Genomic DNA, 144,179 nt, shown 5'->3' on the forward strand with positions numbered 1-144,179 from the left:
ATTCAAATTTATATTCGTATGTGATTTGTTATGTCCAAAGAAATCCTTCTTTTCTTATGAAATTAAGGTCGCTCTTGCTGTTCTTTCGGGAATGACATTTTATGGGGGAGATTTCTTAGTTGAACTTGTGCTTTATTGCCAAATCTTTGTGGGGAGTGCGGCGTGGAATATTATAGGAGTTATCTTGTATCTTTATAAACTCCTTGATGAAATCATTTAGCTTCGGCTATATGATTTCATCTAAATAAGTTGATATGTGCTTACTTTTGGTCATGAAATGTCTCTATGGAAATTTTCATTAGGATCCCGTTTTCGTACCTTTGCCAATTTTGTTGACAAAAAGGGGGAGAATTAATGTGTAGTTCACACTACAAATACATATGATTTTCGGATCATTAAGTAACGGGGAGTGGTTTCCATGTGAGATGGAGTATTGACTAAGTGGGAGTGATACATATCACTATTGTATTGTTGTCGAAGTTGTGATACAATTAAACTTTGATGATGTATAATAATACTATGACACTTTATAACAATAATTGAGAACTCTTGTTTTCTCATTGTTATAGCTACGGATTTTCAACAACGATGATGTTAAACTTACAACCTTTGGAATCAGTGGAGTACTTGGAAGTGACGAAGATTTCAAATAATGTTGAAGATTAGGCATGTGGAAGAAGAGCTACAAAAGTTTATTTATCTATTTTTTGTATTCCATACGTATTGATATTGATAGTTTTGTCACTAAAATTGACAAAGGGGGAGATTGTTAGAGCACTGCTCGGTCGAACTCGCATGCGTTGCTATCTCAAGCATGTTTGTTAATGTTAGTGATCAAAACTATAAGTCTTGATTTCTAGTCTACTATAACTAACTCTCGGACTAGGATAAAAAGTGTAGTTGAGCTCAAGAACTCCATGGCGATCATCATACAATACGAAGAACTACTCAAGGAACTGGTGGAACTTTATCGACTAAAAGGTATGTGGAGACTTGAACTTATCTATCACTCAAAAGTCTATCTATTTTATTTCCTATCTTGAGACAAAAGTCATTTTGCTATATAGACTTTGATTATACACATTTGCTATTTCAAGCCGAGTTTATCTCGCTTATCTATTTCTCGAAATACGTGTTGGTAAGCTTTCGCTTTGGCCAAGTTCATCTTTACCTAGTGACGAAATTCATGTTATGTTTCAATCACTTGAAAATGGCTTTGACGAAAAATAGTTTGTGAATAACAACTATATAACGTCCTCTAAGAATGTTTCAATGATTGAAATGATAGTTTAGATTATATAACCAATGTTGGATATAAGCATTGTGTGGTAACACATACATGTATAAGTCCTTATTCCTTGAACCAAAGTCTGTTTACTTTGCTGCTCAGGAAAACAGAATAGAGTCCGCGTACTGTCGGAGGTTCTCTTCCCGAGAAAATCTGCTGGAGTTTTTGAACTATTTACAAACTCATTTAGGGTACTTAAGTCCGCATACCTGGTCCGCGTACTTAGGTTGGTTATATTCTAAAAACGATTATTCGTGAACTTATACTTATATTAACTAAGGAATGAAAGTTTGTAAACCGTGACCATAAAGTTCATGAATCAATTCGAGTGAATCAAATCATTTTTTCTTCTATTGTGTCTTGTATACTTCTATAAGATTTAAGTAATTGAACAACTCTCTAACTAGTTCATTTGAGTCATTTGAACTAGTTATGGTGAAGAAGAACATGGTTGATATGAAAGTGCTCATATGGATAACCATTTGATTAACTACTGTTGAACCAACAAATGTACATATTTGGGTACGGTTACACAAACCTAAAACGTGCATTTCGCTTATGTGTAACAAGCTAAGTTTTCGATCTAACGGTTGAAAGATATTAGCTTGAATCTAATCAGGTTTTCATCTGACGGTGAATACTGTATGCTTTGTTACTAAGATAACATTGATTGCAAACCCTGATTTGAAAGACTATATAAGGGAGAACTCTAGCAACTGGGAAACATAATCCTCACACCTCATGTGTGATACTAGTTGTATAAGCTAGAGTCGATTCTCCTTTAACCTTAGGTTTCTACCGAGACCCTGTAGGTTAACGACTTGAAGATTTCTTTGGGATTGTGAAGCCAGACCGATACTACTTTCTCGTAGTTGTGTGATCTGATCTTGCTGTTTCTATCGCATTGAGTACAATTGTGAAGATTGACTTGAGATTGATATCTCTGATAGGCAAGATATAAAAATAATCACAAACATTTTCGTCTCATCATTTGTGATTCCACAATATCTTATTTCGCCGCGTCGATTAAGATTATTGTAAGGTGATTGATAATATTGAGTTGTTCTTCGGGAATATAAGTCTGGTTTATCAATTGGTCCCTTTTCAAAAGACGGAACAAAACTTGTAGGTATTTCTGTTGGAGGAAGACTTATCTATTACCGTAAACTTTTCTGTGTGATACAAATTTGTTTATTAAAGTCTTCGACTTTGAGTCGTAGCAACTCTTAGTTGTGGGTGAGATCATATAAGGGAATCAAGTACGTAGCATCCTGCTGGGATCAGAGACGTAGGAGCATAACTTTACCTTGGATCAGTGTGAGATTTATTGGGGTTCAACTACAGTCCAGACCGAAGTTAGTTTGTAGTAGGAGAGTTTCTGTAGCGGCTTAGTATAGTGTGTGTTCAATCTGGACTAGGTCCCGAGGTTTTTCTGCATTTGCGTTTTCCTCGTTAACAAAACTTCCGATGTCTGTGTTATTTCTTTTCCGCATTATATTTTGTTATATAATAAAAATATTGGGTGTGGTTGTTGTACCCCCGCATTTTCAAATAGGAACCAATTGATAAACCAGACTTATATTCCCGAAGAACAGCCTAGTATTATCAATCACCTCACAAAAATCTAAATTGTATGATGGAGAAACTAGATATTGTGAAGTCACAAACGATGAGACAAAGATGTTTGTGATCACGTTTTATCTTGCCTATCGGAGAAATTAATCTCGAGCAAATCTTAGAGAAGATAGTACTAAAACGATAGAATCATGCAAGATCAAAAAACGAAACTACAAGAGAAATAGTTGGGTCTGGCTTCACAATCCCAATGAAGTCTTTCAAGTCAATAACCTACAGGGTCTCGATTGAAACCTAAGGTTAAAGGATAGTCGACTCTAGTTTATGCAACTAGTAACACACAGGAGGTGTGGGTGTTAGGTTTCCTAGTTGCTAGATTTCTCCCTTATACAGTTTTCAAATCATGGTTTGAAATCCAAGTTACCTTGGTAACAAAGCATTCATTATTCACCGTTAGATGACAAACCTGATTCAACCAAGCTAATATCTTTCAACCGTTAGATCGAACTTGGCTTGTTTCATACAAATGAAATGTACCCTCATTTAGGTTTATATAACTGTACCCAAACGTGTACACCATGTTGACTTAACAATAGTTGACCAAAGTTAGCCTTAATGATCAACTCTCATATCAACCATATTCATCCTAACCATAACTAGTTCAAATGACTCAAATGAAACTAGTTAAAGAGTCGTTCAATTGCAATATTCTCACAGAAGTATACAAGAACACAATCGAAACAAAATCCGTTTGATTCACTCGAATCAATGCATGAACATTACATCCACGGTTTGCAAAGATTTTATTCCTTATTTTATAAATGTTTAAGTTTATGTACACAACCGATATTATAAAGTAACCCACTCAAGTATGCAAACGGGTACACATACTTAAGTAGTCGGACCGAGTTTGGTTACGCCAGTATGCATACGTGTGCGCATACTACAACACTCTTCCAAACTCCAGCAGAATTTCACGGAGGTGAACTTTCCGCCAGTATGCGTACGGGTACGCATACTTCACGCTCCTAGTTTTGGACTTGCACACTAATGTGATTAACACACTATGTTTATATCCAAACATGGTTACTTGATTCTAAACTCTTTATTTCAATCATTGAAACTTTATTAGAGGATGACAATATTGGGTTTACAATACTATTAGCATCAAAACGATTTTCAAGTTATTGAAATTATCATAATGAAACATTCCAAGTCTTCACCAAATGATTGTATCACACAAACCATGTAAGATGTTACTCCGCATTATTCATATGATCATATTCTGACTTTTGTCAAGAATGTAAGATGAACTTGGTCGAAGCGAAAGCTTGCCAACACATATTCCGAGAAATATGTAAGCGAGTTAAACTCAACTCGAAATCTCAAATGTGTATAGAAAACTATATCGTAATACGACTTATGTCTCAATATAGAAGATAAAGTAGAAATAGACTTTTTAAGTGATAGATGAGTTTCAGTCTTTACATACCTTTTGTCGATGAAGTTCCATAAGCTCCCCTTAGTAATTCTTCGTCTTTAAATGATAAACGCCGTGAAATCTAAAGCTCAACTACACAATCTATGTCCTAGTCCGAGGCATCTAAATAGGCTAGAAATCAAGACTTATAATTTTGATCACTAACATTGACAAACATGCTTGAGATAGCAACACATGCGAGTTCGACCGAGCAATGCTCTAACAATCTCCCCATTTATCAATTTTAGTGACAAAACTATCAACATATGCATACTAGTATAACACGCACGCACGATGCGCCTGCCATTGCATTCTAAATAAAATCAAACTTTATATTCTTCTATTAAAAATATCCATTTACACCAAAAAATTATTCGTATGCATTTTTTTACATGATAAAAACGTATTATGATATATTGTATTTTTCTAAGACAGGTAAACTTCTTCATCCAGCTTTATTTGGTTCTCCCAAAATTTTGCCACTGTTGTAGCTGATCAGCTTTTGATGTGGTTCCAATTCATGGTGACATTATCCTTCCCTTACATTTTTTCATATCAAGATTATCCCGAATTCGAGCTTGCTTCTGCATTCTAGAACATTTACGGAGTTATGGTACTCTATTATGCTCCCTTGATGTTTCTGTCAACCCTCGTACTCAAGCTTGCTCTGTGATTCTGGGGCTATGACTTTATTGCCTACCACTGCTACAAAGAGGCACAGCCTCAATCAATGAAAAATCACAAAAGAAAACTTCTGCGTCACATTATTAAAATTGTCCAAGTATAGCAACTCCAAGAGACAGCCTGTTGCGAGTGCCGTTCGGTTTCTAGACCTGCAATATACAACGTTTATTGATTATTTGTTTAAGTTTTTCTATCCATGTGACTGGTCTACCCGTCAGGTACTCTGGATACATTTTCCATCTTTCAAATGCATATATACAGGGTGATCTAAAAACTTTGACATCAAAAGCAAGATGTAGATGAAAATTTCTTTAATCATGTACTTCTAACAAACTGTACAGACGTGATCTCATCTGTTTCAAATATATGAGATAAGCAGGTAGATGAAACTCTACATATTCGAGCACGTACTTCAAACCCGTCTTTCTTATAGCGGTTGAAAATTAATCATTTTCAAGATTTTGAGAAATACACAGAACTACTTTGGGATCTAAAAATATTTGATATCAAAAGCAAGATGTAGTTGAAGTTCTCTTGTATCATGTACTTCTAAGAAACTGTACTCTGTACAAAAGTTATGTTAACAGTTCCCTAACTTTGGATTCGGAAACAATGCTTGAAACAACAAAGCTAATGCATAAAAAAAAAAAAAAAAAAAAAAAAAAAAAAAAGAATAGTATTGCATTTGAAACAGTTATGAGATTATGGTACACCACAAAACATAATGGAATATATTTTCAACACTGAGTATAAATTGTTCTCGAAGCCATACGTAATTTAGAAAAACAAACTCCTTTTTTGACAGGTGAGTTCATTTAGTCCCCAGTCTAGCATAACAAAACTATTTGGAAATAGTCATAAATCTACATAAGAAACTACCAAATTCCAAGAACCAAGTTGTTGCTATGAAAAAGTCTACTATGATGCATTCAACTACAATCTTTCACTGTACATGTCTTCTCTTAGTCCATCCCAAACTGACATTTGCTTTGTTATCATAAGTCAAAAATCAGTTCCAGAGAAAGAACTTTTGAGCAGCGATGGGCGATCATATTTTTACTTTGTATCTATTCCACATGGATAACTTGCATTCATTCACATGAGAGTTTTTAACAAACATCTAACCACAACTTTATCCTAAACAACACTCGCCAATTCCTTTCAATTTTGGTTCATCAATCTTTAGAACACACAAAATCAATAAGAATATACTAATTAAGATCCTTAGATTGCCTACTCATACCATGAATCAACTATTATTTTTACCTTAAATCATTTGTTAATTTCTCTCTCACATACACAATTTGATCAATCCCATCACTCAATCAAGGGACACAATAAATTTGGACGTCGAAATTTATATGATTTAAAAATTGGTGACTGGAATTCCCAAATTTAAATGAATGAATTAGGTTATAGTTTGGAATTTGACTAACCTGGGTTTGAATGTGATGCCAAGGTATCACATGTTCCGCAACATAAGAAATGGACGACAATTACAATGGTTGCTGAAATTGGGAAAGGAAAATTTGAAATTTAGGTCAAAATTATAAGTTTCAGTGATTGAAATCGTCAAAATTATACAATAATAAGATTAAAAATAGACTAACCAGGATTGAAATCTTATATTAAGCATCAGATTTCCGTATCCTTTGTTAAGTTTCATGGTGGAGGTGTTCCAGACGAATAGAGAAGAGTTGAGACAGAGAAATCGAAAGAGAAAACGCAATCTGGTTTCTTCTGTACAGTTCAGTTACAGTGGTACCCTTTGGTGGATAGTTATGATGTAGAAATCAGTGAGGGTAGTTGCGCAACTAAGGGTGGCCACGGTCCATAAATCCCTTTTTTATTTATATTAGTAAGATGGATTAAAAAATAAATAAAGACTTTGTAGTTTCTCGTTCAAATGTTTGATTTTCTTGGCATCTTCAAAACGACTCGAAATCTTCGGCACTTCCAAATACTCCATGATTCTAAACGTATTCAACTGAGCATCATAGTTGTTGAAGATCCGTAGTGATAACAATGAGAAAACAAATGCTCTCGATCATTGTTATACAATGTCATAGTATTATTACACAACATCAAAGTTCAATTGTATCACAACTTTGACAACAATACCATGGTGATGTGTATCACTCCCCCTTAGTCAATACATCATCTGTATATGAAAACCACTCCCCCTTACATAATGATCCATAAACCATATTTATTTATAGTATGAAACTACACATTACTTCTCCCCCTTTTTGTCAATATAAATTGGCAAAGGTACGAAAACTAGTGGGATCCTCATGAAATTTCCATAGAGATTCTTCATGACCAAAACAGAATAACATACCAACAAATTTAGATGCAATCATAAAGCCGAAGCTAAATGCATTCATCAAGGAGTTTATAAAGATACAACATAACCCCTATAATATTCCACAACCACACTCCCCACAAAGATATGGCGATTAAGCACAAGTTCAAAAACGAACTCTCACCCATAAAATGTCAGTCCCGAAAGAACAACAACAGCGACCTTGCTTTTACAAGAAAAGAAGAATTTCTTTAGGTATAACCAAATCACATAAAAACATGAATTTGTATCCAAAAATCTCAATTGAATCAACCACGAAAGTGATCAATTCAATTGGTAATGCTCGACATAAGAAAACTTACCGAACAACACAGTGCATACACAAAGATGTGGATTAAGGAAGATCAATACTGCGGAATAAACAAGAATTCATTCTATTTTTCATCACTATTTGCACAATGGCATAAATAGATTTAATCCTTGTAAACAAAAGTTCATCCTATCTCCATCAATATTTGCATAAAGACATAATAGGCTTAACTTTTGTTAGTCAAAAGTTCATTCTATCTTTTATCGATACATTCATACCGACATATAATAGAGATAACTTTTGAACAAATATGGGAAAGTCAAGGTTCACGGACGTAAACAACATATCCCAGAACAATTTGCAATATATATAACCATAAAGATTAATACTGCAAAAATCATCTTCCAAATAACTTAGAATTTAAATAAATAAATCTAAAAAATTGAAGATGAAACCGTTAGAAATAGCTATATGTAATCACAATAATGGCTATTCCAAACCCTAGTAATCCTTCCAAACAAGAATAAAATTCTCATAAGAAGTTTTCCAGAAATTGTAGAGCTTACTCAGGGCATCTACAGAGAATTCCCTCTCATTATTGAAGAAGTCATTGATGATTGGATCATTCAATTCCTCCAAGTCTTCAGAGATATCAGTTAACTCACTAAGTTCTCTTTCAGTTCACGCAGTGTGTTCTTTGTTAGAGACAACAAATGTTCATAGTGAGTGATATCTTTCAAAGATGAAACGATTCGAGACTTTAAATCATTTGTTTTTCTGATGAAATCCTTCACCATATCCCTAAAGTTATTATCAGAATGATAAACAAACAATAGGTAGGAGGAACAACCTGGATTAATAGTCGTATCCTTCACCTTTCTTTTCCTTGAGGACTAGATTACTTCACACACATACACATTGACTGCTTGTACAACATCTCTTTTTGTGGTACCTCTTGTTATAGGAGCCATTAGACTGTATCTTTAGAAGAGAGAGAAGGTAAGGGACAAAGATGTTCGCAAATGAACATAAAAAGACTCTAGGATAGCAAAACCCTAGTGAACCTAGAAAAATTCTCCACGGTTCATGATCCATTATCCATTTTAATAACAAAATATTAACTTGCACAAAAAGGAAAAGAAATCAACAAAATATTTACAAGACTTGAACAACCTTGATGCAATCCTTATTTTCAAGTCCAAAATAAGGATACGGTTCATTACTATGGTTTAGGTAGTAATGGAGTGAACAAAATGTTCACATCTTGTGTCACAAGGTGACATTTCAAGGTTTGTTGAGTAAACAAACTTACCTCGTTTGACTTTAATTCTTTTGGACTTCTTCTTGCATCCAGATACCACTGACTGCTTTTCCAGAGTCATATTCATCTTTTGAATGTCATTTTGAAGTTTGGTGATTCTTTTGTTGTTCCTCTTGAACCTCCAACACTTATTCCGGACATGATTTGTACTTCCACAAAAGGATAAAAACAGAGAAGAATGGCTTTGAAGAGATGACTCATGTTTACAATGCACATGATCTATTGATTCTGAACCAGCTGGAACAAAAGAGTTAGATGTGCTTACTGTCTTGCTTTTGAACCCTAAACCTCGTGTGTTTCCAAAAGCCTTTTGACCAAATAACATTACTGAAATTTTTCCAGAGCTTCCAGAAAACCTTTGCAGGTCACGCCTGAGAGAATTAATCTCCTTTTCTTTCAAAATTAGGGTTATGGTGAATTCATCATTAAGACAGTCAATCTCAAGAGTTTTCTCCTGAAGAGATTATTCAAGTTTATTCAACAACACTTTTGTTGAATGTTTTCCTGATGAATTTCTTCATGCTTATCCAGGAAATCTATGATCTCAGTGTCAGACTCACATTCTGAACTAGAATTTGAGTAACCTGGAACTTCTGACGAGAGGGCTGAAACTTCCGCACATACTTCAATAGTATGTAGGTCGTTGGACTCTGAGAGGCCTTTTCCATACTTGAATCATTAGAATCATTTAAGAGAGAAGATGATCTCTCGAATCTTTTTATTTTCTTCACCATATCCTTGATCTTTTATGTAATCAGTGATTTATTAAGATAAAAGTGATTAGAACAACATTCATCAGCCCATGACAAGTTAGAGGCTTCACTTGCAATGGTCACAGCGTTGAACGCAGAGGTTCTGACTATATTCTGATCAAGATCAAGTAATTTAATCTTTCCAACAAGAGTATTTGTGGAAAGTGTATCAAGGTTATTTCCCTCAACGATGGCATGCTTCTTAGAATCGTATCTAATTGGCAGCGACCTGAGAATTTTCATCACAATATCCTTTTCAGGAATAGTGTTACCCAATGCAAAAGATGCATTAACAATTTCAGACACTTTGTGATTAAACTCATCAAATGAATCTTCATTTGCCATACGAAGGTTTTCCCAATCGGAATTTAGGTTTTGAATCCTGGCTTCCTTCTCACTGGTATTACCTTCAAATACGGTTTCTAAGATATCCCAAGCATCTTTAGACCGATTGCACGTAGTCACATGGTGCTGAAGATCTCGGGTAATAGCATGTATGATAGAATTCAAACCATCGGAATTTTGCTTTGCAGCAAGTATCTCAGTAGCGTCATATGCACCAATATCCTTTGGAACGGTCGCATCTCCTACTGCAACAACGGGAGAATCATATCCATTAACAACATAAACCCATGATTGAAAATCACACGCTTGAAGAAAGGCACGCATAACAATTTTCCACCACAAGTAATTAAAGCCATTGAAGACTGGTGGTACGTTTATAAAGATAACAATTTTGTCCATATCAGATCACTACAAACACAAACTTATAAGGTCTTTAACGTATTTGTCTGCTCTGATACCAATTGAAAATGCGGGGGTCTAACAACCACACCCAACAATTCGTTTGGAAATCTGAGAGGACTTACTCTAATATACTTTCTAGAGAATCAACTAGACAATCAGACTCAATCTAGAGAAAAGTATATACATCTCTAAATCTTAATTCAATCCGAAATCAGAAAATAGAAATCTACGAGACTGATTGAATATTAGAGGAGTAAACTTGAACGGTACCAAAGACTAATGTTCAAGGATCAATCAATTTCAATCAACAACCAAAGGTTGGATTTCCCAATTGATCGATTCAACGCATAACCTGTGATATTTCAATTATATAACAAAATATAATGCGGAAAATAAATAACACAGACACCAGAATTTTGTTAACGAGGAAACCACAAATACAGAAAAACCCCGCGACCTAGTCCAGATTGAACACCACATTGTATTAAGCCGCTACAGAAACTAGCATACTATCAATGAACTTCGGATTGGACTGTAGTTGAACCCTAATCAGTCTCACACTGATTCAAGGTACAGTTGTGCTCCATACATCTCTGATCCCAGCAGGATACTACGCACTTGGTTCCCTTAGCTGATCTCACCCACAACTAAGAGTTTATACGGCCCAAAGTCGAATACTTGATAAACAAATCTGTATCACACAAAAAAGTCTATAGATTGAATATAAATCTGTCTCCCACAGAAATACCCAAGAGTTTTTGTTCTGTCTTTTGATAAATCAAGGTGAACAGAAACCAATTAATAAACTGTACTTATATTCCCGAAGAACAGCCTAGTATTATCAATCACCTCAGAATAATCTAAACCGTATGATGAGGAAACTAGATATTTTGGAATCACAAACGATGAGACGAAGATATTTGTGATCACGTTTTTTATCTTTCCTATCGGAGAAATTAATCTCGAGCAAATCTTAGTGAAGATAGTACTCAAACGATAGAATCGGGCAAAGATCAGAACATGCAACTATAAGATAAATAGTTGGGTCTGGCTTCACAATCCCAATAAAGTCTTTCAAGTCGTTAACCTACAGGGTATCGATATAAACCTAAGGTTAAAAGAGAATTGACTCTAGTTTATGCAACTAGTAACACACATGAGGTGTAGGGATTAAGTTTCCCAGTTTCTAGAGTTATCCTTATATAGTTTTCAAACTAGGGTTTGCAATCCAAGTTACCTTGGTAACAAATCATTCATTATTCACTGTTAGATGAAAAACCTGATTCAACCAAGCTAATATCTTTCAACAGTTAGATCGAACTTCGCTTGTTTCACACAAATGAAATGTACCCTCATTTAGATTTATGTAACCATACCCAAATGTGTACACCATGTTGGCTTAACAATAGTTAATCGAAGTTAGCTATATGATCAACTCTCATATTAACCATACTCATCTTAACCATAACTAGTTCAAATGACTAAAATGAAACTAGTTAAAGAGTCGTTCAATTGATATATTCTCATAGAAGTATACAAGAACACAATCGAAACAAAATCGGTTTGATTCACTTAAATCAATTCATGAACATTACAGCCACGGTTTGCAAAGATTGCATTCCTTATTTTATAAGTGTTTAAGTTCATGTACACAACCAATTTTAGAAAGTAACCCACTCAAGTTTGCAAACGGGTACGCATACTTAAGTAGTCGGATAGAGTTTGGTTACGCTAATACGTGTACAGGTGCGCATACTACAACACTCTTCCAAACTCCAGCAGAATTTCACGGAGGTGAACTTTCCGCTAGTATGCGTACGAGTACGCATACTTCAGGCTCCCGGTTTTGGACTTGCACACTAATATGATTAACACACTATGTTTATATCCAAATATGGTTACTTGATTCTAAACTCTTTATTTCAATCATTGAAACTTTCTTAGAAGATGACAATAGTCGTTTTCACAATACTATTAGCATCAAAGCGATTTTCAAGTTATTGAAATTATCATAATGAAACATTCCAAGTCTTCACCAAATGATCGTATCACGCAAACCATGTAAGATGTTACTCGGAAATTTTCATATGATCGTATTATGACTTTCGTCTAGAATGTAAGATGAACTTGGTTGGAGCGAAAGCTTTCCAACACATATTCCGTGAAATATGTAAGCGAGTTAAATACAGCTCGAAATATCAAAAGTGTATAGAAAATTATATCGTAATACGACTTATGTCTCAATATAGGAGATAAAGTAGAAATAGACTTTCCAAGTGATAGATGAGTTTCAGTCTCCACATACCTTTTATCGATGAAGTTACACAAGATCCCCTTAGTAGTTCTTCGTCTTCAAATGATGAACACGTGAAATCTAAAGCTCAACTACACAATCTATTTCCTAGTCTGAGACATCTAAATAGGCTAGAAATTAAGACTTATAGTTCTGATCACTAACATTGACAAACATGCTTGAGATAGCAACGCATGCGAGTTCGACCGAGCAAAACCACGCGACTTTACTAAAACCGCCAGTTTGAATTACCAATGCCTTTTTTTTGTTATAAATACAGCACTAGAAATACTTTGTTATAAATACACCTATTTTTTGCTAAAACCAAACATGTGGATGCCTTCATATTTGCACTATCAATATCATAAGTAATTTAAATTTTTCCTAGATTAAACATTGCACCATCAATCTCATATATAAAAACATACTGGATTGAACAACCATATCATACATGAGAATAAAATAAATACATTAGATTAAAACAACTACTACATAGGCGTCAATTATGGGCGGGTGGTGGAATTCCTAGGGCGATGTAGGGATTATAGCACCCTAAGAATGTTGAAACAAGCATGGAAGTCGAAAGGACGACTGCGGTGAGATACTGCCCACATCGCTAGATTTATGGGTTCCACTTCATGTTCGGCTTCACCGTTGAGCTTATTTTTGTGATTCTCCATTATTTGAGCGACGAATTCCGATACACTACAATTAATTACACTAAAATGATGCGCCAATCCGTGACAATCATGCACATTAAGGTTCATCGTGTAAGTGGAGAACATTTCAAGAACTTTCTCCGAGAACGTAGATTGAGATACATTCCTACCGATATAGGCAACATCTTGTGTGTGAAAAACGTAGGCTCTGCAAATACCTAAATACCCTTGTTGAGTGTATCTAACACCACGAACTCTGGGAGGCATTTTTTTAGATTATTTGAGAGTGAAGAATGTGTAGAATATGTGAATTTAGAGTTGAAATGAGGATTATTTATAGAACTCAAAAATTAGAGCCGTTAGATAACAAGAGTTTTCAGCCGTTCAGATTCATCCGTTAGCGCTTTTGTAAAAAACACGGCGCTTTAATCAAAACCGCTGGCTTTTAAAGTAATAACGGGCGTCGTAGTAACAAGCGCCATCATTGGAGATAAGCTCGTCCGACCTACCATCAAGCGCGCGCTACATGTTTTAACTCAATGAACAAACCAACAATTTTGTTGGTTTGAACATCCATTTTTCATGTTTGTTGAGTCCATATTGGGAGCAAGATGAACAAACTCTGAGTTTGTTCATTCCATAGGAACTGCTCTAAGGTTTAGCGACTACAAAGACTTCATAGGGATTCGTGAAGTCGGGTCCAGTTATCTTTTATCTTGATACCTTGAGTATCCTGATCTTGTTCGATTGTTGAGCTGCTCACTCGAACAAGATTGATAGTAAATCATCAAAGTTCTCTTCATCTCAGACTTTGATTGATTCCACAATTTTAATAATTGCGAGGTGAATAATAATGTAGGATGCACTTCGGGTAGCATAAGTCCGGATTTTGAGGTTAGCTAGACTTGTCTATTGATATCGATTTCCAATCAACTTGATCTATGATCAAAAAAAAAAATCACACATATAAGCTTATCAGTGGGAGGCAAATTGGTTTAAAGTCTTCAATTAAGTTGAAGCAACTCTTAGGATGTAAAGGGCGTCAGCTAAGGAAATCAATTGCGCGGAATCCTGCTGGGATTTAAGAGGAGTAAGGAGCGCGAATGTAACTGAATTGCTGTGAGGGTTTAATGCAGTCTCAACTATATTCCAGTCTGAAGTTAATTGGTAGTAGGTTAGTGTCTGTTGCGTCTCAGTACATTTTAGTGTTCAATCTGGACTAGGTCCCGAGGTTTTTCTGCATTTCGGTTTTCTCGTTAGCAAAACTTCTTGTGTCTGTGTTATTTATTTTTTTCTCATTATATTTTTATATTTATAATTGAAATATCACAGATTGTGCGTTGATCAATCAAAGTAGAGACATCCGACCTAGTTTGTTGGATACGACTTGATTGATTCTTGGGCATTGGTATTTGGTACAGGTGATAGTTTTTCGGATACGACTTGATTGATTCTTGGACTCGGAACCGATGATAGTCTTAAGGTATCCAAATCGGAGTTCACAGAACTAATTTTGTTTGCGTATTAGTTTGGATATACAACCGAGTTCGGGATCACATAACTATTTTGGTTTGCGTACCGGTTTGGATACTAACCCCAGTTCCGTAACCACTGTTCCAACATGGTTTGTACACGAGTATGCGTACCGATCCGGTTCACGAGTTAAACATATTTTCACATGATGTGCATAAGAATATGCGTAACACAAATCTGTAAGTTGATATATAGCTACTCTGCTTCGTGAATGAGTACATGTAATACGGGTTCATACTTATAACAGTTTTCCCAGTTTGTAAGATTCATAACATTGTCTTGTACTGGATACATAGTAATTCTATAATTCTCTCCAAATCGATTCTAAACATTTCCGAATAACATCAATGACACATATCATTGTTCCAGGGTATTTTCGAATGATAAAACTTGAATCATGATTTTGATTCTGAACAATAAATTCTCTTTAACCGAAATTCATCAAGTATGAATAAATATTCATTAAGCTTAGTCATTATATTTCAATAACTAATTACCAAGATAAACTTGACTCGAAATTCTTGTATATGCATAATATTCTAATTAGTTATGAGACATCGTCTCAATGATAGAAAAGTGAATATAACTTGAGAAATAGAAGGTTCAGTCTTCATTTGCCTTTTGTTGATGAAGTTCTCCAAAATCTTCCGTTGATCTTTGCCTCCAAATGGTAGAACGCAATGATGACTGTCGTGATCCACTGTTTCTAAACTACATTTCTATTCTAATAATTGTAGACTAAAAAAAAGATATAGTTTTGACAACAAGCTTGAGATAGCAACACTTGCAAGTTCGACTGAGCAATGCTCTAAAAATTGTATTAGGTTTTGTCCATACAGGTTCCGAATGAAAAATCTGATGGTCTACTTGGCACCCTCTCCTTTTCACTACTAACGATGTCTGAATATTAATTAGATAAAATCCGGTCTTTAATCCAAATGATTATAGAGTATGACTGGAATTGGGATGTCATCGGTCCAAAGATGAGCCAAACCCGATTGATCTTGCAAAGGCGCATTGACATAAAAGATGTTGTTCAGTCTCTTGCGCATAAGAATTACACATCTGGCATACCAGAGAGATATTTGGTATGTGTTTAGCTAATCTGTTTAAAGTAGGGAGAGCTTTCTGGAACAATTTCCATATGATAAGTCTAATTGTCAGAATGACTGGCAATTTTTATAGAATTTTCCATGTAAAATCTTAGTCTTCTTAACCTCGTAAATTTATCAAATAAATGTAAACATTTTTAACCATAAACCGACCCAATAATTCACGAAGTTTTCCTTTTCTTGGTGTTTTTATTCCAACATTTCACTATGTTTTATAACTAACGTACTGCTAATTATATATAGTGCCACGTGGTGGAGAACCTCTCTTTATATTCAAGTTAGTAAGTCGCTCAGAGCGTCTCCAATGAAAACACGGTAAGTTTATGAACTCGGCTTATCAGGGGAATTAAAATCCAACTTTCTAGATCACTAAATGTTAGACTGATCGAGACAGCTATTTGATTGTGTAAGTGGCGAAATAATTAAAAAAATATTAGACTGCTATTTGATTGTGTAAATGGCGAAATAGATTAAAATAATCAAAACAGTTTGAGATTTATTAATTTTCTGGGATCTAGAACTCAATATTCAGTTGGACTAATGTCCTTTTACGAGAAGTCAGTTGAGTTGAGTGAACAACCTACGCAAGTTATTTGGCTGGCTAGGAAATATATTTAGTTTCCGAGCACCGAGATTTTTTATAGGATATTTCATTCTACAGATACAACCAAATCCTTAACTATAAATATTCTTGAATGTAGATATTTCTGCCGTGCACTACGCATAATATGGGGATTTCCACCATCTTTTTTTTTGCTAACGGTTACCATTTTAGCAACGTTATATCGACGTTATTAAATTTGGAACATTATTCTGACGTTGTAGAAAATAGCTTTGTGTGTAATTCTTTTCCAATCCTCAACTTTGATTTCCAAGTTACTTTCTTATCCTTTATTACTAGTATCTTCGTCCAATTTCCACTCTCGCTCAAAATGAACCCTAACATCTCAACATATACCATTTTTTCTCCCTAATGTTTTTAGCCATTGTAACACTACATATTAATTACCAAAAATCAGGAAACAAAGTCAAAAACTAATTGAAATAATTTGTTCATTTCTACGACATAAAAGAGACAATATGTCGAGAATACCTGAGAGTCTGAGACATAACTCTATTCATTTCTCATTTCATTCATTTGAGCTTCAGAAAACTTTGAAATTCAATTTTGGAAAACTTCATCAATAACCAAAATCAGTTACTAGTACCTCTGTGAAACATCATTTAAGAGCCTAGATTTAAGCTTAATTGATTTCTCAGAGATGTATTAATGACACTGATTCATAATTTTGGAAATGCAAATTAGGGTTATCTTCACCTAAGGTATTTCATTTATTTATTTTTCTCTAAATCAATTTTTTCAATACTTGGGGGTGCATTAATTTTAGAAACTGCGGTATACAAACTATTAATTTTTTATATTGCAACTTCTAGTCGTGATTATGAACATTTGTATTTTTCATACTTATATGGTTGTATTGAAGCAATAGCTCTATTGAGAATCTCAACTAGAATATTCACTTCAAATAAAAACCAAAGAGAAGATAATGTTCGGTAACTTGTTCGCTTTGCCTAGTAGGATTCTAGTTGTTGATGGAATCCAACCATCCTTCGTGATTTCAATTTATCGCCAGATTTTAGAATAAATCTAGGTGTGTATATGCCTTTACCGAGTAGTTTTATTTGTCGTTAATTGAATATATAAGTTGCATACTACGCAATCCTGAGTCATGTTATTTGGCTTTAACAGATCATCTAAATCTTGTTACACCTTTTAAGAATATTTCATTGAAATTTTAAGTTTAGTTGAGACACTTGGACTCGTACATAATATTTGGTTGTAGAATGTCTGAATTAGTAAAGTAAGATTGTATTTTGTTTTGAGAAGCAAAATCTCCAAATAGAATCCTTATTAGTCTCTATAAATTTGATGAAAACCAAATAAAACGTAGTGTTTGTAATTTGTTCGCTTTGCCTCGAAGGATTCAAGTTCTTTATAGAGTCAAGATAATTTCAGGAATCTTTGTGATTTTTATTCATTGTATATAATAAAACAAGGTATGCATAAGCCTCCACAAGTAGTGTTTGTGTCAATTATATGTAAGTCGAATATGACGCAACAAACGCGAGCCAAATTTTGTTAACCATGTATTTGATAGAAGATCTAATCTTGTTATTATTTTTGAAATATTATTTTTTGTTGGAGTTAATAGAGTTGGCTTTGGCTGCTAGTCCCTTTCGGATGAACTACGATCATGTTTGTTCGGACTACGGAGGAGGATACGTAGGCAACTGAATTTCCATGCTTACATTGTGGTCCAACACCTCGTTTCTCATATCATATAATGAGGGATGAGTGCAACATTTTGACATCTCATATCATTTGTCTCCTGTATAAGACATGGGATTATTATTTCCACACTTGATATGAGGCATATGTATGCCATGAATTGGATGCTCTTACTACCTATAAATCCCCCCCCCCATTTTCGAATGGCGCATTGGTAGCGAAGATGCTAAACTAGTTGTGTAAGGAACTTGCATCCTAAATATGATGCAAGGCATGAATGACATATGTTTTTGGGGTTCATAACCATCGACATGCTAACCTTGCGGAAACACATTATCCAACAAGAAACACTTGATCTCTCGGATTGCTCCGTGAACCTCACTATGATGTAGGATAAGAAGAAGGGAACGAGAACCAAACAGATGCACAACCATAAACAAAAACTATAAGAAGTAAAGTACTCACGGATTTAACGTGGTTCAACAATGTACACTATGTGTGTAGATTTCCTAAATCCACCAAATGGCTACAACCTGTTTCTTTATTATAGAACCACAAACTGAGAATAATACATGAATTGAATAATCAATCCATCAACTCACGACAATACAAGCCAAGACACTGTGATAGGATACGGGTTTGTAGTTACTGCTTCAAGCAATGGGAACAAGAAGTAGCGAGCGTTGTGGTCCATAATGGGACTCATGGACAGTCTATGAAGCAACAAGGTCGTCGTCTCATCCCTACATTCTCTAGTACGAGCTTCACGAGCACCAAGTCTAGTGCGACTGAAAATAATAACTCCAGTTTTATTAGTTCACTGTCGCACTCGACTGGAAATTACCAGTTTGCGGCATATGGTTCTGGACTCAGCATTGATCAGTCTTCTCAAATGGATCTTAGTTCTGCAATAGATAACAAGACAGATAGAGCAGCAACAGTAGAAGCTTCTACAAGTACCACCACAAGTCTTACAGGGGAAGACACACGCGATGCATCTCCTGACTCATTTGAATAATGTATGAATAGGTGGGCGGCCCTTGTATCCCGATTAATAATTTGTCACTTGATGTCTAACGTGTCTAGTTTATTTATTATCCATTCATTTATTTACTATCGACTCGGTGTTTCCAATTTTGGAGTCGAATTAAGTCTCATAATTACTACTTCCTCGATATATGGCAGGAGTGAGGATGACGATAATGTGACCGATCACAAGAAACTCCGACAAACACATTATAACTCCAAAGTAGTGTCTTCACCCAAACGTGATAATATTTACCGTATTGTCTACCACAATGAGATGATCTTCTATGCACATCTTGACATAAATTATCATGGACGTATTCTGCTCAACACCGATAATTTACTCCAGCACCACCAAGATGATCTTCTCGTACAAACATCTATAGACGAATACTTCATAACGACATATCTCTCAACATCAATAAGTATTCCATAAGCACCATAATAATGTACTAATTCCACCATTAATGGTCTCTCATATTCACTCCAAAAGATGGGATGAATTCCTCACATGGAGATTTTCCTTGAGAATTCCATAGCTAAAACTCATAGCCTAGGCCTCCTTTTATAATTGACACATTAGTTATCCTACAAGCTTAGAGTTTCCTAACTTGTCTATTAAGATATCATACAAGTTTATAGTTTCCTAAATTATGTATTAAGATCCTAAACTTTAGGAATAAGTAAACCAATTAGAGTTTATCTTAAAATCATATTTGGCCGACTATGTTTAGGTTTTCCAAAACATATTAAGCTCTAAAAAATCAAGGTGATACTCTTTAAGTTACACAAACACCAGCTATATTATTTGGGCTAAATGGAAACCATATCCAGGAAAAATGAAACAAAAACCCCAAATATTGTTAAATGTGCAAATTACATTCATTTCATTTTTCAAGAATACCCAGCCTACCCTATTCTTTTTTATTCTTCTCCGTGTGAGAGACTTATCGTCTCTCTCTCGCACCACCAACACCAGAAACTCCTCCTCCTCGCGCACCATCACCACCAAAATAAAAACCACAAAAATTTCTTTGATCATTCACCAATCGTCTCTTTTGCTTCTTCCCCCGACACCACCACCAGCAGTACCTCCTTCCCATTCTCTTCATTTTAGTTGGTGTGTAGAACTTAGGGTTTCAAATTGGTTGAAATGGAAAAAGAAAAAAAGGATATTGGATGATAATATGATAATCGTCGGAAGTAGTTGTTCGATCTACTTCTAATCTCCTATAATTTATGCAACAATCTTCTCCTTCTCCGGTATCCATCCTCTCTCAGATTCAATTATGGGGTTCTCTTTCTTACTAATATGTAGATTTCTTATCTAGGGTTCATCATTTCATTCTTTAATTGGTGAATTACCTTTAGTAATTTTAAATTGGATAGCGTAATGTGACAAAGTTACAATTTTATGGTCAAAATTGGATCTCAGATTGAGATGGGTGATTTATTGATGAAGCAGATTAAAGGGGTTATTATGGAACTGATGGTGGAATTGATTGCTGAAGTAGACAGAGATGTAGCTGAGATTTTGATGAATTTGGTTGATTGTTGTTGTTGAAATTAATGGGTTTGACAGAAAGAAGAGCAGTGATGTTTGATGCTGGAAATTATAAAGAAATGATCGTTTTGCTGGTGGATTTGATAGATTGGCAGCAATATCAGTGTGGGTATGGTGATGAATGTTGGAACTGAAAAGAAGGGTCTAATGGTGGTAATGAGTGGTTGAAGTTGCATTGGTTGAGTCGTGCCGGTAAAATCAGTGGAAGAATGAAGGGAATGAAATCATTGTTGTTGGTTGGTTCATGACTGAGATGCATTTTGCAGTTGCTTCAAATGGAGGATACAGGCAGTGAAGATAATCACCTGCGATATGTTGGAACCCTTTTTGGTTTCATCAATTCTACTGTTATTTTGGAACAAAAATAGGTTGGAACCCTTTTTGGTTTCATCTTTGCTTTTCTAACTATGCATTATTGAGTTGTCCAAGTATGTCAAAATTGGTTTGTGTTATGAATTATTATCATGACTTTTTACCATTGTGTCGAATGTCGATCGCCAAAAAACGGTCCTTGGTGTGTTTCCTATAATAGTTTAATATTTCGTCATAGTTGATACAAAGAAAAATGTACTACATCAGGACTAAAAAGGTTAAAAGAGAAAAAAAAAAGTACAAAAAAAGAGCACACAGAAGTACAGAGAATGACTTGGAATCCAAAGAACAAGGAAAACCTAGAAAACTAATTACACAGCCAAGACCAAACAAGCAATTAAAAAAGCTTATCCAGCTATCTCTTCTTAGCTAGGGTTCTTTTCCCACGACCTAAGTTTGCATTGGTAGGTTCCCAATTCCAATTAAGTCTTGCAAGTTCCTTTTCAGTTTTAATATTTTTGTGTTTCTCCACAATACCACCAAAAATAATCTTCATCTCACTCTCCTTTACACCATTTGTATGGCTCTGACTATGCGAAACTGCATGCCCATTTTGTAATTTCTACAAATCATTTTATGAAGGTGTGATGAAGGAAAAGGAATTGAAGAAAAAAATGTTAGCCGTAAAGATGATTTTAATTACATATGACAAGCAAAGTCCATGTTTAGTACCAAATTATTTCAAGTTAAAGAGAATAAATAATATGATATTGCAGAACACTCCCGAGCAGTTTTTTGTAACTTTTGGTCTACAAATGATGGAGCAAGTAACTCTCGTCAGAGATGAGCATTTGAGGAAGAAGGTAAACTCGTTCGAGAATGAATAATTTGGTGGAAAGAATAAGAAGATGAAATCTATGAACCTGATGGATAAATCACTAAAATAATTATAAACGAATACATAAAATTATTGTATTGTCAAGTAGCTGTAAACTTAAATACTTATAATAGTTTATAAAAGGTTTAAATGGTTTATGAATGGTTTCAATTATGATTGTCTTATTTATGTTTAACCCACACCATATTGTCGCAAAATGTTATGTATGTTTTCTGATGAAACCAAAAAAGGTTCCAACATATTTTGGTTTCATTGTAGCAGTAAAATGATGAAACCAGAAAGGGTACCAACATATTGCAGGTGGAACCAAAAGGAAAAGGGTCGTGTCACGACTTGGTTTAAACTCAAAATTTTGATATATTTCAAGGCATGAAACATTCTCATGTTTTAAGGGAGAAGTCTAATTACAATGAAATATTAAACTATAACAGGAAACACACCAAGGACCGTTTTTTGGCGATCGACATTCGACACAATGGTAACAAGTCATGATAATAATTCATAACACAAACCAATTTTGACATACTTGGATAACTCAATAATGCATATTTAGAAAAGCAAAGATGAAACCAAAAAGGGTTCCAACCTATTTTGGTTCCAAAATAATAGTAGAATTGATGAAACCAAAAAGGGTTCCAACATATTGCAGGTGATTATCTTCACTGCCTGTATCCTCCATTTGAAGCAACTGCAAAATGCATCTCAGTCATGAACCAACCAACAACAACGATTTCATTCCTTTCATTCTTCAACTGATTTTACCGGCACGACTCAACCAATGCAACTTCAATCACTCATTACCACCATTAGACCCATCTTTTCAGCTCCAACATTCATCACCATACCCATACTAATGTTGCTGCCAATCTATCAAATCCACCAGCAAAACCATCTTTTCTTTATAATTTCCAGCATCAAACATCACTGCTCTTCTTTCTGTCAAACCTATTAATTTCAACAGTAACAATCAACCAAATTTATCAAAATCTCAGCTACATCTCTGTCTACTTCAACAATCAATTCCGCCAATCAGTTCCATAATATCCCCTTTAATCTGTTTCATCAATAAATCACCCATCTCAATCTGAGATCCAATTTTGACCATAAAATTGTAACTTTGTCACATTACGCTATCCAATTTAAAATCAGTAAAGGTAATTCACCAATTAAAGAATGAAATAATGAACCCTAGATAAGAAATCTACATATTAGTAAGACAGAAAACCCCATAATTGAATCTGAGAGAGAGTGGATACCGGAGAAGGAGAAGATTGTTGCATGAATTATAGAAGATTATAAGTAGATCGAACAGCTACTTCCGACGATTATCATATTATCATCCAATATCCTCTTTTTCTTTTTCCATTTTTGAAACCCTAAGTTCTACACACCAACTAAAATGAAGAGAATGGGAAGGTGGTACTGCTGGTGGTGGTGTCGGGGGAAGAAGAAAAGGATACAGTTGGTGAATGATTAGAGAAATGGTCGTGGTTTTGATTTTCATGTTGATGGTGCGCGAGGAGGAGGAGTTTCTGGTGTTGGTGGAGCGAGAGAGAGACGATAAGTCTCTCACATAGAGAAGAATAAAAAAGAATAAGGTAGGCTGGGTATTCTTGAAAAATAAAATGGATGTAATTTGCACATTTAAAAATATTTGGGGTTTTTGTTTCATTTTTCCTGGGTATGGTTTTCATTCAGCCCAAATAATACAGCTGGTGTTTGTGTAACTCAAAGAGTATCACCTTGGTTCTTTAGAGTTTAATATGTTTATATTAAAGACTTTACTTTAGGAGTCACCACACACAAATGTGTCAATGAGTACCTAAACAAATCTTCACGTCTTTTCGCTGCAAAACAAAACTGATTTTAGCCAAAACAAGTATAAACTAACACTGCCGAACCAATATTGGTTTCATCAAAATGACCAGAATTAACTAACACCACTAAACCAGTATTGATGGAACCAAATTCGACAAGAGAAAAATGATGAAACCATTAATAAACACACCAACAGTTCAGGAGGAACCAAGTTCGACAAGGGGAAAATGATGAAATCATTTTTGGTTTCATCAAAACTACCAGAATTAATCAACACACCAACAGTTCAGGTGGAACCAAATTCGATAAGGGAAAAATGATAAAACCAAAAATGGTTTCATCAAAACTACCAGAATTAATCAACACTCCAACAGTTCAGGTGGAGCCAAATTCAACAAGGGAAATATGATGAAACCAAAAATGGTTTCATCAAAACTACCAGAATTAATCAACACACCAACAGTTCAGGTGGAACCAAATTCGACAAGGGAAAAATAATGAAACCAAAAATGATTTAATCAAAACTACCAGAATTAATCAACACACCAACAGTTCAGGTGGAACCAAATTCGACAAGGGAAAAATGATGAAACCAAAAATGGTTTCATCAAAACTATCAGAATTAATTCCTACGTGATTTCATCAAAAAAGACCAAAAAATGAACACCATCACCGCAGAGTTTATATGATTCTTACCTTTTGGAGTTTTTTCATTGTTTTCTTCAACTTTTCATCTCTCTTTTTCTCTTTTTTAGTTTGCTTCTTCACCATTTTGTTGTTTGAGAGGATTTAGGTCAGAAAATTGAGAATTAGGTCAGAATTAGTTTCATTGGTTGAAGTAAGTAATCATTGAAGAAGAGAAGAATGGAAAATCGAAAATCGAAGGATGATTTTCGCTAGGGATGAAGACATGGAGAATTCGTAGATATGATTTAGGTCACAATTGGTTTCATTGGTTGAAGTGAGTAATCATTGAAGAAGAGAAGAAGAGAAGGGAAAATCGGAGGATGATTTTCGCTACCGATGAAGATGGAGAAAATGAATTTTTAGACCTGATTTTTTTCTTATGAAAGAGAACAAGAAAGAGATACACGGTGGAACTAGAAGAAGATACGTGGGGTCATTTACTGAGTTGCTTTTGGGATAAATAAGAATAGGGGGTAGTTTAGACAGTTAGGGAATTTTGGGGTTTTTCTACACCATTTGTTTTGTTGGAGTTTTCTTAATCGGATGGTGACCCCTTAGGGGTTGTAACGCGCGCGTTATTTCCAAAAACAAAAATTCCCACCCAAGTTTAGAGTTTTTCCAAACTCAAACTCTAATCGATTGTCCCCACATGTGCCTGGCTTCTTCACATTTGGAACGAGTAAGATCAGTGCAGGCTTACAGCACATGGCCTGAGCGGAGCGAAGAGGTAGATTGCAATGGCCTATGTGCTAGTCTAGAGGATGACCAATACCTGGATTGTACTTGCAAGATGTGATGCATGCCAAACGCACGAGCATCGTCCTTTATGGCCTTGACCCTTTGCAAAACAAGGGTAATTTGGGGCACGTTAAGGATCATGCTTGCGAAGCATGTTGTACCGATTCAAACTAGAGTCTCTGCCTGGACGGGAGTACAAAGTGAAGATTTATAGCCCGATTACTGCTAAACCATGGCGCTGGAGGCTAAAATTTCTGGCCTGTCACACTTAGCAATAGACGCCATCATTCTATTAAAGTCGTTTTCACTTGCGTCGACAAGCTAATTGAACTAATGACTCCTCAATAACCTGTAAGAGCAAGATTGCAAAAACTGGGGGTCGAAGAAGCTCCCTTGTTGAAGTGATGGCGATTTTTTGTAGGCAGCTTTCTGATTGAATTTAGAGTTATTACCAAAAATTTGTAAATAAATATATTATCTCTCATAATTTTTTATTATTTTTTATCATTTCCAAAGACAATGTTTGGCTCTTATCTTGTGTATGGGTGCACAACATAACAAAACCCATATTTGAATGATCTATACCAACATCGCGTGTTTGGTTTTTTGAGTTAGGAAGGTGAGGATTTAACTGTTTTCCCATGTCTTTTATTTCTACGTTGAACATTCTTTAAGTGGGTTTATGAGATCCTTCTAATGATGTCTTTTTTAGTCGTCTTAAGTATTCAAATTTCTCTCTAATTTGGAGGCATCCATCTAAACACACCAAAAGGGAAACTCGGAGAAAATCACATATGCCAGCTAGTTTGGAGCTTCATCTTAGCATTGTGGCATAGCTCCTAGGAATCTCTGATTCGTTGAAGAGCAGCTAGGGGAAAATTGTATAACAATCTTGTGAATAACAGCAAAAAAAACTGGCAGTAATTAAATACAATGCCATACCAAATATTAGCTTAAACTGTGAGGAAAATTGTATAACAATCTTTTGATATTAGCTTAAACTGTGCTAAAGATTTCTACATTAGCTCACCCTATACAACTCCGATACAAGGGCTACCTTAATGCCATACATATATTGTAGGTTAAAACTACAATAAATAAGCAGCTGTGCATAGGAATAAACATTCTTCAGAAGTAAGATGTCTATTTCCTAGTTAATGTTAAGTGCCAAGGGGACAAGAAATCTTTTAAGAACCCAGAATGTCTTCCTCTTCTTCTTCGTCCATGCTTGATCCTCCGCCATATTCTTCAAACAAAAAATTCTGCCAAACTGGTTCAAGCAGCAATCTTGCACACTCCAACATATGCCTACCATCTTCATAGATCGTTGGATCTTTCATACTTTGCACTATCCCACGGTATAGCTCTTTTACACGAGCCAACATCATTTCAAGTTCATCCCATTCTCTGTTCTCATGTCTGACTAACTTCACACAAACAAAATGTACCAGTCCAAATACCAACTCATAGTCCTCTCTTTGCAGGCCGACTGATGAAGCAGTTAAGAACATTACCCCCACTGCACCCAGTACCTTGGGGTTTTTGCGTGAAGTTAAAACTATCTTCTCTACTAGTTTCTTGAATACAAGATACTTGTTTGGTTCAACAGCGTTCTCTGTGTCACTTTCACTGGGATCACTTAATTGATGCAGCTCAATCTTAGCTAGAGTACTGATCCATGGAAGGAAAGTGTTCTTACCTTGGTCTGCTAAAACAGAAAAATCCCACTCATGAAAGTTTTCTGCCAAGATATACCCAGAGCTCATTGCCAGTATCAGATCAGAAAGCCAAGGCTTGGCAGCAACAAGAAGACAGGTTGCGTTCTTTGAGCCCAAGTAGAATTCAACTGACATGATCAGATTGAACATGTTGTTTGCTAGATCAGTTACTTCAGGCTGTTTCTTAGTAACAGTTTTGAGGAATAAATTTAGTAATTTCGCTGCATATGTGAAGCAACTCTTGAGACAAAGAAGGGTTTCTCTCATTTCCTCCTCTCTAAACTGCTCAATATCATCTGAAAGTTTGCTTGAAGTTGAAATAATGAAATGGAAATAGGCCGATGTAAAGCGTAAGCACCTCTCCTGCTGGTGAGCAACAAGGCCCACAGAAGTTGCATCCACAATGAACTTGAGAACTGCGGTGACCATTTTCACCATACTGACTATCTTTTTCTGTTCGGTGACACTGGATCCTACATGACCAGTAATACAAAAGAGAAGTCAGACACCTAATAGATTGTGCCACGTGGGTGCAAGATTCAGTCAGGATGAAATTCCAAATTGGTTACTGCATAAGTTCTACAACATAGAAGTGACTCGAGTGAGTGAGGATACACTGCGATAATGGCAGCCACAAAGTTCCGTTTCAAACAACGAATACGGGACAGTGGATATCTGAACAACAAATTATTAACTCACCAGTTTCACTTGGAGTTGAAGTATTTGTTTGAGCTTCCCCTTTGTGCTTTCGACGTGAATAGGTCTTCACCTTTTGGAGTTTAGCCTTGACAGGTGAGTCGTTACAGTTTCCAGAGTTACTTGTACAAAATAGTTGCTCTGTATAATCAAACAGACGGTCCAGACAAAGTTCCAGTGCCATCATCTGACCAAAAAAATAAATAGTATAATTGTCTATTTCAAATTAGAGTAAAAAACGAATGTTAAAAAAGGAATAGTGAAGCTGAATAAATAAATGAGAAAAGGTTAACTAATTTTTCATAATTATTAACATGCCCAAAGTTACTCACCAGGGCATCAGTGAAGTCAGATGTGCATGGAAATAAGGAGTAGTGGGACATCCAACTCCAAGTGGGAATACCCCTTAACCATGCAGGTTAGACTAATGAAAAGTTACTAATCAAGCAGAAGATAACAAAGTAGATTCTCATCACATTTACTTACTTTCAGTGGTGACCCTGCATCGTTACTGAGATCATTTCTCCCAGTTGCCTCATTTGCATGATTCGTGTGCAGAACAAGTGCAGCGTAAGCCGAAACTGCAGAAGTGTCGCAGTATTCAAATGACATGCACTGTTTAATGCTGACCTCAGAAATGACCTCTAGAGCAGAAAATGCCAGTTCTAACATTGGAGAGTTTACCACAGCTTCACGAGTTTGTGGACATGCTAGCATGTCTTTTATCTGCCATGCTGCTCCACCCGCAATGACAAAATCTTCCTCAACAGGGGACATATCATCAGAACTGGTAGACTTTTTCCCTTTGGCTTTTTTTGAATTTGTTGAGGATATTTTTGCTGACAACCTAGCGCTCTTCTGTTTTTCTGATGGTGCACTTTGCATGGGTGTTTTGGTACCAAATTTGGTATGGCACCAAAATCCAGCTGTTTGCAAAAGTTCTGTTAAAGCTTTAAACAGTTTGTCAAACCAACCGCATGACACCATTAACTTGTGGACAGACCTTACTTCTGCTTGCCTTTCCAAATCTTCAGATAACCCACCACATTTCTTTATAACAACCATGCATTCTTTAAGAAGCCCAGTTGCATCATTTGGAGAGACAATGGTAGCAATTTTAAAGACAGAAGTCTGGGCAAGCTCAGTATCTGCTCGAGAAAACAAGCGCTTGAGTTTGTCACCAGAAAAGAACTCTTTAAGAACACCTTTACAAGATGCCTCCCTGACTAGACTTTGACAAAGGTTTTCAGCGGCTAACAGGAAACCCTCCGTCTGTTTGGAATTCACATCATGTGATAGGGCCAAGGCAATTGAGGATTTGACGAGCTCCAAAAGAGACTTTGGAGATGACCCTTCAGATAGAGCAAATTCGCAAAATCTTGCTCCAGCCATGGGTGACCTTTTGATTAGTGTGGTACAGCGGTTGCAGGCCTCGTCTACAACAACTTTTGAGGGAAAATACGATGGTATCAGTAGCCTGGTTATTTTCTGAGCAACAAGTGGTTGATCATTGGCAAGGCATGACAATAACTCATCTAAGCACACCACCTAAATAACAACAAAATCAACATGAAATAAGAAACACAAACTCACGAGCAAACCTGTGGACATTCAAGTTATAATAGTTTACATCTGCAAGCCACAGTAAGGTCAAAGGCTTCACAAACAAAGCACCAGTAAAACAAAATCCAAATATTTTAGAGAGCGTAATACCTTATGAAACTGGAAATCTCGAATATCTCTTAGAACAAGGAGGAGATCTGCCACAGAAGATCGTACCGCAAGTACAGAGTCCTGAAATAAATGTCCTAATCTTGGAAGAAGCACTTTCAGTAGTTCATGAGCCTGAGGATTTCCAAGTAAATATATAATGCCACTCAATGTTGAAAGCCTGACGTCGGCACATAGGTCATGTGACATATCATCAGTAATTTTTGTGAGTGTCTTTGTAATGACTGAAGAAGGTATAACTTCCCAAAAAAGATAAAGTAGACGACAACAACCTTCAACAGCTACAACTCTCACCTCTGGGCATTCATCAATCAGTAATCTTTCCAATAAAAAGAACTGCTTATCATGCAAACTATCTATAACTTCTTTTGTAGCATCTGGATCTTCAAGAGGGAACATGTCTAACAGTAAATGCAGCGCATTTTGACGAACATTTGAGTTTGCAGCCTGGCACCAGATGATCAGAGTTCAAGCAACTAATTACATAATAATAATAAGTAAAAATGGTTTACTAACTCAACCCATACAAAGTAACCACATACTTCATTTCATCCTGAGCAATTTCAGTATTATAAGATCTAACATCTATTTCAAATCCATACAAATAACAAAAACTATGAATTACCTGGAGTGACCTAAATAACACAGGCTCAGCGAGGCGAAACAAAAGCTTTTCAACACCATCAACAGTCCTCTGACTAATAAATTTACCTAAAACCCTTCTTATCGACGCTGCAAATACCGCTGAACTAGCATAAACTGCTCCCTCAATCAAACCCTGCATAAACCCATTCTCAATTTCATCTCTCAAAGTGCCTTCAGATGCCTTCCAAGCTCGAAACAGAACATCTGCATATGCCTCCAACATAGATTTCCTACCAAAAGGAATCTGAGACTTAATTATGGCCAATGCTTCCTTCAGTAACTGACCACTCAATCCAAACAAAAACGCTATAAACCTCCTCCCTTCATCAGTCTTCAGATAAACAGGCGTAATAATACATCGAATTAACAAAAGTTTCAAATCCTCAATACTCTCATCCTCAAAATCAAACAGCGTAAACGCCTCACGTATACTATAAATTCTCCTCACGTCAACCTTCTTTTGCAATGTCAACGATTTCGATAAAAGGACTGGTAAAAACTGTGAAATTAGGGTTTCTCTACCAGGTAAATCTTCTTTCCACCACTCTTCACATAAATTAGCAACCTCAGATAATAACAACTGATCAGACTCAAACAAAATAAGATTATCGTGCAATAATTGCACACATGGTAAAAGGTCCTGACATATAAATATCTTCTTCGGATGAGTAACACATAGATAAGTAATATGAGCATAGATCTGAAGATTCTCCAAAATATCTTGTTTCCTCGAGTTTGATACCTTACCAGGATGATTAGAACAGTTCTCTTCATCATCTTGTGCAGATTCTTTTGCTCCTCCTTTCTTTCTTGAAGATCTTCGAACTCGTTTCACTGGAGGTGAACGAGATGAAGATCTTCCGTCCTCGTTGTCGTCTCCGTTGTTCGATTCTTTGACTGAATCAATAGATCGAGCGATTGATTGGTGAAGAGCTAAAGGAAGAGAAGTAGTGAGTTCAGAAGATGGAGTTATACGAGAAATTAGGGTATTGAGTGAGGGTTTTACTGATTTTAGGTTTGATTTTGTTGCTGATTTTAGAAATTCTTCCGCAGAATTCTTAAGAGATGAGTGAAGTCTCTTCTCCATGATTGATTTAAGTGTGACTGGTGAATTGAGATTTCAAGGGTTTGTGAGTTTCGTCACTGGAGAGTAGAGAATTTGACCGCCGTTTCGAATTTTGAAATAAACATTTCATTTTCATTCTCGTCTTATCCGTTTGTTGTTTTTATACAGCGCACGTTTTGAAAAGAGTAGTGGCGCGCCTGACTAAATTCGGCTAGGGCCTGTGAGTCGGTATTGGCACGCTAACTCGGCATGTGCAGTTTAAATTGATCTTATTGGACACTAACACGCTCATATCATGTCATTTTAAGTCTGTAAAGTGGATCTTGCTAGATATTGGGGGTAGAGCCACCATTCAAAACGTGCATCTGATCAGTAGAGATTTAGATGGGTCCAAACAAGCCGCGGATGAGCAGTTAGGAATGCTAATGATGTACCCAGCCAGCTAAAAGGCTAACTTGATTGCCAGCAGCATTTTCAGACTCATCAAAGCATGGGAAAGGGGATGGATGCAGTTTTCTTTACTCCTCCCACATAAAAGTTTCAACACCGGGATAATGAGTTGTGCAGTCCTTTCTTTCCGTCAACCATTTATATAGCTGGTAAGGAAATTACTGTCTATCATTATGCAGTAGTTTCCTGTTAAGCCTTCACTTAGTTTGGTACAGAATCACTGGTAGACCGAATTACGGCTATCTTTCCTTCGGGTACATTTGTGCCTAACCTGGTTCCGTGACAGCGTAATTTCAGAAAAACACAATAAGTTAATCTACTTGGTACGGGTACGACAGCATTCAACCAACTTAACCTTAGGTACTGCAGTTGAATACCCCCTCATTCCATGATTCAGATTTGGTAAGCATTTAATCAAATTTCATAAATAGGACCACCAATATACAATGACTGACATTACATAATCAGGAGAAGAAAATATATTAACTGCTTTTGCTTTTAATCCTTCAGTGAGTCACTTGCATACCATGTTTTCAGTTTCATGAGTCATGACCCCAAAAGACTGCCCCCAAGCATTCAAAGAAACCTCAATCAAATCCCACTTTTACATACCCTTTATTTTTCTTTGTGGCCTCAACACAACAAACCAAACTCCTCTCATCTTGTTTATTGCTTTTTTTTTTTCTTTTCTTTTCTTTTCTTTACAGAGACAAAAAGAACTTCAGAAGCATCCCAAGCTTCATCAACAAAGTAAAGTTATTATAAGAATTAAAGAAATGATAATAGTTAGCAATTCTGAAATAAAGAAGAAAATAAAGATAACCCACTAAAAAATCACTATTTTCTGACTATTGGATCTCATTTTTCTTCCTTTTCCTCTAGTCAGAGTCTTTCACACTGTTGAAAAAAAGATTTTTCACTTCTTTTAATAGAGTCTTTCACCACTGTTTGTTCTTTCATGATCCACTTTCATTTGGTTTTCGGGAAAGAAAAACCATAATAATCAGTGTCATATCATGTACACGTGCAGTAGTACGATAAAAACTCTTCTTCTGCACTAGACTAATTCTTGGTTCAAATACAACACAAACCCAAAATTGATGTAAGAGCTAGCTTCAGTAAAGCCTCCTACTAACAGGCATTTTCTTCAGTGCAGTCACTTGTAATCGGATGTCTCATTCTTTTATCGCAATCACTAAGTGCTGTAACCTTTCTCTTCTTAATTCTGAAAGCCGAAATGCACGAAGAATCCCCAACAACATCAACTGAACTTGAATAGGTTGATGTTAAATCGGAAGAAACTATAAAGTTTGTCATTTCATAAGTTTCTCTTTGCAGTTTCTTCATCATATTATAGCAAGAAAATAAATGATCCTGAAACAAACATAGAATTAGTTGTAATTTGTTAAGATATTCCCACATTGTCAGGCAATTCGAGATTTGTGGAGGGCACACGCGGCAGACAATCAAATTAGTAAGCTAGAGAGTTGTAACTGGTGGGCTTCATATGCTTGGTTTATTACTGACATTGTAAGTTTCTGCATTTGGCCGAAAGCGCATTGCTTGCATTTGGGTTTATCCCTTGCATCGTGTGGAGGAGTGCGCATAGTCACTCCAACCGGGACAATCAAGGGGTGCAAGAACAGCAACCAGAATAAGCACAATGCATAAGATTTAGGCAACTCTTGCACTGCCACTATGTTTTTAATAGAGTTGCACAAGTTTTTAGCCTCTAAAATGCATTACAGAAGTGGAAAGAATGCATTAAAGAAGTGCAAAGAGGAGAGAAAATCTCACATTATCTAAAGACCCACATGAAGAAATCAAACTCATTTTGTATTCAATTGTTTTTCTCGTTAATCTTTGATCCAATGCTGCTAAAACAGAAGCTGCAGCCACGACAGACGGCGGATGGCCGATCAAATTTATCTCTGAAACAAACAATCAAGCAACAAAAAGCATTAACCAACATTAGTAAGAAACTCAATTAGCTGACAAAATTGATTGGGTTTACCTTTTGTGAATGCAAAGACAAGTTCAATTGATTTCGATAGCAAATCTTTCGATTGATTACCAAAATTGGAAATGAAGTAATGAAGATAAGAGAATGGAGTGATTGAATTCATTCTCCATTCCAATGTACTACAAATCATAAGTTCCATTTTCTGAATAGTATTGCTCTCAAAATTGAGTTCTTGTTCTGAATTGAATTTTGATAATAATGGAACTTCACATTCTTCCATTTTTGCTGCCAATGATAAACTGGCGATTGATAATAATCGGATTGCCCATGATTTCTCACTCTGTAAAACCAACAATATAATATCATTCAACATCCAATTTTACATTTCTACCACTCAAAATCTCCACTATCAAAAACTGAACAAAATTACTTACATCAGTGATTCGCTTAGATAGAAATCGATCGACGTAACTAATCGATAAATAAGCAGTTTGGAATCCAAATCCGAAGTAATCACTTTTCTGAGATTCAATCAGACAAAATAACTAAATCAGGAAATGAAATTAAAAATGAAAAAAAAAAAACACACAAGAAATTAGATAAATCATACACTGATGATCCATTTAATCGATTCTAATCTTGCAGATTTCAACCAATTATCATCATCATCAACTAGTGTAAATCGATTTTCTGAAATTCTTTCTCTATCAATTAACATCTCAATATATTCATCATCTGGAGATTCATTCTGTACTGAAAAATTATAATTATAACTAAAATTGTTTTCTTCAACAATTTCATCATCAAAACAAGATTCAGATTCTTCACAACAAAGAAGATTAGAGATCGAAAATGAAGAGTCAAAATGTTCTCCTCCCATTTTCTTTCTTGGAATTTTCCAGCTGAATGACAGTGAGTAAATGGGAGATTTACAGAGAAAATCAAGGAAAGAAAAATCAGAAAAGAATTTGACTAGTAATTCCAAGAAGATTTTGGGAGAATCTGTGTCACCGCCATTAATATAGAGATGGAATGAGAATAATTTTTTCTTGACTCTATTTTTGGTCGAAAATGAAGATATATAGGGGATGCGGTTTTAGTGCCGCCAAATTTCGCGGGAAGTCATGTAAGTTATAGGACTAGTGGTGGTGTGCGCGGGGGATGTGGTTACTGGTTAGTGTTATTGTTTTGGTGTAGCAACTGAAATTCAAACTTTGATGTGCTTTTTTGTAGAGAGTGACATGTGGTGATCTGCATTTTAGCAAGTGATGTACACTGTAGATTGGATTTATGGCACCTGGTAAAAGAGAGTTGTAGTGGTTGGATGTTGGAGCCACCAACTTGGACGTCATACTGTCTTGTCCAGTATGAGTGTGATTTTTATCAAGTGCTGTTCTATCTGTACATATGTTGAATTCTAATTGTCATAGGTGAGGAACTGTGGGAGCAAATGGCATTACATGGTTTTGAACCACTCGGTAGCCTAGTTTCGAGAAAATTATGTTCGCGCGGTGTTTGAACATTTTTACAATGTTGATGTCTAATCAGTTTATTGAAAATATGAATGATGGCTATCCATTTCAGTTAAATTGGATAAAAAAAAATTTCATTTATCAAGTATTTTTGCAAGAACATTCTGGTATTTGTTTAAAAAGAATTACTAATGGCCTATGTGTAAAAAAAATTTACCATGCTCTTTTTATTATACATTTCTGTGATATAATTTATGCATTGGGTGTTGGGACTTGGGATGGGATGGATGTACATAGTTCCACAAATTAAATGAAGGTCTAGGACTTTGGATACCTACTTTGAGAATATTTATGTGACGGATATTTTGTGGTATTTTCATGATAGATGCTATGTTGGTTGGGTTGAACTAGGGCTGCACATGGGCGGGTATAAGCTAAAACCAACCTCGCACCCACATACTGCGGTTTTTTTTTTTCATAACCAATCCCGCACCCACAAACAGCGGGCGGGTTTTGTTATCCGCCCGCTACGGATTGGGCGGGTATGGGTTTAAACGGGTTTAAACCCGCTTTATATTCACGTATTTAGAGTAACTTCTATTCTCCTTGATTAAGTGAAAAAAAAAAACAAAACCCCCAAAATATTCATATCTAGGAAGTTCACAGATGAAGATTAAGTGTTGAATCTGTTGATTTTTCGATTGTTGTCGATTTCTGGTGAAGATTCGAAGTTGTTGTTGTCGATTTCTGGTGAAGATTCTGGTAATTGTCGTTCGTAGGTGAAGAAGAAGAACTGAGGAGGAAGAAGAGGAGAGGCCGAACAGAGAGAAGAGTGTAGAAAGTGAATGAGGGTTATCAGTTATCCTATCTACTAGTATTAGGGTTTCATAATGGACGACTAGGATTAGTTTTATCTAATGGTATATATTCTGCGGGTTTTTTGGGCGGGTATGGGCGGGTATTAGCTTAAACCAACTTCGCACCCACAGACAACGGGTTTTTTTTTCATAACCAACCCCGCACCCACAACGGGCGGGTATGGATTAAACACCCACGGACTTAGCGGGTACGGGTGGGTTTGGGTATCGTGGGCGGGTCTTGTGCAGCCCTAGGTTGAACCTTTAAAGAAAATCAAAAGGGGTCTTGATATTTATAACAACTTGGTGAATGGCAAGATTCATAGTCTTTCGAGTCTTAATTGGTACTAAAAATATCCTTCACAATTAACTAGGATAATATATTGCTCTCTAGAATTAAGAGTCTATATCATACACATAATGCAAATATTTAAACAATATTTACAAATGTCTTCTGCGCAAAAAATCAGCTGTTAGAGAATGCTAAGACATTATATTTTACATGCAAACCATGCAAATATTGAAAGATACTACTAAATTATATAATTAAAATTGTCATTTATACTACTATCAAGACAAGATTATCATTTAATGCCAATCATATTCTTTCACATATGGTACGTGTTCATCATAGTTTTCCAAGACATGCGGCGATGCGCCATCACTATGTAATGTACCTCACTAGTCCCATGCCAATGTGAGACAGTTTGTGAACGTACGACAATGTGCACGGATCCTCCCTCATATAATATATGTTTAGTGTCAAATTGTTGCAAGTCACGACACCAAAAACATTGTATTTATACATCATAATCATCCTTTATGTTAGACGGATACGTTCAGATGTGCAACAAAAAAGGGTCGAGAATTAGTGGGAAGATCCAATGAGTTCTAGACAGCAGAGAATTAAAGGTCCCATAAGATGATGGAGGAGGGAGAACAGTCAAGGGGGAAAGGGAGATATTATAATGCTAGCTATATATATATATATATATATGTAGGTTTTGCGAGAATGGAAGGTGAATGAATGGTAGGTCAAGATAAGTGATGAAAAAACAAAGGCGCTTAATAATCAGATGATGGCCAAAAAGATCACTAACAATATTTATTTTCTGTCAGGAGCGTATGCTGATGACCCTAGTTACCCAAAAAAAAAATTGCCACTTCTATTTATTAGATCTTTGCTTTGGCTTTTTTTCGTTCTTTGATACATATGGTAAGTAAGAAACAAGTTAAGATCATACTTTCAATAATCATCGTGGAGACATTTCTTGACACCAATTCCTCAAAGATCCCACCGATAAGTATATGCAGTAGACAAAGAGAAAGTGAATGAATCTTATAACACAAAGCACACCGAAATCCTTGTCAATTTCTGTAGCAACACAAAAAGGCACGAACGCAGACTTGCCATAGCACGCAAATAAACACAATTAGAAGCTGAACTAGTCGTATTCCGGAAACACTCAACAAATGTCACCTGCCACAAGAATATCTCTGATAACCGGCAATGCTAGCTCATAAAATATATCGTTGAGGACCATGAGGTTGAAGGTGGGTCTGAGAAAGTGGGCAGGCCTAGCTGACTTTGTCCTGGCAAGTCCAAGCCCGTGACTTACTTATGGTCTTGAGTCTTGACAGTAAATTATGGCCCGTTGACAGTGAAGATTAGGATGAAACTCAAAACGCACCACTATCACAATATCTGCTGTCGGTTACATTCATGATCATGACAATTGACAAGCAAAAGAATCTGGAGCAGGTCTTTTAATAATAAATTCAATTAAGCAGCATTTATAAAGAAGACTAAATTCCAACAATGTCTTTGTCCGACCCAACCCACTCCCTCTTTTTCCCCTTCTGTAAGTTGTTGTAAACAAAGAATTTAGAGGATTCGAGAGAAATATTAGGTAGGATTATAATAGTCTGCTTAGGGATCACCGATCCGAAGAATCCGAATAATGCAGCACAGCACAAGTACTGATCCACGGCACTTTATAGCGGCATTTCATTTTCTTTTTTAAGGACCATCTTTAGTGAAAAATAATGTCAGGATCATCGAGTGTCTACTAGATCGAGCAGTAAGGAATGGCTCTCACGTGGGCACATCCTGCCTGACTCAACCATGCCCAACCTCAGAACCCTGCAATTCCAACGTTCGGAAATCTCACATGACCACCCCGACATGCTTAGATTTCACGTCATTGGATTCCCCTTTTGTGCGACTGACTAATCCCCAAATACTAAATTACTCGATCCAGTTGATTTGATTTACTTCATGATCTATCACGATGCTTAACATAATAACCCTTTTTTACATTAAAAAAATAAGCTGGTAGTTATTATGTTTGCTCACGCTACTTGACAATTGACACTTTGATATAAGAGTCTTTTTGCACTTTTAGTACTCTTGCTTAAAAGTCTGACGATAGTTAATGTCTATTCGCGCTACTTGACATGATCTTTTGCACTTGGTACTGTGATACTTCGCAAAAGAAAGAACAACTTTAGTGATCTACTCTCTCTATACTCCTTTTGTTCCCAAAAGAATCCGTGTTTGTTCTTGTTAAACCTTGGCTCAATTTAGAAAACAACAAATTGATATGCTAAACCAGATTATTTAGGAATTTATCTACCTGGCAAAATTAGGACCTATAAATTACTTCATCTATTTAATACGCAATGATAAGGGGTGTCTAAATTTATGAAAACTACCAAAATTATCCTCAAAAAAATATTAATATTATGAATCCTTAATAATAAACCTAACTAACTAAAATCAGTTTTCATGTCTAACCTAAAAACCGATTCTTCATCTCCTCTACTCCCTCTTTTTTCATTTTTTTGAAACCAAAAATCGTTGATGATCGACGATCCAAAAACGATTAATCGTTTTGTTTCTTCTATAAAATGTCTAAATCATCAAGAATGAAGCATCCTACTAACAGGAATTATTCTAGTGATAATGATCCCGAAATTGTTGAAGCGATTCGAAAGAAAATGAAGGAAGTTCACGAGGAAGCCGAAGCGTCTCGTATCGCAAAAGAGGAGGAAATGGGTCGAATCAGGTACTTTTCTATCAACCCAATCCTCTAAACTAGGTTTTAGTAACATGCAATAGGTTAGAAATCGAGAATTTTGAAATCAAAAAATTTCAGTGTTCACATAATCGGTTTCGTTAATGTCGAAGTAACCCGATGCTTGTTAGAAACAGGTTATGTTCTTAAACTTATAAACCGATTGTTCTACATGTGAAATGGAATCGGGGAACGTTAATATATTAATAGCCCGATTGTTGTAGCCAATATTACTGGATCTTTATTTTGTTGGAATCGGATTACATATGTCTTCACAAAAAACCGATTGTGTAGTTTAGAATCGGACTTCATATGTGTATCGAGTAAACCGATTTGTGGAATCGGTTTACATTAGCACTTCACAAAATCCGATTGTTAATTTATTATGTTAGGCATCGGATTTTATATGTATACTGAGTAAACCGATTATGTACCTTGACTTTAAAAATGCATTCTATTCCATTGTTTTTTGTCGCTTAAATCCGTATTTTACAGGCAAAAAATTCAAGCCGATAAGAAATATAAGCGGAAATATGACCTTGCTACTCTTAAGCCTTTCGGACCTCGTCGAAAAGACGGTAAAAATTTGAATTCTTCCCACCGAAACCCAAGGGGCACGGGGAGTAAAGCCAAAGGGATCATTATCGATGACTCACCACTTCAAGCGGAGCAACCAACACATGAAGAATCTGATTCCGAAACACCTACTGAACAAGAAGGTGATGATAGAGAAATTGAAGAAGAAAAAGGTGATGAGGAAGGTGGTGAAGAAGAAAATGATGAGAGTGAAAGTGATGAGGAAGGTGGTGGCAAGGAAGGTGGTGAAGAAGAAAGTGATGAGAGTGAAAGTGATGAAGAAGAAGGTGAGGATGAAAGTGATGAAGAGATAAGAGAAGTCGTTCAAGAACAAGAAGTTCAACAACAGAACCAAGGAGGAGATGCTAAAGAAAAAGGTAACAAGAAAGAAGTCCAAAGAACAAGAAAGGTGACCACATGCCCGACCCGCTGAAGATGTTTGCTCGCAACCCTGATGATCCACCTTTAGGGATACCCGGTGATGGAAGAAAGGTATTATGGAGTTACAAAGACAGTTGGTCCTTCGTCGTTTACAATACCATAGTAAGTACTAAACCTTATGCTATGTGATGTAAACATTATTATCCGTGTACTGTTTTGATTGTTGTCCATCGTGGTTGTTTTGTTTTATAGGATCACAAGGATGTCGTTCGTCTTATGAAGCCAGGAACGTCAGTGAGTATGATGAGGAAATGGATACTGGAAGGAATAGAAACAACCATTGGAGAAGTTCCGGAAGTAATCGATCTAGTCAATTTTACGGGGTTGATACCCGCGGTCGAGAATTTGGACCTTGGTTACGACAGACCTCTTTGTTCCTCTTTTGTCGGGAGATACTACGGGGAAACGGATACTTTACATCTTTCGTTTGGAGAAATGACGATAACTCCAAATGATGCGAAGTTAATTACCGGCCTAAGCATAGAAGGTAAATCCGTGAAGCACAAAGGGTACGAGCTAGAGCTTGGGTGGGACAAGATTTATGCGTGGACCAAGGAAGTGTTCCAATTGGATGAGGAGAAGACCAAGAAAGAGATGCTAGTAGGCAAGGCAAAGCAGAGGATATTCCATCTCTCGAGGCTGAGGGACAACTTCATGGGAACAAAGAAGCTTCGTGCTGAGGGAAAAGAGGTGACGCCGCAACGTATTATCGCCACCGCCAATGCGTATGTCCTCTATGTCCTGGGAGTTGTAATCTTCCCCGACGTTTCCGGTGCCCGTGTGAGCGCCAACTTTATCCATCTTTTGCAACCATTTTGAGAGATTCGCGAATACTCTTGGGCCACTACCATCCTTGCACGCTCGTTGAAGGAGTTGAGAAAGGCTTCTAGGTCTCAAAGGAACCAAATAGGAGGGAATATGGCTTTTCTACATGCTTGGATATATATGCACTTCCCAATATTTTGCTAAAAGGGCTTTTGAGAACAAGGATTGGGACGAAGAGAATTATGGAGACAAGTACAACTACAAAAGTAAGCCGAAGAAACAAAAAATGGATTTTCAGAATTTGAGACGCCAGTTAGACAACTTGACGACAAAAGATGTTGTCTTTGATCCTTACAAGGAGGATTTGGCTAAAGGAAAAGGAAAGAAGGTTGGCTGCCGAGAGCAAAGTGAATATTTTGGGTCTTTGTTTCACCCAAGAGGATATGTAATGTACAACCCTACGAGAGTCGCAAGACAATGCGGTTACGTACAAAAAATCCCAAAGGCGCACAAGATGTTCAACATCAATGAAACAAAAACCAAATCACATGATAATGATATTATCATTGTTCACAAGCCTTTCCCATCATGTGATTATTGGAACGACAGAGCGTTCCACAGATATCCTTTGGATGGTCCATCTCCAGTAGATGACGTGGCAATTCCGGGTTACATACCGTGGTACCTCAAAGTTTCGCATACTCGAGTGATACAAGTAGATGAGAGGCCCAAGATAGAGGACAAAGATACGGCTCTCGATTACTTGGTGCGTATTGTTACTCAATTATGATTTTTTTAATGGTTTTAGCATTATGTATTGAATGTTTCTTATTTGAAATTGAAACAGAGAAGACGAGTCGGACACTTGATAACCCAAACAAAGCTAGAAATCAGGGAAGGGAAAAATGTGAAGGCCAATGAAAACCTAATTGATGAATTGAATGGTCTCGAAGATGTAGAAGCTGGTGCAAAGTTTGGGGAGAAGGATGATGATGATGATGATGATGAGGAGGAGGAGGAGGATGAGCCAAAGAAGAAGAGGAAGAGAGCCCCCCCAAAAAAGATGACTGAAGGTGCATCGAGACGCTCAACCTGGTAAACGAGGACGCGGTGGACGTGGTTGTGGAGGTGTACGTGGTCGTGGAGGTGGACGTGGTCGTGGTGGGGATGTTCATGAATGAATCGTTATATTCATGTTTCTGTCTTTAAGGATGGATAATTATGGAGTCAAAACTTATGTCTTGTCTTAAACTTATTGTCGAATTATGTTTGGTTACACTCCTAGTCTATGAATGACTTAATCTAGTTTCTAGTTTATGAATGACTTAATGTGTGTGGAAAAAATGGAGGATTCTAGCATTCTTTCTGTCAGAATCGGTTTACATATAACTATATGTAATCCGATTCTGACAGTTTCCCAAATGTTCAGTTTTAGAATCGGGTTTCATGTATACATATGTAATCCGATTTCTAAGAAGAAAAGTTCTGTAACTTTTAGAATCGGTTTACATGTATAAATATGTAATCCGATTTCTAAGAAGAAAAGTTATGTAACTTTCAGAATCAGGTTACATGTATAAATATGTAATCCGATTGCTAAGAAGAAAAGTTATGTAACTTTTTTTTTTAGAATTGGTTTACATGTGCACTACAAAAGCCCGATTTGTTAGAGGCAAGTTTATATGATTTTGTAAGGAAACAATCGGTCTATGTGGTCATATATAAAATCTGATTGTTTGAATTGAATTAAAAAAAATAGTCGTTGAGACTTCATCTATATAAGGACAACCTCTTTGAGCCACTCCCACATCACACACTTAGCCTAGAAAATGGAATAGGAACCGTTTGAACATTTGTGTCTGGTTAAATCCTTTGCCAATACGTTCCGCGAACGTCCGAATGAAATCTATTCAATGTTTTGGAAGAGATTTAAAGAGTTCTTTTACGGGCGTACCGCGAATCCCAATAACCGAAAATGGAGAGACTTGGATTTTCGATTCAACTACATAAAAGGCGCAATGCGAGAATACTTAATAGTTAGAAATATGGTGTACCACTATCATCCACGAGCTCCTCTTAGGGAAAAAGTGAGCAATGCGATCATTTTTATACCTATTTCAACTACACTAGTTCACATACTAACATATAAGAATTCATTGAATTTTAGCTGCAATGTTTCAACGGGCTATGGAGAATTCGTAATGGGGAAAGAAAGTTCATTCACCACAAAGAATACACGACGTTGTACCGACGTGCTCGGAGGTTCATTGACGAGCATTTGATGTGTCAAATTCTAGAATTTCCATACTGAATCCTATATATATGTAGTGGGCTAATTTCCTAAACTATGTAATGAATATCTTGTTTCTGAAAGTAAGGCATAATCGGTTTACATGTACATTACAAAAGCCCGATTTTTGGAATCGGTTTATGTGGGTATTAATCAAACTCCGATTCTGGATTTACATCTTCCCAAGCATAAAACTCAATCCAGAATCGGTTTACAAATGCACTAACATCAACCGATTCTGGATCGAGTAAAAAAATTTTTTTACAGGTTTTGATTTATGCAGTAATGAAAGTTAATCTCAGGATTAACTTGATTAAACATTTTTTAATTTTTCGAATTAGCACTAATTTAACAAGGATATATCAGGCAATAACATAAATAGTGGATAAGGGATTTATATGAATTATTTCTTAATGACCCTATTTTGTCACGTAGCTATAGACTCCAATTAAGTAGCATATGCCCCAATTTAACCAGGTTTATTTAACAGGACTTTCATTTATAAGTATCGTTTGGATTCTGACATTGGTGTGAAAAATCCCAAATTTGTGTATTCTGTGGTTTTGAATAATTTTTCTTTTTATTTCTACACGGAGCAGGCATAAATTACTGAACCATGGCCCTCATCTCCTGTTTAATTTCCATATACATTTTTGATATTGATATAAAATATAGACATATTTGGGAAATAGCTAATCTTAAGCACAATAATTCTGGACCCTAGTAAATGATTTTCGACTTCATAGTGATGAACATTGGTGCACCTTACACAAGTTTAAACTTCCTTGGTCGCTTAGGGCAAATGGAAACAGCGTTCAGTAACGGTTATTTAGCGTTTCAAATTTGAACACCAAAGTGGCTGTAGTTTAGTGGTAAGAATTCCACGTTGTGGCCGTGGAGACCTGGGCTCGAATCCCAGCAGCCACATAAAATGCTTTTTTAATTTACTTTTTTTGGATATTCGTTTTAAATTCCATTTTGGGTAAAACATCCTTTTTATTTGTATTTCTTAACGATTTTAATTCCCGCTGGAGTTCTTCTCTCGGAATGATCTTTCTTTTTCTCTCTCTTCCCATAGCTGCTGTTCGTATATTATGCTTAACCTAATCCTTCATAAACTCTACTGCAACTCAATAATACACTGTTCCTGTATAACATTTCAAGGCAATTAATCAAATGCACAACTAGAATCCTAAAGGAACAACTAAGCTGATTTTTGTTAATTATGAATCTATGATTTTCTCTTCTTCTACCTGCATAAATTAGTTAGGGGGTTCTTTGATTACTGTACTAATATCCCTTTTTGTTGTCCTTGTTTCCTGTTATAGATTGTGGCAGCCCTAACCATGTTGAACCTAAATTTGTTGCTGAGTAAAGAAGAATTGAACTCGAAAAGCAAGTCAATGGATCAATGTCTTGACGGATTGTTTCATAAAAGGTACTACTACACTTTTACTTCCAAAGCTTAGGATTTGGATTGTTCAAGTCAATTAATTAGAGTAATTTGTTCTTAGTTGTTTTAAACTATGCCTATTGAGCTATTTTTTCTTGTTGGGCATTATTATGTAGAGTTTTGTGTCTTAGCTGACTGCTGGTAGAACAATGGAACAGTGATGCTCTGGTAGAATCATGTTCTTTTTTTTTTGGACAGAGTAGAATTATGTTCTTGTTTCTATTAGTTTGTCATTAAGACTGATAGAACCTCTACATATATACGAGAAGGCACTATCATGAATCTAGTTGAAAACTAATCGAACGCGAATGAACTGAACATAAAGGATTAGCTTGAAACGTGGTTATGCTGTGGTTGCCTTACTTTCTTGCTTAATAAATCACGTTAAGCATGTTCGATGGTTGTGTTTGCTTAAAACTACAGCTTTATATTTGTTACGAGTACTACCAAGAATCCATCTTCTTGAGGTGTAAATAACTGCTACATTATTCAAATGAAGAGCCTGCTATGCTTCAAGGGTTTTGATTGATATTTGGTGTTGGAGAGCAGACATTTATGCTTGTCTTGATGTTTTTCGTCAAACTTTCTGTTGATACACTACTTTCTGCTTAGAAAGCGATACTGCCTTAAATTGACTTTTTCATCTGTTATTTGTTAAAGGGGGTCCACAAGAGAGATAGCGTTGGCAATGCTTGTTGATAAATTTTGCAAGAACTTACAAAATGAGTTTCTGGTCAACAAGTAAGGAAATTTAGATTTTCGACAGTTGTTATAATCAAGCAAAATCAATCTGTATTTAATATTGTGAGGTTGTGTTGGTTGATTCCACTGGAGTTTGGCACAATCTGTATTTATCATGGGATCAAGCAAAATCAAACTTAAGTTGGATACAATATCTTTTGCATATAGATATTCTTGTGTGCTAATGAGTCTGTAATTGTTTCTAAAGATGCAATACTTTATTGTATCCATGCTTCAATTCTGTAAAGCGAGGATCTAGCAAGGAGAGATATCTAGCTTGTCGCCTCATTGGTACCTTTTAACCCATTAAAGTAAAATATTTGCTTCTACCTTAATTTTACTGGACAATATAACTTCAGCATTTTGTTTCTCTAGGGTTTTTATCTATCACCATTGGTTGCAAGGATGATTTGGCACATAAAGTATTGGAGGATGCATTTCCCCCTCTTTCCAAAGCTCTTCAATCTAAGTGTGATCCAATTGAGATATCATCTGTAAGTGTGATATACAAAGTTAGCAGCTTCTGGAGTTCTCTACTTCTGATACATGTAACAGTTGTGATGCAAACTAAATGTGTTTCAGCTACGCGGTTTGTCTTATTGTAGTTACTGGACTGCTTAGCCATCATCACTTTTGTAGGAGGAGACGATCTCAGTGAGACTGAAAGATCGATGCAACTTATGTGTTAATTTTTTCACCCGAAACTGGGTAATAATGTATGTGTTTTAACCCAAAACTGAATCCTTCTGACTTGTCTTTGTCTCTTTTGGTAGAAATTATTCACTTTTTCATTTTACTTTTCAGATGGTTGCCCCTACAACTTGTGCAATAGTATTAACAACTGTGTTATCAGCTTGGTCATTTCTTCTGTCAACCATGGACGTGTTGAAGGTTAATAAAACATATTGGAAAGAGTAAGTACTATGCATTATTCAGAATTTGCTTAAATGTAATAAATGTTCACTCATTCTTTTGTGGTGTGTTGTGCCATATAATCTGGAGAAAGTTTTGAGTGCTGTTGGAAACTGATGCAGGTCGGTGTCTTACTTCTCGGATCTACTGGACCATGATGACCTTTCTGTACGCATAGCAGCTGCTGAAGCAATAGCTCTAATTTTTGAAATGGGGTCGCTGGAGAAATTCTGTAGTGAAGCTAAGAGTTCTAACGAACAACTGGTGCATGAAGGAAGTAAATGTCAGGAAAGCCATTCGGACATAGAAGGATTGAAGGAAAAGATCCTAAATCAAATGACTAACCTTTCGTTGGAAGCAGGTGATGAAGTTGTACATAAGAATGATAGTAAGAAAAAACTTATTGATGACGTATTGAGATTTCTTGAGGTAATGCTTTATTTAAAGATCTACCTCTAAGTACTTACTGACTATATTCAGGAAGTTTCTGATCATCATAAATAATATGAATTGCAGGACAATGTTCGCGTTAAAACTTCAATAAAGGTGGGAAGAAGTGGGCTTAGTGTATCTACATGGTCTCGATTGATTCAGGTATTTTATAGTTTCTTATAATCTTGTTCTTTGCTTTCAATGTCAATATCTTACAAGTATCATTTGATATCTAGGTGAACTTTATGATGCGCTTTCTAGGACCAGGATTTTTGAAGCACATGCAGGTGAGGGGTTTTTCCCATCACTTCTCTCTAAATCTTCTTGTAGTCAAACTTTCCCATTTGGTGCTATTTGTCAATTTACCATCTATCCCTGGTGCACACTGAGACAGGAAAATGAATTCCTTCATGATGTTTTTGACTTCAAACCAAAGGAAAAACAACATATATCAAGTGAGAACCAGCTTCTGCCTAATATGTTCACATATGATTATGAAGAGGTTTGTTTTTTCTTCTTCTTTTGTGTCTCTGGAAATGTGTTATTATTTTCATCCCTCCACCCACACACCTTTTCTCTCGTCCTTATGATATTGTTTTGTCTAATATGTTTGTCTGAAGGTCGTTCTCAAAATTTTCTACCAAGGTAACCCATGGAAATTAAAAGAAGAAGAAATAGAAGGCAGGCAGCCGTATCAGGTATCCATGAGTTGCTGAATGTTATAGATAACTGTTATCCATTGGATTCCAAGCCTTTCTCTTTACGAAATGGTGCCAATACTTTATATTTCTGGATTTTTCTTGGTTGTAGAAGAAGAAGACGTCAGCGTGTCCAAACCCTGCCCTCAAAAAGGCAAAAAATCAGGTGCGGAGGCAGAACCGCTTGATATCTCAGGTAATTCTCATTGAATAGGAAACCTCTTAATCATAAACACCAATCAACAAATATCTACATGTAATGCTTAGTCAGAAGCATTTTTGCTATATCTGGGAAAACCATCTTTTGTTCAACACTCAAATTCCTGTCCATCAGATAACAAAACGTCAGAAATTCCTATTTTGAATGGTTATCTATCTAGGGCTCATTTTACTACTATGTTTGGTGCTGAGCTTATTTCCTGCTGAAAAGAATTCATAAGTCTATTCAGGAAGAACTAATCAATTCATATGGTGATTGTGTTTCAGACAAGGAATGCTGGCCATATGGCGGTTGGATTGGAAGGTGAAGATTTGAAAGATAATTAACCGGGTCCTTCTAACAATGCTGGCTACTGAACAGTCTCTTTTTTTATTCAATTCTTTTAATTTTATTCAATTACATTCACAATCAGGAGAAGGCTTAAAAGTTAAAACTCCTTCAGCACAGAAATGTTTAGAGCTAATTACTGCTAATCCAAATTCTTTCAAACTGTCAATAGAAATTCAACAGAATGCATTGTCTTCTTGGAATCATTTATGTGTCTTTCCCTGATAAATTAGGCAAAAACTAGGCTTCTGACATTTGTATACACTTTTACATGGACCAAAATGCATTACAGTAAAGCCAGCAGCTCCAAAATGCATGAACTTCAGAGTTTAAGTCTCATAGGTTGTTGACATGTTGCTACTGACATTTCTTTAGCTTTGAAGCAGCAGATGAGGACGATCCAGGCTCTTTACTGGAAGTTTTAATTATGAAAAGTAGCATCTCCAAGAACTAGCCCAAGGATACCACCAGCAGCATTCATTACAGGGTTATGACTAAACAAAGCTCTGAAGGCAGCATATCCCACCATATAACCTGTAAACATAGTAACAGCAACGTGCAGACCAAACCCCATTTGATCTTTATAAGATGAGAAAGGCTCATCAGTTTGTTCAGCAGGAGTAATATCTTTAACAAGTTCTTTATATTCTCTTCGTTCAGCCAAATCCGACAGCTTCTTCAACCTCTCCTGAAGCTGTTTGCTCTTCTCTCTAGGTTTAGGACTGCAGAAAACAAAATTAGAACCAGAGAAAAGACGAAGCAGATTAGGTCTAGTTGAAGGGAGAGATTTAGACCAGATTTGTCTTAATGATTTATATGGGATTGAATATTGGGGTAAGAGAGATGATGAGATTTGACGAAGCTCATGTGTTAGAGTTGGATCTGATTTTGCTGAAGTGAGAAAATATTTTATAAATTCATTGTTTGCTATGGTTAGACCTTTTGGATTTGAAGTTTCCCCATCTTCTGCCATGGTTTTTAGTTTCCAGAAGGCTGGCTGATTACAGATTCAGAAAAGGACAATGAAATTCTAACGGTCATGGGTAAAAAACGGGACACGGGCCGAATTACGGGTCAAGGGCCGTTTGGACCACAATGCAAAAATATGATGAAAATCTATTACGTAAACAGCAGAGATTTCATGGCAGTGATTCAAACAAGATTTAGTGGTTCTATGCAGAATCAAAAATAAAATAAAAAAGATATTCAGAAATAAAAATTCATAAATAGGGAGGATTAATCTATAAATGTCTGGATTTTATCTAATTTAAAAAAAAATCTTATCTTTTTAACTATAAATTCTGAAAATGGAATAACAGGCAGGAATTCAGTTGTTAAGATTTCTGTTAGTCAGTTGAAGATGAAGTGAACAAACTTATAAAACCCAGAGACATATCCTCAATAACAGAAATTCATATTTTTCCTCCCGCTAATATTGGTTTTATCCGAAAACTACGAATTCGGTAATTCTGTTAAATTTGATTTCAGTTACTTATCTTGAAAATTCATCTTTTTATATTCTTTGATAGGCGATTTCCCTATCCACCATTATCATCATCATCATCACCATCATAATCAATCCTCGATTCCTCTTCCAGTGAGTTACAGTCTCATTTACAGAATCGATATCCGTTTTCCTTGTCAATCTTTCTAAAAATCTAAACCCATTTTCAGAACAGAGAGAAAAAACCAATAGAGAAGGTAATTCTCTCTTTCTGAAAAAGGGTTTAAAGGATATACAAATTTTCATTTTCTGAAAAAGGGTTTTCCTTGTTTTTGGATTACAGCTGCAATTGAAGGTAACTGTCTCTATCTGTAATTAGAATCGTTCATTTTCAGCATTCAGAAAACTTGTTTTTGATATGATGGTAAAATTTTTATCTTTTGATTCATAACGACGGTGGAAAATGAACCTTCGTGGAACCAAACAAATTTTTGTTTGGATTCTTTCATTATAAACGTGATTAGAGCTGTCAACGGGGCAAACTAGGGTCAACCCGGACCTAGCTTGCCAAGCCACAGACGGGTTAGGGTCAGCCCTAGGCTTAGTATTGTTCATGTACAAGCCCAAAATCCCAGTCCTAGCCCTAGACGGGTTAGCTCTGACGGGTCGCGGATTGGCTTGTTTTTTTTCTTCTAATTTCTAACATACCACAAAATTGGCTTGTTTTTTTTCTTCTAATTTCTAACATTCCACAAAAAAAGTAGTCCGGAAAGTTTCGAACACTTGACATCGTGGTTGTGAAGTTATCATTTGTCCACCAAGCTAGGTTAACTTGCGTGTCAGGTGCTACTAGTTTATTGTATAAGTATAAAAGATAAAACATCCCATGTATTTAGGTTAGTTAGTCAACTGAACTGACGTAACACTTTATATTATTTTCCACGTTTCCTCTTCCGACGCCGTCTCTCACCATCTCCATCTCAATTTGTTTTTTCTTTTTCTCTGTAAAACCATGGGGATGATAAGATACAGAGATAATTCATTCTCACTTCATCACTTCCCATGTGCATCGACGGTTAACGGATCATTTTTATTTGTTAATGGATATCGCAATCTGCATCTACCATTTTATTCCATCTTCTCACAAAGTCGTAACTCTGTTGACAATTTGTATCTTAGTGGTGGTAGAAAATTGATAGATTAATGTTTAGGATTTGATCTTCCAATTCACATACTAATATGGGTGTTTAATTGTTTATATTTTATGAAGCTAAACAATTAAAGAACTGATTTGAGATTGTTATTTTGTTGATAAAGCAATCATCAGTAAGCAAACAGATTGAATAATTTCATTAGTTATTACTTATGAAGATCTAAAATTAATTGATATGTGAGATACCTTACAATTTATAAAGCAATCAGTAACGAACTCTCACTTGTCAAGAACTATCCGATCTGAAAGGATATATGCAAAATTGACGGGTAATCCGCGGGTTAGCCCTAGCCCGGCTTGTGTTTAATAGGGCTAGATATGACAACCTTAACCCGATCCGTTTAGTCAACGGGCCAAGTCAAGCCGGGTTCAAACAAACCGGGTTAGGATTGATCCGCGAGCCGGGTTAGGAATTGACAGCTCTACACGTGATACAATGTTTGTTGGTGTAGAAAGAAATATCTCCAAAAATGAAAAAGAAGAAACAAACTTTTGTCCTTTAACAGACTTGAACCGTACGTGTTGAATATGAGATTGTTTTGATGTTTACGTGTTCAATTTGAGACCTTGCAAAACTTTAATTTAGCTGTGAATTTTTGGATTCATGTGCTCTGAAAGAAAATTGAAAAACCTGGGGCGTTTTGGATTTCACCCTTATATATGAATGAATGATTCAGTAAATGATCACAGATTCATAATATACATCTTCTCATTCAGAATTTCTGTGAATTGATTACTGTTCATTGCAAGTTCTGATTTTTCAAGAGTGAATTTGATTGATTTTAGGTTACTTTCAGTTTTATTGAATCTTGTAACTCATTTCTTAAGGAAAGAAGCGTTTAGATTCATGGAAGAGTTGAGAGGGGACTGTAAGAAGTCTTCTCCTCCAAATGCACCTCCGTTGCCTGAACCTCGGAGTAGAATTTCTAGTCAGAAGGGTTTGGCGTTGGATGGAAAACCATTGAGGGGATGCAGCTATGTGGCAACAACCACTAAAGGTTTATGGGAACGCATGTTTCATGAAGGTTACAGAACAGATGTTACTATCAATACTGATAATGGTGGTGTCATTTACGCGCACGCTAGTATTCTTGTGAGTCTTACTTCTATATCAAAAGACTGATCTCTGATGCAATAAAAATCTGAATATTTCTTGCAAAGATCATGCATTTACGATGAATTTGTAGCTTAAACTTTTGGTACAGTGCAGTGGATTTTTACATTTAGATTCTCATTTGTGTTTCATTATGTGGTGGTGACAGGGAATTGCTTCTCCAGTAATGAAGTATATGCTAAAGCAATCAAAAAGCCGTGGTCGTCGGAAATCAATATCTGTCAGGGGTGTTCCTCATCAAGCAGTTCGAGCCTTTATCCGTTTTTTGTACTCTTCCTGGTAAGCACTCAATTCTCCTGGCAGTTACTAGTTCATATTTCATCTTATGGTGCCTTTCAAGATGATCTAGGATGATAAAGCTGAAAACTTTTTTTTTTATATTTTTTGTTTCTAGCTATGAGCAAGAGGAGATGAATGAATTCATTCTGCCTTTATTGGTGTTGTCACATGTTTTTGTGGTTCCACCATTGAAGCGAGAATGCGAGCGGCAACTTGAGAATGGCTTACTCACCACAGATAATGTAATTGACATATTTCAACTTTCTCTCCTCTGTGATGCACCCCGCCTCTCCCTTTTCTGTCACCGTTTGATTGCCAAGAGTTTCTTAGTTATCTCCTCCACCGAAGGATGGAAAGTGATGAAGCAAAGCCATCCCATGCTAGAAAAGGAACTTCTAGAGTCTGTGATCGACGCTGATACAGTATGAGTCCACTTACAAACTTCACATTTCCTTTTCTTCACCCTTATATTATGATTGCTGTAACGAAGTCTTAATTTTGATTTTTTCAGAGGAAACAAGACAGATTAAAGAAATTGGATCAGAGGAAGATATATTTACAACTGTACGAAGCTATGGAGGCGCTAGTTCATATATGTAGAGACGGTTGTAGGACAATAGGTCCCCATGACAAAGTTCTCAAAGAGAACCAACCACCTTGTAATTTCGGTGCTTGCAAGGGGCTTGAGACGCTTGTGAGGCATTTCGCAGGTTGCAAGCTTAGAGTCCCAGGAGGCTGTGTTCATTGCAAAAGAATGTGGCAGCTCTTAGAACTACACTCTCGTCTCTGTAGTGAACCAAACGAGTGCAAGGTTCCGTTATGCAGGTAAATATGTTTTCATCAAAACCCGACTCTTCTTATATTTCGCGCATAATACATTGTTTTGACTTAAACTAGTGATCACCACCAGCCAAAATGTTCTGCACACTTCCTATGTTTGGTTCGTTTATTAGCAGTCCCGAGAATAGCATAGACATCTAACAAACCAAGAGAAATGTATTTGCAGGACTTTCAAGGAGAGATTACAACAGCAAAGTAAGAAAGATGAGGTCAAGTGGAAGTTATTGGTGCAGAATATTTTGAGAGCAAAGAAATTATCTGGACCTTCATTCTTTCGATCAGAAACTGACATTTGTGCCTGACACGAGTGTGCCTCTCCTGTAACCAGGTCTCAGAATTTACATACGACTGTCATGTCTTAGGCTTGTAAAAATCCTGGCAGAAGCCGGGTGGTGTTTCCTGTATATCCCTAAAAATATATGAAGCAGAATATCAATTCTCAACTCTTTCTTTATGGAATCACTATAAAATCTTGATAACGCGCAAACAGGGACTTCCAGTAAATCCAGAAGTTACTGGAAGCAGTATAACACAAATCTGAAATTTCGGATTATGATTTCCTGGACAAGAAGTATTGTAAGTCGGACACAAAAATGTTTAGACACCGCTGCTTCATTTCATTTAACAAATACATAATTTCTCTCATATTTAACAGAAAATGTATAACATGCTAACAGGAGCTATAAAATAGAAAGAATCTACTTAGTGTCTTGAAGAGATCGACTATACGAGTAAGGGTTAAAAATCTAAAACTATGTCAAAATTGTGGGGGAGAAAAAACCAATACTGTATCTGCTTGCACATATAAAACAGGTACCCATTGGGTGCTTGAAATCTTCAATGGCATTTCGACTCTGAGAACTATAAAATGCCTCTACAGTGTCTTCATCAGTATGTATTTGCCTTCAGCGGAAGCTGCCAGCCTGTGACTGTTCAATCCTGTGGGGAGTTCACGATTTCACATGATGACAGCTCCTGAACCCACAACCACAACTACGATTTTCCTTTTCCTGTTTCTTGTGACTTCGACTGCCATGGCCTGCTTAGTAAGAGTCGTACTCCCCTCTGCTTGTATAATATGTATAGACTGAAATCAGAGATCTTGCTTCTGATGAGACTCAAGTGCTTCGTTTTCACAGTTTTACGGAGACATCGTATCCCAATCTGGGCTTCCCTGTTCTCTTGTGTTGAATCTATTTAGAACAGGTAAAGAAGTGTTTGCAGGGACTCGGAACGATCTAGAAGCTCCCACCATTGTTCTGTTTTGTAGCTCTCCCACTTCTTTGCATACATGATCCAACACAGAGAGAAAATCTCTAACAATCATGAATACTCTGAACGGATGTGGTTCCTCTTTTGCAGTATCTCCATGAAAATATTCTGTGACCTCCTTTACATGGGATAAAGTTTTTTTCTCATCACCTTTAACTCGAAGGATTTCCTCCTTCGCTTCACTAAGAAACAATTTCATTTCCCCAAAAAACTTCCCCTCGGTTTTTGAATTCTCATTTTGCAATGCCAACTTAACTTTCTCAAGTCCCTTCTCAAGCTTCAAAAGATAGCAGCTTAAGACATCAGAGTCCATTCCAGCTGCTTTCTTAACATTCCCAAGTTCTCTACTTAATGCAGCGACGACCTGCAAACCTTGTTTCTTCACGTCATCTTCTTTCACTCCTGGCTTTGTTTCACTCGGAGGATTTTCCTGAGCACGTTTAGCACTGGCACCTTCGTATCTAATAATCTCTTGTACAACAAAATGGAGCAGCGTTGTCTTTCCATCGGTTCCTTTTATATCTACAAGTTTTAGGAGTGTATCAAGCTTAAAAGCTCTTGCATCACCTCTATTTGTGCCAACATTCATTCGGTTCCCTGTTTGGAGAACAGCTTCTAGAAGTTTTAGGAATAGCCGACTATTTCTCAATTCTCCGCATGCTGCCTGAAAATATGAAATGAATTTACAACATTGCTTTTGGTATGAAGTATATATAAAGTGAGGTGTTGTAACAAAAGGTAAATACAAACAAAACAAACAAACAAGATAAATAAATTGTAACCATCAGTACCTCCAAGGTTTCATAAGATTTTTTCAGGTAGTTTATTTCTGCTTCAAAGTTGGCTCTGTATAGCATGGCGTCAACTCTTCTAAAGGCAAACGGTATATCCAAGACGGCCTTCAGGAATCTCTCTGCAGAACCTAGTTTTGATAAGTCACCATTGTAGTTTATCAGCTTTAGTTCTTCCTCTTTGGTTGGGGCCATTTTCACCAAAGTTTCTAAAAGCTCAGTACCCAAACCTTCAGGATTACCTGGACCAGTAAACATGTCAGGGAATATTTATACCGTGCAAAAACAAAACAAAAAAAAAACAAATAGCAAATTAATCTAGTGTCTGGCAATACAATGTGTTGAGACATGGTAAAAACTACGGGAAGGAATTTTAACTGCATTCTTACTTTGGACCGAAATATGAGGGGAAGTGAGAAATCCACTATCCAATGCCGGTGGTCAGTATAAAACTATTGCTAGTAACAAAGCAAAGGTAGTGATACACGAGATCCCTATTTGAAAGTCATTGAAGTTTAGCTTGAAACAGCAGTTCCATGAGACAACTATGTCAGAAAGCACAATCCAGACTTCCCTGTTTTTGCAATTCTTGGACAATTCAAGATGACCAGCCACAGTAAAACTATCTTGATGCATATGACTTTAAGAATAAGTCGTTCCTTAAGAGTGACCACGCAAGTAAGCTCAACATACCTAAACATACTCCTCTTTTGTCATGACACTTACAGCAAGAAATTATTTTCCGTGCGGAGATGATAGCAAAATTATTACTTCCACTTGTATGTAGATGAAAACAGACATGAGCATTCTTGGTAAGAAACCAAGTTCCCAAACAGATACTCGTATGACCCCGTCCCCACCCCATTTGTTGCCACACAGTTGATTAAATACAACCATCCAGTGTTCTTTACTTCTAGGTAACTAATAAAACAAGATAACAGAACTAACAAATGAAGAAATGAAGAAATCAGGATACTTACCATCTAGAAGTGCTTCAGAAACTTCATCTTGTGTAACATTCAATGCCCTTAAAAGTATAGCTATGTTCTGTGACTTCTTTGGGTCCAACACCTGGTTTTCTTTTGGAACAGGAGGAAAACTTGATCTTCGGTTTGATTCAGTTGGAGCTTGATTCTGCCCAAAAAGGGTCTCTATCATATCCTCATTCACTCTACATATCAAGTAAACAATATGTTAAGACATGACAGCCACTCAATATCTGAGGTTACTGAGAATAATTGACATAGAACCTTTAAAGTAATTTACGCTACTTACTGAAATGATCCAGAATTCAACTGATCCCACACCATCACTCGATCTGAAGTCGCTCGTACTTTATCCCAATGCAAAGGCCTTAGCTTTGGTCTACCACCATCACCATCTTCTACCTCATTATGTTCCTCTACGGCAGGTGATGGGATATCAGCTCGAACTGCCAGCTTAGGCGTAGGCGCCACAAACTGCGTCCTAGGTACTGTTGGATCTTTTGCTTCTAAAGATCTTGCAGTTCCTAGGGGTGGTGGAGGCGGTGGTGGCCGTGGTGGCAGTGGAACCGAGCTACTTCTCAAATTTCTTGGACTTGTATCATTTACAACCTTAGGAACCATTAAATTAGGTGGTGGCCCTGGTGGAGATTGATACTTTGTATTCCTTCTCGGAACTTGATTCCGTGGAGGTTGTAGTATTGGTGGTGGTGGAGGTGGAGGTGGTGCTTGTCTCAGCTCAGACAATTTCACATCAGGAGAAGACGAAATCGAAAGACGGGATTTCGGAGACGATCTCTTAGAATGAGGAGTAGTACTAATAACACTAGACTTAAAACTACCAAAGAAAATCCCACGAGTAATCGGAGGACTCTCACCAACAGCTTCATTCTGAGGACTATAAAATGTATCTTCTGATGACATTGCAGAAGGAGATGTTCTGTATGGAGCTTCATATGATATATTCGGAGGCGAGGAATCGCCACCAAGTGGATTTCTAGTCAATGGTGGTAATGGTTGTAATTCAGGACTTGGATGATTCAATTCTGATCTACGAAGTGATTGCAATTTATGATATGGTGAACCATTACTATAATTATTAGTATCAGAAGAATTAGAATTACTGACTCTTCGATTCGAAGCTGGTTCCATTGTACCTAAATAGAGGAATTCAGAAGTGGGTGGCATTGATTCTTGCTGTTGCTGTTGTGAATTTCTTGTTCCAACAAGTTTTTGTGATGATGATTCAGTGGAATGTTTATGCCTATGTTTATACAAAAAAAATGCTAAAGCAGATAACATACCTAATGTTACAATCCCAACTGAAATTGCTACTGCAACTTTTTTAGTTGGATTTGCTGAAGTTGCAACTGGAACCTGTGGAGATACATTTAATGGTGATGGAGTAGTTGGATTAGTTGTTGGGGTTTGATCTGGGGGTGTGGTTTGTGTCCCATTTGGGGTTTCTGGAAAGAATGGTTGCTTTGATGGGTCTGGAATTTGTGCTGCTGTTGAAGGTGGTGGTTCTGTGGTGGTTGCTGGTGGTGTTGTGGCCGGAAACAATGGTTGATGTAGAATTCTTCTGTGAATTTCCATACCCAGAAGCTCAATCTCTGTATAACTTTGTGAAAGATCTAAAATTAGTGAAGAAATAATTAATAAAAATAAGATTTTTTTTGTTGCCTTCATTTTGGTGGGGGATTGAATGAATGAATCAGTAAACTTGGGGTTTGTAAATCTGGGTTGCTTGTTTTTGTTTTACTGACAGAAAAGAAGGTTCTGTATTTTGTCTGCAAATTTTTAATGAGGAAAGGGGAAGAAAGAAGGGAGAGTGGCAGTAAAGATTCTGGTGCTTTCGTTTTCTCTTCTAGCTTTTTTTTTTTTTTTTTTTTTTTTTTTTTTTTTTGATTTAGCTTTATGTCAGGTTTATATTATTAATTTGTTGTATGGAATTTGGGGATGATGAATGGTAATGTAGTGGAATTTTTAAACTTTTTATCAGAAAAAGAAATCATAACCATAATTATGCTTCTTCATCTCTGCATAATTAAGTCACGGACAGACTCATGGGAGTTGAAAGGTTGTTGTTGGTTGTATACCATTCATCTAAATATTTGATTTTCTTGAGAAAACCATGGTTTTGGGTTTTGCTTTATGTCAAACCAACAAAGATGAGTGATCAAGAAAATTATTGGTTTAATCTGTTCATAATACATTTTGTTTACTCTAAACTCTGTGTCTGTGGGGGTGTTAACCAACAATTTTAACATTCATTTTTCGTTTGGTTTATCCACAGTGGTGAATAAATCAATCTTTGTCGAGGACCATAAGAAAAGGAGATTTTGATGAATGAACACCAACAAATATTGTGGAGGAGGACCATCACACCACAGTTGGTGTTGCTCCCCAAATTTGCATGCACGATGCAAAGTAAAGATGCTTGCGTAAAGACAACTTGCAACAAATATAAGCCCAAATAGCATGCTTGTGCATCTCTATTTCTTTGAATATCTGTCGGTAAATCGGATATCGACCTCTTTCTTGCAACAATGAGAGGAGAAAGAATGTGAAAAACAGGAAGCGCTGTAGCTTGTAGTCTTAGGTATGTGTTTTGTTGCGTGGAGAATCAAGTCACTAAATTGTACGCACCACCAAAGTGTTGGGTGTCTTTTTTGAGGAAAATGACAAGTTATTGGAATTTGGATGCTGGTAGTGTGTCCACTAAAGTCAAAAATCACTTTATTTATCGACGAGACTGCTGGTTAAAGTCGGTGGGGGCAATTGTGGAACATATTACGCTAGCATTCACGAAATAGGGAATATTTTGGGGTTAAAAATGTAATTCGATGACTGTGACTATTTTGTCTCTGTATCTTAGGAAAATGGTCATCGATATTCTTTCTGACCTTGATCCCCCGAATCCGGTCTGATTTAATGTTTTTTTATGATCCACGATTCTTTCTTTCTTACACTTGACATTGTTTGCCTATCTCGAACACCACAATCCCATCATCGTGCGGATTTATCCTGGCCGCCCTAGGCAATAGGCTTGGTCACTTTTGCACAATGACACCAATTTTTCATATGAGTTTTTACTCGTTCATTCCAATCATGTTTTAAAAATATTTGGACAATTGATCAAATTTCTTATATCAGTTTTGGTATTGTTTTGATCATAGTCTCTCTTCTGAGTTGTCTTTTTTGGCTTCCGTGTAACGGTCCCAAATGAAGTTTTTTCTTTTTCTTGAGAAAAGAACATGCTTTAGGTTTTTTTTTTTTTTTACTAAAAAACACACCCATATATTAAGAAAACATAGAGTTATAGATTTCGTTTAGATTCTCCTTTCTAATAAAAGAGTTCAACAAAGAAGGAATAAAGACACGACTCTAGCTACATAGATGAGAATCATACAAAAAGCGTAGGTACGATAATCCACAACTTTATACTAACTGTTAGCTCGCTGCGCTGGCCTCATTTTCCAAGAAAATGTCTTTTTAAGTTAACTTCCACTCAAGTTGGATCGAGCCTTGCTTATGATTTAGGTCATTCGGACATAACGGCCACCTTCTGTTTAGTTCTTTTTTCTTAATTATAAGATTAATTAGACAAAATCGGTATGTTTTTGAGGTAGTAAAAGTGAATTTGGGATCTGGGTTGGTTCACTGTAAAGATGAAACAAAAGCTAGAGTTGAATAATAATAATAATATATTCATAATGAGAAATCCACACACTACTACACAGGTTGGTGCCTGCCTTTGGTGTGGTGGGCGTAATTATAAATCCACATGATGACTTTGGACAGAACGGAATCATGTAAAGTGTCGAACAAAACTTTGAGGAACCCCTAATTATTAAAACCTTCTATCATCTACTCTCTTTCATTTTATATTGTCCAACTCACTTCATCTAGACTGAAGCTAACACCGGTCATGGGGATTTATTTTTTGATTAATGTTGGCCTGTTGGGCACGTAGAGGTTAGTAACATTGTAAAATTGTCCGGTGGCGCACACTTAATGATCCGGAGGAAAGATGTATAAGCATCTTCCAAAACAAAATCAAAACTAGGCTACAAACTACAACAGCAATGCAAACACGCATAAATTTTTGGACTCCTACCTTTCTCATAATATAGGAATTTCTGCCTTATAACATAAGCCCAAATCTAAAAGTCATAGAAATACAGAAAGCCACTAGTGAACCCCGATATTCAGCAGTGGTTGGTCAAATAAAATATAAGTAATGGTTTGTCATTTTCTAATACCGAGGTCTTTTTAGCACAATTGGTTCCAGAGTTGGCAGAAAACTCTGCAGTGAAGGTGCTCGGGCGGGAGCAATCCAAGGATGGGTGACCTCCCGGGAAATTACTGCTGAATTACCGCAGCGATGCCCGTTGAAAATCCCACACTGTCGGATATCTGCACTGGCTAAATGGGGACAATATCGGTGGAGGGACGGGTCGTTACAATCAAAAAGAAATTCAACTTCGACTCTTCTTGGATTTCTTTCAATTATAAATCCGGGTATGGGCTAGTTTGAGATATCTATGGTAATGCGGTGGAGCTATTGCTACCACCTCTTGGACGGAATAATTTAGATGGCTGTCTAGCCAAAAAAATTTTTGGCAAGTTCTTGTTTTAATAAAATTTTCCAAAAATAAAAACATCACAACAAGAATTGGAATCTTCAGAGAAGCCAATGTTGAAAAAGCAAAAGTATTTGGTCTTCTTCAAGCAACTTACTAGGTAAATGATATGGGTTTAGCAGATTTTTAGGTGGAGGGAGATTTCTAATGGAGAAATGAGTCAGGTACTCTTGAGGTCTTTAAAATCATGGGAACTTGTGGTCACTTTTAGGGTTTTTTTCTTCATAAAACAGGTGACAGAGATTGCAGACAACTTATCCAAAGGCAAGAAAGAATGATCTCGGTCAGCAATGGAACATCATGTCGGCCTTTTTTTGAATGCTATGTTTTTAGGCAAACAAAATTTAATTTTTGCAACACCATTTCAATCTAGTTTATTTTCGATTTGTGAAACTGAGAGACCTAACCTGTTGGAGGATATTTGTATTCAGACCGTGACGCTGAAATATGGGACTCCAATAGGTTGGCATGACCTCTGTAATCTCTTCTGGTTTTTTAATACAATGTTTAATTCACAAACACACACGAAAAAAACAACTAACAGACCTACGATCTGAGTTTTAATACTCACTAGTATTTAAATCCTAACAAAGGAAGTACGCATTTAAACCTAGATAGTATTAACTCAACTGCAAAGATCCTACAAGACTTGTTCTTGTTGGAATTCGGTTCATCTACAGTCGGGTATATACTAGGTTTACCTTGTTAAAACAATCTTATATACAGTTTCGTAACAGAACAATAAATTGTTCAAGGATTGTCCATATAGTTTCTCAAACGAAAAAATTGGTGGTGTACTAGTTACCTTCTCCTTTTCAACACCAGAAATTTGTTAACGAAAAAAATGCAATCTTGTAGAAAATAACGCAACCTAGTCCACTTTAAACAATGCATTGTATTAATCCACTACAAACACTAGCCTGCTATCATACTTCGGATTGAAATTTAGTTGAGACTGATTTGACCCTCCGGGCAGTTCAGCTTCAATCGTGCTACTTACGTCTCTTGGATCTCGCAAGACCCTACGCACTTGGTTCCCATAATTGACGTCCTTTACATGCCTATGAGTTTTTCATCCGTAGTGAAGATATTTAACTATTCCACCTCTAACAAATTGCATGTTGATTTATCTCAAAAAGATATACAATCAAGTGGAAATATTTTTGCATATGAGGGATCTTCAAGCATAAAAATATATTAAGAAAACCTCAACAGTTAGGATAACTTACTCTCTTCAAAAGGTTATAGTGATGACTAATCGATTATATCTCACAAGATCAATCTTGATCACATATGAAACTTGTGGAATTAGAAATTTTGAGACGAAGAGAGCTTTGTAGTTTCTTTCAATCTTATTCCTTGGTCGATAATTATTGAAAGGTTTTATATATCAGAAGAGATGAACCTTAGAATGGACAAGAACTACGAAGATCAAGATAAGATTTTGAATATCAAGAACTATTAGGTAAAAGATAGTCTGACCAGGCTTCACGAATCCCTTAGTGAATACTTCTCAACTAGGATGACTCTAACTATAACTATGACACATGTTAGAGGACTCTTAGGAGTAAGTTCCTTGGCTTGGATGGGGCATTTAGTTCATGTCGCTATTCCTGGATCGCTCGGTCGAACTCACAAGTTTTGTTATCTCAAGCATGTTTTCAATGTTAACAACACAAAACTATATCTTGATTTCTAGTCTACTAAAGTCAAGTCTCGGAATAGGGTTACAGTATGGTAATTGAGTATCAGACATCACTGGATAACTCTCGAAGATTGAAGACTGAAGAACAAACGAAGACATTTACGAGATTTTCATCAACAAAGAAGTATGTGAAGACTAACCTATCATATTTATTCACGCATTTACCATTTTATCTTATGTGACTATGTCGTATGACTTTAGTAGATTTAATAAATTTAGAGTTCAAGCTTGTCTTGGTTAAACTCTTTAATTATGATTCAAGCCACGGATGTTCATAAATCCTTAGCAATATTAGTTAGAACAATTTATTTATTATTCATAAACTATTTTTGTTTATATTGATCATTTGTAAATCTTCCAAGCAACAATGTGTATTGTCTATGGATATTAGGAATGTTTCGAATTAAGAAATGAGGGAAAAAAACTGTTTGGTGCTAGGTATACATACTTGTATGTTTACCAAATTCAGTCTGAGTTCCGTGAATTGTATAGGTTTGCAAACTCGATTTGCGAACCCATCACATCTGAGTTCGAAATGAGGACCCTGTTTGCAAACCTCTACTGTTTGAATTTCAAGAACTGCCAAGATTTGCAAACCCGGTTTGCAAACAATTGTGGCCTGAGTTTTGATAATTGCCAAGGTTTGCAAACCTTTGTGCTCTGACTTCGCAAACTGTTAGAGGTTTGAAAACTCATCCAGTTCCAGTATTAGCATAAGTACACGAACTATTCTATATGATTATGTTTGAATTTGCTACAACTATCATAGATACTTTCACGACAACTTTATTCATTAAATCACTTTATGTTTATGGATCATTGATTAAGTCTTGAGTATTATTGAACAACGCTATGTGCTTGTAATTTCAGAGGCTACTGAGCTGCTATGGACTATCACTGTGTACGGTTCCAGAATCCTGGACCATAATGTATATTCTTCCGTGTAATTTTAATGCAGTCGACTCACATGCTTACATGAATTCCTAGTAAGAATTTCATCTAAATTGAGAAAGTGTTTGCCTGAATTCCAAGCTACGCTAGCTTGAATTCAAAGCTACCTAGAGCCTTGAAAATCTATAAATAGAGAGACTCTTGGAACTGGATTTCTTAGTCTGTGTCACTCTTTCGTCCTAGTTTCTAAGCTAGAGTTGTTCTCTAAAACCTAGGTTTCCTCTGAGAAACATAATTAGGGTACGACTTTGAAGACTTCACTTAGTGAATCGCGAAGCCCCGTCAGATAATGTTTTATAGGATATTTCTTGAATCCAGATTTTGTTCTTATTCGATCTTTGATGTTTTTGTAATCTTGGATTAAGAACAAGATAAATAGAAATTACAAAGTTCTTTTACGTCTCATAATTTGTGATTCCTCGGGGTAGAGATCTAAAGTCTTCTTTGATTTGTTTGGATTGTTCTTGAGAGGTGGTTAGTAATCCAGGTTTCTCATTTAACTGAGTGAAAGTGTTCCAGATTTGTGAGGTTTTGTGAACTTTGCCTGCTGCAAATAGATTTACAAACCTAGATTGAAACATATCAAAAGGGAAATCAAATAGGGTTGCATGTTAGAGGAATATTGGTATCTAAAGTCTTCACTGAGGTTGAAGCAACTCTTAGGCTGTAAAGGACGTAAGCTAGGGAATCAAGTGCGCAGAATCTTGCAAGGTTCAAGAGGCGTAAAGAACACCTTGGAGGGTGAATCCGGTATCAACCACATTACATCCCGAAGTATGAAAATATGCTAGTGTCTATAGTGGTTTAATACAGTGTGGTGTTCAAAGATGGACGAGGTCTCGGGATTTTTCTTCTTGTGCAGTTTTCCTCATTAACAAACTTTTTGGTATCCTATGTTTTTCTTTTCCGCATTATATCGTTTATCTTTATACTAGAAATAACACAAGTAGTATGTGGATTACCGCAGCGATGCCCGTTGAAAAGAAAGAGAAAACTCTATATACAATCTTCTTCAAGGATATTTATAATGACACGTCCCTCCACCGATACTGTCCCCACTTAGCCACTGCAGTTATCCAGCAATGTGGGGTTTTTAACGGGCATCGCTGCGGTAATCCAGCAGCAACTTTCCGGGAGGTCACCCATCCCTGGATTGCTCCCGCCCGAGCACGCTTAACTGCAGAGCTTTCTTCCAACTCTGGAGCCAATTATGCTAAAAAGGCCACGGTATTAGGAAATGACAAACCATTACTTGTATTACGTTCGGCCAACCACTGCCGAAATCGGGGTATTACAATACCACCACCTTAAATTAGAGTCGTCCTCGGCTGCTGAATATATATTCAAACCCTGATCTCCGACGTTCCTTGCCCCTCATGGGAAGCACCTGGAACAACCCCGTCCAGCGTGCCTTCCCACCCTAGGAAGGTGACCCGTCGTCGGCTCTGATACCATTTGTAATGACCCGTCCCTCCACCGATACTATCCCCACTTAGCTATTACGGTTATCCGGCAGTGTGGGGTTTTCAACGGGCATCGCTGCGGTTATCCAGTAGCAACTTCCCAGATGGTCACCCATCTTTAGATTGTTCTCGCCCGAGCACGCTTAACAGCAAAGTTTTCTGCCAACTCTAGAGTCAATTGTGCTGAAAATTCCTCGGTGTTAGGAAAGGACAAACCATTACTTATATTCTGTTCGGCCAACCACTGCCGAAATCGGGGTATCACAATACCACCACCTTAAATTGGAGCCGTCCTCGGCTCCTGAATATATATTCAAGCCCTGATCTCCGACGTTCCTTGCCCCTGATGAGAAACACCTGGAACAACCCTGTCCAGCGTGCCTTCCCACCCTCGGTAGCTTACAATCAACACAGAGTTCGTGAACTAGTTTCTATGTTTATGAATTAATTTGACACCAAGTAAACTCAACTTATGAATTTCAAATGATCATGTAAGCGTATAAGAAGTTTGCGCTGAATTACAAAAAAGAATATGCACCAGCGTATTTATCGATATGAGCTTTATGCTCCAAACGTTTAGCCTAAGAACAACGGTTAAGTTATCATGAGCCACGAATCAATCATGGAGTTCAATAACTGTTAAAGACTACATCAGTTTGTGAATTGTCCAAACCATTTTGTGCAGAAATTATAGTCTCGTAGTTCAAGAACTCTATAAGTTTGCAAACTTTCCAAATCAGTTCGTGTCCTCAAGTTACAAAAAAGTGACCAAAACCTCTTAAAATCAACCAGTTCTCCTACTGACCTAATCAGTTCGTGTACTTGAGGATTGAAAAGTGTACAGGAATATCTCAAAATCAACCAGTTGGCCAACTGACCAGATATGTTTGTGTGCGTGAGCTAATATGAGATTTATTCATCAAGTATACTATCAATAAGCTCAAAATTCGTATATTGACCAAATCATTTCATGAACATGAATACAACTTTATGTCCTATACGAACTTATTACACAATTAAAATATGTTGAATAATTATCAACGTATTATTCAGTAAGTTATTTAGAATTTCAATTGCTTGAAATATAATTTGATATTCATCAATTACTAGTCTGACTTCGAAATTTCTTCTTTACAATTTTCATCATAATACTTAAGTCATACGACATTCTCTTAGTAGATAGAATGGTAAAAAAATGAGTAAATAGGATAATCAGTCTTTACATACCTAATTTGTTTATGAAGTTTTCATAGATATCTCTGTTGTTCTTGGGTCTTCAATTTTCAAGGCCAATTGGTGAATTATGATACTTAACCACGTGCTTTATTCCTAGTCCGAGACTGACATTAGTAGGCTATAAATCAGGAGTTTTTGATTAATTAAATCTAACAACAAACTTGACATACAAAAACTTGTAAGTTTGACCAAGGTTGATGCCTTAACAATACCTGCAGCTGAAGAGTCAATATTGATCTTGAAAACCAATTTTTTTTATACACATTGTAGAATGGTTTAAGCAACAATTTATCACTCTTGTGTCCAAAGCTTTTTCAGTGAGAGCAAGAGGTGGGTTTTCAAGGATAATCAACCTCACGTCGTACTTCTTATCATCGGTTTGAAACGGTAGCTTAGCTGGATATGTGCAATTAAATTCACTATCTACATAAACCCTATCAAATATTAAAAAAGCGGGGCCCTAACAACTACATCTAATATTTCGCTTAGCAATATGTATGAACTAACTTCAATATACTTTCAAGAGAATCAACTAGACAGTGAGACTCAATCTTAAGAAAAGTATATCAAAGAGTTATATCTCAATTTCTCAATTCAATCTGCAATCAAACAAATAGGAATTTGCGAGCCCAATTAAATATAAGAAATAACTTGGACGGTATCAAAAACCAATATCCAAGTGTCAATCAATTTAATCAACAACCAAAGGTTGGATTTACAATCGATTGAACTTACACACAACCTGTGATATTTCAATTATATAAACAAATATAATGCATAAAAGAAATAACATAGACACCAGAAGTTTTGTTAACGAGGAAACCACAAATGTAGGAAAACCCCGAGACCTAGTCCAGATTTGAACACCATACTATATTAATCCGCTACAGACACTAGCCTACTCCAAGTTAACTTCAGACTGGAATGTAGTTGATCCCTAACCAATCTCACACTGATCAAGGTACAGTTGCGCTCCTTACGTCTCTGAACCCCAGCAGGACTCTACGCACTTGATTCCCTTAGATGATCTCACCCACAACTAAAAGTTGCTACGATCCAAAGTCGAAGACTTGATAAACCAATCCATATCACACAAAAAAGTCTATTGAATAAAAAAATCTGTCTCCCACGGATATACCTATGAGCTTTGTTCCGTCTTTTGATAAATCTAGGTGAACAAGAACCAATTAATATACCAGACTTATATTCCGAATAACAGCCTAGAAATATCAATCACCTCACAATAATCTTAATCGTATGGTAGCGAAACAAGATATCGTGGAATCACAAACGATGAGACGAAGATGTTTGTGACTAGTTTTTATCTTGCCTATTGGAGATTAAATTTCGAGCAAATCTTAGAGAAGATAGTACTCAATCACGATAGAAAACAACAAGATCTGAACACCCAACTATGGAGAAAATAGTTGGGTCCGGCTTCACAATCCCAATGAAGTCTTCAAGTCGTTAACCTAAGGTTTTGGAAAAACCTAAGGCTAAAGGAGAATCAACTCTAGTCACAAATAGTATCACACAAGAGGTGTAGGGATTAGGTTTCCCAGTTGTTAGAGTTCTCTTTTATATAGTCTTAAAATTAGGGTTTGTAACCAATGTTACCTTGGTAACAAATCATTCAATATTCACCGTTAGATGAATACCTGATTAGACTCAAGCTAATATATTTCAACCGTTTGATCGAACTTAGCTTGTTACACACAAATGAAAAGTGACTTCATTTAGATATGAGTAACCGTACCTAATTGTGTACACCTTGTTGGCTTAACAATAGTTAACCGAAGATAGCCATATGAACACTTTCATATCAACCATATTCATCTTAATCATAACTAGTTCAAATGACTCAAATGAAACTAGTTCTAGAGTTGTTCAATTATTTATATTCTCATAGAAGTATACAAGACACAATTGAAGCATAATCGATTTTGATTCACTCGAATAAAGTCATGAACATTATATACACATTTTGTAAAGGATTGAATTCCTTATTATATAAGTAAATTAGTTCATGAACAAATAGATTTTAGAACTTAACCTACTCAACTATGCATACAAGTACGCATACCTAAGTAGCCGTACTAAGTTTGGGTTCGCCAGTATGCGAACGAGTATGCATACCACTAAATATAAACCAAACTCAGCAGAAATTCCCGGAACCTGAACCTCACGTACGCATACCATAGTTGCCAGACTTTCATTAACCAACCAGTATGCACACGGGTATGCATATTATGGTTCCCGGACTTCGATTACACATATGCAAATATGCATATTGTGATTATATCCAATTGTTCTAAACTCTCATTTCAACCAGTTGCTAGAGTTCTCCTTTATATAGTCTTCAAATCAGGGTTTGCAATCAATGTTACCTTGGTAACAAAGCATTCAATATTCACCGTTAGATGAAAACCTGATTAGACTCAAGCTAATATATTTCAACTGTTAGATCGAACTTAGCTTGTTACACACAAATGAAAAGTGACTTCATTTAGATACGAGTAATCGTGCCTAAATGTGTACACCTTGTTGGCTCAACAATAGTTAACCGAAGTTAGCCATATGAACACTTTCATATCAACCATATTCATCTTAACCATAACTAGTTCGAATGACTCAAATGAAACTAGTTATAGAGTTGTTCAATTTTTTATATTCTCAAAGAAGTATACAAGACACAATTGAAGAAAAATCGATTTTGATTCACTCGAATAAAGTCATGAACATTATATCCAAGGTTTTCAAAAAATTGCATTCCTTATTACATAAATGTATTAGTTCATGAAAAAATCGGTTTTCGAACTTAACCTACTAAAGTATCCAGACTAAGTTTGGGTTCGCCAGTACGCGAATGGGTATGCATACCATTAAATATAAAACAAACTCAACAGAAATTCCCGGAACCTGAACCTCACGCCAGTACGCGTACCAGTATGCATGCCATAGTTCCCGGACTTTCATTAACCAACCAGTTCGCATACGGGTATGCATACTATGGTTCATGGACTTGGATTACATATATGCAAGTACGCATACTGTGCTTATATCCAATTTTTCTAAACTCTCATTTCAACCATTGAAACATTCTCGGAAGACGACAATAGCTGTCTCACACAAACTATTGACTTCAAAGTAATTTTCAAGTGATCGAATGATCAATACGAAACATTCCGAGTCTACACCAAATGATTGTCTCACACAAATCATGTAAGATTTTACCAGGCGATTTTCACATGATCATCTTTTGACTTTCGTCAAGAATATAAGATGAACTTGGTTAAAGAGAAAGCTTACCAACACATATTTCGAGAAATATGTAAGCGAGTTAAACTCGGCTCGAAACATCAAATGTGCATAATTTAAGCCTATATATCTATACGACTTTTGTCTCAAATAGGAGATGGAGTGAATAGACTTTTGAGTGATAGATGAGTTCAAGTCTCCACATACCTTTTGTTGATGAAGTTCCATAAGCTCCCCTTAGTAGTTCTTCTTCTTCAATCGATGAACGCCGTGAAATCTAATGCTCAACTATACTTTCCATCCTAATGCGAGACTTAGATATAAGTAGACAAGAAATCAAGAATTATAGTTTTGGCAACTAAACTTGACAAACAAGCTTGAGATAGCAACGCTTGCGAGTTCGACCGAGCAGTGCTATAAAAATATCCCCCTTTGTAAATTTTAGTGACAGAACTATCAATACATATGTATTACAAAATAAATAAACTTTGTAGCTGCTCATCCAAATGCTTGATCTCCTTGGTTCTTCAACATTACTCGAAATTTTCGTCACTTTCAAGTACTCCAGTGATTCTGAATGTGTTCAACTCAGCATCATAGTTGTTGAAGATCTGTATCCATAACAATGAGAAAACAGTAGCTCTCAATCATTGTTATACAGTGTCATAGTATTATTACACATCATCAGAGTCCAATTGTATCACAATTTGACAAAAATACTATGGTGATATGTATCACTCCCCCTTAGTCAATACTTCATCTCACATGTTTGCATTTGTTCAGTTGTTTTTTTTACTATTACTCAAGAACATATTTGAAACACATTAGTGGATACCAAATGCGACACAAATTATTATTTTTTTTTTCTGCCAAGCGATTGTAAAATTTTCTGGTTTATGTTGTAAAAACAGTTGAACAAGAACAGGGAAAATGGTTGTCTTGCCTGTATTAACCAGTGGGTTCTGCCCTTATCCATTAAGTTGGATGCTCCAGCAAATTTGTTTGTATTATACATTGGTTGCCCTAATTCCACACACAAAAATGAAAAGCTTGCTTCAGAGAGAGAGAGAGAGAGAGAGAGAGATTCAAACTAGTAGACTGTGTACTATGGAGAGTATGAAATGAATAGTAGATAGATCAAAGCTATTAGTTGATGCTGAAGACTCATAAGATCTTAAAGAGATTGAAGAAGGTGGTGGAAGCAGAAAAGTTAGTAAGAAATCGAAGACTCAGAAGACCGAAAGGAAAAGAGAAAGAAATGGTTTATCAGCTACTCATCTTAATCAGTTGGTATATGCGTTTTGCAGAAATGATGCTAGAACGATTATTTGCATCAATTAATGAGGTAATCGAGCTATTAGATTGCATATAGAAGTAGGGATTGAACCACTTAAGTTTGCTTTGGTCCAATTTTAGAGCAATGAAAAAAAATGTAAATTGCCAATCTGCTGAGGGATTAATCTAATCAATGATTTTTAGAAAGGTGAATGTGGGTGAGTTTTGAAAGATTACCAATTTTGGAGGGAATGAATCTGAAGAGTCTGTTTTGCCTCAATTCAAGACTAACAAAGTTAGAGAGAGTTGAAATTATGGAGCATACCTTACCTTGTAGAATTTCTATTCCAAGATGGGAGTAGAGTAGAAGTTTGGTTAATAATGTTTGATTTCCATTTCAGAAGAGTATCTATTTCTACAAGTGGTCTAACTAGAGAATATAATAACTTGGCACCTCAAGAAATTATCTGCCTCACAGTCTTCTATCGAGGGTGCGGTTTGGTACTCACGGAGAGCAGAACTCAACATGAGTTGAAGACCAAGTTCGTAGAAGTCCACATATACACTCTACGCAGTGGCAATGGAAGGAGAAACCTTGGAATGTTCGGATGAAGGTATCTTTGCCAAAGTGCGGAATGTTATGACTTATTGCTATTGAACAAGAAGAATGATAATCATGCCATGAAAGGGCGAGAGGAAACATGCAGTCGTGCGAATTATTTGCCGGTATGAAGAGTGACTGTGTTTTAACTTAGAGTGATTACGCACAAGCTTTCAACACTGAAAATGATCATGGATTTTCAGGAATCGTTTCATAAAGTGTTTGCTCACAAGAACACCTTAGTCGTGAAAAGAGTTGGGTGAGGAAGATACGGAGATACTGGAGTTGATTGAAATTAAGGAGATAGAAAGCCGTGATCAGCCTTTCAACCAGCTGTGGGAGGATGGGACCCTGGATACCTACTTAAGAACTGGTCAGGTAATCTTCGTTGAAATTTTAAAGTTGGTTGGTAGGTAGCATTTTTGTGAATCTAAATATCATCTGTTCAACTTTTGGGAGTGCATTTTACTTACGTTTTTAAACTTACGCTATATTGCTCTGTTAATTCCATGTTTCATTAGTGACTTCACCTTATCTGAATAGGAGACTATGATGTATGCTTTTAGGGGCTTTTTTCGTTTAGGCATGAGAATGGAATATATAAGTAAACGCGGGTACAATTGCATCATATGTAAGCCACAGTGGCGTACACTTTGTTATTTATAGTTAAAAATTGCAACCTAACAATATAGTTCTCTAACAATGCTTATGTTCTAAGGTCCTGCAACAATGCTTTGAATAAGCTGCTTTAATTAAGCCATACAACTACGAGTCATTTATGTGGAAAGTTACCTGGCAATGTTGAATATATGCATATATTTGCTTAGTTTCAGATTCAATGACCAGTGCTGGTATTTTAGGTGTGCCATGTAGAACGTTTGGTAGTTTATGTCTATTCAATTCCTGTGAGCATTGGAGTTCGTTTAGACACCTGGAGACATGCTCACCTTTTAAAAAGACATAAGATTAGATTTTGCTATGTGATCTTGTGATCAGCAAGGTCAGCTCTAATTCCTCAGCTACTAGTAAAACATTTTCATTTTTTTAATACCCGATAACACCAAAGCATTGTATTTATATCTATTTTTTGTTAATACCATACGGAGAGCTAACATGTCTTTCTAAGCAGCTTCTGTTCCTAACACGAGAAGGTTCGAGGTGATACCAGTCTTGCATCTTTCATGGGAGAGATGAAAACTAAGAAAGAACTCAATTGGGGTGTTGCTAAAGCAACCTTGGTGGCTCAACTGGACAGACCGTTGGGATAAGCAAGCTCAGGAAGATAAGAATGGCTGTGGGCCGATAAGGTAAATTGGGTTATCTCATTTTTGATGGCATTTTATTTGCTTGCAGATGTAGGGATCTTTGCTTTATTTAGATGGATGGGTATGTTTCTGGTTTTGATTTTGTCCTTTAAATTCTCTGTTTGAAAGCAGATTTAAGTTCTAGTTTTATGGTAACTGGTAAGAAGATCGCTGTGTTTAATCCTTTTTGTCTTACATCTGCCTTGTTACTTTTGAGACATTCGATTGCCATTATTAGAACTAGAATTAGTATTGAGAATCTAAGTTGGATATCTCTATCTACTTTTTTTGGTGTATAAGTGTAGTAGAGCCTCTAAGTTAATCTTTCTTCATGCATCTTTTGTGTTTTGGTGACTTTTCTTTGAACCTAATACAAGATCCTCCTGAATACCCTGATTGAAAGAATAATATGGTAATGGGACATCTCATGGACAATATAAACTAGGAATCTTAAATTTGGATAAAAGCCATTTGTGGATTTGGTTAATTGTTGTTAGGTATAAGTAACTTCTGAGCCTGTCTGTCATATGAGAATTGCTCTGCTAGTAATCTAGTTTAATTCGTAGCCTTGTGTTCATATTTTGTCTTGCCCTCGTAAAGATAAAATGTTAAAAGAAATGAGTATCAGTTCTTATGCATGTGAACAACTTTGACATACATGTAAAAATGAAACTAAGCGACTGATTAGAGCTTTATACTCATAACTGATTATTTATTTCATCATTTGCTTTAAACAATAAAAAGAATGGAGGAAATGGTTGTTTGGTTTCTAGAGTTGTAATGTGCTAAGAAATGGATAACAGGAGCCACAGTGGCATTCAACTTGTGATTTATAGTCAAGAGTTGCAACCTCACAATAGTTCTCTAACAATGCTTATGTTATAAAGTCCTGTAACCATGCTTTAAATAAGCGGCTTTAATTTAGCCATACAACTAGAGGTCCTTTTTATAGAAAGTTACCTGGCAATGGCAACTTTCAAACTTCTTAAGAAGTAATTTTGCTACTGTCTGGTTACAAGTGGATGGGCAAGTGTGTTGGACATGACTGTTTGGAATTTTGGATTACCATATATGCATATATTTGCTCAGTTTTTACTTTTTAGATTTAACGACCAGTATTAGTGTTTACAGTTTATGCTAGTATGTGTCCATTCAATTCTTGCGAGTATCGGAGTTTGTTTAGACCCGTTGAGACTCCCTTACCTTTTAAAACACGTCAGATTAGGTTTTGATGCAATGATCTAGTGGTCAGTAAGCTCACTGCTCACCTATCCTAACAATGATGTTATCTTATAGAAGAAACTTTATTGTTTTATACCGGATGGAAGATCAAGAGAGGGGAGAGCAAGGTCAACACTCCATTGTCATATACAGTACCGGGTAGCCACGGCTAAGACCTTCCTATTAGACGGGCTTTGATTGATTTAGTTGTTGAAGTTTGAACAAGGGATACAAAACTTTCATGGTTTGGCTTCATATCAGCCATTACTTGTCCAACTTCGGTCACCTGAGCAGTGGGTTCAGTTTTCATTTCGTTGTTCGACTCAGAAGAGCCCTGCAAACAAAAGCTTGAGAAATATGCATTTTTCTTCTCTCCTTTAGGGTTTTTCAAATTCACGTCTTTGTAAAAATGAGCACGAATTTACAAATGATGAAGAATAGAGAAAATTGAGGAATAGGCATTTCTTTAATTATTTTTGGTTGTTTTGTGTTTCATATGATTTGATTGTGTGACTTATGCAACTGAATGACAAGTTTATTGTTTTATCTATTTCAGGATTTGCTCCTACTAGATGAACATTATAGAAAAAACTACCTTGTCTATTGCCTGTGGAATATTAGGAACAGGAAAGCTAAATGGACAAGACATCACTACATATACCCAACTATACAAATGAAAAGTGTCCTGCAGATAAATCCAATGCGTTAGCCGACAGGGAGTGGGAGGATCTTGTGAAATTTTGGATTACTGAAGAGCATCAGGTGAATTCATGTCTCTGTTATGTCCACCCAGTAATTCTATTTATTTCATTCATGTGTAACTAATTTTGACTTATGTTTTCGTAAGGTACTTTCTGATAGCAATATCAGTAGAAGCCACCAGAAAGCCAAGCACCCCAATGTTAAGCTGAAACGGTGCGTCCATACATTTGTTGGTGATTACTGTCACTTTTCATTCCTTAATTTTTCTTCCGACCTCCTTAAATAATGTTTTTCAGCTTTTAACTTTTTTAAATAGTTGGAAATTCTGTTTAATTACCCGGTGATCTGCGACTCTCCCTTGGCTACAATTAAAATTTTTGATTTCTCAAACTCATACACTTACCCAAGAAGAAAAAGTCACGCATGCTGCAGCGGTTATAACACAACTTGGTCTTAACTCAAGGGGTGTTGATGAGATGGATTCTTCAAAATTTCCTTTAAACCAGTACTTAATTCCTCTTTGACTTAACATGTGCAACTCCACAGATAAGGGACCCGGAAATAGAACTGGAATTCGTTATTTTCTTTCTTTTGCACCCTACTTTATCCTTTTTAACTCCACTTTGGAGAGCAGTGAATATTAACATGGATGAAGTCAGTCTGTATTGTGACTCATTAAGAACATCGATTATATCCTGATTCAATGACCATAGTGTTGCTAATTCAGTAACTAAAACACACTGGTAATGACTCAAATTCGTAGGATGATGGATTATCTTATCTGGAACGGCGTGACTGTATTTTTCAAGGAAAAACAGTCAACCCAATCTCTGCAGCTTCTTGAATTAAGTTTCATCTTCATAATCTGCTTATTTCTGAACAGTTAGATAGTATCTCTGACATATTTGTCATTGCGGGTTCAGAAATCTCTACCTGAAAACCACATGTAATAGATGTCAGTAAATTTAATGTGGACGCATCGTTTGATCATAATACTAGCCAACTTGGTACTGGTTTGGTTATTCGAAACTATGCAGGTAATTGCAAAGGGATCAAAGGCAGCTATGTAGAAGATGTACTTGACCCAGAAGCAGGGGAATGCATTGCCATCAAAGAAGCACTTACATGGGCATCTGGGTTTGAGCAGGATTCACATAGAAGCAGATGCAGAGCTGGTCGTGAAGTCCGTTAACTTGTTACTGGTGCTTTTGGACTCTCAAACTTTCCAGCTGAGCTTTAAAAGTTATTTGGTAAAAAGCTGTCTTCATTTTCTGCAGTTGCCTCGGCTACTCCACATTTTTTTGTTTGCCAAGTGATTGTAAAATTCTAGTTTATGTTGTGAAATTCTAGTTTATGTTGTGAAACTACTGAACAAGAATATGGAAAATGGTTGTCTTGCTGGTGTACAAAATCAACTGGTGGTATATTGTTGGCTTGTCACTCATTTTCAGTCAGATTTTGTCTACTGTGAAATTACAGATTTACAGTTGCTAATGAGCTAAACTGGCAATAATGAGTTACCAGGAATAATGGGTGTCAAAAAGTCAGAAAATAGTTCAAAATTTTGTTTAATTACTCTTATGGATTTCTCAGACTCATTTTGAGATATAGGTCCAACTTTTCAAAACTGGGCAACTTTCGCATCATTTCATATCCACCTTATCAAATAGTGAGTGCCCTTATCCGCTAGGTAGATAGTAAATACAGAACAACAGTAAACCCCAACCCTAACCCTATGTATAAAAACAAAAAGCAAGCTTCCCTTTCTGAAATGAAAAATGCAGTTTATGAAATGAGCAGATAGATCAAGAAACATTCTTTGTAAATGATATGGAAGGTGTTGCACGAAAAATTAGTCATAAATCAAAGTTGTTTTGGTTGTTGACTCGGATAATGCAGAAGAAGAAGGGCAAGAAGAATAGAAGGAAGGAAGAAAGGGCAAAATTGTTTACGACTTTATGTGCTGATTTTGATGTTCGGTATGAGCGGAATCGGAAATGTGGTTTTGATGATACTTTTCCTCCTGTTTGTGCACCTTGACAAGCTCTTTTTCTACCACCCCGAGGGCCTTGTTTGTGCTTGACCCCAATCACATAAGTATATATCCTGTGTTGTTTTGATGCTGTACTTGTTTCGGTTTTATGGGGGGACAAAATATTCTAGAGAGCTTCCAGTACTTGAGCAGATGCATCAGCTAAAACGTAAGTTTAATTCGTACCCTTCTGTTCATAGTCTAGCCCTCGTAAAACTAGAACTTTAAAAGAAATGAGAATCAGTTCTTATGCAGCAAAATAATGATATACTATTCTGCTTGGTTATTATGCATGTGAACAACTTTGAAATACATGTAAAATTGAAACTAAGCGAGGAGATTTATACTGATTATTTATTTGCTTTTCTTAACAATAAAAAGGGTGATGGAAACGGTTGTTTTGATTTCTTGAGTTGTAGTGTGATAAGAAATGGATGACAGGGTCATATGTACGCCACAATTGAGTTCAATTTGTTATTTGTAGTTATAAGAGCTGCAACCTCACAATAGTCTCTGATAATGCTTATTTTATAAAGTCCTGTAACAAAGCTTTGAACAAGCTGCTTCAATTTAGCCATACAAGTATACAACTACAAGTCATTTATGTAGAAAGCTACCTGGCAATGGCATCTATCAGACTTCTTAAAAGTAATTTTGCTACTGTCTGGCTACAAGTGGATGGGCAAGCGTGTTGGACATGACTATTTGAATTTCTATATGCATCTATTTGCTTAGTATAGATTTAATGACCGGTATTAGTATGTCCATTCACTTCCTGCGAGTATTGGAGTTTGCTTAGACCCCCTGAGACTCCCTCACCTTTTAAATTTATTGTTTTATACTGGATGGAAGATCAAGAAAATAGGGAGCAAGGTCAACACTCCATTGTCATATACAGTAGCGGCCTAGCGGGTAGCCATGGCTAACACATACCCATTGGAAATTGCACGAGCTTTGATCCATTTACTTGTTGAAGTTTTGGCAACGGAGGCCTCGAGGAATACAAGACTTCCATAGTACGGCTTCACATCAGTCATTACTTCTCTGTATTTGGTCACCTGAGCACTGGCTTCAGATTTCATTTCGTCGTTCGACTTAGAAAAAGTCCCGCAAACAAAATCTTAAGAAATATGCATTTTTCTTTTCTAGCTATCCTTTAGGATTTTTCGGATTCTTCTCCTTGTAAAACTGAGGAAGAATTTACAAACAACGAAGAATAGCCATTTCTTCATATTATTTTTGGTTGTTTTGTGTTCCATATGATTTGACTGTGCAACTGAATAAAAAGTTTACGTGTTATCTATTTCAGGATTTGCTCGGACTAGATAAACGTTCTAAAAAAGCTACTCTATTGCCTGTGGGATATTTAAGAATAAGAAAGCTAAATGAAAAAGACATATTTCACTATATAAACCCCAAGATACGAATGAGAAGTGTCTTGCAGATAAATCCAATGCGTTACCCGACATGGAGTGGGAGGATCCTGTGAAATTTTGGATTACTGAAGAGCATCAGGTAAATTCATAACCCTGTTATGTTCACCCGGTTATTTTATTCCTTACATTCATGTCTAACTATGTCTAACTAATTTTGACTTGTGTATTCGTAAGGTACTTTCCGGTAGCAATATCAAGAGAAGCCACCGAAATGCCAAGCACACAATGGGTAGGAGAAACTAACCTCGATGCAAGGCTGAAACAGTACGTACACACATATGTTGGTGTTTACTGTCATTTTTCATTCCTGCAACTTGGAAGTTATTTGGTTTTTGATTTGTCTGTTCATGGTTGAAGTATTTCTCATATTTGTCTGTGTAAAACATTACAAAACCTTGTCAAGAATGGGAATACCATATGCTATTTGGCATTGGATAGTTCTACACCGTGTTTTACGGCTGCAGGTCTGCAAGAACTTATGCGACTTCTTTCTTTCACAATTCACATTAACTTGCATATATGAAACTGCCTACTCCATCTTATTGTTAAGTGCTAACCATGAAAACAGCCTGTTGAAATTTTATATCCATGAATAGAGCCTGTTTAAACTGTCTGAGACCATGGGGTAGTGTTAAGTGTGTTCGTATTACATGTGAAGTTGGAGGGGGTATTTGGATGTCCCTTGTATTAAGAATAACACGAAGTTCAATTTTAGGACTTCAATCAAGACATCAACAAATTAACATGGGATCAATTTGTAACTATTGAATGATACCATTTTGTTGTTAGACACTCACTGGAATTTCTTTAAATTTAGATGAGGATATAGGTCAAATTGAACGAGTTAATCATTTTAATATAACTATATTGTGAAACTGACATATAAATCTCTGTTGGTTCAAAATGTTTGGACTTTCTTTGAATTAATAGATGGATTGTCTACTATGGGTCAGGCATAGTTCCATGTTGCACTCTGTGGTTCATGAATAACAATATGATGTGTGTTTCTGTTTTCTTTCTTCCGGAGTACATTGTTTGAAAATCATGCTAGTAGTTGGAGTTTCTCAGGGGTTGTTTAAATTGTAAACCGTAACCTGGAACTAGGCTTCTGTGTTTCTATTTTATTGGTTCCCATCTTTTCTAGTTATAAAACAGTCTTGTGAGGAATTCTAGTTATCCTTTTCTCTTCCGATATGCAGATTTAAGAAATAAATTAGAAATATTAGAAGTCTTTCATCTATGCAAAAGTGAAAAGGGAGTATTATTAATGGGAGACATCTTATACACCTAGTTGGTAAGAGACAAGTATTTTTTGTTACACCAAATATTCACATTGGATTCTTAGGAACACTGTCAGTATTGATGTTTTCTTGATAAATATCAACAAATTACTTGAAGTTCTAAATTAATAAGCTTTGAACTTTCCAAAGAGCATAAAAGTATGATTAACTTGAGACATTGTCGTGACAGCAATCAAGAAAGTGACGAGGATTGCCTATATAGCACACAGGCAGAAGATTCATCTGGAGTACAAAAATGGGGCAGTCACTGGGAGGCTTTGAACACCCTCCCCGATATTGCGAGAACGAACTTGATTGGGCTCACATGTGTCACTATTTCACCACAGACGACTTCAAGGTAATCTATTCGATTACTCTTCTTTGACATTTGATGGTTTTTTTAAGTACACTTTATTTATTATTCATTATTCCTACTCATTGATTATTACTAATTGTAACTTTATTTGTTGTAACATTATATCCACGAATAGAGCCTGTTTAAATTGTCTGAGACCATGGGGTAGTGTTAAACGTGTTTGTATAACATGTGAAGTTGGAGGAGGATTATATTTTGATGTTCCTTGTATAAAGAACAACATAAAGTTCAATTTTGGGTCTTCAATCAAGGCATTAACAAGAATAGCATCATTAACATGGGATCAATTGGTAACTTGCGAATGATACCATTTTGTTGTTGGACATTCACCGGAGTTTCTTTGAATGTAGGTGAGGATATAGAATTAGTAATTTGAATGTCACTATATTAAGAAACTGACATATTATTCTCTGTTGGTTCAATGAGTACTGATAGATGGATTATCTACTATCCATGAGTACTCGTGAATAAAAATATGATGTTTATTACTGTTTTTCTTTTTCTTCCGGAGTACATTGTTTGAAAATCATGCTTGTAGTTGGAGTTTCTCATGGGTTGTTTAAATTGTAAACCGTAACCTGGAAGAAGGCTTCTGGGCTCCTGGACAGTTTATTGGTTCCCATCTTTTTTAGTTATAAAACAGTCTTGTGAGGGATTCTTGTGTGAGAAGTAGGATATGAAAACACCAATGATATCTTTGTGTGTGACTTCTTCCATTTTTCTGTTCTATGTTGTTTCAGTGTTTCTTCAGCTTGATGCTGTGCCTGTTATCAAAGCTGAGATTAAAGCAGCTAGAGAATTGATTCTTGAGAAGAAGAAAGACGGCCTTACTTGCCGTTAAAGAAGATAAAGACCCAGGAAGAATTATTAAAGCAAGTTGATACCTGGATCATGAATGTTGAGCAACAAGTAAGTAATCTGCAAACACCGGTGTGATCAACTACTGACAGCACTCGCTTCAGAAGCTTTATTGTTCTTTTGGTTAAGTGACTTTAACCCATTAGCATATTTGGTGTCCTCTGTGTCATATAAACCTGATATCACCAAAATTTAGAGGGTCTGCTACTGGTAGTTACTGTCAACATATGTATGAAGTTGGCTTCTTTGTAAGTTGAATAATGCTATTGAGCCAGCCATTTGACAAGCCTTGCCTCTTCAAAGTTGATAGTGTGAGGAGGTTTGGTGGGATGAGTTTTGATTTATGTCGAAGCTAGCCTTTTCTAACAAGATTTTTGATCATACAATTTGTGCACTTCTTATTCTAATCTGTCTTCAATCTTCTCTTAACTTAATTTTTTCTAGGACCTCTCCTCAAGTAATTTGTTTTCAGCTCTTAACTTATTTAAATAGTTGGAAATTCTGTTTATTACCCGGTGAATCGCCACTTTTAACTTATTGGTTTGGGGACATTGGCTCTGTAATTAAAAAAAAAAATATTGATTTCTGAAACTCTTACACTTACCCAAGAAAAAAAAGTTACCCATGCTGCAGCGGTTATAACACAACTTGGTCTAAACTCAAGGGATGTTGCCAACATTGATCCCTCAAAATTTCCTTCAAACACTTGCATAAGCCATTTCTTCATATTATTTTTGGTTGTTTTGTGTTCCATACGATTTGACTGTGCAACTGAATGAAAGGTTTACGTGTTATCTATTTCAGGATTTGCTCGGACTAGATAAACGTTCTAAAAAAGCTACTCTATTGCCTGTGGGATATTTAAGAATAAGAAAGCTAAATGAAAAAGACATATTTCACTATATAAACCCTCCCGTTCCGACTCCTGCAGTGGCACCATCTACGATGGCCCAACTTAGTAAGATTGTTGGATTGTTAGTAAGTATTGTTAATTGCTTAGTCGTTTAATATACACATAATCTTATATTAACATATATATACTAATTATGTGTTTGATGTATGAAACTAGCGGCGTCCGCTTGGCAAGTTGAAGAAGATGTTAGGTTGCAAGTACCAAGAAGGAGAGGTGTTATCCCTTGAAGAAATTAAGGAAGTCGAGGAAAAGCTTGATAGAATTGAAGAAACCGACCCTAGTGCAAAAGATTTCTTCGGGGAAACTAGGAAGAAACCGGTCCAAAAGAAGCAAAAGACCAAGTGATTAACTCTTTAGTTGTGTTCCTTTATTTGGATGGTGGTTGTCACGTCTTGAACAATTCCGAACTTGTTTTCGTTTGTACCTCATGGTTAATTCTTTAGTTGTTTGGTTTGCTTTTGGTTTATGATACCTGGATTAAGAACATTTAAGCACAATCCAGTTGTTTGGTTTATGTTGAACATGTTTAGATTTCTAGTGAAATGTTATCTTGGGTATTCCTCACCAACACACACATGTTCTTAAGAGCAGTCTTTTTAGCCCAAGCAATTGCTTCCTTTGGATCTTTTATTCCTACATAAGGACAACAATGGGAGATTATAAGGTTCATTACAAGCAATCCATTGGTAATATTCAAGATACTAGGTGAAAAGAAATCTTTGGTAACGTACCGGAAGCATTTTATAGTATTCTGACGTATCCTGACCGAGCGGGTTTGCATTTGTTGGATCAATATATGTCACAACCTAAGGATCGAACTAAAAGAAAATGTATTAGTTACAAAAAAGATAAATTTAATACTATGCCGGTATGCACTTTCGACATGCTCGATCACAGTCCCGGCATAGTTTAACTACACCGAAACTGAAGACCAATTTTGAGATGCTTCCGACATTCTCAATATATTTAAAAGCAATGCCGGAAATAATGGTTCCGGCATGCTCGTAATCTAAGTGACTTCGCCGGTAGGCGGTTCCGGCGTGGCACATACTTACTATACCATGCCGGTATTTGGCTTTGGAAAACACTCCTTCCTGTATGTTTTTTTGTAGGTACCGGCATGGTACGTTAAATTTTAACTGCGCCGGCATGTGTTCCGGCATTCTTTTTATCTATGGTTCCACGCCGCTACAAAGTTCCGGCTTGGAACTATAGATAAATTTACATGCAGGTATTTAGCTTCGGAAGACACTGCTTCCTGTATGTTTTTCATGCAGTACCGGCATGGTAACCTTATAATTCAACCATGCTGGTAGGACATTCCGTTGAATATTCTGTGATAGGTAAAAAATAACTTTTGTACCGACATAGTAATTTGGTTGCGTACTATGCCGTTTTAATTTCAAAGGTTACCATGCCGTTTTGATATAAAGGGAGTGGAAACATACAAAGATTCAGACCACAGTCACCTTTCTATAGTGGAGAGAGAGAAAATGTACGACTCCTTCTCTCTCCTGAATTGTATCTTTTTTTTTCTAATTCCGATCATATGGATCACCGAAAAAAAGAGTCGCAAATCGAAAGAAGGTTTGTGGATATAGAGAATAAATCTTATGAGATCTTAACCCACTGGGATAATAATAATCCAATAACACAAATAATCGAAAGATCAAAGGGTTTCTCTGTATGTTGCTGGGCTACTAAAACAGGGGTGTCATGGTTTATTAATATTTTGTGGGAAGCATTATCTGGGATCAGAAATCCAACAAAAAAGTTTTTCTGGAGAAAGCCATTTGGTAAAGATCTTTTCCATGTAATCTATTGCCAAAATTCTCATGGTAACTTCCTTGCTATTGACTGGTACACAGGGAATCATAATGATAGACCACATCATTTGATTGTACCTGAAGGAAAGGAAGGACACGGGTGGAAGAGCTTTAAAGCTTCTCTAGAACTGAGTCAGAAGAGGGAGAAGGCAGCCTCATTGAATCAAACATCACATAACATACATCATAAAAGCTCTTGGCCTAATCTCTCTTACAAAGAATCTGTCTTGAATGAAAAACAAATGCAAAATGTATCTGTGCAAAGAGAAGTCTACAATAGTAGGGGGGTTAGTGGCATTAATTTTAACTCTAGAACATCAAAGGGGGGAGCTTTAAATGTTCATGGTGATGATGGGAGAGTACTGGGGCGGTGGAAAACAACAATAATATGTGAAGTTTTTGAAAATGAAACCAAATCTAAAGGTGACTGTGGTCTGAATCTTCATTAGAGGTTTTAATAGGTGTGAATATTCATGAGTTATTAGAACGGTACGCGAGTTATAACCCCAAAGGTGTCACTATCCATATACAAAAACTCCAACAAAACAAATTGTTCACAAAAACTCCATTTAATATAAACTATCTATATTACCCTTCTAGTTTAAATCACCCCAACAAAAACAAAAATCAACCCCACTTTAATTCTTATTATATTGTCACCCCCAACAAGAAATAAACAACCACCAATAAGCACCGCCACTTTCCACCACCGACCGCCGCCGCCACCGATAACCACCGCCACCACCTCCGACCACCGCCAACGCCACCTTCGCCACCGCCGCCGCCACCGACCACCACCGCCCCGCCGCCGCCACCGATACTGCGCGATTGCACCACCACTGTCAGCCACCCTACCATCCAGCACCACCATTGTCTACCACCACCGCCACCACCTCCGACCACCACCACCACCACCACCACCGATACTACGTAATTGCACCACCAATACCAGCCACCCTACCAGTCAGCACCACCACTGTCGACCACCGCCGACCAAAACCAGCACCACGACCGCACACCACCACCACCTCCCAAAAATACGAGGAAACCAATTTTGGTTTCATCATAAATACGATGAAACCGTTTTTGGTTTCATCATAAATAAGATGAAACCATAATTGGTTTCATGAGAATTCAACTGTAAGAAAAATTATAAGAGGTATTATACATGTTCATTGATAGATGGAACCAATTTTGGTTTTATCATAAATACGATGAAACCATAATTGGTTTCATCATAAATAAGATGAAACCATAATTGGTTTCGTCATAATTCAACTGCACATGTACATGAACCTGCATGTTATTGATTCATTGACCTCCACATGTACATGAACCTGCATTTCATAATTTTATGGCATAAACAAGTAATTTCTTATTACTTAGCACATGGTTAATGAACAAGTTGTAGACAAGTGCGAAGTCTCTGATGTGAGTTTTGTGACTATCAATACAAATCAAACATCCATTGTTGATTACATCGCATTTTACTAGCTACGAACGTAGGTCAACATATACAGAGTTGATAACCAAACAAGAACAAAGATATCAGGACACCTAGGAGAGTATAATCGGGCGAAAGTCATGCATATTGTGACAAATGAAATTCTTAAGCATGAGATTTATTTAATTTCAAGGTTGGATAGGCTACAAACACTAAACAATTAAGACACAAGCAACTTCCTGACACTGGAAACATGTAGATTAAAGAAAAAATTGAACAAGGAGAATTGAGTTACCCGTGGCATATTCAACTAGTTGAATAAGCTCAGTGTCCCTAACTTGGATGATAACATATGAAGTAGTGGACACAGCTGTGATGTTACCAAAATCATTGACTGCAGCTTCTTTACAGATGCTTTTTGTCTTGTCCAATTTAGCTTCTCCAATTCCCCTATATTCCAAAGATTGCAATGTTGATAACTTCTTCTCATGCTCAATATTTTCCCCTTCAAGATCCTAAAAATCAAGCAACATATAACACATATAAGCAATCACTAAGACTAAGACTAATGCTCCACGTTACACTGAAACTCAACAAGACACCTAATGGCTTCACACGCAAATTAAAATCTGAATTATCAAAGGTCAAATTTCCAATTTATAATGAATTCAATGTTCAATATCCTAGTCTAGTGGTTCTCAATTTTGTGTCACAAACAAGCAGTACAATTCTGCATACCTTAACTTCCTGGTATAACTTCTTCTCCCATGCCAAGAGTTGCTCCAATGTGGAAAAGTGACTCTTCGGACCTTGTTCCACAAGCGTGCCGGTATCCAATCGATACTAAATATCCAAAGGAGGTTTTGATATCTAGTTTGAACTCAAATTTGTCAAAAGACAGTTTCTGGTCAGTCAAAATGTGAAACCCCAATCAATCCTAAACCTAAATAAACTTAATTTTCATTCAAAAAAAACCACAAACTTTTCATTTAGATGGGCAAGACTAATTTCAAGCAGATTAGAGACAGGCTCACCAGCAACAACAACTTTCTCAAGATACTATTTGATACAAGCAACAATTTGAGCAAGATCTTTATGTCTTACCACCAATTTCATATTTTCTATCTCACCACCACCTCCGCCGCCACTGCCGCCATGATTATGAACAAACTTATTACCCAGTTCCATATGCATCCTAATCCATCACCTGCAGTTCAGTTTAGCTTACAGTCACCACTGCCATCAACAAATCCATCTCAGTCATAACCTAGGAACAAAACAAACAATCAAATCTATTAAAACCCAACACCACAAAACCCATTTCAGTTCAACATCTCTTCTTATCGATCGACAACTCAATCCACCGCAAAATCATCTCAACCAATCACTACCACCATCAAACAACAACCAAAAGACTCATCCTAGTTTTGTGAAATTAGCATTTCCATTTCAATTTCACATTTGGTTCCTTGATTATAATGTTATCTACCATTTCAAATAAATGCTTCCACCTTAAAATTTTCATTCTCCTCTGTATCCACATCTAATCCTTGGCTTAAATGTAACCAACCAAATTTGATTCAGAAAAATTTCAGTACAGATCCATGTACACATTCAATAATATACAGATCCTTGTCAAACTTCAAAAAATTAGTTCAAAAATGATAAAGTCTTCGACCAAAAAAAGATCATCAAATTAGATCCCTCACAGACTAATTCCACCAACAAATTTGACGAAAATTTAACAAAAAATTACAAGAAATTTGTGATTTCTTACCGCTATCGTCGATGAGACAAATTAGGTTATCAAATTTGACATCACCAGTCTGTCATCTCTTCCTTGAAAATCGATCTCAATCATCAATTCGTCACCAACCCATCCCTGTTCTTCTTGTTCTTCAATTGAAGTTACAATCGCAACCCTAATTTCAACAATTTATTCATCTAATCTTACAGAAATGTCAAAACATCACCAGATCCACCTGTGTTTTCTTCTGAATTTGAAAATGAAACTACAGTTAGGGTTTTAATTAAGGTTGGGGGTGGTGGTGCTAATGGTGTTGATGGTTAAGGAATTGAAGGAGGCGGAGGAGGGTGGTGGTAGTGGTGAGATACGGAGGCGCAGTAGTGTGGTCGGGGGAGCATAAAATTTCTGCTGGTGTAGAGATCTGTTATTGCCGCTGGTAGTGATGGTGGTGGGGAGAAGGAGACGAAAGAAGAAGAAAAAAGAAGAAGAAGAAAAGCTAAAAGGGTATGTTTGGGTTTTTTTAAAGTAGACAAAACTAAATTTGCTCATTATTATTTGATCCGGAGTTTTTGTGCCACTTTTTTATGGAATTGTTTTAATTTATTAAAAATAATATGGCTGGATTTTTTGTACCACAAAGTTGGTCACCTAGGTGTTTTGTCACTAGTTTTGTTATTAGAAATTTATTATCAATCTAGTCAGCTTCTAGAGTGATTCAGAAAACTGGCATTCCTTTTATCATCATCAGCAGCAGCAGGAGGTACCGTAAAACCAAAACGAGTGATGTTTAACACCAAATCATATCCCATCCCAAGTGACTGCCCTGGCCATATAAATTCATTCTCTGCAAACCCATTTCCTCCATTCACCCGATAGCGGAAAGAATCAGAGAAACCCTGGAAAATGAGGAATGGTGGCACCATTTCTTTTTTATCAACAGCAACACTAGCAACATCACCAATCCAATCTCCAAGATTGCATTCATCACCAATACCATTTCTGTTTGGAGGATTAGCAGCTATGTTTTGTTTAATTGCGATCGCTCTTTTGATCCTCGCTTCTTCTACTTGGAAATTATCTATGTTTTTATGTAATGATAATAACTGTGAAGGATCCACACATCGTGGTGGTGGTGGTGGTGGTGATAAATCAGCGGAAGAAGAAAGCGTTAAAGTAGTGTACGAAGGGCAGATCGGTCTGATCATGGCTGGTGATGTTAAACCTACTTATTTAGCTGTACCTAGATCATTAGGTGAAAAACCTAAGGAAAACGAAGATCAAAGTGATGTAATTAGACGAGCCCTAGAAAACCCACATCATCAAACCCAGTGATAATTTTTTTTTCTTCTTTTTTCCTTCTTCTGTTGTAGTTCAATCGTTAAAGGAATTGGAACGGGTTTACTTTTCGTCTTCTACAGATTCATAGTTAATTATTATTATTATTTTTTAATTTGCTATTTAGCAAAGTGTTATTTTGAAGAGGCCATTAACACAGGAGTTTAGAGTTGCAAGCTCTCTGTATTTAGACATCTACTAGTATTACATACATTCCCATAAAATAGGAGGAGTTTTATGTTGCAACTGATAGGCGCCAGGTCATTTTCAGCGTGCTGGTGTGGACCTTACTCGGCCAACGTTTGCTGCCATATGAGATCCCAGGTGAATGGCACATCACATTAGGCCCATAATTAGATACTATAAGACTCGGCAAGAACCAAATTTGACTTGTCTATGCATTTGCGTGAAACAACCCAATATGCAATTATGCGATAACGGAGAAAGAACAGAAATAATGCAGGTGGTATGCTATAGCCTCTCTCGTGACCTAAAAAGCAGAATTAACATGGATTTTTTGTTTATGCAATTTAAGCATTTACAGGACAATATATGCATAAACTAAAATCACTCCATTTCAACCCAATATGCAATCATTATTTTATTTTACTCGTATTGAAAAACAGTTAACACCAACAAGGAGTAGAAACCACAAGAAAAGTTACAAAAAGATAGCTTAAGAAACTCCCGTAAAGCAGAAAACTAAAATACAAGAAATCTACTCCCAATTTTGCAAAACTGAGTTTAAAGAGAAATCCTGAAAAATATCAGTTCTCACACACCAGTTGAAAATGAAAACCTTCACACTATCAATGATTGAGTCTAAAGGTTTGTATCTGCCATTAAAAACTCTATCATTTCTTTCAATCCATACTGCCCACTAAATTGCAGAAGGATACAAGTCCCAAATTCTTCTCCTAATGGTCAAAACTCCACCTTCTTCCTTCTCCATTCCCAAATAGCATTCCTCACACAATCTTGAAACACCCATTGCAACTTGTAATACTTTAAGAAGTAATGCCACACTGATCTTGTTGTTTCACAATGCAAAAAAAATGTACTGATTGGATTCAGCTGCCTTTTTGCACAAAAGACAACCATTCACCACAAAAGAATTCTTGTATGTGTCCAATGTAGGACCTGCATTATAACACAAAGTCCATATGAAGAAAATTACCTTCTGTGGTATTCTTGGATTCCACACAGATTTATAAGGGAACATAATCAAATCCTCATCTTCCAGAGCTTTATAAAACTCAGCCACAGAGAGACCATGATTACCTGCCTGCCATACTCTCTGATCTTGACCACTGTTAATATTAATAGTTGGCAACAGATTCAACAGATGAGCCACATCCTCCACTTCTGAATCCTTCAAGTTCCTTCAAAAAGCCAAGTTCCAGGTATTTGTACTAGAAATTACAAGCAAATATTGTATTGTAGCATCCTTCTTTCAGCAGATTTTATAAAGAGTTGGAAACAAAGACTTTAAAGATTGGCCATTAACCCAATTTTCCTTCTAGAATAAGCACCCGTCCCCACTATTCACGTGAATTGTAGAATTTGACTCCACAACATTAGTGCTTTTTAAGATACCAGACCACAAGCTTTTACCAACAGCATTTTGAGTTTGATTTGGCAAAAAAGCTTTTTTGTTAACACCAAATTTTTGATGCACCACTTTTCTCCATAATGTTTCCTCTTCATTACCATACCTCCATATCCACTTAGCATGCAAAGCTTTATTCATGATTCTCAACTTTTTGATACCTACTCCCCCTCTCTCTTTTGGAAAATGCACTGTTTTCCAAGCCACCCAGCTCTTCCTTGATTTCTTCTTTGAAGAACCCCATAAAAAATGCTTCATAATCTTATCTAAATGTTTTTGAACTGAAGCAGGAATTTGAAACAGTGAAAGATAATATATAGGCAGGCTGCATAATACATTCTTTATCAACATCAGTCTTCCACCTTTTGAGAGATATCTTCTTTGTCGGGCACTTAGTTTCTGTTGAAACCTTTGAATAATAACATCCCATACTCCCAATAATTGTGTACTCCCCAATGGGATTCCTAGATACTTCATAGGAAAAGTAACAATATGACACCCAAAAACCAAAGCAATAGGCTCAATATTTACAGCATTACCAACTGCCACAGTTGCACTCTTCTTGAAATTAACCTTCATCCCAGAAACCATCTCAAAACTCAAAAGTATGCTCTTCAAGTTTTGAACTTCCTCCACCTTGTCATCCAAGAAAACAATTAAATCATCTGCAAATTGTAGATGATGAATAGCACGCAGCAGGCTTAAAACCTGAAATAAGATTTATATTAGCAATTTTTTTTATCATTATAGAAAGCATCTCCACCACCATTATAAATATAAATGGAGATAATGAGTCTCCCTGCTTAACACCCTTTTGACTTCTAAATAATGAAGAATCAGAACCATTCACAGCCATTGAAAATCTTGTTGTAGATAAACACCAATTAATCCAATTCTTCCATACATCGCCAAAACCAAATTTTATTTTATTTTTATTTTTCTTTCAGATATATTGGCACATAGCTTAGAAGTGAATAATTATAAATTAAAACGTACAGTGGCAGAATCGAAGAGTGGCTAATCCTTTTATAAAAGCCTTAACACATTAATAGTTTACCCCTTACTCGAATAGAACATAGTAGTTAATTGTCACACCTACAAATGTCCCTGATAAATTTTTTTTCTTTGCACAACTGTAATCCGACAATACAGTGGTTCAGTGATTTCTTATCAGCCTTATAAGTTTGCACCTATGCAAACAACCAACTCTACCTTGAGTATGCAATGAAAGACTTACTTAAATTTTCTCTTTACTAGCAATGTATCCCATACTATAAAAGGGTTAATGCCATGTGTATGCTTCACATAATTTAGGGAGTATTATCGAATCAACAGGATACTAAGGCAAACATGTAAGCCAACAAACTCACTTTTATTATCTTATAAGGGAAAGATACAATATTCTTCCAACCAATGGACTTATAAGCTTATTCTCTAAACCTAACACAAATACACTCTCTACTGCAAAGTGGTTCCTTAACACTACTTGAACAATTGAACAACTCCCATCTTCAAGGGTTCTATGGATATTTATAATGCCAAGAACCATGGCCAATCCGTATGCAACTCTGTCACACACCCTATGAACAACCATCTGTCTGTAGGCACCACTACAGTTCGCTTTTTAACTGCTAACTTTAGTGCTGGCGTGTAGAATGGCGCCACACTTGTCTGAAACGGTTAATCTATGCCAAAATTGGTTATAAAGCCACTTTATAACCGTCTCTAACTTGCTCTTTCACTTTTGCATGCGTATGATGCACACACACTCGCAACTGACAGCTTGAACTCAAATCCGCCAATCATTGTGCTTTGTAACTTGGCCCTGCCAAAATTGGGCAATGATTGTGCAGCACTCAACTTTGGCCTATGCCAAGTATCCGACAACGGTTGCGCTTCATTCAACTTGCACTTCTGCCAAGTATCTGGCAATGGTTGTGCTTCATTCATTCTGATCATGCATTTAGATTATTTGGATGCCAACACCCAAATATCATGCCAACTGAGTCTTGACTTGCTTAGTTCAACTTCATGCTTAATATGCATCACTTGCATCTCTTTTGGAGAGCAGTAATCATCAATGACGCGTTTGACCCCGCCATTGCTGCATATGCATTGTCCAAGCCTTGGCCAAAGTCATCCCATGACTTGAAACTCATCCTTTACTCCTTCCTTGAGCCGGGCCAACTCTGAATAAGGATATGCAACACTATCGAATAGTTGTTGCATGTGTTAAGTAGCCTTTCTTGTCTCAGCCATGTTGGCGCTACATCGTCGGATTGTGCAACTCCATCTGCTAGGCTACAATTTCAGTAATAAGCAATGATTGTGCGCCACTGTTTGGACCGGCCATATTAATCCACCAGGTTTAAAACATAGTATCAATAAAATGACAACTCATAATCTAGTCCAAGATACTCTGAGTATTTTAAATTCTTTTGAATTTTGGGTCTGCACTTATGTTCACATAGATGCTAATCACTTGGCAGACTCTGTTGCTAAATTTGCAAGATCTCATTTAGTTTGCTTTAATTGGGTTAATAATGAGCCTGACTATATTTAGACTCTAATCCATCGGGATAAGAACAATTTGTAACTTTCAGTTATTTGATTGAATGCAACTTCCTTTCCTATTAAAAAAAATCCACCAGGTTTAACGAATTTAGTCACCAAAACGCCCAAATAATTTCATAACAGTGCTCTTTTTTGCAATTTGTGACCATATCAACGAACACTTTATTTCCTTTGCACTCCAAGCTCTTTCGTTTATAATAATCCATTCTTCTTGATGTTGTTTTATGTTTTCTTTGTTATTTTTTCCCATTATTTTTATTGTTCATTTGATATTGGTACGATCCCATAGTTGCTCACTATTTATATTTACGCAATCCCTTCCATTATTGGGAAAAAACTACTCGCTAGTTTTCTGGTGGAAAATGTGGTGGATGAGGCAAGTGCTCGATGAAACAAATCGTCCGAACAATTAAATAAATGTATTGTATTGGAGTACTTTGAGTTCGAAAGACTAATCTGTGGGACTATGGCCTAAACCAAGACAATGGTCGTTCCATATTCAATCCGGTCACTAGTAGAGTAGAAGGGTCGGTTTGTATGGAGGGAAGCTGAGAATGTGTGGAGATCAATGGAGAATGATCGATCGACTGATGAAGTGTTGTGTTGAACTGCTTTGCAGAGGAATTATCTGTAAGTGTTTGATAATTGACAGTGATGAGTCTTACTCGATTCAGTTTCCTCTGTTTTGGTTCTCTTATCGAATCATAGGTTGAGGAACCTTGAAATGACGAGGGTACCCAAGTACACCACAATATTTTCCATTTCAACCTATAAGTCTTATATCTAGAGTGATCGTTTATAGACTAAGTCGAGACAATACAACTCCAAGATATTCACTTGATAATAGTTACTGTTCAAAACCGATTTACTATAGAATCGACGTATGAGTGTATTTACTTTTAATTATAATTGCGGAATGTAAAAGTAAATCACACACCAAGATTTTGTTAACAGGAAAACCACAAATACAGAAAAACCTCGGGGCTTAGTCCAGTTCTGAATACTCTCAGAATTAAGCCGTTATACAAAGAACAGAACCAACTTCGTATAGTTGATACAAACTAATCTATCCCTACTTACTTAGTTCCCTCAGTATCCCTGCGCCTACAACCATCTGGCCAACGCACGTGAATCTCAAAACAGAAGATCACTATCTTGAATTGCTATACCGATGTAAAGTCTTAAGCACTCAAATCCTTTTGATCAAATTCCAAACAGTAAAGGAACAAAGTTGTTTGGTAACTACTCCAATAACCTTTTGAAAAGATATGTTGAGTTTGTGACCCTTGATACATGAAAATGGATACCCTTTAGCACGTCTAGGGGTCCCTATAGAAGGGATAGACCCAATAGCTAACAAGGGGACTTGCGGACTAGGGACCAAGCCCAAGGGAGCATATATATGGAATGAGAAGGATAACATAGTGTCAGAGCACTACTCGGTGGAAATCGCAATCTCAAGCTTGTTTGTCAAGTTTAGTTTTTCAAAACTATATGCTTGATTTATAGTCTACTTATAGCTATGACTCGGATTAGGATAGAATGATTAGTTGAGCTTTAGATTTCACGACATTCACCAATTGAAGAAGAACATCTACTGAGGAGCTTCGAGGAACTTCATCAACAAAAGTTATGTGAAGACTAAAACTTATCTATCACTCATAAATCTATTCTATTTTATCTTCTAATGAGACTAAGTCATGTAGCTAAATAGACTTTTACATTATACGCATTTGATATTTCGATCCGATTTTATCTCGCTTATTTGTTTCTAAAAATACGTGTTAAAAGCTTTTTGCTTTAGCTATGTTCATCATATTCTTGACGAGTTTAGTTGGAAACTAAATATTAAGTCAAAAAATGATCATGTGAAAATTACCTTGAATATCTTATATGATTTGTGTGAGACAGTCATTTGATGTTAGATTGGGAAGTTTCGTATTGATCATTCGATCACTTAAAATTACTTGAAGCAAATGGTATGTGTAAGATTACCATTGCCGTATCCTTATGTTTCAATGATTGAAATGAGAGTTTAGAACTATTAACTATATTTGGATACAACACGGTATGCATACCCAGTATGCGAACTGTATTGTGATGATTCAGGTACGAAACTCTTGTTTGCGTACGTAATATGCAAACGACTTTACCTGAGAAGGTCCTCAACTCTTGTTTGCGTACCTAGTATATGAACGAGTTTACCTGGGATGGGTCCGGAACGGTTGTTCTCGAATCGGGTTTGCAAACGGCTTGTCCAGGCCAAGGTCCGGAGCTGTTGTTCGCGTACCTAGTCTGCGGACACAGTGGTTAAGTTCTAAATTTGGTAATGTATGATTCTCATACTCATGAAGCCAAACATTTATGATTTAAGGAATTCAAAATTTGTAAACCGTGGATTACTGTTCATGAATTGATTCTTGTATAAGTACTTTGTACAATCACGAATAAAACCTTTTTCTTTTCAACTTGTTCATGAATATTTTTATGAGATAGTGGACAATTAAACAACTCTATTTGAAAACACAAGTAGATTCATTTGATTATCTATCATGATTGATTGATCATCATATTTTATATAAAAGTGTTAGATGAATACGGCTAAGTCAAAAGTGTTCATATGGCTAACTTCGGTTAATGGTTATTGAGCCAACCCAATCTACACGCTTAGGTACGGTTACCTATATCTAAATGAAAGTATATTTCATTTGTGTGTAACAAGCTAAGACCATCTAATAGTGGAGATTAATTGCTTAATTTCTAAGCAGACTTAGCTTGAATCTTAAATCAGGAGTTCATCTAACGGTGAATATTGAATGCTTTATTACTAAGATATCTTAGCTTTGATTTTAAGCAGCCCTGATTTGAAAGACTGTATAACGGAGAACTCTAGCAACTGTAAAAACTAATCCCGGTACTTTCCTGTGTCCTAGTTGAAAACTAGAGTCGATTTTCTTTTAACCTAGGTTTTTCCAAAAACATTATTAGGTTAACGACTTGAAGACTTCATTTGGGATTCGTGAAGCCAGATCCAACTATTTTCTATGTAGTTATGTATTCTGATCTTACTTGTTCTATCGTATTGAGTTTTATCTTCTCTAATATTTACTCGATATATATCTCCAATAGGTAAGATATAAAAAGTAATCACAACAATTCTTCGTCTCAGACTCTTGTGATTCCGCAATAACTTTTTCTGTTAATCGATTGGGTTGTTGTGAGGTGACTAATATTTCTAGGTTGCTCTTCGGGAGTATAAGATGGATTATTATTTGGTTCCTATTCACCTTGATCTAATTTGCATCAAAATACAGAACAAAAACAATTACAAAATAGACTTATCTGTGAGAGACAGATTTGTTTATAAGTCTTCGACTTTGGATCATAGTAACTCTTAGTTGTGGGTGAGATCAGCGGACGGAATCAAGTGCGCAGAATTCGGCGTGGTTCTAGAGGCGTAAGGAACGCGATTGTACCTTAATCGGTGTGACATTTAGTTAAGGCTCAACTACATTCCAGTCCGAAGTTAATTTGCAGTAGGCTAGTGTCTGTAGCGGCTTTATACAATGTGGTGTTCAATCTGGACTAGGTCCCGGGGTTTTTATACATTTGCAGTTTCCTCGTTAACAAAATTTCTAGTGTCTGTGTTATTTATTTTTACGCATTATATTTATTTATATATTATTATTTTATAAAAACTAATTCGCATTTTTAATCCGACCTTGATTGTTGGATATAACTTGATTGACACTTGGTAATGGGTCTTTGTTATTCTCATATCAATCAGTCCCACGGATTTCTATCCAGTTGATTTACTGATTGTATTGAGAAAAGGATAAATTTCTTTGATATCTTTCCTGATTGAATCTCGCTTTTAAGTTGGAGCTCTCAGATTAATATTGGAGTTTTGTCCATACATATTTCTGAACGAATTATTGGGTGTGGTCGTTATACCCCCGCTTTTTCAAATGGTATCAGAGCAGTCAAATACGCTAAGACCTCATAAGTATGTGTTTGTAGCAATCTGACCCTATGGACAGAAGTGTTATCTCTATAAACGTACCGCCAGTCTTCGATGACTCGAATTACTTATGGTGGTAAATTGTTATGCGTGCCTTTATACAAGCGCGTGATTTTCAATTATGGGTCTGTGTTGTAAATGAATGTAATCCTCCATTAGTTACAGTAGACGGTGTAACTGTTGCAATATGATATTGTCGAGATTCTTGCTGCAAAGAAAATTTTGATGGATTGAATGCAATCATCCATGCCATTACCCCAGATCTTCAGCACCATGTGACTATGCGCACTCGGTCTAAAGATGATTTGGATATATTATAAACCGTATTTGAAGGGATTACCTCTAAGAAAGAATCTACGCTTCAAAACCTAAATTCCGATTGGGAAACCCTTCGTAGGGATGATGAAAATTCATTTGATGAGTTTAATCACAAAGTTTCTGAAATTGTTAATGCATCTTTTGCGTCGGGTAAGATTATTCTTGAAAAGGACATTGTGATAAAAATTCTCAAATCACTACCTGCTAGATACGATTCTAAGAAGCATGTCATCGTTGAGGGAAATAATCTTGAAACACTTTACAGGAAATCACTCGTTGGAAGGTTAAAAATACTTGACCATGATCAGAACACAGTCAGAACATCTGCATTCAATGCTGTGACCAATACAAGTGAGTCTTCTAAATTGTCTTAGGCTGATGAATGTGTTTCAAATCATGTTGATATTAACCGATCATTGATTACACAAAAGATCAAGGATATTGTGAAGAGAAGCAAAAAATATGAGATACGATGCTCTCTCTATGATGCTTCAGATGATTCAATACAAGAAATAAAATCATGTCAGTTTGTCAATAACATGCATACTTCTAAAGTTTGCACTGAAAACTCTGCTCTCTCAACAGAAACTTCCATTAACTCAAATTCTGCTTTAGAATGCGAATTTGGCACTGAGATTTTGAAATTCTTGGATAATAATAAAGAAATTCACCAAGAAAATCTTCAACTGAAGAATTTGTTCGAGAAACTTGAATCATCACTTTAGGTGAAAAATCTTGAGATTGATAATCTTAATGATGTTTTCACCAGAACCCTATCTCTAAAGGAGAAAAAGATTGATACTCTTAAGTGTGACTTGCAAAAGTTATCTGGAAGCTCTGACAAGATTTCAACAGTGTTATTTGGTCAAAAGTCCTTTGGAAACATAACTGGTATAGGGTTCAAAAGCAAGATTGTGAGTACAAACAGTTCCTTTGGTCCATCCAGTACTGGAAATATGGATTTAGAATGTTGTGATAAACAGGAAAACGATCACCAAAACAAAAATTCCTCTCAGAATTGCCTGTTTTGTGGAAATGCGAATCATGTTCAAAGTAAGTGTTGGAAATTTAAGAAGAACAATAAAAGAATTTCCAATCTTCAGAACGACATGCAAAAAATGAATTTGGGATTGAGTAACCAACAGGGAATTGCAGAAGCCAAGAAGAAGTCTCGAAGGGCCAGAGCCAGACGAGGTAAGAAGTATGTTTATATAATGAACCTTGGTACGTCATCCTGTGACACAAGAAGTGAGCATTCTGCTCACTCCATTTCTACGTAATTGTAGTAATGTTTGCATCCTCATTATTAACTTAAGAATATGAGGATTGCATCAAGGGTGCTCAAGTCTTGTATAATTTTTATTTTTTTGAAATTCCTTTAAGCACTCTCATGATTGGATAATGTTAGAGCATTTCTCGGTCGAACTCGCATGCGTTGCTATCTCAAGCATGTTTGTCAATGTTAGTGATCAAAACTATAAGTCTTGATTTCTAGCCTATTTGTAGATGTCTCGGACTAGGACATAGATCGTGTAGTTGAGCATTAGACTTCACGACTTTCATCATTTGAAGACGAAGAACTACTAAGGGGATATTTTGGAACTTCATCAACAAAAGGTATGTGGAGACTGAAACTCATCTATCACTTGGAAAGTCTATTTCTACTCTATCTCATATACTGAGACATAACTCGTGTTACGATATAGTTTTCTATTATACACATTTGAGATTTCGAGATGAGTTTAACTCGCTTATATATTTCTCGAAATATGTGTTGGCAAGATTTCCCTTCGACCAAGTTCATCTTACATTCGTGACGAAAGTCCGAATATGAAAATTGTCGAGTAACATCCCACATGCTTTGTGTGATACCATAATTTGGTGAAGGCTTGGAATGTTTCATTATGATAATTTCAATAAATTGAAAATCGCTTTGATGCTAATAGTATGTGAAAACGACTATTGTCATCCTCTAAGAAAGTTTCAATGATTGAAATAAAGAGTTTAGAATCAAGTGACCATGTTTGGATAAAAACATAGTGTGTTAATCACATTAGTGTGCAAGTCCAAAACCGGGAGCCCGAAGTATGCGAACCCGTATGCATACCGGCGGTTGCTGATGTCTGGGCAAGTATGCGTACCCGTACGCATACTGGTGGAAAGTTCACCTCCGTGAATTTCTGCTAGAGTTTGGAAGTGTGAAGTAGTATGCACACCCGTACGCGTACTGGCGCTACCCAAACTCGGTCTGGATACTTAAGTATGCGTACCCGTTTGCATACTTGAGTGGGTTACTTTCTAAAATCGATTGTGTACATGAACTTAAACATTTATATAATAAGGAAAACAATCTTTGCAAACCGTGGATATAATGTTCATGAATTAATTCGAGTGAATCAAATCGATTTTGTTTCGATTGTGTTCTTGTATACTTCTATGAGAATATAGAAATTGAACAACTCTTTAACTAGTTTCATTTGAGTCATATGAAATAGTTATGGTTAGGATGAATAAGGTTGATATGAGAGTTATCATATGGCTAACTTCGGTTAACTATTGTTGAGCCAACATGGTGTACACTTTTGGGTAATGTTACATAAACTTAAATGAGGGTACATTTCATTTGTGTGTAACAAGCTAAGTTCGATCTTACGGTTGAAAGATATTAGCTTGGTGAATCAGGTTTTTCATCTAACGGTGAATATTGAATGCTTTGTTACCAAGGTAACTTAGATTGCAAACCCTGATTTGAAAAATATATAAAGGAGAACTCTAGAAACTGGGAAACCTAATCCCCACACCTCGTGTGTGTTACTAGTTGCATAATCTAGAGTCGATTCTCCTTTAACCTTAGGTTTCTATCGAGACCATGTAGGTTAACGACTAAAAAGACTTCATTGGGATTGTGAATCCAGACCCAACTATTTCTCTTGTAATTGCGTGTTCTGATCTTTCCCCATTCTATCGTTTGAGTACTATCTTCTCTAAGATTTGCTCGAGATTAATTTCTCTGATACGCAAGATAAAATGTGATCACAAGCATCTTCATCTCGTCAGTTGTGATTCCACAATATCTAGTTTCGCCATCATACGATTTAGATTATTGTGAGGTGATTGATAATAATAGGCTGTTCTTTGGGAATATAAGTCCAGTTTATCAATTGGTTCATGTTCACCTTGATTTATCAAAAGACGGAACAAAAATCTTGGGTATTTCTGTGGGAGACCGATTTATTCAATCTATAGACTTTTCTGTGTGAGACAGATTTGTTTATCAAGTCTTCGACTTTGGGTCGTAGCAACTCTTAGTTGTGGGTGAGATCATCTAAGGGAATTAAGTGCGTAGTATCCTGCTGGGATCAGAGACGTAAGGAGCGCAACTGTACCTTGAATCAGTGTGAGTTTGATTAGGGTTCAAATACAGTCAAGTACGAAGTTCATTGGTAGTAGGCTAGTGTCTGTAGCGGCTTAATACGGTGTGGTGTTCAATCTGGACTAGGTCCCGGAGTTTTTCTGCATTTGCGGTTTCCTCGTTAACAAAACTTCTGGTGTCTGTGTTATTTCTTTTCCGCATTATATTTTGCTATATAATTGAAATATCACAGGTTGTGCGTTTAATCAATCAATTAGGAAATCAAACCTTTGGTTGTTGATTGTAATTGGTTGATCCTTGAACATTGGTCTTTGGTACCGTTCAAGTTTACTCCTCTTATATTCAATTAGGCTCGCAGATTTCTATTTGCTGATTGCGGATTGAATTAAGAGTTAGAGATATAAAACTCTTGTATATAATTTTCTCTAGATTGAGCCTGACTGTCTAGTTGATTCTACCAAAAGTATATTAGAGTTAGTCCTCTAAGAATTCCACACGAGTTATTGGGTGTGGTTATTAGACCCCCGCATTTTCAATTGGTATAAGAGCAAGCAAACACTGTAAACCTAATAAGTTTGTGTTTGACTGATCCCTAAAGTTTATCCTCATGGGAAATTTCTTTGGGATACTTGCTCTTGGCATCTGTAACGCGCGCCAGAATTCTTTAAAGGTTGTTCGAAGATTATTATTGACTAGACACGTGGGTCACTATGATAATCTCTTTCCATCTAAGACTGTGGAAAAATTAGATGATAGAAAACAATCTAGAGGAAAAATTAAAAGTTCTTCTATGAAAGGGAGGTCAACAAAACGTTCTTCACGCTCAAATATATGGAATCTCACTAGATTAAATCTTAATCTCTTTGAGGAATACTATCGTGATGGATCAATTGACAAAGATCTATTTAGAGCTTTTGAAAACGTTTTCAGATTCTTAGAAAAACTTAATTCGATTAAGAATAAGAATATCTCTGATAAAGGTTCTATACATGTCAAATCATGCAATCATGATGTACAAACTAAACTTTTTGTCAACACAAATGAATCCAATAAAACAGATCCGTGTGTGTTTGATACAAGTTCATGTTATCAGAAAAATCTCTTGTCTCATCATAGGAAAAAGTTAGGAAGCTCTGTTAACCCTGATTATCATCATTACTATGATTATATCACTGGTAAAGTTCACAAATATCAACCGGAAATGGTGCACGAAGGTCTCTCTGCACACCTTTCCACCTGGTAACTGGTTTGGCATTACACGATCTGTATATATATATATATATATATATATCTTGAGATGGGGCAAGAAACAGTTTGATTTTTATGTACTTTGGTTAATACCTTGTATATTCATTTATCTTAGGTGGTTGAGCACCTAAGCAATCCTACATTCCTAATGGACAGGTACGCGTACCTCCTTTCTTCTCCCATCTTGTCCGCGTACGTAAACTTTCTAGGGTTCATGTATTTCCTCCATTAAAACACCTTTGGAGAAAAATAAGAAAAAGGGTTTTCAAGGTCCACTCCAAGTAAGTATTATCTACTTTATTCTTTCCAATTTCTAGATCTCATGATATATTTCAAGTCTTCAAAAAGAATTTCAAAAAATTTGGGTTCTTCATCTTCTAGCATGAATTTGCCTATAGATCAAAATTCTCTTAGGATTAGATTTGTCAATGATTCTTGTGGTCAAGTTTTTGAACGAATTTCATCAAATGGATTTATTCTTGAAAAGAAATTGTATTTCACTAGTGGACATAAAGAGGATTTAATTTTTTTTTTGAAAAATTCAAGCTTGGAAACATCTTTGATGGTCTTGGTGAAGGTTTTGACACTCTTACAAGAATCTTCTATGCTAACATCTATGATGTTAATCATAATGACATGGAATTCAAGACCATGGTGAATAGACAAAGGATTCATGTATCTAGAGCGTTAATTTCAAGTATTACTAATATTCCTCTTGGGAATGTTCGCCTTCCAAGACCTAGTCGTGAACGATCTTCTTATGAGACCATCTCCTTGGGTCTATGTGGTAAGACTGTTATGTGTAATGAAGGAAAGTTTCCTACCAATAATCTTAGTCTTTCTTTGATGTCCTTTGGTAAACTTGGTATTCCTAATCTTTGTCCCTCCAAAATTGAGAATTCTCGTTGGAGTCGTGAGTTTGCGGAATTTGTCTATTTTCTTGTGTTGGAAACTCAAGGTCTCGACATTTGTGGGTTTATCATATATCAAATGTTTTCGATGACGTCTACCAACAAGAAGCTGGGATTTCCTTGCTTGATTGAGCGAATTTGTCGCACTTTCTCTATAGATCCGATTGGGAACTCTATTAGTTCTCCTAAGATTGTCCTCCATTGTACCTTCAGTCGCATGAAGGAAAATGCTTGCAAGAGACAAACAAGCGACACTCTTGATGGCTCATGTGATTCCTCTTCCATGAATCTTCTTCATCGAATTCATAAAGATGTTTGTATTATTGGTGCCAAGGTAAGATGTGTACAAGAACAATTACTTGTAATTGCCACTAAGTTTCCCGATATCAAGGATGACATGGATAGGATTCAAGCCACTATTATGGTCTCCGATGATGAAGATGTTGACTAGTTTTTCGTGCCTCATATGTGTTGTTCTTAATTTTCTTCGGGTTTTGGAGTTGTTTTGATTTTGTCTAGGAAACTTCTTATGAGAATTTTTATTCTTGTTTTTGTTTAGAAGGATTACCAGGGTTTGGAATAGCCATTATTGTGATTACACATAGCTATTTCCAAATGTTTTCATCTTCAATGTTTTTAGATTTATTTATTTAAATTCTAGGTTATTTGTAAGATGATTTTTGCAGTATTAATCTTTATGGTTTTATATATTTCAAATTTTTATGGGATATGTTGTTTACGTCCGTGAACCTGCACTGTCCCATATTTGTTCAAAAGTTATCTCTATTATATGTCGGTATGAAAGTATTGATAAAAGATAGAATGAACTTTTGACTAGCAAAAGTTAAGCCTATTATGTCTTTATGCAAATATTGATGGAGATAGGATGAACTTTTCTTTACAAGGATTAAGTCTATTATATGTCATTATGCAAATAGTGATGAAAAATAGAATGAATTCTTGTTTATTCCGCAGTATTGATCTTCCCGGATCCACATCTTTGTGTATTTACTGTGTTGCTCCGTAAGTTTTCTTATGTCGAGCATGACCAATTGAATTGATCATTTTTTGGTTGATTCAATTAAAATCTTTTGGATACAAATTCATGTTTTCATGTGATATGGTTAAATCCAAAGAAATCATTCTTTTCTTGTAAAAGCAAGGTCGCCTTTGTTGTTCTTTCGGGAATGACATTTTATGGGGGAGAGTTTTTTGAACTTGTGCTTAATCGCCATATCTTTGTGGGGAGTGCGGCTGTGGAATTATATAGAGGTTATCTTATATCTTTATAAACTCCTTGATGAATGAATTTATCTTCGGCTTTATGATTGCATCTAAATTTGTTGGTATGTTATTCTCTTTTGGTCATGAAGAATCTCTATGGAAATTTCATGATGATCCCACTAGTTTTCGTACCTTTGCCAATTTATATTGACAAAAAGGGGGAGAATTAATGTGTAGTTTCATACTACAAATATATATGGTTTACAGATCATTATGTAAGGGGGAGTGGTTTTCATATTGAGATGGAGTATTGACTAAAGGGGAGTGATACATATCACCTGGTATTGTTTTCAAAGTTGTGATACAATTGAACTTTGATGATGTATACTAATACTATGACACTGTATATAATGATCGAGAGCACTTGTTTTCTCATAGTTATCGCTACGGATCTTCAACAACTATGATGCTGAGTTGAACACGTTTATAATCAGGGAGTACTTCGAAGTGACAAAGATTTCGAGTCGTGTTGAAGATGCCAAGGAGATCAAGCTTTTGGATAGAAGCTACAAAGTTTTTATTTATTTTGTAATCCGTATGTATTGATAGTTTTGTCACTAAAATTGACAAAGGGGGAGATTGTTAGAGCATTACTCGGTCGAACTCGCATGCGTTGCTATCTCAAGCATGTTTGCCAATGTTAGTGATCAAAACTATAAGTCTTGATTTATAGACTATTTGTAGATGTCTCGGACTAGGACATAGATTGTGTAGTTGAGCAATAGACTTCATGGCGTTCATCATTTGAAGACGAAGAACTACTAAGGGGAGCTTGTGGAACTTCATCAACAAAAGGTATGTGGAGACTGAAACTCATCTATCACTTGGAAATTTTATTTCTGCTATATCTCTATATTGAGACATAAGTCGTGTTACGATATAGTTTTCTATTATACACATTTGAGATTTTGAGCTGAGTTTAACTCGCTTATATATTTCTCGAAATATGTGTTGGAAAGCTTTCGCTTCGACCAAGTTCATCTTATATTCGTGACGAAAGCCCGAATATGATCATATGAAAATTTCCGAGTAACACCCACATGGTTTGTGTGATAAAATCATTTGGTGAAGACTTGGAATGTTTCATTATGATAATTTCAATAACTTGAAAATCGCTTTGATGGTAATAGTCTGTGAAAACGACTATTGTCATCCTCTATGAAAGTTTCAATAATTGAAATAAAGAGTTTAGAATCAAATAGCCATGTTTGGATAAAAACATAGTGTGTTAATTGATAGACACATTTTTGTGTCTAATTTGATCTCAATACTATATATTGTTGGCACTCGATTTTGTACTAATTTTGTTATTTTATGTATTTGTAGGTATTTTTTGGAAATAAATATTTTTGGAAAATTCGACTCGAAAAGTTGATTTTGTCACCCGGAGGACAAGTGTTATTCGGACTTTTTCTTTTGGATAAGGGGTAACCTAATTACTAAGGGGAACCCCCAGATCACCCCAAGGCAGCTGCTATTCGCACCCCAGTTCTGGTTAGGGGGGAGGACATCTTCTTCCTAAATTCAAAAACCAAAATTGGCGGGAAAAAAATGTTATCAACTGGCAGATTTAGGGTTGGCAGTTTGGACGGGATTAAAGGAGACTCAACGACCCAAATTGATTGGGTTTGTTCCTAGGGCCTAGACAGAGCTGGTATGGGTGTTCAAATCGAGTTAGTTGGGTTGGATAATCGTGGGATGCGAAAACAGGGAAGTTGAGTTATTCTCGGCATTTTCTTGTTTATATGGAAGTTACGTGACCAAATGGGTAAGAAGTTATCCTGTTTGATTTGAATACATCCTATGAAGATTTGGAGAGGTTAAAACAAGCCAGCAGACGCGTGCATGGAAAGAAAATTTCTTGGGAATATTTTCATTCACTGCCGAGTAATGGGAATATTTTTTGGATTAATGAGAAGTTATTATTGGTCCAAAGGTGTATAAATATAACTCTTGGGTTAGCATAGAAGGTTGTCGAGAGTTGGGAGGAGAGAAGGAACGCTGCAGAATCGAGAACCATGATTTCTCTCTGCTGCTGCTGCTGCCATTGATGAAGATGAAGAACACGAAGAACAGACAGCCAAAGACCGTCGTTCTTCAACAGTGTCTAAGACGCACGTCCGCGGGTCGTAGTTCGTCGTACAACAACAGTTATCATTTATCGTTCTTCTTGTAACAGCTGAACAACGCCTTTGCAACAGTTATTTCTGTTGCGATTTTTCTGTTCAATTGTTTTACACCTTTTCATCATTTGTAAACCACTTTTTGAGCAATAAATAATTATTTTGAGAGCATTTTTACTATGGTGAGCTAAAACCCAACAATGGGACGACGGAGGAGGCCAAACTTCATACTTGGGGTAATTTCATTTAATTCTTTTTTATGACTTTTGCATTAATTTAAAATTGAAATATGATTTGAATTAATTGGTTGTTATTTAATTTGATGATGTATGCTTGGCTTAAGTGTTTTGATACATCATGCTTAAGACTTACAATCAATGTTTTGAAAATCTACTTTGGCAAAATAAGAGTCCATATAATTTATGTTTTGAGCGATTATTGTCGAAAATAAATCATTGAGCCATATGTTATGAAAATTGGCCGAATCATTAGTCCCAGGACCTCTACCAATTTGTTAATATTTTTTTTTTGTATATATTTTTATTTTTAAATCTTTACAAGTCCGAGCAACGAAATTTTACTACCACTTTCAAAACTATAAGATTAATCACATTAGTGTGCAAGTCCAAAACTGGGAGCCTGAAGTATGCGTACTCGTACGCGTACCGGCAGTTGATGATGTCCGTGCAAGTATGCGTACCCTCACGCATACTGGTGGAAAGTTCACCTCTGTGAATTTTTTGTTGGAGTTTAGAAGTGTGAAGTAGTATGCGCACCCGTACTGGCGTTACCAAAACTCGGTCCGTCTACTTAAGTATGCGCAACCGTTTGCATACTTGAGTGGGTTACTTTCTAAAATCAGTTGTGCACATGAACTTAAACATTTATATAATAAGGAATGCATTTTTTGAAAACCGTGGCTATAATGTTCATGAATTGACTCGAATGAATCAAATCGATTTTGTTTCGATTGTGTTCTTGTATACCCTGTATGAGAATATATTAATTGAACAACTCTTTAACTAGTTTCATTTGAGTCATTTGAACTAGTTATGGTTAAGATGAATAAGATTGATATGAGAGTTATCATATGGCTAACTTCGGTTAACTATTGTTGAGCCAACATGGTGTACATGTTTGGGTATGGTTACATAAACCTAAATGAGGGTACATTTCATTTATGTGTAACAAGCTAAGTTCGATCTAACGGTTGAAAGATGTTAGCTTGGTTGAATCAGGTTTTTCATCTAACGGTGAATATTTAATGCTTTGTTACCAAGGTAAATTAGATTGCAAACCATGATTTGAAAACTATATAAAGGAGAACTCTAGCAACTGGGAAACCTAATCTCCACACCTTCTGTGTGTTACTAGCTTTATAAGCTAGAGTCGATTCTCCTTTAACCTTAGGTTTCTTTCGAAACCCTGTAGGTTAACGACTTGAAAGACTTCATTGGGATTGTGAAGCCAGAACCAACTATTTCTCTTGTAGTTGCGTGTTCTGATCTTGCCCCATTCTATCGTTTGAATATTATCTTCTCTAAGATTTGCTCGAGATTAATTTCTCCGATAGGCAAGATAAAACGTGATCACAAACATCTTCGTCTCATCGTTTGTGATTCCACAATATCTAGTTTCTCCATCATACTGTTGATGGTTGATTTTCGGCAAGGGATAAAATCGTAAAATCATGATACTGCATGTTTCTGACCCGACTTCAGGAACGCATGTGACGATTCGTGTTTTAGGATCCGTGAACCGTTTCACGATCTCTGATCGAGTACCTCTCAGATCCATGATGAATATGTTTTTCGAAAGGCCTCCTACTTGCTGAGCGTTCGATGCTGCACATTTCATCGTGCCCTCTATGTAGAAGAACGATTAGGCGGTCCTCCTACATAATTGTTTGTTGAGAGGGATTAATGCCTTCAGGACGTCGGCGACACTCGTTGTTACTTGACTACATATATAGACCCCCTTTTACATAGAATAACGATTGGGCGGTCCTCCTACATAATTGTTTGTTGAGAGGGATTAACGCCTTCAGGACGTCGGCGACACTCAGTGTTCCCTGACTATGTAGAGAGACCGTGTATAGATTCAGGCGTCTCTCTTACATAATTGTTTGTTGAGGGGGCTAAACGCCTTCAGGACGTCAACAACGCTGCACGTTGTTCCCTGACTATGCACCTTTCAGAACGACTATGATGCTTCAACTATCTCATATATCGATTCTACAATAGATTAATTCTACCGTGATATACTCCACTGAATTCCTAGAAAGTAATATATTTTATCTCATTACTCCGTTCCATGACTGATCCCCGACTGGTTCCATGGATTAGTAATAACCAATTTATCTCATTACTCCGTTCCCTGAATTCCCCGGCTGGATTCATGGATTAGTAATAGATGCACAATTCATGATTATTACTCTGTTTCATGAATAATTCTCCATTGAAGTTCATGAATTAGTAATAATTACTCAATCGGGCATCTGGACTATCACCGAGTGATGGGTGTCGTAGCCTCAACAAATTAATAATCTTATTTCCGCACAATTAACTGGTAATATAATGGAAGTAAGGATCGTTCCCATGAAGAGCAGTGAGTTTTAATTGTCAAAGTGTCACAAAGGGGGGTTTTGTCTTAGATTGTGAACAAAATAAATAATCAATGCAAATAAAATTATATTGTAATCAATAAAGAGAGATATGATCGAGGAATCCTTCTTCGTTAATAAACTGTCAATGAGTTAATATATTCATCTATTCGTCATTAATCATAGATTATCACCAACCGCAGAATAACAGGTACGCTTAGCTATTCCCAAAATTCCTTAAATCACTGGATAACAGGTACGCTTAGTTACCGGATTCTATTCGCATGAACCACCTTGAGGTACGCTTACAAGATGTAATTCACATAATGCTTTAGGGTTTGTGAATTTAGGTTTGATCCTAGTAGTTAGATTCAGTACGCTCAGTCTACTTGCTAGGGTTGTGTCTACACGCGATTGCTTTACAGAATCCCTGTGCAAGGTCTCGCGTTCTCTACTTGTGTAAGGAATTATTCAACAATTACGGATATCCTAACCCTTACTAGCAATAGATTATATTAACAAATATATTTAGTTGGCCACCTAAACAATCTATCAATCAATCATAAGTATTTTAATAGTAAACACAAACGATAATCATATGAAGAAATCAAAACAGATTTATATATTAAATCAAATAAAGTTTACAACTTAGAATTCATTCTCAATCAATAGGTGTTTAGATACTCATGGATGTAGAAACATCCATGGTATACATATGAGAAAAGTAAAGAGATAACGTTACGATTGGTAATCGCTCCATGTGATGTTTCTCCTCTCCGAGCTTACAATTTCGTGACCTAATGATATGATATATTTCACATAACCTAATACCTTTTTATAGGTTTACATTGCTTGGTCTTCACGTATTTAGTTTGGTTTAAGAACCCGACCCGAAATAATGAAATAACGAATCCAAACATGCCCTTAGGTCTTCCAAAGTGTGAATACACGTTTACGATTTGATAAGTGCGCGAACCCAGTCTGCAAACTTCAAAATCCAGCAGAAATTTTCGGAATTAAGTCTGCTAACCAGTCCGCGAACCCAGTTCGCGGACTTCACTGTCCTCGGTATTTGATAAAAACTGTTTTGGCCATAACTTCTTCATCCGAACTCGAAAGGACCTCATTCTTTTTGCATTCTTTTTTATCTTTCAATTATATTCAAGATGATGATGAGAAATACTTAATTTGAATGAGTTAAGATCGGTCTTTGGCCCTCCTCTTGATTTTGAGCGTTTTGCTCCTTTTCGTCGCACTTCTTCCACTTCTCTTAGGCTTTGGCACTTGGATACTTGGAATACTTCTCTTCCTAGGTCTTTTCAGTACTTTGTAGCTTCTTTGTGGATGATTCACCTAATAGAGGCAAAAAAGAGAAAACAAGAGTAATAATACGAAAATATGCAAGAATAATAGCTAAAACAAGTATGGAATGGACACTAAAATCATATGAATTATGCACTTATCAAATTCCCCCAAACTTAGATTTTGATAGTCCTCGAGAAAACTAAATAAAACTAATCCTAAATACAACAACTCCATGTCGTGAGGATACGGTTACTCTTATCATGAATAATAGGCCTTTAAACCCCTAGGTGTCCCTAGTGGACGAGTTATAGTCTCGTGAGGGATTACAATAGGTATACCCACAAAACATACTCCAATCTATCGCATTGGAATAACTTCTAAGGATATACACAAAGTAGTAATCCAAATAATTAGCTCGCTTATGTTCTTTAGCTGCAAACATAGCACATACATTCCAATCTTCACACACAAGCAATTACTTACGTGTGACATTCAACCTGATTGCAAAACTCTACTAAGATAGTCATCGTACTTGTTGCAACGTTTATCAAAACACTCGCATACTGAAATCACGTGGATAGATAAGAAAATAGAAATTGAAAAGTGAAGTGTGCAAATGTTGACTTAAGTGAAAGATGTTACCCACAATACTTGTATGAATGTCGTCAAAGGATATATATTTATAGCGCACTAGTTGAGAGAAACACCCATTTAACTCGACCACATGATTAGATACTCTAAGCGCATGTTCCTTTTCAGCAAGTATGTGATAGTTGCCTTGGATCCTGCACTCCACGTTTGCTTAAGCGACGGAGACAGGGACAACGTTTCACACATACTTATATCAAAGTGTCAAGAACCTCAACAATAGTCTTTTTGAATTTATATATAATGATGATATAGTTTTTGTTTTCATCGACTATGATTATCCGCGATTCCGGACCTATCATTTATTAGTGTCGATAAATGAAGAAGAGCCTTATTTATATATAATTTTCTTTTCTTTTTCTTTTTCCTTTTTTTCTGCTCACTCTTTACTCTTTACGAGTGTAATACAATTGTCTTATGGGTCTTGTAAATACTCAACCAATGATTACCTTCTTACAACATCCACGGTAGTATCAGGATCCCACCAAATCACTTTAGAGAAACATATAACTGCAAAAATAAAAAGAAAGTGATTCAGTAATGATTAATTGCGAGGATGAATCTTTCAATTGACTACCACAGCTTAGTTTAGCATTCAATTATGAACGTATATCTTTAAGGATTGAAATAAGTGAAACTTAATCTATAGCTTGAAGAACCGTTTTAACCTTAAAAGGTTTAGAGTGTCATCCTAAATAGCTCAATATTTAACTCCAAAAGATGAAGACTCAAGAATGCAAGAAATCAAAGAATATGATTTTTTTATGTGTATATGCAAATAGTAGATACTAAATGCTCCCCCATACTTAAACTCAACATTGTCCTCAATGTTCAAAACCGAAAATTCTAATTTCTGACATAACAGACCTTAAAAACTCGAAACTGTACCAATGGGTAGGGAACTAGTAAAAACATCCTAAACAAAAGTTGTTCGCCTATTTCTTTTATATAAAGTGTTAAAAATTCACAGTGTTTAGATAAATGGTCTGACTTTTATGGCCTCCGGACTGACTGACATGCAATCTGAAAAAGTTCTGGAAAAATACCGAAACTCAAATTCCAGGCCTATCGCTCCAACTTAACAGACTCCGAATTCAGATTTTATTTTTGGAAAAAAAAGGTGAGTGTGTCGTCTTTAAAATTTGGGATCAACCACTCAAATCGGATTCTGTATGAAGTCTCGAGAGCTATTTTCGTGACAAGTCCGCATTCAGAATTTTCTAACGAGAATTCGTCAAAACTTTCATTATAGATATAGGACTTGTAAAATCTAAGATGAGAATGCAAGATATGATATGTAACACTAAGAAAACTAAAAACAAAAAGGATAGAGATACAAAACCTATAGGTTTCCTCCCATTAGCGCTTAGTTTAATGTCCTCAGCCTGACTTGGCATTCCAATGATGCTACTCCTCCAGATGGAGCAAATCTTCAAGTCTCATTACTTCTACATTCTCCTTAGAGAAGTTTTCATAATAAGGCTTCAATCTATGGCCGTTGACTTTGAAAGTTGTTCCAGTTTTCGTACTAGTAATCTCAACTGCGGATGATTTGATCAGAACCGTATTTCCACATTTATGGCTCATCCCACACATACTGCTTGGCTATTTTCTTAAGCTTAAGCTTTTGAAAGTTATATATTGTACTAGGTACTTGTCTTGTAACCAAATAGTTCACTATATCCGCGTACCAAGGTGTTGAATCTTCAATTGAGAAAAGTTGTTCATCTGGAAAACGATCTTGTAAAGGAAGTTCTTCTTCGGAGACAACAAGTCTACTAAGATGATCAGCAACAGTATTCTCACACCTCTTTTATCCTTTATTTCATAATCGAATTCTTGCAATAGTAGAATCCACCGTATAAGTCTTGGCTTAGCTTCTTTTTTCTTTAATAGGTACCGAAGTGCTGCATGATCAGAATATACAATCACTTTTGTTCCCACCAAATATGATCTAAATTTTTCTAGTGCAAACACTATAACCAAAAATTATTTCTCGGTGGTAGAATAGTTGATTTGTGCATCGTTTAGGGTCCTAGATGCATAATAAATCACATGAGACAGCTTGTCTACTCTTTGACCCAAAATGGCTCCAACTGCATAGTCACTTGCATCACACATTAATTCAAATGGAAAACTCCAATCCGGTGACTTGATAATTGGTGCAGTTGTCAACAATTCTTTCAGTCTATCAAAGGCATCCTTGCACTCCTTGTTGAAGTCAAAAATAACATCTTTTTGCAATAATCTGCACATCGACATTGATATTTTTGAGAAATCCTTGATAAACCGCCTGTAAAAACCTGCATGACGAAGAAAAGAACGAATTTCCCTCACCTAAGTGGGATATTGTAAGTTTCTTATTAAATCTATCTTTTCTTTGTCAACTTCAAGCCCTCGAGAGGACACAATATGACCAAGCATTATTCCATGGTTTACCATAAAGTGGCATTTCTCCCAATTTAGAAAAAGATTAGTGTCTATGCATCTTTTAAGCACAAGTTCAAGATTTTGTAAACAAATATCAAATGAATCACCATAAACACTAAAATCATCCATAAATACCTCAATGATGCGTTCCACATAGTCATAAAATATACTGACCATACATCTCTGAAAAGTGGCAGGCGCATTGCAAAGACCAAACGACATTCGTCTATAGGCAAACGTACCAAAAGGACAAGTGAAAGTAGTCTTCTCTTGATCTTCTGGTGCAATACAATCTGATCGTACCTCGAATAACCGTCCAAAAAGCAATAATGTGAGTGTCCCGCTAACCTCTCTAACACCTGATCAATGAAAGGCAAAGGAAAGTGATCCTTTCGGGTTGCAGCATTAAGCTTTTTGTAGTCTATGCACACTCTCCATCCTGTTTGAACTCTTGTAGGAAAGAGTTCATCATCTTGATTTCTAACAACAGTGACACCTGCTTTCTTAGGCACCACTTGAACTGGGCTAACCCATTTGCTGTCAGAAATTGGGTAAATCACCCCCACACTTATTAATTTGAGGATCACTTTCTTCACGACCTCCATCATTGGGGGTTTAATCCTACGTTGAGCATCACGTACAGGCTTAAAATCATCTTCTATTAGGATTCTATGCATGCACATGGATGGACTAATGCCTTTGATATCAACTATCGTCCAACCAATAGCCGTTTTGTGCTCTTTCAGAACCCTAAGTAGACGTTATTCTTGTATTGGGGTGAGGTTATTTGCAATAATCACCGGAAGTTCTTCTTTATCACCCAAGTATGCGTACTTTAGGTGGTCTGGATGATGCTTTAATTCAAGTTTCGGTGCCTGCACAATGGAAGGTAAAGGAACCTCATTAGTGACGGGTAAAGAAATATAAGAAATATTACTCGGTTTAGCTTCTTGTAATGTTGTTAAAGCACCACACATATCCACTAGCTCTTTGGCTAAGTCAACGTCCAGGTTCGACTTCCCATGAATGTCTAAATCAATGCTATTCCGTGACACAACTCCAAGTTCATCTTCAGCATTCAAATCAAAAATTTGTTGTGCTAATGAACCAATAACATCAATAGAGAAAGCTGAGTGAACATCACTAGGATAGCATATGGCTTCAAAAATATTGAACCGTATGATCTCCTTATCAAATTCCATAGTGAGTGCACCACTATCAACATCAATACTCGTCTTTGCAGTCTTCATGAACGGTCTCCCAAGAAGTAACTAAGTAGATGAACAATTATCTCCATTGTGCATATCCACAATGTAGAAATCAGCCGGAAAGATAAACTGATTCAGTTGAACTAACACGTCCTCAACGACTCCCTTATGATATATATTGGACTTGTTAGCCAATTGAATAGTGATCTTTGCCTATTTTAAAGGTCTGAGATTCAAAAAATCATAAACATCGGCTGACATAAAACTTATGGATGCACCCAAATCAAGCAAATCACGCTCGAATCGTCGGTTACCAATGGTAACTGGAACTGTGAACCGACCAGGATCTTCACACTTCGTAGGCATCTTCTTCAGTAACATTGCTGTAGCACTTTCGACCACTTGAGTAATCTGATTAGTAATCAACCTATCCTTCCTTGTACACAAATCCTTCAAAACCTTAGCCTCAATAAATGTAATGTTGATGGCCTGGGTACAGTTCTGATGGCCTCAATAAATGGAATGTTTATGTGTATCTTGCTGAAAATATCCATGATCTCCTTGTCTTGAGGTTCTTTCTTGGATTTGGCAAAACGACTTGGAAAAGGAGGTGGTATGGTAAAAGTGGGAACTGTGTCCTTAGGTTGGCCGATTGTGGTTGGCTTTTCCTTTGGTACGGTTTCCGCCTCTACTTCCTTTTCTGTATTGTCACTAGGTACGCGTACTGCTCTTGTATCCAGATTAGAACCTTAACGTCACTGCATTGACGTGCTCTCTTGGGTTCACAAACAGTTGTGATGGGAGTGTTGTAGACGCTTTTGCCTTCAGTTGATTTATATCGGTTGCCATTTGCCCCATTTGTAGTTGTAGATCTTTGATAGCAGCATCGTTATTTTGTTGATATAATAGGTTTTGTTGATATATCGCCTTTTGATCTTTGGACGTTTCATCAAACTTTAGCATCATAGTTTTCATCATCTCTTCTAAACTAGAGCTTTGATTCTGTTTCTGAGGTTGTGGCTGAAATTGTTGTTGAAAACCACTTTGTCTCGCATACGGATTAGGAGTTGCATCTAGCTTGTTTGCATAACTGAAATTAGGATGATCCTTCCAACCTGTATTATAAGTATTAGAGTAGGGATCATACCTTTGCCTCTGATTTGGAAACACAACGTTCACCTATTCGACCCCTTCTTCATAAGAAGGAATGATCACGGCTGCCATTTGCTGTATCATCTTCTCCATATTAACCATTCTATTCTCTAAGTGTGAAGAAGAACTAACTTCGTTCACCCTCCTAGACATCGATGCACCTCTTGTATTAAATTGCTGCGTGTTTGCAGCCATGTTATCGATCAGTTCCGTGGCTTCATCAATGGTTTTGTTGGTTAATGCACCACCGCTGGCAGCATCTATGAGATTTCTCTCCGATTGAAGCATCCCATCATAAAAATACTGCACTATGAGTTTCTTACTGATTTGGTGGTGTGGACAGCTAGACAGTAACTTCTTGTACCGTTCCCGGTAATCTTAAAGAGTTTCACCAATAATTTGCTCAATTCCACTTATTTCTTTACGAATAGTTGCTGCTTTGGAAGCGGGAAAGTACTTTTATAAAAACACTTTCTGCATGCCATGCCATGATGCAACACTTCCTTGTGGAAGGCTGTAAAACCATTCTTCCACAGAATCTGTCAAAGAAAATGGAAAAGCTGTAAGTAAATCTCCGTCTTTGTCAGTCCCAGTTGGCTTCAAACTTGTCAACCTATGTTGGAATAATAGCAAGTGTTTATTCGGATCATCTCCAGGTATCCCTTTAAACTTTAGCAACCAATGTATCAACTGAGATTTTGAGTTCAATAGAGTTATCTAAATCAATGCAAAGATTTTGTTGATCAAACGATGGAGATGTTAGATCTTTGAGCGTCCTCCTTGGAGGAGGAGGTGGTGGAGGATCTATCTCGTCGTCTATATTAACCATCTCTTATGTAGAGGGTTCTCGTTGCAAGTGCTTACGTGCTTGTAGTACCGTTCCTTTGCGAGTTTGAATACCGCACCTCAAATAATCCCAATCTTTCGGTGCCAGAAATTAAGCACCTGAATCCAAAATCTAGAAAACGAAATTAAAAAAAAAAGCTACAAATAAATTCTAAAAACAATAATAAAACTAAAAGAAATAACAACTAAAGCTACTGACTGCTCCCCGGCAACGACGCCAAAATTTGATGGGGGTGTCGTAGCCTCAACAAATTAATAATCTTATTTCCACACAATTAACTGGTAATATAATGGAAGTAAGGATCGTTCCCACGAAGAGAAGTGAGTTTTAGTTGTCAAAGTGTCACAAAGGGGGGTTTTGTTTTAGATTGTGAGCAACATAAATAATCAATGAAAATAAAATTGTATTGTAATCAATAAAGAGAGATATGATCGAGGAATCCTTCTTCGTTAATAAACTGTCAATGAGTTAATATATTCATCTGTTCGTCATTAATCATAGATTATCACCAACCTTAGAATAACAAGTACGCTTAGCTATTCCAAAAATTCCTTAAATCACTGGATAACAGGTACGCTTAGTTACCAGATTCTATTCGTATGAACCACCTTGAGGTACTCTTACAAGATGTAATTCACCGGATGCTTTAGGGTTTGTGAATTTAGGTTTGATCCTAGTAGTTAGACTCAGTACGCTCGGTCTACTTGCTAGGGTTGTGTATACACACGATTTCTTTACAGAATCCCTCTGCAAGGTCTCGCGTTCTCTACTTGTGTAAGGAATTATTCAACAATTTCGGATATCCTAACCCTTACTAGCAATAGATTAGACTAACAAATATATTTAGTTTGCCACCTAAACAATCTATCAATCAATCATGAGTATTTTAATAGTAAACACAAACGATAATCATATGAAGAAATCAAAATAGATTCATATATTAAATCAAATAAAGTTTACAACTTAGAATTTATCCTCAATCAGTTGCCTCTGTTTGATAATTGACAGTGTAAGGAATTCTATTACAGAATCCCTCTGCAAGGTCTCGCGTTCTCTACTTGTGTAAGGAATTATCTGTAAGTGTTTGATAATTGACAGTGATGAGTCTTAATCGATTCAGTTGCCTTTGTTTTGGTTCTCTTATCGAATCATAGGTTGAGGAACCTTGAAATGACGAGGTTACCCAAGTACACCACAATATTTTCAATTTCAACCTATAAGTCTTATATCTAGAGTGATCGTTTATAGACTAAGTCGAGACAATACAACTCCAAGATATTCACTTGATAATAGTTACTGTTCAAAACCGATTTATTATAGGATCGACGTATGAGTGTATTTACTTTTAATTATAATTGCGGAATGTAAAAGTAAATCACACACCAAGATTTTGTTAACAAGGAAACCGTAAATACAGAAAAACCCTGGGGCTTAGTCCAGTTTTGAATACTCTCATAATTAAGACGTTATACACAGAACAAAACCAACTTCGTATAGTTGATACCAAGCAATCTATCCCTACTTACTTAGTTCCCTCAGTATCCCTGCGCCTTCAACCATCTGGCCAACGCATGTGAATCCCAAGACATAAGATCACTATCTTGAATTGCTATACCGATGTAAAGTCTTAAGCACTCAACTCCTTTTGATCATCTTCCAAACAGTAAAGGAACAAAGTTGTTTGGTAACTACTCCAATAACCTTTTGAAAAGATATGTTGAGTTTGTGACCCTTGATACATGAAAATGGATACCCTTTAGCACGGATAGGGGTCCCTATGGAAGGGATAGACCCAATATCTAACAAGGGGACTTGCGGAATAGGGACCAATCCCAAGGGAGCATATCTATGGAATGAGAAGGATAACATAGTGTCAGAGCACTACTCGGTGGAACTCGCAATCTCAAGCTTGTTTGTCAAGTTTAGTTGATCAAAATTATATGCTTGATTTATAGTCTACTTATAGCTATGTCTCGGATTAGTATAGAATGTATAGTTGAGCTTTAGACTTCACGACGTTCACCAATTGAAGAAGAACATCCACTGAGGAGCTTGGAGGAACTTCATCAACAAAAGTTATGTGAAGACTAAAACTTATCTATCACTCAGAAGTCTATTCTATTCTAACTTCTAATGAGACTAAGTCATGTAGATATATAGACTTTTACATTGTACACATTTGATATTTAGAGCGGAGTTTATCTCTCTTATTTGTTTCTCAAAATACGTGTTAGAAGCTTTTTGCTTTAGCTATGTTCATCATATTCTTGACGAGTTTAGTTGGAAACAATTTATTTGTTGGAAACTAAATATTAAGTCAAAAAATGATCATGTGAAAATTACCTTGAATATCTTATATGATTTGTGTGAGACAGTCATTTGATGTTAGCTTGGAAAGTTTTATATTGATCATTCGATCACTTAAAATTACTTGAAGCAAATGGTATGTGTTAGATTACCATTGCCGTCTCCTTATGTTTCAATGATTGAAATGAGAGTTTAGAACTATTAACTATATCTGGATACAACACGGTATGCATACCCTGTATGCGAACTGTATTGTGACGATTCAGGTACGGAACTCTTGTTTGCGTACGTAATATGCAAATGGATTTACCTTAGAAGGTCCTAAACTCTTGTTTGCGTACCTATTATATGAACGAGTTTACCTGGGATGGGTCCGGAACGGTTGTTTTCGAACCGGGTTTGCAAACGGCTTGTCCAGGCCAAGGTCCGGAGCTGTTGTTCGCATACCTAGTCTGCGAACACAGTGGTTAAGTTCTAAAGTCGGTAATGTATGATTCTCATACTCATGAAGCAAAACATTTATGATTTAAGGAATTCAAAATTTGCAAACCGTGGATCACTGTTCATGAATTGATTCTTGTATAAGTACTTTGTACAATCACGAATCAAACCTATTTCTTTTCAATTTGTTCATGAATATTTCTATGAGATATTGAAAAATTGAACAACTCTATTTGAAAACACAAGTAGATTCATTTGATTATCTATCATGATTGATTGATCATCATATTTTATCTAGAAGTGTTAGATGAATACGGCTAAGTCAAAAGTGTTCATATGGCTAACTTCGGTTAATGGTTATTGAGCCAACGTAATCTACACGCTTAGGTACGGTTACCTATATCTAAATGACAGTATATTTCATTTGTGTGTAACAAGCTAAGACCATCTAATGGTGGAGATTAATTTCTTAATTTCTAAGCAGACTTAGCTTGAATATTAAATCAGGAGTTCATCTAACGGTGAATATTGAATGCTTTATTACTAAGACATCTTAGCTTTGATTTTAAGCAGCCCTGATTTGAAAGACTGTATAAGGGAGAACTCTAGCAACTGTAAAAACTAATCCCGGTACTTTCCTGTGTCCTAGTTGAAAACTAGAGTAGATTCTCTTTTAACCTAGGTTTTTCCAAAACCATTATTAGGTTAACGACTTGAAGACTTCATTTGGGATTCGTGAAGCCAGATCTAACTATTTTCTCTGTAGTTATGTATTCTGATCTTACTTGTTCTATCGTATTGAGTTTTATCTTCTCTAATATTTACTCGAGATATATCTCCAATAGGTAAGATATAAAAAGTAATCACAACAATTCTTCGTCTCAGACTCTTGTGATTCCGCAATAACTTTTCTGTTAATCGGTTGGGTTGTTGTGAGGTGACTAATATTTCTAGGTTGCTCTTCGGGAGTATAAGATGGATTATTATTTGGTTCCTATTCACCTTGATCTAATTTGCATCAAAAGACGGAAAAAAAATTTACAAAATAGACTTATCTGTGGGAGACAGATAAGTTGTTTATAAGTCTTCGACTTTGGATCGTAGTAACTCTTAGTTGTGGGTGAGATCAGCTAAGGGAATAAAGTGTGCAGAATCCGGCGTGGTTCTAGAGGCGTAAGGTACGCGATTGTACCTTAATCGGTGTGACACTTAGTTAAGGATCAACTACATTCCAGTCCGAAGTTAATTTGCAGTAGGCTAGTGTCTGTAGCGGCTTAATACAATGTGATGTTCAATCTGGACTAGGTCCCGGGGTTTTTATACATTTGCGGTTTCCTCGTTAACAAAATTTCTGGTGTCTGTGTTATTTATTTTTCCGCATTATATTTATTTATATATTATTATTTTATAAAAACCAATTCGCATTTTAAATCCGGCCTTGATTGTTGGATATAACTTGATTGACACTTTGTCATGGGTCTTTGGTACCGTCCAAGTTATTCTCATATCAATCAGTCCCACAGATTTCTATCCAGTTGATTTACTGATTGTATTGAGAAAAGGATAAATTTCTTTGATATCTTTCCTGATTGAGTCTCGCTTTTAAGTTGGAGCTCTCAGATTAATATTGGAGTTTTGTCCATACAGATTGCTGAACGAATTATTGGGTATGGTCGTTATACCCCCGCTTTTTCAAATGGTACCAGAGTAGGCAAATACGCTAATACCTCATAAGTATGTGTTTGTAGCAATCTGACCCTATGGATATAAGTGTTATCTCTATAAACGTACCGCCAGTCTTCAATGGCTCGAATTACTTATGGTGGTAAATTGTTATGCGTTCCTTTCTACAAGCGCGTGATTTTCAATTATGGGTTTGTGTTGTAAATGAATGTAATCCTCCATTAGTTACAGTAGAAGGTGTAACTGTTTCAATATGATATTGTCGAGATTCTTGCTGCAAAGAAAATTTTGACGGATTGAATTCAATCATCCATGCCATTACCCCAGATCTTCAGCACCATGTGACTATGCGCACTCGGTCTAAAGATGCTTTGGATATCTTATAAACCGTATTTGAAGGGATTACCTCTGAGAAATAATCTACGCTTCAAAACCTAAATTCCGATTGGGAAAACCTTCGTATGGCTGATGAAAATTCATTTGATGAGTTTAATCACAAAGTTTCTGAAATTGTTAATGCATCTTTTGCGTCGGGTAAGATTATTCCTGAAAAGGACATTGTGATAAAAATTCTCAAATCAGTACCAGCTAGATACGATTCTAAGAAGTATGTCATCGTTGAGGGAAATAATCTTGAAACACTTTCCAGGAAATCACTAGTTGGAAGGTTAAAAATACTTGACCATGATCAAAACACAGTCAAAACATCAACATTCAATGCTGTAACCAATACAAGTGAGTCTTCTAAATTATCTTAGGCTGAGGAATGTTTTTCAAATCATGTTGATATTAACCGATCATTGATTACACAAAAGATCAAGGATATTGTGAAGAGAAGCAAAAAATCTGAGATACGGTGCTCTCTCTCTGATGCTTCAGATGATTCAATACAAGAAATAAAATCATGTCAGTTTGTCAATAACATGCAACTTCTAAAGTTTGCACAGAAAACTTTGTTCTCTCAACAGAAACTTTCATTAACTCAAATTCTGATTTAGAATGCGAATCTGACACTGAGATTTTGAAATTCTTGGATAAAAATGAAGAAATTCACCAAGAAAATCTTAAACTGAAGAATTTGTTGGAGAAACTTGAATCATCACTTAAGGTGAAAAATATTGAGATTGATAATCTTAATGATGTTTTCACCAGAACCCTATCTCTAAAGGAGAAAAAGATTGATATTATTAAGTGTGACTTGCAAAAGTTATCTGGAAGCTCTGACAAGATTTCAACAGTGTTATTTGGTCATAAGTCCTTTGGAAACATAACTGGTATAGGGTTCAAAAACAAGATTGTGAGTACAAACAGTTCCTTTCCAGCCAGTACTGGAAAGATGGATTTAGAATAATGTGATAAACAGGAAAACGATCACCAAAACAAAAATTCCTCTCAGAATTGCCTGTTTTGTGTAAATGCGAATCATGTTCAAAGTAAGTGTTGGAAATTTAAGAAGAACAATAAAAGAATTGCCAAGCTTCAGAACGACATGCAAAAAATGAATTTGGGATTGAGTAACCAACAAGGAATCACAGGAGCCAAGAAGAAGTCTCGAAGGTCCAGAGCCAGACGAGGTAATAAGTATGTTTATATAATAAACCTTGGTACGTCATCCTGTGACACAAGAAGTGAGCATTATGCTCACTCCATTTCTACGTAATTGTAGTAATGCTTGCATCCTCATTATTAACTTAAGAATATGAGGATTGCATCAAGGGTGCTCAAGTCTTGTATAATTTTCTTTTTTTTTTTGAAATTCCTTTAAGCACTCTCATGATTGGATAATGTTAGAGCATTTCTCAGTCGAACTCGCATGCGTTGCTATCTCAAGCATGTTTGTCAATGTTAGTGATCAAAATTATAAGTCTTGTTTTCTAGCCTATTTGTAGATGTCTCGGACTAGGACATATATTGTGTAGTTGAGCATTAGACTTCACGACGTTCATCATTTGAAGACGAAGAACTACTAAGGGGAGCTTTTGTAACTTCATCAACAAAAGGTATGTGGAGACTGAAACTCATCTATCACTTGGAAAGTCTATTTCTACTCTATCTCATATATTGAGACATAACTCGTGTTACGATATAGTTTTCTATTATACACATTTGAGATTGCGAGCTGAGTTTAACTCGCTTATATATTTCTCGAAATATGTGTTGGAAAGCTTTCCCTTCGACCAAGTTCATCTTCCATTCGTGACGAAAGTCCGAATATGATCATATGAAAATTGTCGAGTAACATCCCACATGGTTTGTATGATACAATCATTTGGTGAAGGCTTGGAATGTTTCATTATGATAATTTCAATAACTTGAAAATCGCTTTGATGCTAATAGTATGTGAAAACGACTATTGTCATCCTCTAAGAAAGTTTCAATGATTGAAATAAAGAGTTTAGAATCAAGTGACCATGTTTGGATAAAAACATAGTGTGTTAATCACATTAGTGTGCAAGTCCAAAACCGGGAGCCTGAAGTATGCATACCCGTATGCATACCGGCGGTTGCTGATGTCTGAGCAAGTATGTGTACCCGTACGCATACTGGTGGAAAGTTCACCTCCGTGAATTTCTGCTGGAGTTTGGAAGTGTGAAGTAGTATGCGCACCCGTACGCTAATGGAGTTACCCAAACTCGGTCTGGCTACTTAAGTATGCGCACCCGTTTGCATACTTGAGTGGGTTACTTTCTAAAATCGATTGTGTACATGAACTTAACCATTTATATAATAAGGAAAACAATCTTTGCAAACCGTGGATATAACGTTCATGAATTAATTCGAGTGAATCAAATCGATTTTGTTTCGATTGTGTTCTTGTATACTTCAATGAGAATATAAAAATTGAACAACTCTTTAACTAGTTTCATTTGAGTCATTTGAACTAGTTATGGTTAAGATGAATAAGGTTGATATGAGAGTTATCATATGGCTAACTTAGGTTAACTATTGTTGAGCAACATGGTGTACACGTTTGGGTAATGTTACATAAACCTAAATGAGGGTACATTTCATTTGTGTGTAACAAGCTAAGTTTGATCTTACGGTTGAAAGATATTAGCTTGGTGAATCAGGTTTTTCATCTAACGGTGAATATTGAATGCTTTGTTACCAAGGTAACTTAGATTGCAAACCCCGATTTGAAAAATATATAAAGGAGAACTCTAGCAACTGGGAAACCTAATACCCAGACCTCCTGTGTGTTACTAGTTACATAAGCGAGAGTCGATTCTCCTTTAAGCTCAACAAATTAATAATCTTATTTCCACACAATTAACTGGTAATATAATGGAAGTAAGGATCGTTCCCACGAAGAGCGGTGAGTTTTAATTGTCAAAGTGTCACAAAGGGGGGTTTTGTCTTAGATTGTGAGCAAAATAAATAAGCAATGCAAATAAAATTGTATTGTAATCAATAAAGAGAGATATGATCGAGGAATCCTTCTTCGTTAATAAACTGTCATTGAGTTAATATATTCATCTATTCGTCATTAATCATGGATTATCACCAACCGTAGAATAACAGGTACACTTAGCTATTCCCAAAATTCCTTAAATCACTGGATAACAGGTACGCTTAGTTACCAGATTCTATTCGCATGAACCACCTTGAGGTACGCTTACAAGATGTAATTCACCGAATGCTTTAGGGTCTGTGAATTTAGGTTTGATCCTAGTAGTTAGACTGTGTACGCTCAGTCTACTTGCTAGGGTTGTGTCTACACGCGATTGCTTTACAGAATCCCTCTGCAAGGTCTCGCGTTCTCTACTTGTGTAAGGAATTATTCAACAATTACGGATATCCTAACCCTTATTAGCAATAGATTAGACTAACAAATATATTTAGTTGGCCACCTAAACAATCTATCAATCAATCATAAGTATTTTAACGGTAAACACATACAATAATCATATGAAGAAATCAAAATAGATTCATATATTAAATCAAATAAAGTTTACAACTTAGAATTCATCCTCAATCAATAGGTGTTTAGATACTCATGGATGTAGAAACATCCATTGTATACATATGAGAAAAGTAAAGAGATAATGTTACGATTGGTAATCGCTCCGTGTGATGTTTCTCCTCTCTGAGCTTACAATTTCGTAACCTAATGATATGATATATTTCACATAACCTAATACCTTTTTATAGGTTTACATTGATTGTTCTTCACGTATTTAGTTTGGTTTAAGAACCCGACCCGAAATAATGAAATAACGAATCCAAACATGCCCTTAGGACTTCCAAAGTGTGAATACACGTTTCCCATTTGATAAGTGCGCGAACCCAGTCTGCAAACTTCAAAATACAGCAGAAATTTTTGGAATTAAGTCTGCGAACCAGTCCGCGAACCCAGTTCGCGGACTTCACTGTCCTTGGTATTTGATAAAAATTGTTTTGGCCATAACTTCTTCATCCGAACTCGGAATGACCTCATTCTTTTTGCATTATTTTTTTATCTTTCAATTCTATTCAAGATGATGATGAGAAATACTTAATTTGAATGAGTTAAGATCGGTCTTTGGACCTCCTCTTGATTTTGAGCGTTTTGCTCCTTTTCGTCGCACTTCTTCCACTTCTCTTAGGCTTTGGCACTTGGATACTTGGAATACTTCTATTCCTAGATATTTTCAGTACTTTGTAGCTTCTTTGTGGATGATTCACCTAATATAGGAAAACAAGAGAAAACAAGAGTAATAATACGAAAATATGCAAGAATAATAGCTAAAACAAGTATGGAATGGACACTAAAATCATATGAATTATGCACTTATCAAATTCCCCCAAACTTAGATTTTGCTAGTCCTCGAGCAAACTAAATAAAACTAATCCTAAATACAACAACTCCATGTCGTGAGTATACGGTTACTCTTAGCATGAATAACAGGCCTTTAAACCCCTAGGTGTCTCTAGTGGACGAGTTATAGTCTCGTGAGGGCTTACAAGAGGTATACCCACAAAACCTACTCCAATCTATCGCCTTGGAAGAACTTCTAAGGATATACAGAAAGTAGTAAGCCAAATAATTAGCTCGCTTATGTTCTTTAGCTGCAAACATCCCACATACATTCCAATCTTCACACATAAGCAATTACTTACATGTGACATTCAACCTGATTGCAAAACTCTACTAAGATAATCATCGTACTTGTTGCAACGTCTATCACAACACTCGCATACTGAAATCATATGGATAAATAAGAAAATGGAAATGAAAAGTGAAGTGTGCAAATGTTGACTTAAGTGAAAGATATTACCCACAATACTTGTATGAATGTCGTCAAAGGATATATATTTATAGCGCACTAGTTGAGAGAAACACCCATTTAACTCGATCACATGATTAGATACTCTAAGAACATGTTTCTTTTCAGCAAGTATGTGATAGTTGCCTTGGATCCTGCACTCCACACTTGCTTAGGCGACGGAGACAGGGACAACGTTTCACACATACTGCTATCAAAGTGTCAAGAACCTCATCAATAGTCTTTTTGAATTGCTATATAATGATGATATAGTTTTTGTTTTCATGGACTATGATTATCCGCGATTCCGGACCTATCATTTATTAGTGTCAATAAATGAAGAAGATCCTTATTTATATATACTTTCTTTTCTTTTTCTTTTTCTTTTCTCTTTTTTTTTTCCGGCTCACTCTTTACTCTTTACTAGTGTCATACAATTGTCTTATGGGTCTTGTAAATACTCAACCAATAATTACCTTGTTACAACATCCACGGTAGTATCAGGATCCCACCAAATCACTTTAGAGAAACATATAACTGCAAAATAAAAATAAAGTGATTCAGTAATGATTAATTGCGAGGATGACTCTTTCAAATGACTACCATAGCTTAGTTTCACATTCAATTGTGAACGTATATATTTAAGGATTGAAATAAATGGAACTTAATCTATAGCTTGAAGAACTATTTCAACCTTAAAAGGTTTAGAGTGTTATCCTAAATATCTCAATATTTAACTCCAAAAGATGAAGTCTCAAGAATGCAAGAAATCAAAGAATATGATTTTTTTTTTATGTGTATATGCAAATAGTAGATACTAAATGCTCCCCCATACTTAAACTCAACATTGTCCTCAATGTTCAAAACCGAAAATTCTAATTTCTGACATAACAGACCTTAAAAACTCGAAACTGTACCAATGGGTAGGGAACTAGTAAAAACATCCTATAATGAAAGTTGTTAATCTACGTCTTTTCTATAAAGTGTTAAAATTTCACAGTGTTTCGATAAATGGTCTGACTTTTATGTCCTTCGGACTGACTGACATGCAATCGAAATTCAAATGTCCAGGCCTATCGCTCCAACTTAAAAAATCCGAATTCAGGTTTTCTTTTTGGAAAAAAAATGTGAGTGTGTCCTCTTTAAAAGTTGGGGTCAACCACTCAAATCGGATTCCGTATGAAGTCTCGAGAGCTATTTTCGTGACAAGTCCGCAGTCAGAATTTTCTGACGAGAATTCGTCAAAACTTTCATTATAGATATAGGACTTGTAAAATCTAAGATGGGAATGCAAGATATGATATTCAACACTAAGAAAACTAAAAACAAAAAGGATACAGATACAAAACCTATGGGTTTCCTCCCATTAGCGCTTAGTTTAATGTCCTCAGCCCGACTTGGCATTCCAGTGATGCTACTCCTCCAGATGGAGCAAATATTCAGTCTCATTACTTCTACATTCTACTTAGAGAAGTTTTCATAATAAGGATTCAACCTTTGGACGTTGACTTTGAAATTTGTTCCAGTTTTCGTACTAGTAATCTCAACTGCGGATGATTTGATCAGAACCGTATTTCCACAGGTATGGCTCATCCCACACATACTGCTTGGCTATTTTTTTAAGATTAAGCTTTTGAAAGTTAGACATTGTACTAGGTACTTGTCTTATAACCAAATAGTTCACTATATCCGCGTACCAAGGTGTTGAATCTTCAATTGATAAAAGTTGTTCGTCTGGAAAATGATATTGTAAATGAAGTTCTTCTTCGGAGACAACAAGTCTACTAAGATGATCAGCAAAAATATTCTCACACCTCTTTTATCCTTTATTTCATAATCAAATTCCTGCAATAGTAGAATCTACCGTATAAGTCTTGGCTTAGCTTCTTTCTTCTTTAATAGGTACCGAAGTGCTGCATCATCAGAATATACAATCACTTTTGTTCCCACCAAATATGATCTGATTTTTTCTAGTGCAAACACTATAACCAAAAATTATTTCTCGGTGGTAGAATAGTTGATTTGTGCATCGTTTAGGGTCTTAGATACATAATAAATCACATGAGACAGCTTGTCTACTCTTTGACCCAAAACGGCTCCAACTGGTGACTTGATAATTGGTGCAGTTGTCAACAATTCTTTCAGTCTATCAAAGGCATCCTTGCAATCCTTGTTGAAGTCAAAAATAATCTTTTTGCAATAATCTGCACATCGACATTGATATTTTGGAGAAATCCTTGATAAACCGCCTGTAAAAACCTGCACGACGAAGAAAAGAACGAATTTCCCTCACCGAAGTGGGATATTGCAAGTTTCTTATTAAATCTATCTTTGCTTTTTCAACTTCAATCCCTCGAGAGGAAACAATATGACCAAGCATTATTCCATGGTTTACCATAAAGTGGCATTTCTCCCAATTTAGAAAAAGATTGATGTCTATGCATCTTTTAAGCACAAGTTCAAGATTTTGTAAACAAATATCAAATGAATCACCATAAACACTAAAATCATCCATAAATACCTCAATGATGCGTTCTACATAGTCAGAAAATATACTGACCATACATCTCTGAAAAGTGGCAGGCGCACTGCAAAGACCAAACGACATTCTTCTATAGGAAAACGTACCAAAAGGACAAGTGAAAGTAGTCTTCTCTTGATCTTCTGGTGCAATAACAATCTGATCTTACCTCGAATAACCATCCAAAAAGAAATAATCTCGCTAACCTCTCTAACACCTGATCAATGAAAGGCAAAGGAAAGTGATCCTTTCGGGTTGCAACATTAAGCTTTCTGTAGTCTATGCACACTCTCCATCCTATTTGAACTCTTGTAGGAACGAGTTCATCATCTTGATTTATAATAATAGTGACACCTTCTTTCTTAGGAACCACTTGAACTGGGCTAACCCATTTGCTGTCAGAAATTGGGTAAATCACCCCCACACTTATTAATTTGAGGATCTCTTTCTTCATGACCTCCATCATTGGGGGGGTTAAGCCTACGCTGAGCATCACGTACAGGATTAAAATCATCTTCCATTAGGATTCCATGCATGCACATGGATGGACTAATGCCTTTGATATCAATAATTGTCCAACCAATAGCCGTTTTGCGCTCTTTCAGAACCCTAAGTAGACGTTATTCTTGTATTGGGGTGAGTTTATTTGCAATAATTACCGGAAGTTCTTATTTATCACCCAAGTACGCGTACTTTAGGTGGTATGGAAGCTACTTTAATTCAAGTTTCTAGGTAGCCCTTTAAACTTTGGCAACCAATGTATCAACTGAGATTTGAGTTCAATAGAGTTATCTAAATTGATGCAAAGCTTTTGTTGATAAAACGATGGAGATGTTAGATATTTGAGCATCCTCCTTGGAGGAGGAGGTGGTAGAGGATATATCTCGCCGTCTGTATTAACCATGTCTTCTGTAGAGGGTTATCGTTGCAAGTGCTTACGTGCTTGTAGTACCGTTCCTTTGCGAGTTTGAATACCGCATCTCAAATAATCCAAATCTTTCGGTGCCAGAAATTAAGCACCTGAAACATAAAATCTAGAAAACGAAATAAAAAAAAAGCTACAAATAAATTCTAAAAAAAAAAATAAAACTAAAAGAAATAACAATTAAAGCTACTGAGTGCTCCCCGACAACGACGCCAAAATTTGATGGGCGTCGTAGCCTCAACAAATTAATAATCTTATTTCCACACAATTAACTGGTAATATAATGGAAGTAAGGATCGTTCCCACGAAGAGCAGTGAGTTTTAGTTCTCAAAGTGTCACAAAGGGGGGTTTTGTTTTAGATTGTGAGCAAAATAAATAATCAATGAAAATTGTATTGTATTGTAATCAATAAAGAGAGATATGATCGAGGAATCCTTCTTCGTTAATAAACTGTCAATGAATTAATATATTCATCAATTCGTCATTAATCATAGATTATCACCAACCATAGAATAACAGGTACACTTAGCTATTCCCAAAATTTCTTAAATCATTGGATAACAGGTACGCTTAGTTACCAGATTCTATTCGTATGAACCACCTTGAGGTACTCTTACAAGATGTAATTCACCGAATGCTTTAGGGTTTGTGAATTTAGGTTTGATCCTAGTAGTTAGACTCAGTACGCTCGGTCTACTTGCTAGGGTTGTGTCTACACACGATTTCTTTACAGAATCCCTCTGCAAGGTCTCGCGTTCTCTACTTGTGTAAGGAATTATTCAACAATTACAGATATCCTAAACCTTACCAGCAATAGATTAGACTAACAAATATATTTAGTTTGCCACCTAAAAAATCTATCAATCAATCATAAGTATTTTAATAGTAAACACAAACGATAATCATATGAATAAATCAAAATAGATTCATATATTTTAATATTCTCAAAATACTGATCAAACGAGAAAAGTTCTACTTTCTCATTCGAGAAAAATCAAGAATTTCAGTCAAAGATCAAACTCTTCTGAAAATCCAAAATATTGCTCGAACGCACACCAGAAAATACCGAAACTCTCAGAACTAAGACACGAACATTATGGTGACACGGGCATGCTTCCTTGACCGACCAAGGCCGGCCCCTAAGGATTGTAAGGATCCGGTCCCACAAATCTCCACGATTTTGACCTAATTTGCTCAATTGCTCATATTGGGTCCAAACTCTTTCCAAACCGACTTGGAATTTGCTCAAACGACCATCATCTAGTCCCACGACCACCAGGGCCGGTCTCGTGATCCCTTGGTCGGTCCCTCACTTCTCCGTAATTATGTTTCATCACCTAATGCTTAGGCGAGCACTATTTTAATAAGTGATTAAACCAACATTTAATCATCATTCCACCAACTGGTCGACAGACTTTGGTGCATGCTCACGCGAGCGCCTGGGCGCTACATGGACGTCATTATCCCATGTAGCCGGTCCTCCTTCACTCAGTGGTTTATTTTCAATAAATCACCAACTGATCAGCAATCGAGCAAAATTAGGGTTTCGAACTGAATGCTCTGCAAATCGTGATTTTGAGCAAATTTGAATACTAATAATTTTCTGTTGATCCAGCAATCAACATCCTAATTAATTATATAATATTCGGTCCATCTACCAATATTTTAATTAATATTTTATTTGGTCACGCTACTAATAATTCATCACACGAGCAATATTTACTCAATTCGTCAATATTGGTTCAACTATCAATATTCAATAATTCATCATACGAGCAATATTCTCTCAGACGAGCAATATTTTCACAATTCATCAATATTCATCATGTTGATCCAATTATCAACATTTATTCAAGAACTCCACACATGTTCAATCCATGAATCGCTGAGCATTCGTCAATCAAGATCGATTCAACAAAACTTAGACTCATTGTCTAATCACTAATCAGTCAACAACTGACTAATTAATACACGTCTGCCTTGCACACTCCACAAATCATGAGACATCAATCATGTCAAATGGGGAGATATCAATTAGGGTTTTGGTCTGGCGACCTACGGCACATGTGTTCATCCACGATGAGAAATGTGAGTAAGTCGTGCAAATGGTTGAAGGAGTTAGCAAAGTAGTCGGTGGACGGTTAACCAAGTCTCCGCACGACCTGGAACTGGTTTCACCACGATCTCCCACTTTCCCACTCTTTCACTCAAGAAACTGTCACACTTACAGGGATCAATGTGTTTACTATTCTGACAATATAAATAAGTCTATGAATCCATGATTGAAACAAAATACTTTTTCAAGCAATCTCTCAGAAATTTCATAAATCGACCAGAACTTATTCGAACTCAACAGTTCACAGAAAACTTGCAGAAACCTTCAACACATCCACAATCTTGATCATCATTGATCTCATACAATTCTCAGCTTCCCTCCTACAGATCAACCCATCTCCCTCTTTGTGACCTAATTGACTCTGGAACGGTCATTGACTTGGTTTAGGCCGGAGTCCTACAGATTGATCTCTCGAATTCAAGCATTCCCTTTGCAGTGCATCTGTGTGAGTTTCTACAGTTTGCTCGGTTGAGGAGTCTCGTCCGCACGGTCGTCTCTTCACTTCCCTAAAAACCATCAAACCGTCTTCCCCATCTATACATACGATTTAGATTATCTTGAGGTAATTGATAATAATAGGCTGTTCTTCGGGAATATAAGTCTAGTTTATCAATTGGTTCCTGTTCACCTTGATTTATCAAAAGACAAAACAAAAACTCTTGGGTATTTCTGTGTGAGACAAATTTATTCAATCTATAGACTTTTCCGTGTGAGACAGATTTGTTTATTAATTCTTCGACTTTGGGTCGTAGCAATTCTTAGTTGTGGGTGAGATCAGCTAAGGGAATCAAGTGCGTAGTATCCTCCTGGGATCAGAGACGTAAGGAGCACTACTATACCTTTAATCAGTGTGAGATTGATTAGGGTTCAACTACAATCCATTCCGAAGTTCATTGGTAGTAGGATAGTGGCTATAGCGTCTTAATACAGTGTGGTGTTCAATCTGGACTAGGTCTCGGGGTTTTTCTGCATTTGCGGTTTCCTCGTTAACAAAACTTCTGGTGTTCGTGTTATTTCTTTTCCGCATTATATTTTGTTATATAATTGAAATATCACAAGTTGTGCGTTGAATCGATCAATTAGTAAATCCAACCTTTGGTTGTTGATTGTAATTGATTGATCCTTGAACATCAGTCTTTGGTACTGTTCAAGTTCACTCCTCTTATATTCAATCAGGCTCGCAGATTTCTATTTGCTGATTGCGGATTGAATTAAGAGTTAGAGATATAAAACTCTTGTATATACTTTTCTCTATATTGAGTCTCACTGTCTAGTTGATTCTCTAGAAAGTATATTAGAGTTAGTCATTCAGATTGACAAACGAATTGTTGGGTGTGGTTGTTAGACCCCCACGTTTTAAGATAATGTGTTTGGTGATTTCTCTCCAAATATTTATAATATTTTTTGTTCTCTAAACTATATTGAGCTAAATAAGTTCTTGCTTATGTTGATAAATTTATATCATGAGAAAGTTACATAAGGACTTGATTCGTGTTAAAAATAGAAAATGGATCATGGACCATGAGAAATTTTTCAAAAGTGCCTTTGGAAAAACTCCTTAAGGTTTGGTGTTTCCGATGTCTATTTATTTTCCTTTGTAATCAAAAATACCCTTCACCCTATTTTCTTTGAAAGATATAAAGTCATGGCTCCTGTAACCAGAGGAACCACAAAAAGGATGCATTAGAAGTAATCAATTAATGTATATCTACGTGAATAAATCAAATCCTCAAGAAAGAAAAAGGAGAAGTCTACAAATGATGAAAAAGGTTCTTCCGATAACTGTTTTTTATCTGTTTGTCAGCATGATAGTACTTTAGGGCTATGGGGAAGGATTTCATCAGCAAACAAAATGATTTAAAATCTCAAATCATTTTATCCTTGGAAAAGATAGCTCACCACGAACAAATGTTGTATCTGGAAAAGAACACCTTATGTGAACTGAAAACAGAGCTTAGTGATTTAACTGACATTTCTGAAGATTTGAAAGAATTGAATGATCCTATAATCAATAGATTTTTCAATAATGAAAAGGAATTATCGGTAGATGCACTGAGAAGGCTCTACGATGTCTAGGAAACTTCTTTTTGAATATTTATTCTTATGTTTAAGAAGGAAAACTAGGGTTTGATATAACAATTATTGTGATTATACATATCTATTTCCAACAGTTTTCATTTTGCAATATTTTTAGATTTATTTGTTTAAATTCTAAAATTGTTTGGAAGATTATTTTTGCAGTATTTAATCTTTTTGATTTCATATATTGCAATTGCTTATGATATATAATGTGTTTACATTCGTGAACTGTGCTTATCTCATATATGCTCAAAAGTTGTCTATTATGTCTTTATGCAAATATTGATAACAGATAGAATGAACTTATAGAATTCCCCAATATTGATCTTTCCCTGATACACTTTTATGTGAAAATACTGTATGGCTTCGTAAGTTTTCTTATGTTGAGTGTTCCCGATTAAATTAAAAAATAAGACTCTCTAATGGTTAATTTATTCGAGTTTTCTGGATACAAATTCATGTGATTTTTTAATGTCCAAAGAAATCTTTCTTTTCCTGTAAAAGTAAGGTCGCTCATGTTGTTATCTTGGGAATGACATCAAATAGGGAAGAGTTCTTAATTGAACTTGTGCTTAATTGTCATATCTTTGTGGGCAGTGCAGCTATGGGATATTGTAGGATTTATCGTGTATCTTTATAAAATCCTTAATGTATACCTTAAATTTCGACTATGTGAAATCGTCGACACAACTTGATATGTTGTTCTCTTTTAGTCATGAATTATCTTTATGAAAATTTCATTATGATCCCGTTATTTTCGTACATTTTCCAATTTATATTGGCAAAAAGGGAGAGAATTATTTGGTAGTTCATACTACATACATATGGTTTACGGATCATTATGTAGGGGGGGGGGGGTTCATCGTAAGATGGAAATATTGACTAAGGGGGAGTGATACATATTTCCATAGTAGATACATATCACCATAATATTATTTCAAAGTTGTGATGCAATTGGACTCTATATAATAATATTATGACACTGTTGTTTGAGGGTGAAAACGGTTTCTGCTGATTTCGGTAATTTCGGGCGTGTGGGTGAGAAACGAGTTTAAACCCTAAACAATGTACTGCAAGGGAGTACTTTAGATTCGAGAGATCAATCTGTACAAATCCTGCCTAAACCAAGAAATGGTCGTTCAAGACTTGCTTCGGTCACAAAGAGGAAGAGAAGGGTAGGTTTTGGGGAGGGAAGCAAAGAGAGTGTTGAGACCAAAATAGTTGATTCTGGAAGAGTAGTTGTTTGTGACTTGTATCAGAAATTGGAAGCTAACAGACGTAAAAGCTAGCAAACGTTTTCTGAGTGTTGTATGCTCCTGACCAGAACTTATTGTTCGGTGGAATTAGGTAATGCCTATTTATACAAGATGAAGTGAAACGTACTCTGGTCTCATTAAGAAATGAAAAACGGGTGAGTAAATAGGAGGAGGTGGTAACCGTTAACGCTTGGAATTGATGTTCCATAAAAGAAAGCGTTTCACCATTACTCCCTGTATTTACTAACCGCCTCATCCTTATGAAACTTTCTTATAACGAGCGTAATGTACGCCGCACGCTGTAAACCGCCAAACCAATACCCAATGAGCATCCCCCAGTTTGTGAAATGTGTTGATGTCTGGGGTGTTTTCGTGGAAAACGTGTAACATGTTGTTGTTGTCTGGAAAGTTGATCTTGGGAGACTTGCCGGCTCGGTGGTGACTTTCAACGATCGAGATTTTGCATCTTAAGAGGAAGATATCCGTTGATTATTGCAACCTTTCGTTTGGTAGACAATGGCATGAAAGTATGATCAGTATGGATTTAATGTGGCCCAGTTTAGGTGCGGCCAAAAGTTAGGGTTTTGGCTTTGTTTAGGCGCGACCAAACTAAGGCCAAAGGTTTCCATGCGTTAGCTGGTAACCTTGGACGGCTAAGATCTGCATCTTAGATGAAAAAGTGGCCGTTGATTGTTGCAGGCCTTCGTTTTGGTAGCCTCATAGGGAAGACCGGCATGGTATGGTGCGGCAAGGTGGTTGACATGCCATTGGCACATGTGGCATGCCATGCCTTAGCGCGGTTTGGCGTGGCCAAAACTAGGGTTTTGGGCCAAAGGTTACCATGCGTTGTTTGGCGACCTTGGACGACTAGGATTTGCATCTAGGATGGAAGGGTGGCCTTTGATCGTTGCACGCCTTCGTTTCGATATCCGCATAGGGAAGGCCGGCATGGTGTGGCGTGGCAAGGTGGTTGGCATGCCATTGGCACATGTGGCATAGCATGCCTTGGCGCGGTTTGGCGTGGCCAAAACTAGGGTTTTGGGCCAAGGTTACCATGCGTTGTTTGGAGACCTTGGATGGCTAGGATTTTCATCCAGGATGGAAGGGTGGCCGTTGATCGTCGCACGCCTTCGTTTTGGTAGCCGCATGGGGAAGGCCGGCATGGTATGGAGCGGCAAGGTGGTTGGCATTCCATTGGCACATGTGGCATGACATGCCTTGGCGCGGTTTGGTGTGGCCAAAACTAGGGGTTTTGGGCCAAGGTTACCATGCGTTGTGACCTTGGACGGCTAGAATTTGCATCCAGGATGGAAGGGTGGCCGTTGATCGTCGCACGCCTTCGTTTTGGTAGCCGCATGGGGAAGGTCGGCATGGTGGGGACAAGGCCAATGGCGCGGATGGCTTGGCATAGTGGGGCCAAGTGTTTGGTACGGACGACTTGGCATGGTGGGGCCAAGGCAAGGTGCGGTTGGCTTGGCATGGCGAGGCCAAGGGTTTGGCATGCCATTGGCGCATGGTGTGGCTAGCATGGTTGTGGCCAAGGCAAGGTGCGGTTGGCTTGGAATGGTTTTCCATTGGCACAGTGGTGCGGCTGGCATGCCTTGGCGTGGAGATGTGGATGGCATGGTTTGCCATTGGCACAGTGGTGCGGCTGGCATGGTTTGCCATTGGCACAGTGGTGCGGCTGGCATGGTTTTCCATTGGCACAGTGGTGCGGATGGCATGGTTGGCATGCCTTGGCGCGGAGATGTGGCTGGCATGGTTTTCCATTGGCACCGTGGTGCGGCTGGCATGGTTGGAATACCTTGGCACGAAGATGTGGCTGGCATGGTTTTCCATTGGCACAGTGGTGCGTCTGGAATGGTTGGCACGCCTTGGTGCAGAGATGTGTGTGGCATGGTTTTCCATTGGAACAGTGGTGCGGCTGGCATGGTTGGCATGCCTTGGCGCGGTAGCATGAGAATTAGGGTTTGGCATAGATGATGTCGGTCAATGTTAAGGGTTCTGCCGTGGAACATGACACACAAAAAAAAGGCACCCTGGTAATTCTTACGTAGGCATGCTGATCGATTCAATAAATGTGCTAATGGTCATAGTGACGTCATGTCAGTTGTACGGTTTTACGATTTTAACCTGAAGCTAAAAATCACCATCAACATTAAGTCCCATGTTTATCTCGGAACAGGGGCATTGTTGCGAGGTAAGCATAAGATGGTGACGGGCAAGGACAAAAATAGAAACGACAAGTCGTGGAAAGATGGTCAGGAAGGTCCGACTAACCTTTTTCGAGAGGTAAGGAGAGTCCATGATCTTCGTGTTTGGCGGCCTTGAGTAGATTCTATTCGTGGTGTAGACCGTGAAGTGGTGAGATGAAGATCTCGGCTTAGTCTGGCTATGCATCATCTTGGATGGGTTAGGGAACATCATGACGCTGGCTTGGCGAGTTGTCGGTGTTGGTGCGGCAAGTCATGGAGAACGGCTTGGCATGGTGGGGCCAAGGCAATGGCGCAGTTTGGTGAGGCAAAGCATGCAGACGTCTTTGCATGTGGGGCCAAGGCATGGCGCGGTCCTGGAGAGGCAAGCATTGCGGACGGCTTGGCGTGGTGGGGCCAAGGCAATGGCGCAGTTTGGTGAGGAAAAGCATGCGCGGACGGCTTGGCATGTGGGGCCAAGGCATGGCGCGGTCCTAGTGAGGCAAGCATGGCGGACGAGTTGGCGTGGTGGGGACAAGGTAATGGCACGGACGGTCTTGGCATGGTGATTGGTCTTCGCGGGCCCGGTTGCCTCTTTTCCTTACTTGACTCAAATAGGATGTCCTTTCCTTATTCAAACCCCAAGTATCACGCCTATAAAAGGAGGGCCGTCCTCTCCTTTTACTTCATACCTATATTTTTTTTTATTCTGGCCGTGTGGTAAAAGTAAAGAGGACGAGCGAACCCCAGTCGTCTCATCTGATAATCGAGTCGTCGATACCTGGTTGGATCGTTTGCTTTTAACCTCTAGGAAGTCTCCAGTCATCCCTCGTCGTATCAAGACTGATAATCGGGTCGTCTGGTAACTAAGTCGTCGATCCCTGAGCGGATCGCCTGCTTCTACCGCCTTGATGTCTGGGTCGAAGCATGAGATCGATGGTCAAAAATTGACATTGTAACCGAAAGATCAATCTCCCACTGTGGTCGCCAATTGTTTGAGGGTGAAAACGGTTTATGTTGATTTCGGTAATTTTGGGCGTATGGGTGAGAAACGAGTCTAAACCCTAAAAAATGTACCGCAAGGGAGTACTTTAGATTCGAGAGATCAATCTGTACAAATCCTGCCTAAACCAAGAAATGGCCGTTCCAGACTTGCTTCGGTCACAAAGAGGAGGAGAAGGGTAGGTTTTGGGGAGGGAAGCGAAAAGAGTGTTGAGACTAGAATAGTTGATTCTGGAAGACTAGTTGTTTTGTGACTTGTATCAGAAAGTAGGGAGCTAACAGACGGGAAAGCTAGAAAACGTTTTCTGAGTGTTGTATGCTCCTGGCCAGAACTTTTTGTTCGGTGGAAATAGGTAATGCCTATTTATTCAAGTCGAAGTGAAACGTACTATGGTCTCATTAAGAAATGGAAAATGGGTGAGTAAATGGGAGGAGGTGGTAACCAGTAATGCTTGGAATTGATATTCCATAAAAGAAATCGTTTCACCATTACTCCCTGTATTTACTAACCGCCTCATCCTTATGACACTTTCTTATAACGAGCGTAGTATACGCCGCACGCTGTAAACCGCCAAACCAATACCCAATGAACATCCGCCAGTTTGTGACATGTGTTGATGTCTCGAGTGTTTTCGTGGAAAACATGTAGCATGTTGTTGTTGTCTGGAAAGTTGAGCTTGGGAGACTTGCCGGCTCGGTGGTGACCTTCAACGGTCGAGATTTTGCATCTTAAGAGGAAGATAGCCGTTGATTATTGCAACCTTTCGTTTGGTAGCCAGTGGCATGAAAGTATGATAAGTATGGCTTTAATGTGGCCCAGTTTAGGCGCGGCCAAAAGTTAGGGTTTTGGCTTTGTTTAGGCGCGACCAAACTAGGGCCAAAGGTTGCCAAGCATTAGCTAATAACCTTGGACGGCTAAGATCTACTTCTTAGATGAAGAAGTGGTCGTTGATTGTTGCAGGCCTTTGTTTTAGTAGCCGCATAGGGAAGGTCGGCATGGTATGGTGCGGAAAGTTGGTTGACATGCCATTGGCACATGTGGCATGTCATTCCTTGGTGCGTTTGGCGTGGTCAGAACTAGTGTTTTGGGCCAAAGGTTACCATGCGTTGTTTGGCGACCTTGGACGACTAGGATTTGCATCTAGGATGAAAGGGTGGCCGTTGATCGTCGCACGTCTTCGTTTTGGTAGCCGCGTAGGGAAGTCCGGCATGGTGTGGTGCGGAAAGGTGGTTGGCATACCATTGGCACATGTGGCATGGCATGCCTTGGCGCGGTTTGGCGTGGCCAAAACTAGGGTTTTGGGCCAAGGATACCATGCGTTGTTTGGAGACCTTGAACGTCTAGGATATGCATCTTAGATGAAAAAGTGGTCGTTGATTGTTGCAGGCCTTCGTTTTGGTAGCCGCATAGGGAAGGCCGGCATGGTGTGGCGCGGCAAGGTGGTTAACATGCCATTGGCACATGTGGCATGGCATGCCTTGGTGCGGTTTGGCGTGGACAAAACTAGGGTTTTGGGACAAGGTTACCATGTGTTGTTTGGTGACCTTGGACGGCTAGGATTTGCATCCAGGATGGAAGGGTGGCCGTTGATCGTCGCACGCCTTCGTTTTGGTATCCGCATGGGGAAGGTCGGCATGGTGGGGCCAAGGCCAATGACGCTGATGGCTTGGCATAGTGGGGCCAAGGTTTTGGTACGGACGGCTTGGCATGGTGGGGCCAAGGCAAGGTGCGGTTGGCTTGGCATGGCGGGGCCAATGGTTTGGCATGCCATTGGCGCATGGTGCGGCTAGCATGGTTGGGGCCAAAGAAAGGCGCGATTGGCTTGGCATGGTTTGCCATTGGCACAGTGGTGCGGATGGCATGGTTAGCATGCCTTGGCGTGGAGATGTGGCTGGCATGGTTGGCATGCCTTGGCGTGGAGATGTGGCTGGCATGGTTTGCCATTGGCACAGTGGTGCGGCTAGCGTGGTTGGAATGCCTTGGCGCGGAGATGTGGCTGGCATGGTTTGCCATTGGCACAGTGGTGCGGCTGGCATGGTTGGCACGCCTTGGCGCGGAGATGTGGCTGGCATGGTTTGCCATTGGCACAGCGGTGCGGCTGACATGGTTGCATGCCTTGGCGCTGTAGCATGAGAATTAGGGTTTGGCATAGATGATGTCGGTTAATGCTAAGGGTTCTGCCGTGGAATATGACACATAAAAAAAAGGTACCCTGATAATTCTTACATAGGCATGCTGTTCGATTCAATAAATGTGCTAATGGTCATAGTGACGTCATGTCAGTTGTACGATTTTACGATTTTAAATCTAAGATAAAAACCACCATCAGCAACTGTATAACAATGATTGAGAACATCTGTTTTCTTATTGTTATGGCTACGGATCTTCAACAACAATGATGCTGAGTTGAACACGTTTAGAATCACTGGAGTACTTGGAGTAGCGAAGAATTCAAGGAAAGTTGAAGAGCCAAGGAAATAAAGCATGATGGATGACAAGCTACAAAGTTTATTTATTTCGTAATTCATATGTATTGATAGTTTTGTCACTAAAATTGACAAAGGAGGAGATTTTTAGAGCAGTGCTCGGTCGAACTCTCAAGCGTTGCTATCTCAAGTTTGTTTTTAAATTTTAGTTTGTTAGAGCATTGCTCGGTAGAACTTGCATGCTTTGCTATCTCAAGCATGTTTGTCAATGTTAGTGATCAAAACTATAAGTCTTGATTTATAGTCTACTATAGCTAAGGTCTCGGACTAGGATAGAAAGCGTAGTTGATCTCAAGAACTCCATGGCGATCATCATACAAGACGAAGAACTACTCAAAGAACCGGTGGAACTTCATCGACTAAAAGGTGTGTGGAGACTTGAACTTATCTATCACTGAAAATTCTATTTATCTCCTATCTTGAGACAAAGTCGTTTTGCTGTATAGACTTAGATTATACACATCTGATATTTCGAGCCGAGTTTATCTCGCCTATCTATTTCTCGAAATATGTGTTGGTAAGCTTTCGCTTTAACCAAGTTCATCTTTACTTAGTGACAAAAGTCATGTTATGTTTCAATCACTTTGAAAATTGCTCTGACGAAAAATAGTTTGTGAATAACAACTATATAACGTTCTCTGAGAATGTTTCAATGATTGAAATGGGAGTTTAGATTATATAACCATTGATGGATATAAGAATTATTATGGAAACACATATATGTATAAGTCCTATTCCTTGAACCAAAGTTTGCAAACTTTGTTGATCAAGAGAACCGGAAGTTTGCACAGTTTTCAAACTCAATCCGCGAACTGGCAGAAGTTCTCGACCCGAGAATATATGCTGGAGTTTGAGAAATCACTCAGCAAACTCAGTTCGCGAACCAAGTCCGCGAACTGACGACTCGACCCGAGAATATATGCTGGAGTTTGAAAAATCTTTCCTGGAACTTAAGTCCGCGAACCCAGACCGCGAAATTGAGTAGGTTATATCTAAAAACGATTTTTCTTGAACTCATCTTTATATTGATTAAGGAATGCTTTTGCAAACCATGGATATAAAGTTCATGAACCAATTCGAGTGAATCAAATCGTTTTTGCTTCGATTGTGTCTTGTGAAGTTACATAAGATCTAAGCACTTGAACAACTCTCTAACTAGTTCATTTGAGTCATTTAAACTAGTTATGGTGAAGAAGAATATGATTGATATGAAAGTGATCATATGGATAACCATTTTGTTAACTATTGTTGAACCAACTAATGTACAAGTTTGGGTACGGTTACACGAGCCTACAAACGTGCATTTCATTTGTGTATAACAATTTATGTTTTCTATATAACGGTTGATAAATATTAGCTTGAATCTAATCAGGTTTTCATCTAACGGTTAATATTGAATGCTTTGTTACTAAGCTAACATTGATTGCAAACCCTGATTTGAAAGACTATATAAGGAAAAACTCTAGCAACTGGGAAACCTAATCCCCACACCTTACGTGTGATACTAGTTGTAAGCTAGAGTCGATTCTCCTTTAACCTCTGGTTTTCTTTTCTCAAACTGGGTTAACGATTTAAAGACTTCATTGGGATTGTGAAGCCAGACCGATACTACTTTCTTGTAGTTGTGTGATCTGATCTTGTTGTTTCTATTGTACGAGTACAATTGTAATAATTGGCTTGAGATTTCTATATCCGATAGGAAAGATAAAAAGTAATCACAAACATCTTCGTCTCATCGTTTGTGATTCCGCAACATCTTGTTTCGCTACCATACGATTAAGATTGTTGTGAGGTGATTGATAATACTAGGCTGTTCTTCGGGAATATAAGTCTGGATTATCAATTGGTTCCTGTTTACCTTGATTTATCAAAATACGGAACAAAACTCATAGGTATATTCGTGGGAGACGGATTTATTTATCACCGTAGACTTTTCAGTGTGATACAAATTTGTTTATTGAAGTCTTCGACTTTGGGTCGTAGCAACTCTTAGTTGTAGATGAGATCAGCTAAGGGAATCAAGTACGTAGTATCATGTTGGGATCAGAGACGTAGGAGCATAATTGTACCTTGGATCAGTGTGATATAGGTTGGGGTTCAACTACAGTCCAGACCGAAGTTAGTTTGGAGTAGGCTAGTGTCTGTAGCGGCTTAATACAGTGTATGTTCAATCTGGACTAGGTCCCGGGGTTTTTCTGCATTTGCGGTTTCCTCGCTAACAAAATTCTGGTGTCTGTGTTATTTCTTTTCTGCATTATATTTTGTTATATAATTGAAATATCACAGGTTGTGCGTTGTTCAATCAATTAGAATATCCGACCTTTTGGTTGTTGATTTAAATTGATTGACACTTGGATATTGGTATTTGGTACCATCCAAGTTATCTCTTTAGTATTTGAAAAAAAACTCGCATATTTCTATTTGCTTGAGTATATATCAAATCGAGAGATTGAGATACAAACTCTTTGATATACTTTTTATCTAGATTGAGTCTGACTGTCTAGTTGATTCTCTGGAAAGTATATTGGAGTTTGTCCATACAGATTGCTAAACGAAATATTGGGTGTGGTTGTTAGACCCCCGCTTTTTCATAGTTGATCATAACTATATACTCGATTTTTAGTCTACTTATAGCTGTATCTCGGATTAGGATAGAATGTGTAATTGAGATTTAGACTTCGTTCACCAATTTAAGAAGAAGATCTACTGAGGAGCTTGGAGGAACTTCATCAATAAAAGGTATGTGAAGACTAAAAATTATCTATCACTCAGAAGTTTATTATATTCTATCTTCTAATGAGGCTAAGTCGTATAGCTATATAGACTTTTACATTATACACATTTGATATTTCGAGTCGAGTTTATCTCGCTTATTTATTTCTCTAAATACGTTTTGAAAGCTTTTTTGCTTTAGATATGTTCATCATATTCTTGACAAGTTTAGTTGGAAACAATTTATTTGTTGGAAACTAAATATTAAGTCAAAAGATGTCATGTGAAAATTACCTTTAATATCATGATTTGCGTGAGGCAGTCATTTGATGTTAGCTTGGGAATTTCTGTATTGATCATTAGATCACTTGAAATTACTTGAAGCAAATGGTATGTGTAAGATTACCATCCTCATCTCCTAAGGATGTTTTAATGATTGAAATGGGAGTTTAGAACAATAAACTATATCTGGATACAACACGGTATGCATACCCAGTATGCGAACTGTATTGTGATGATTCAGGTCCGGAACTTTTGTTTGCATACCTAGTATGCAAACGGTTTTACCTGAGAAGGTTTGGAACTCTTGTTTTCGTACGTACCTAGTATGTGAACGGGTTTACCTGTGTTGGGTTCGGAAGGGTTGTTCGCGAACCGGGTTTGCGAACGGCTTGTCTAGGCCAAGGTCCAGAGCGGCTTTTCGCGTATCTAGTCTGCGAACGCAATGGTTAAGTACTAAAATCGGTAATGTATGATTCTCATACTCATGAACTAAAAGGTTTATGATCTAAGGAATGCGAAGTTTGCAAACATTAGCTTAATGTTCATGAATTTTTTTTTCTATACGTACTTTGTACAATCACGGATCAAACTGATTTTATTTCAATTTGTTTATAAATATTTCTATGAGATAGTGAAAAATTGAACAACTCTATTTGAAACGCAAGTAAATTGATTTGATTATCTATCATATTGGTTGATCGTCATATTTGATCTAGAAGTGTTAGAAGAATACGAATAAGTCAAAAGTGTTCATATGGCTAACTTCAGTTAACTGTTATTGATCCAACCCAATATACACGTTTAGGTACGGTTACCCATATCTAAATGAAAGTATATTACATTTGTGTGTAACAAGATAAGACCATCTAACGATGGAGATTAATTTCTTAATTTCTAAGCATACTTAACTTGAATCTTAAATCAGAAGCTCATCTAATGGTGAATATTGAATGCTTTGTTACTAAGCTATCTTATCTTTGATTATAAGCAACCCTGATTTGAAAGACTATATAAAGGAGAACTCTAGCAACTGGAAAACCTAATCTCGACACTTTCCCGTGTCCTAGTTTCAAACTAGAGTTGATTATCCTTTAACCTAGTGTTTGAGGGTGAAAACGGTTTCTGCTGATTTCGGTAATTTCGTGTGTGTGGGTGAGAAACGAGTTTAAACCCTAAATAATGTACTGCAAGGGAGTACTTTGATTCGAGAGATCAATCTGTACAAATCCGGCCTAAACCAAGAAATGGTCGTTCCAGACTTGCTTCGGTCACAAAGTGAAGGAGAAGGGTTGGTCTTAGGGAGGGAAGCGAAGATATTGTTGAGACCAGAATAGTTGATTCTGGAAGAGTAGTTGTTTGACGACTTGTATCAGAAAGCGAAACGCTAGCAGATTGGGAAGCTAACAAGTGATTTATGAGTGTTGTATTCTCCTGACCAAAACCTGTTGTTTGGTGGAAATAGGTGAGACCTATTTATAAAAGTCGCAACGAAACGTACCCTGATCTCGTAAGAAGTGGAAACGGTTGAGTAAATGGAAGAAAACGGTAACGGGTAACGCCTGGAATTGATGTTTCCATAATAAAGGAAACGTTTCACCATTACTTCTTGTATTTACTAACCACCTCACTCTTATAACACTTCTTTGTAACGGGCGTAGTGTACGCCGCACTATGTAAACCGCCAGACCAATACCCTAATGAGCATCCCCCAGTTTGTGACATGTTTTGATGTCTCGAGTGTTTTCGTGGAAAACATGTAGCATGTTGTTATTGTTTGGAAAGTTAAGATTGAGAGGCTTGCAGGTTCGG

The 144,179-nt window shown here is 36.8% G+C and overlaps 7 protein-coding genes, 3 long non-coding RNA genes and 1 other non-coding gene across 17 annotated transcripts; 6 read left to right on the forward strand and 5 right to left on the reverse strand.

Moving 5' to 3' along the window:
- Window positions 1-4,661: 4,661 nt before the first annotated feature.
- On the reverse strand, window positions 4,662-6,828 carry LOC113285958. Its single transcript, XR_003329029.1, has 3 exons — window positions 6,638-6,828; window positions 6,464-6,535; window positions 4,662-5,176 (listed from the first exon to the last, which is right to left on the reverse strand). It is a non-coding gene; the product is annotated as an uncharacterized LOC113285958 (long non-coding RNA).
- Window positions 6,829-26,291: 19,463 nt separating this feature from the next.
- On the reverse strand, window positions 26,292-31,376 carry LOC113288573. Its single transcript, XM_026537650.1, has 5 exons — window positions 30,163-31,376; window positions 29,520-29,984; window positions 28,293-29,354; window positions 27,810-27,993; window positions 26,292-27,583 (listed from the first exon to the last, which is right to left on the reverse strand). Exons 1-5 carry the CDS (start codon window positions 31,267-31,269, stop codon window positions 26,580-26,582), a joined length of 3,822 nt encoding a protein of 1,273 aa, XP_026393435.1. The 5' UTR covers window positions 31,270-31,376; the 3' UTR covers window positions 26,292-26,579.
- Window positions 31,377-32,154: 778 nt separating this feature from the next.
- LOC113285959 (cyclin-D5-2-like) lies at window positions 32,155-34,732 on the reverse strand. Its single transcript, XM_026534691.1, has 5 exons — window positions 34,272-34,732; window positions 34,096-34,182; window positions 33,713-34,001; window positions 33,496-33,629; window positions 32,155-33,072 (listed from the first exon to the last, which is right to left on the reverse strand). Exons 1-5 carry the CDS (start codon window positions 34,539-34,541, stop codon window positions 32,830-32,832), a joined length of 1,023 nt encoding a protein of 340 aa, XP_026390476.1. The 5' UTR covers window positions 34,542-34,732; the 3' UTR covers window positions 32,155-32,829.
- Window positions 34,733-43,994: 9,262 nt separating this feature from the next.
- Window positions 43,995-44,066, forward strand: TRNAH-GUG. Its single transcript has one exon. It is a non-coding gene; the product is annotated as a tRNA-His (tRNA).
- Window positions 44,067-44,171: 105 nt separating this feature from the next.
- Window positions 44,172-48,002, forward strand: LOC113288576 (interferon-related developmental regulator 1-like). Of its 4 annotated transcripts, none has more exons than XM_026537654.1 (13): window positions 44,172-44,577; window positions 45,253-45,333; window positions 45,542-45,624; window positions 45,709-45,827; window positions 45,916-46,049; window positions 46,138-46,247; window positions 46,368-46,674; window positions 46,762-46,839; window positions 46,914-46,964; window positions 47,072-47,179; window positions 47,298-47,375; window positions 47,488-47,571; window positions 47,862-48,002. In XM_026537654.1, exons 6-13 carry the CDS (start codon window positions 46,138-46,140, stop codon window positions 47,919-47,921), a joined length of 876 nt encoding a protein of 291 aa, XP_026393439.1. In that variant the 5' UTR covers window positions 44,172-44,577; window positions 45,253-45,333; window positions 45,542-45,624; window positions 45,709-45,827; window positions 45,916-46,049; the 3' UTR covers window positions 47,922-48,002. The 4 variants fall into 4 exon arrangements, with proteins under 4 accessions (XP_026393439.1, XP_026393438.1, XP_026393441.1 ...); XM_026537653.1 differs by having other exon boundaries at window positions 45,939-46,049; XM_026537656.1 differs by having other exon boundaries at window positions 45,973-46,049.
- A 315-nt stretch (window positions 48,003-48,317) lies between these two features.
- Window positions 48,318-49,293, reverse strand: LOC113288578. Its single transcript, XM_026537658.1, has one exon. It carries the CDS (start codon window positions 48,893-48,895, stop codon window positions 48,344-48,346), a length of 552 nt encoding a protein of 183 aa, XP_026393443.1. The 5' UTR covers window positions 48,896-49,293; the 3' UTR covers window positions 48,318-48,343.
- A 181-nt stretch (window positions 49,294-49,474) lies between these two features.
- Window positions 49,475-53,274, forward strand: LOC113288575 (BTB/POZ and TAZ domain-containing protein 4-like). Its single transcript, XM_026537652.1, has 6 exons — window positions 49,475-49,721; window positions 51,408-51,672; window positions 51,842-51,972; window positions 52,088-52,394; window positions 52,484-52,797; window positions 52,979-53,274. Exons 2-6 carry the CDS (start codon window positions 51,427-51,429, stop codon window positions 53,112-53,114), a joined length of 1,134 nt encoding a protein of 377 aa, XP_026393437.1. The 5' UTR covers window positions 49,475-49,721; window positions 51,408-51,426; the 3' UTR covers window positions 53,115-53,274.
- Window positions 53,275-53,408: 134 nt separating this feature from the next.
- Window positions 53,409-57,964, reverse strand: LOC113288574 (formin-like protein 6). Its single transcript, XM_026537651.1, has 4 exons — window positions 56,151-57,964; window positions 55,856-56,046; window positions 54,876-55,117; window positions 53,409-54,748 (listed from the first exon to the last, which is right to left on the reverse strand). The coding sequence occupies exons 1-4, from the start codon at window positions 57,545-57,547 to the stop codon at window positions 53,954-53,956; spliced, it is 2,625 nt and encodes an 874-aa protein (XP_026393436.1). The 5' UTR covers window positions 57,548-57,964; the 3' UTR covers window positions 53,409-53,953.
- Window positions 57,965-70,149: 12,185 nt separating this feature from the next.
- Window positions 70,150-75,664, forward strand: LOC113288579. Of its 2 annotated transcripts, XR_003330665.1 has the most exons (6): window positions 70,150-71,118; window positions 71,197-71,371; window positions 72,123-72,300; window positions 74,075-74,280; window positions 74,366-74,433; window positions 75,258-75,664. It is a non-coding gene; the product is annotated as an uncharacterized LOC113288579 (long non-coding RNA). The 2 variants fall into 2 exon arrangements; XR_003330664.1 differs by having other exon boundaries at window positions 70,151-71,371.
- A 345-nt stretch (window positions 75,665-76,009) lies between these two features.
- Window positions 76,010-81,428, forward strand: LOC113288580. Of its 3 annotated transcripts, XR_003330667.1 has the most exons (7): window positions 76,010-76,421; window positions 77,562-77,767; window positions 77,863-77,952; window positions 79,159-79,326; window positions 80,085-80,253; window positions 81,007-81,180; window positions 81,272-81,428. It is a non-coding gene; the product is annotated as an uncharacterized LOC113288580 (long non-coding RNA). The 3 variants fall into 3 exon arrangements; XR_003330668.1 differs by lacking the exons at window positions 81,007-81,180; window positions 81,272-81,428 and adding an exon at window positions 79,460-79,694 and having other exon boundaries at window positions 80,085-80,553; XR_003330666.1 differs by lacking the exons at window positions 81,007-81,180; window positions 81,272-81,428 and having other exon boundaries at window positions 80,085-80,553.
- A 5,587-nt stretch (window positions 81,429-87,015) lies between these two features.
- On the forward strand, window positions 87,016-87,534 carry LOC113285960 (protein GLUTAMINE DUMPER 2-like). Its single transcript, XM_026534692.1, has one exon. The coding sequence runs from the start codon at window positions 87,036-87,038 to the stop codon at window positions 87,462-87,464; it is 429 nt and encodes a 142-aa protein (XP_026390477.1). The 5' UTR covers window positions 87,016-87,035; the 3' UTR covers window positions 87,465-87,534.
- Window positions 87,535-144,179: the final 56,645 nt, after the last annotated feature.

Source organism: Papaver somniferum, chromosome 6 (genome assembly GCF_003573695.1).
Source record: "Papaver somniferum cultivar HN1 chromosome 6, ASM357369v1, whole genome shotgun sequence".
Taxonomy (NCBI): Eukaryota; Viridiplantae; Streptophyta; class Magnoliopsida; order Ranunculales; family Papaveraceae; genus Papaver; species Papaver somniferum.

What these genes read in the sequence shown, in the direction of transcription:
- LOC113285960 (XM_026534692.1), top strand. Translation starts at nt 87,036, where the DNA reads ATGAGGAATGGTGGCACCATTTCTTTTTTATCAACAGCAACACTAGCA.
- LOC113288575 (XM_026537652.1), top strand. Translation starts at nt 51,427, where the DNA reads ATGGAAGAGTTGAGAGGGGACTGTAAGAAGTCTTCTCCTCCAAATGCA. An exon ending in CTGTGATCGACGCTGATACA is followed by an intron (nt 52,395 to 52,483) that starts GTATGAGTCCAC and finishes TGATTTTTTCAG; the next exon opens with AGGAAACAAGACAGATTAAA. An exon ending in TGCAAGGTTCCGTTATGCAG is followed by an intron (nt 52,798 to 52,978) that starts GTAAATATGTTT and finishes ATGTATTTGCAG; the next exon opens with GACTTTCAAGGAGAGATTAC.
- LOC113288578 (XM_026537658.1), bottom strand. Translation starts at nt 48,895, where the DNA reads ATGGCAGAAGATGGGGAAACTTCAAATCCAAAAGGTCTAACCATAGCA.
- LOC113288576 (XM_026537654.1), top strand. Translation starts at nt 46,138, where the DNA reads ATGGTTGCCCCTACAACTTGTGCAATAGTATTAACAACTGTGTTATCA. An exon ending in AATAAAACATATTGGAAAGA is followed by an intron (nt 46,248 to 46,367) that starts GTAAGTACTATG and finishes AAACTGATGCAG; the next exon opens with GTCGGTGTCTTACTTCTCGG. An exon ending in TCACATATGATTATGAAGAG is followed by an intron (nt 47,180 to 47,297) that starts GTTTGTTTTTTC and finishes GTTTGTCTGAAG; the next exon opens with GTCGTTCTCAAAATTTTCTA.
- LOC113288573 (XM_026537650.1), bottom strand. Translation starts at nt 31,269, where the DNA reads ATGGAGAAGAGACTTCACTCATCTCTTAAGAATTCTGCGGAAGAATTT. An exon ending in ATGCAGGGTCACCACTGAAA is followed by an intron (nt 27,994 to 28,292) that starts GTAAGTAAATGT and finishes TTTTTTGGTCAG; the next exon opens with ATGATGGCACTGGAACTTTG. An exon ending in TTCAACTCCAAGTGAAACTG is followed by an intron (nt 27,584 to 27,809) that starts GTGAGTTAATAA and finishes CTGGTCATGTAG; the next exon opens with GATCCAGTGTCACCGAACAG.
- LOC113285959 (XM_026534691.1), bottom strand. Translation starts at nt 34,541, where the DNA reads ATGGGAGGAGAACATTTTGACTCTTCATTTTCGATCTCTAATCTTCTT. An exon ending in TATCTAAGCGAATCACTGAT is followed by an intron (nt 34,002 to 34,095) that starts GTAAGTAATTTT and finishes TTGGTTTTACAG; the next exon opens with AGTGAGAAATCATGGGCAAT. An exon ending in CATGTGGGTCTTTAGATAAT is followed by an intron (nt 33,073 to 33,495) that starts GTGAGATTTTCT and finishes TGTTTGTTTCAG; the next exon opens with GATCATTTATTTTCTTGCTA.
- LOC113288574 (XM_026537651.1), bottom strand. Translation starts at nt 57,547, where the DNA reads ATGAAGGCAACAAAAAAAATCTTATTTTTATTAATTATTTCTTCACTA. An exon ending in TTGAATTCTGGATCATTTCA is followed by an intron (nt 56,047 to 56,150) that starts GTAAGTAGCGTA and finishes CTTGATATGTAG; the next exon opens with AGTGAATGAGGATATGATAG. An exon ending in TTCTGAAGCACTTCTAGATG is followed by an intron (nt 55,118 to 55,855) that starts GTAAGTATCCTG and finishes TTACTGGTCCAG; the next exon opens with GTAATCCTGAAGGTTTGGGT.